The sequence below is a fragment of the Clavelina lepadiformis genome, chromosome 1 (assembly GCF_947623445.1).
Source record: "Clavelina lepadiformis chromosome 1, kaClaLepa1.1, whole genome shotgun sequence".
Lineage (NCBI taxonomy): Eukaryota > Metazoa > Chordata > Ascidiacea > Aplousobranchia > Clavelinidae > Clavelina > Clavelina lepadiformis.
Window position 1 is genome coordinate 6,535,462 of NC_135240.1, and position 140,446 is coordinate 6,675,907.

Below are 140,446 nucleotides of genomic sequence, written 5' to 3' on the forward strand. Positions count from 1 at the left end.
GTCTAGGTCTTGCTTTGTGAAAAAAAAGTTATTATTATTAAGCTGCAATTACACCCATTGTTAACATAACCATGGGGGTGACAATTAACCCATGCAGCCAATAAGAACCGCAGCGTGCGATTTTGCGTAATTTAATTGTTTGTCTTCGCACCTACAACATTTTATCAGCACGACGCAATTACTGGCTTGCACTTATCGGGGTTCCCACAGAGCTTTCAAGCTTTGTCTCAAAGCACCATTTTTAATTGTCTGGATAAAGCCACTGGAGTTAGGAAGGCCAAAAACAAAAAAAAATGCAACATCTTGTATTTAAGGAGATGTTCACCAGTCTCATTAAACCTTAGTGAGTTCAGGAGTTTTAAACAATTTCCTACACTGTCAGATCGAATCTTGAGCAAAATGTCGAATAAATTCCTCAATCGGTCGTCCGCTGGTAACGAAAACGAAATGGAACCACGTCTGACGGAAAAGTTTCCAGAGGTAGTAGTTTCGCTGATAACTTTGCATGTTTAAAGTCATGATGTAGTTGATAATATGCTTGTAATGTGGTCAATTTGTGTGAAAACCAAGGTGATTAATTTGTAATAATTGGGTTCATTTTGTACTCAGTACACTTTACCCACAGTATTTAACGGACGGATATTTAAAACTATTGAAAATTGAGAGATTATTTTATCATAGATACTTGCATGCATTATGTGGTTCTTGACTTTATAGGCCACCGAAAACCAAGGCGACTCAACGTTGGTTCCGCGATGGTCAGTCATGCAACTCCACAAGCAAGGAAAACTGTGCCTGGTACTCCACAGAACAGTGCAAAATGTTTTTGCTGCCAGTATTTAAAAAAACGTTAATTTTTCTTTGTCTATGTCCTTTCTTAAACAAGGTTTGCTGTTGCAGGCTGCTTACACACACCACAGAGAGTTTCTGCATTCCCATTCGTTCGTCGATCCCAATGAGGTAGGTACTTTCAAAGTAGTTTTTATCATTCTTTCGTCGAATCCCATCAGTTTTGCTTGCTCTACCAGTTCAGACGAAGACATCTCTCCGTCAACTTTCCTCTCTAGAGATCTTACCTCTTCCCTGGGATCGATGATTTCTTGGCCACCATTTCGATGTCCGTTTCGTAAAATTTGTCCTGATTGAATATTCCTGAGTTGATTTGGACTTGCTGGATTCCGAATTATTATCGGTCTTCTTAGATTGGGGATTTGAAAGGCGATCCCATGAACATAATCTAGACCTTTTTGTTGAAGAACAAACTCGCACAATGGAAACCACTTGGCGTGCTCTTCCCATGGATCGTCATCTCTCTCCCAATTTTGTAATCCTCCGTTGCAATACCAACATTCCAGGGACTTCGATTTTCTTAAACCTCAAGATTCAAACACATTATTAGAAGATGTGATGACACCTCGTGAAAAACTGATAACAGCTGACACTTCAGTGACGCTGCAGGAGACAAACCACATTCTCTCACAAAGCAAGAAAGGCAAACTGCCCATTGTGGATAGTAATGACAAACTGGTTTCGCTTATTGCTCGAACTGATCTGTAGAAAAATCGTGAATACCCGTACGCTTCGAAAGGTGACCACAAGCAACTCTTCTGTGGTGCTGCAGTTTCAACTCGAGAGGAGGATAAATATCGACTTGATTTGCTAGTCGAAGCTGGCGTGGATGCAGTTATCTTGGATTCTTCACAGGGCAACTCTGTTTACCAAATAAATATGGTTCGCTACATTAAACACAAATACCCAGAACTGCAAGTTATCGGTGGCAATGTGGTAACAGCTGCACAAGCCAAAAATCTCATCGATGCTGGTGTTGATGCTCTCAGAGTCGGTATGGGAAGTGGGTCAATTTGCATCACACAAGAAGTTATGGCCGTGGGGCGGCCGCAAGCAACATCTGTATACATTGTAGCAGAATATGCTCGTAGATTCAGCGTTCCTGTCATTGCAGACGGAGGAATTCAAAATGTCGGCCATATCACAAAGGCCCTTGCTTTGGGTGCCTCAACTGTTATGATGGGTTCGCTTCTGGCTGCCACTTCTGAGTCTCCTGGCGAGTATTTTTATTCGGACGGTATCCGATTAAAAAAATACATGGGTATGGGCTCTCTTGATGCGATGGAAAACAAATCCAGTCAAGGCCGTTACTTTGGAGAAAAAGACAAAATTCGTGTTGCACAAGGAGTCACAGGAGCTGTACAGGATAAAGGATCTGTGCACACATTCGTACCTTATTTAATGACTGGCATTCAACACGGCTGTCAGAACATTGGCAGCCGAAGCTTGTCACAGCTCAAATCAATGATGTACAGCGGTGAGTTGAAATTAGAGCGACGGTCCACTTCAGCCCAAGTCGAAGGCGGCGTCCATGGACTGCACTCATGCGAAAAACAGCACTTCTCAGTTTGATGCCAGTGTTGCAGTTGTTGATCATCTGCCATCGCTTAAAAGCAACTAAAACAACAACCTGCTTAAACTGCTGTGAAAGCAACTGCCTGAATCATATTGTCGAGTATTAGGTCTATTCTGTACTGTCATGTAGTCTGCCGTCTTTTATTGCATTTATCTGTTGTCTCCATCTACTAATTCGCATCCTGATTCTTGATCATAACTGCCTGTGTCAGTTCGAGTTTTTACCAAATGTCGATTGCAAAAAAATGTTCGGCTTTCGAACGTTGCTGTAACAAGTCACATATGGTTGATTACTTTCTTGTCTATGACGTCATTGTTCCAGGCACGTTCCCAACCGAGTCACAACTCTAATCAACATAAACAGCGCAAACGTTAAGAAAACGTAGAAGGCGATAAGCTGAATCGAAAGATATCTATTTGTAGTTAATGCTTTTGTCACAAGGCAGTTTATTAGATGCCTGTGATCTCCAGCTAACTTAGATTGTTGTTGTTTGTTGAAAGACGGACGTAAAAAAAATATATAAAGCATTTCACGCTGTAAACTGAAACTTTATCTATTGTTGTCTTAGCTTTTGGGTTTCATGCACATTTAATAAATTGGGTGAGAGCACTTTAATCGCGTCCAAAGTGCGTTAATACAAATAACAGTTACCTGCCTGTAAACTTTGGGATTCACTACGACGTGCGTCAAGGAAACCCTTTATCGTCATAATTATTTATATTATGTATAGAAATTTTAGCTATCATTGTACCGGAAAAGCGATTTTAACGGAATACGGACAGGGAGTAATGAATTTGAAGTATCACTGTTTGCGGATTACGCGTTAGTTTTTCTGAAAGGAATTTCTCAACAGTCGACAATAATTTAAGCGAATTTGCTGAAGTTTCTGGCTGTGAAGTCAACTTCGATAAATCACAAGCTTTTTACATTGTGGCTTTTCTAAAAATTGTATTGAGAAACCGTTAGCCACTGAAGGATTAAAGAGGGGAATTGATTGTGTTGCGTATTTAGGAATTATAGCACCGATAGGAATGGCAAGCAAGCATCAATTGTTTACGTTGAATTTTCAAAACGTTATAGAGAAAATGTCGATCATGCTTAACCTATGGTGTTGTAGCGGTTTGACTTTAATAGGTCAAACAACTATCCTAAAATCACTGGTAATCCCAACGCGAGCGTAATCCCAACCAACCTTACAGCGACTTTAAAGTTAATCTTTTGTTGTATGGGGATGTAAATGGGAAAGAATTAAACGTGAAAATCTGTGTTTGGGCTATAGCGAAGCAAAAATGATCGAAATGGACAGAGGTGGGTAGTCGGTACTTTGTCTGTAACGGTTCCGGTATTCGGAACTATTTTAAAAAAATAGTTCGGTACTCGGTACCGGTACTTTTTGTGTAAAAGATACTGCTGCAAATGCAATGTTTGCCGCAATTATGCCCCCGATAACGGTTACTCTAGGTCAAAACATATGTGACGTTAATCGCTTGCAACTTTACTCGACATTTTTAGATTTAAAAAGATCAATAGATACTAAAATTAAGTTAGTATTAAGGATTAGTTAACAAGTATTTTTGAAAACATACTTGTTAACGTACCGGTACCGACCGAATTTTCTTTAAAAAAGTAATTCGGTACAGAGTTTCGGTACTTTTTTCAAAAGTACCGACGGTACCGGTATCGGTACGGCAATAGTACCGCGGTACTGCCCACCTATGGAGATAGAATCATACATACTCGAACTAAAATGCTACTTGATATCTATTATCATTCCGCGTGGAAAGAACTAGAAGTATTTCAACTTAAGGAACCAACGCTTTCGTACATTATACGATCTATACAGTCAATCTCGTAATGAAGTTACCAAAATCGATTATGCCGCTACGCTCCTTGGGTGTATATCATCTGAGTGACAGTTCATTTGAGTGACAGTATTTGAGTGACATAATTATGACATAAATTATTATTCATTCGAGTGACATAATTAACCCTAACCCATTATTGTAGTTTGAACAGTACTTACCAATGTATCACTCAAATGAACTGTCAGTCAGTTCATCAACTACCACTCTCCTTAAGGGCATGGGTATATTTATGGCGTTTGTTGGCTTCGGAAGAGATTCAACTGCTTAACCATCGAACTAAACCACCATACTTTACTGTAGTTACAGAGCTTCTCAAACTGTGGGTCGTGACCCCTTTTTGGGTCGCAAAATGTAGTTTTGGATTCGTGAAACTTAATTTGAGTTGCTTTTTGTTAATTTTTTATTCTCCTTACTGTTTCTATTACGAGATTTTTTATTACTGCAGGCAACAGTCACTGTACGTATGTGAATTGTGTGCACTTGTACGATTTTGCAAGAGACAAAAATACCACTTGAGATTTGTAATTGGACGTTTATTGTTTTAACATCATTAACGTGTAGGCTACCCCTCAAGGGGTCGCATAAAGATTTCGTTTCTAAAATTGGGTCGCAGAAGCAAAATATTTGAGAAACCCTGCTTTAACATGCTCGTCAGATATAAAAGAAAGTTTTGCTACATTTTTCTACATTTACATTTTCTACATTTTCTACATTTTCTACATTTTCTACATTTTCTACATTTCTAATAATGTTATTACGGAAGATAACAATATAATTAACGCATTGCAAACGTTAAAGTAATAGCAACGAGAGAGTTAAAACTATCAGCAAGGTCTAGAAAACTTGGGATAAACTGGGTTACTGCACGCCGGGACACCTTTGGAACGAATTATATTGTCCAACAATGGAAACAAAACTTATATTGAGGGCAATACCTAAAAATCGGGCGCTTTTTGCTTTTGGAATCTCTGAGATTAAGCTATGCGTGTTCTGCGCGGTGTTGAAATTACACAACATATATTTAGACATTGTACGCAAACCCTTGTATTATGGGAAAATATTTTAAATTGGTTGGCTGAGCGCTTGAGATGGCCTCACAGCCTTCAAGTAAACAATCTACTCTTTGGTATTTTTGAGTTAGCTGCTTTTACTTGTTAACTGTTTACAACTTATTGCCCGATTTACGACTTATAAGGCCAAATATTAAAAATGTAAACCTTGTGTAGAGATTTTTTAGCTGATGATGAATGGTAATGAAAAATCTGAAAGAATAAAAGCGATTAGATAAAGCAAGATAAAAGATTACCACAACAAGTGGGATGCTTGCCTGCCTTACCCGGAGTTTTGACAACGTCGGAACTGATTACTAATTTACCTTATTGTTTTAAATCAATAAAAAAAAAAAATTCAAGCAGTAGGGACAAGCACAAACTACATTGTTCGAGCATAGAAAACAAGAAAGCAGACAATAGTACATCTGGAACACTGCTTATAGAAAGAATAAGAAAATGTCACTCTCCTATACTCTCAACAAGTGGGCAATTGAAGGTAGTAGGTGACCCTACGAGCAGCAGAAATTTTAAGGACCGGAAACTCGCAAAGTCATCTTCAAGAAACAACAGGAATTGATACACATTTTACAGAAAGCACTGAACAGTTTTGTACAAAGACCTGGAGTCTTATTCGAGATGACACGCTGTGAAAAAGAAGCCTTTCACCTAGTGAAGTTAATTTAAAACAACAGAATTCTAAAAGTACTGTATTTGCCCATGCTAAGTAAATGATTAAAAAAGGAACAATTAAGACTACGATTAGTTGGTTGCCATAGGCTTACAGCAGAGTAGGCTACGGTAGAAGTGAGGTTGATGCTAATTAAAGAAAAAGATTATACTGCTTGGCGCTTGCATAGCATTTACTTTCCAGACCAGTAAAATGAATAGTTAACCACCATTCTTTATGCTTTGTTATAAGTGTTATTTAGCAGAACATGGATTTTATTTGACAACATCCTTCTACTGGTTTCGATTCGAATCCAGTTGTTGAATTGTCGCACAGCTGCAGTAAACAAAAAAGCGTACACAGAGTGGTAAAAATATACGTCAGTCGTGCGGTTACATTTCCACAAAATAAACGTTTATTTCCAAAGCAACGACAACATAAAAATAGTACAGATGATTTTACAGGGCTGTCAACTATAGGCTACACAAAGATAAAAATAGCCCAAATGAGTTGCGATAAAGTAGGAGCAAGATTCAAAACCTGATAAATAATTTCAGGCTATTGTACAATATTGTTCATTCGGCCACTTAAAATTGAAAGTGATCAAAGAAAACGACGTGATATTAACTCGGATGGTCTGGCGGGCTAGATTCCACTGATATCCTGCTGGTCACATTGAAATCTTCATCCAATGACGACGCTGAAGTTGACTGAGACACACTGGTCCCTTCTGATGTTGTAATACTTTCTGTGACACTATTATATTCAAGTCCTTTTTCAACCAGTAAATCTTCCAGTAAGCCTACCATGAATTCTTTTGGGTCGAGCGGTTTCTTGTACAACACCATTGCACAAAGGTCTTGAAAAACGCTCAGCAACTGATGTTTTTCAAAGTAGATTTGGGCTTTCATATAAGGATCCGTAAACGAATGAAATTTTCGTAATTCGCTTTGGCCCTCCATGAATTAATTACTTCTATTAACTGCATGCGCCAAACGTCAAATAGCTCAAGATGATGTCTTGCACACAGTCTGTTCCATAAAAGACCTTGTTGACATTATTACGAGTTTAAATGGAACTTGTTATTACATCACAATTGCAATAAGTATTTAACTAGGAAACAACAATTACGCAACAATAACAGATGTCACGTGATACATGGCACCTTTGCGGTCAAAGTGCTATCTTTATTTGGACATGGGTAGAAATCAAACTTTCCTGTAAGCAAAATCGCCAGCCTACTGTGTTGATTGAAAGGGAAACAATTGACAAAAGCTTTATCTTCTTTAATTAGGAGGTGACATCATTGCGAATTTAAATGCCAGCAGCCTATTTGGCGCTGCAGACCAAAGAACAGCTGTTTATTTCATTGTCTCCTAGTAATCTAGTACAGCATATAAATGTTTTCAAGCTTACTGCAGCAAGCAGTAAATTAGTGATTGAACTCAATTTGCTAGGATGATGGGATCATCCGTTTAGTATTTAAGGTGAAATAAAGTTATGCATCTAGAATACTATATGCAAGGTTTATGATGCAGGTTATTAATATAATCTGCTGGTGTTTTTGTAATTCTGGTCAGGTCTAGCTATTGCAACAATTAATATTGGTAATTTTGTCCCCAGGGATTATCTATTTTTATAGTGACAGTCAGAACTTCGTGAAACTGTTATTAAAGGTCAATATTATGCACAGCGGCCGGAGTAACAATCGAAGACTTGCTAGTTGCTGCAGATGTCTGCATTTTGAAATTAATACCGAGATTTAATTTAATTACGATAATATAGTTTGACCTATCAATATTGCAACATGAAAAACTACTTTACAAGAATATGTATTTCTTTATATTTCCAGTGTTAGGTGTTTAAAACATATATAAAAATCTTAGGTGTGACGGCGACTGATGATTTGAGATTTGGAAAGTAATCTGACTCGGATATTACAGTTGAAGTTCAAAATGAAAAGCACAGATAATGTCGCTGTATCTGAGTCCAAGGTGTCTTCGGTAAAAGAATTCACAGTTCCAGCGAATCAATCACTCGTCTACAAAAATTGTCAGGAGAATTCTGAGAAACATCAGGAGAAAACAGAAGACGTATCAGACTTCTGGGATATGAAAGGAGTAATAAGAATGGACCCAACTGACGAAACGCGTTGTCACCACACGACCGTGCCCCCGTCAGCTATGATGGCGTTAGCCATGGAGCTGCTTGTGTCGAATAGGGGGAAGGCTTGCAAGATTTTCAGAGAGGCGAAACGTAAGGCCCAGGAAGATGACGCAGATGATGACGCAAACAAAGAAAAGGAAACAAATCTGGTTAATTTGTGGGTAGTCCCCGACTGTGAAACTAATGTACGTACTGAGACCCCAAGCACGGCTTCTCATCTGCAGCCGAGTCTGGTAAATTCTGATTTTGTTCTCCGCCCTAATAGCCAGTGCTCAGAATCTCCACCATTACTCATCCATCCGGACTTTTCTGATGAGTTGAATGATGTGGAACTGGAAGACTTGAAAAATATTTCCGTCACAGACCTGGTAGGGTCCGCTGATCACGTGATAGCCTACCCAGACACGGACGAGGATGAGTGGGAAATGAGGAAGAAGAAGCGAGGACGAAAACATTCCGAGGAGAAACGCAAAAAGGAGAAGCATGTTGTATTCAAAGATAAGATCCAGGATTTCTCGACATACATATCACAACAACCAGTTGGTGATAAAATGACCGACGATATGCGCAACGGTGCAAATCCGGTTACTACATGTGACACTTCCTTGTCGTCGAGTAGCGGCGAGATGTCAACCATCGCAGCACGGGATCGCAGTGTATCCGAGATACATTTCACAAAGGCTTTACCTTCAGGTCAGAGAGCTTCAGGGTTATCTGGGTTCAACACGCCTGTGGAAATTTCGCGCACTGGTGGCTCTCATGCTGCAAAGCCGGTAATTAGCGACCTTCACGCGAATGACAAATTACTGACAGAACGCGAAAATGATTATCACCAGCGTCGGGAGTCAATGTATATAAAGAATGATGGGTCTTTTCAAGCGAAGGTTATGAACAATCTGGACGGTTTTAACGCGCGGGGCGACAAACGTGAACGGTCGTACAAGGATGAATGCGGTGCTACTGACGAACTAGGCGGTGTTACAAGCCAAATTTGTAAAGAAAGCTGTAGCGCGATTTCTCCAAGGAAGTTTTCTTTCCGAGACAGTGATAGTCAACACAGTCCAAAGGCGACTTTTCTCTTTAACTCCGGAGATGAAGAAATAGCAGAACCTCGTCAACTCACGTCTTGGAACGACGGAAACCTAACCAAAACGGAAATTGTGACGGAGGATTTGAATCTTGTTGGCACTAGTTGTGATTCAAATCAAGATTTTGCAAGATCTTTGTATAGGGGTTTACCAAGCATCAATTGCGTTTCATCTCTTCAACCCGCTCGCGACTCGAATGCTTCGACATTGTCGTCATCCGCTTCTCTGTCGTCCTCGCTTTGTTCCCTGTCATCGCTTGAATCGCTTTCGTCGGCGTCGTTACACTTATCGTCTATTGCGTCAGAAGTGATGAGCGTGGCGTCTTGCCCGAGTATAACGCCAGATAGCTCAGATTTTCACGAGAAAACGTCAACACCCCGCCTCGGTAGAAGCTCTTTGAAACATAATTGTGAATCCGGGGATGCCCCCTCCAATCATCGAGCAAAAGCCCACTTGGGACCTTTTAGGGCTTCTCAAGGCTGTGTAAACGGCCCTTTGGGTGGTCAAAATGTCGCTATTAATAACGATTACGGCTGCTCAACTGGTAAACACAAAGCTTCGAACCACAAGTCATGTTTAACTGTAGAAGGCGGTCATGAACTAGCCCGGGCGAGCCCTAACACTCTTGTTACTGTATTATCTGGCGGTGCTGGTAGAAGCGAAGATGGCAGGAGATCTAGAACCCCATCTAGAAAAGTAGTCTGTCAATTCGCCAACGAACATTCCAGCAAGGAAGGTGTGAAATCGTTCAAACCTGTCATTTCTCAGGCTGTGTTCCCGGACGTTGAGGACAGCACCATCGCCACCCCTGTGTTGTATCTCAAGAAAACTGCGAAATATTGCCCCGACTGCGATTGCAAAATGAGTTGGTGTTGCTGTGGAAAACCAAACAAGCGGAGTTCCTTCAGGGGAAAAGATAACAAACCGATCGCAGAGTATGTCGAAAATAAGACGGAAGAAAATATTCCCACTACCAATGTCAACACAGAAGAGCAAGGAAAAACAATCGAAAGAAAAAATTCAATAAAACAAATTCTGATTAAAAAAGGAGTCTTTCCGAAAAAGGATTTTTCGCAAATGACTGATCCTATTGTGGAAGGTCGGAGAAGAAGCAAAAGATTTTCTTCGTCTTCATCCGGATTAAGATTGATTCCAGAGGGAGACGATCAAGTAGTTACTCTTAATGATCAAATAAAATCAATTCAAGCGGGGAGGTCAAACGTCGCAACTAATTCGCATAGCGACGGGTGTAGGGTTTCGCTCAAGCCTATTCATACATCAGACACCGAAGATACACATTTCAATAATAGAAGGGTGCTAGAACGACACTTGACCGAAAATGAACAACTTTCGGGCGGTGAACGAAGTTTTAACGACATGGCCACAACGTCGCAGCAAATAGGCTACCAAGAAGAGCAGGTTAAGCGCAGTTCTCTTGTCAATTTAAAACGTGAGATTCCGGTAAAGGCTGAAATCGTTGACGAACAAGTGCAGCAACCAAGTTTTGAATCAGAAGTTTCTGAAAATGCAAAGAAAGAGTCACCAGTCAAGCAGCACCCTAGGGTGACGGTGATGGGCGGTTCCAGGCTAACTCTGCGAAAACCAATGCCAACGTCGCCAAAGGATGGAAGTCAAGGAGCAAAAATATCAACGAAAGGTGTCACAGGTAGTGCGCAGTCATCAAAAACTGACTCAGCCTTGCATGCTGATAGGCTAATGGGAGAAAAACCGGTAACACCCGCTACTTGTGACGTTTTGCATGATAAGCCAGTCCTCAAAGAAAAGATAACGTCGCATTATCAGGACCCTGAAATCCGTCAGCATCCATATCTGGGCAAAGAACAGCGGACAACTGCTGCTAACATTAACCGTAGATTGTACAATAACTGTAACAGTTTGAACATCGGTCACCAAAACGAATTGTTAGATTCAAAAGTATGTAACCCTTCCGTTGATTCAGCAGCGTCGGAAGCTTTGATTAACTCATCAATTGCTGACGATATCACCTCTACTGCAGTTAATATACCAGTAGTGGTCGAACAAGTTGACCAGGTAAGGGACGGTACCCAGCAGTCCAACGAAGCCAACCAAGGGTTTTTAGGTATTGAAAGGTCGGCGACCGCTTCGCCGCTTGTGAAGTTTGAAGAACAAGAAGCGTACACTGTAACAACGGTAGAAGAACAAAACGAAGTAACGTTTAAAACGCTGCGCAAGCTTTCAATAACATCCGAATCCACAGTTGAAATTGACTTAAACGATTGTAGGAGTGTGGCTTCGTCTGATAACGAAATGCCAAGTGGAACTTTGGCATCAGCGCTGTCCAAGGATTACCGTGAGTATTACAATATGTGCTATATGTGGCTTATCATTTGTGGTGTTCTATCCGAACAGCCTAAGATATGGTGGAATAAGACAATAAACTAATGTGACTTTTAATCGAATTCACGTTGCTGCGTACCACGGGGTAATTTTTAATTTCCATCGCAGTATCATTTACAGTTTTAAGACAAAGTTTACGTAAAAGTATACCATGAATGACGTAATATATTCTCATGGCGATCTATTGCACAAACTAGAAGTAAATTGCAGAGCAAGTGTTGTTAGAAGTCCGAAGACGAACAAAGACTCAGCAATAATTGCTGGTGTTTGTTTACATCTGTTAAACGTGTTGTTACTTGGGTACATGAGCCACCAAATTTGACATTTCCGTCGCCTTGTAGCGGTGCTGCGAGTGCAAACCAGGTTTTCGAGCTAAAAACTTTCTAATGACGTAATTTCGCGGGCACTGTATCATGGTCACGTCACCTGAATGCGAGATCATTTTCTATTCTTAGATCATCAGGTCCAAAATACGGGAAATTTCTCTAATCCGCTTATAGCATCAGGAATTACACAGGTTTTGCGGTTGATTTGCGAGTTCCTACACCTATGTTTTACTGTAAGGTAGCGGTTTCATTGATCTTTTATTGGAGTGTAGTGGTTTTGCTCTTTGTTTTAAAATTGATACCTTGTTCAAGTGCTAATAGTGCTTACCACTGCGGGTTTGGATACGCGTTGACAGTTGTTTAGCTTGTCGGAGGAATACGGTGAGTATGACAGTATGTCCATGTTACATTCTATCCCAGCAGCCTAAGATATGCCGGAATAAGACAATAAGCTAATGTGACTTTTAATCGAATTCACGTTGCTATATGCGTAGCTGCATGCCACGGGGTGATTTTTCATTTCCATCGCGATATCATTTACAGTTATAAGACGAAGATTACGTATAAGTAAATCATGAATGACGTAATCTATTCCCACAGCGATCTATTGCGCAAATAAGAAGTAAATTGCAGTACTTCACACTGCAAGTGTTGTTTGAAGTCCTGAAATGACCAGCATCTGAAAGCACCCAATTAACGATATTAAAAGCGTTTCAAATTCTAATCGTACTGTGTATTATATATCGTATATATTATACTATATATTATATATCGTATATATTATACTATATATTATATATTGTATATATTATACTATATATGTATATTTAGATATTTTTTGTATAGATAATACTCCAAAAATTGTGATGTAGTTTATACAATTAGTTAGTACTTAAAAAACATATTTTCTATAAAAACCTATAGTTAGCGGCGTTGGCGTAGATTCATTGAAAAAGAAAAATTCTGTTTTGAACGCTTTTGAATCGCTGCTCTGACATATGTTTGTCTTTGTGTCATGCGTACTATCAAGTAAATTTCATATTTTATTGATTCGCGCAATAAACCACTAGAATACGGTAAAAGCGAAGTTCTAAATTTTCTTTCGTTCGCTTCAATGTTACAACATAAGAAAAAATCGTCAATAACATACTTAGGCTAATAACTGTATGTACGATTGCACATGCTGGTTTGTCATTGCCTAAATACATATCATCTAGGATTCTAGGGCGACCATAACGTCATCAAAGTTATAAAAACAACACGAGTATAAATCAAATTGGAACAAAACCATGATAGAAAAAAGCGGCGTATAATTATTTAAGTATAACATATACAACAACCTATAGCTTTGATAGAATTAATTAAACCGTTTTGAACTTATCTCAGTGATAAAATATTCGATTTTTGGTATAAAAATGAGACCCGCCATTTACAACAACCGATTGTTTTGTAGGGTCACCAGGTCGGCCAAGTAGCTACCGGTCGAGCGTCACATTATCGCTCAGACCGACAAGCAGGAGCTCCCTGACCGGATCTGCCAGACTTTCCCCGACCGTTGAAGTCGCCAAGGACTCTTCGGAAAGTCACCAACAGACTAGCGCAAACGGAAGAAACGTAATGTTTGCGAAAGAAATCCACCCCGATTACCGGAAATGGGTTCGCTCGTGGACAAGCGCCGTGGACGGTTTCACGGCCGAGGAGAAGGTCTTTGTCCAAAAAGAAGAGCAAGAGTTTGAACATAACGACGCCATGGCCCATACTGACCGTCTGTCGCCGTCCATAATGGGCGGTTGTCGGCCACCAAGCGGCTCTAACAGGAGCCCCAGTCCTAGCCGGGTCATACTTGACTACAATCCCCAGGAAAACAGGATTGGAATCTTGCAAAAAGAGTTTGAGAAAGAGGATATGAAGTCGAAAGTTATGAGAATTGAAACTACGTATTATGACGGTATGAGAGGTGAGATTACAAACTAGATTTTGAATACTCTCTTAAATGTCTTCTACGAGTATTGGAATAAAAACGTTGTGTCCTTTGTAACTAAAAATGTTGTTTATTAAGTTTTGTTTTGTATGCCCATAATCTGTACTAGATAAATAAAGATAAGATAACATACATCCAGTCAATAACAATAATTCACGTTTCTCCCAAGTTGTAAAATCTTTTCATCTACTACCGGCCAACTTAGCGCTGACAATGCAAGAATTCGACCGTTGGCGTGTTTGCATTTGCGTGATTACATCGTTCACAGATATTTACAAAAAAGGTGTAGACGTAACTTTAGCTTGATCTATGTGATACTGTGCTTTTAATAGATTTGATTAACTTTAACATCTACAGGTAGTTTACCTTCATCGGTGTAAAACGTCATGGAAAATGCTTTCTACGCTGCTAGATCGGTTTCTAGAAAGTTCGATAATGCTATCAAGAATTATTTTCTTTTTTTTTCATTGATTGCCGTTTTGTGATGCAGAGACCAGTTTTCATACCGACAAGGAAGGGAGTACTTAGGCGCGAAAAGGGTCAAATTTACCAGCGAGTTTAAAGCGTTTGAAATGGTGTTTAAACTTGGCAGCTGCTTTACCTCACGGAATCCATTCAGTTTAAAGAACTCATAAGCAGTCAATGCCAGTGAATTAAAGTCGTTTTGACTGTTTTGTTTAAAGCAATCCGATGGGAAAAAGTAGAGGATTCAAACCGGATTTCTTCCGCAAGTGGTTTAATAGTTTCCGCAATTTCTGGACGGAATTGGACCATTAAAACTGACCTGAGCGCTGGTGATCGTTAACAAACGCGCGCATAGTTGGAGTCAAAGTCAATAAAGCAAAATGTCACATCGAAATTGGAATAATAACGATGGATAGATCGGTAAACATTTAGGCTTTGTTCGGTCCAACTTCTGTGAGATCAGCATGTTAAGAGCGAAGGTAAAATGCTTGGACGAAATTCGAAGCATTGGCAAATCATGTTTGCCGCTGTATTATAACCGAGCAGCTAGTGCGGCGTTGACGGCAGGTTATAGCTGGCAGTCTATCTCGTTTTAGCCGGATTAAACTGCACATAATCGGTTAAAATATGGAAATCGAGAGGCGATAGGCGTTAAATCAACGGCTATAACCTAAGCAACCAGTGACGGCTCTAAGTTTTATCATTATAGTTTGCGGTGAATAACTATTTGGTTTACAGTGATACGCCTTTTTACTTCGACATCAACACAATGTATGACGCGCAAATGCGTATTTTCTGACATCTTGTCGTTGGCTTGTTTTTTCCGTTCGCATGCTGGCTGCTTTATCACGTGATGGCATTGTGATAATAAATTCCTTGTTTACTATTTTCGCGCGCCATTTGTGGAAAATATCCTGCGTTTGGTTGAAGTCACGTTGTATTCCAACTAGTGCAGGCATGTTAGATCGGTATCTGAAGACTGTCTCATCTTAATTCGTTCCCCAAGGTCTCTGCAGATGGATTGAAGCGACAAGTAATTCTCTCATTATGTAAATGTTCAGCTGTCGTCACTATTAAAATAGCTGGAATAAACCAACACGCTCTTCTGCTAAACCTGTCAGATAGACGTATACAGTTGGAAAAGAGTTTAAATCCAAATATTGTTTTAACGTAGCCGTTCGGGGAGTGTTTAGGCCACTATGTTTTTCTTGAAAGGGCTTTCTATATTTGGCTACACGCCAGCAGTCGCAGTCAGAATGTAGTAAGCCGCTTGTCAGTGTGTTTGTTTTAGTTTGTAAGCGCTTTTGTGGTGTAGTTTGGCCCCACTTAATACCACAACGATAACCCAGCCAAACCACTCCACAAAGGCGCGTGTCGTTGTTGAATACGAACTCGTTATAATCGAGGTTTATTTCGTCACAATAGGTGGTGCCCCTTGAATAGAATTTGCTTAATTTGTTACGAATTTCACGGCATGGAAGGAAAGGCAAAGACGTAGGTAAAATGAGCGCGTTCAAGCCAGTTAAATGCGTTATTAACCCCGACCCTAGTATTTAAACGTTGTAGTAGCGTTTATACAGAAACACTCGTTAGTAGTTAGGTTAGTTGGGTTAGTTGCCACTTAGAACCTAGGTAAAGTAGAAAAGCACGTTATCAACGTTATACAAATGATCACACGTTATTTTGTTACTGGTAGATTATTTTATCCATAACACGCTTTTCGTTCGTATAAAATCAATAAAACGTTATAATGGCAGATGCGTCCGTGTTTATTTTTGTCTAAAATTGATCTTGGTTATCAAACCATAAACAGACATGTAACAAGTCGACGCCATAGCGTTTTGCAGTTTTTCGTCGTCTTCATCGGTCAATTAGACTTCATTTGTATGACAACATCTGCTCACGAGTATTTACTCTAAAAAAACTATAAACTGTGACAGTTCTAAAACCAGAAAAGATCAAGAAAAAACACGTAGTCAGTACATTAAAATGCTGTAATCAGTCGCACGTTCGAAGTTGAAAGTAATTTTTCATGTTTTCTATCCATATTTTGACCCGTTTAAGGATGCATGGCTGCAACTATAAGCACGGTCAGGAATCTACTTTGATGTTTTTGTACAGACTACAAAATAATTGAGAAGTTTGTAGAAACCGCAGATATTAACAGGGTTTTTGCGTTCGTTTATCGAATATAATTGGTACAAAAGTTTTGTGGTCAGTGGTCTCTTAAATCAAAGTCTACACAGGTCAAACATGTTGTTGGATTACAACCGGCCGTTGCATCAATATGATACAACCATTTAAACAATTTCTAGAAACTAACAATATCCTGACTTTTAATATTTTATTTTAACTTATCTATATTTAGTTGCTAAGATTCTGTGATAAACTTTCGTAAATCTCTCCCCGCAGAAATGGTGGGTAATAATGGTGATGACGTGAAGGTGATTCCCCAACCTCCACCCCACTCCACAGTGGATGAAGAGGAGTTTTGTGGGGTTGTGGAAGCTCCTACTCTAAAGGTATTTTTGCCCTATTGTTACAATGTATGCTGCAGTTAAAGTGCTAAATACATTTCAGCAAAAGTTATTATGATTCAAAAGAATCTGATTAGGTTTCTGCCACTAAGTGTCAGTAAGGAGTAACTTTGATTAGAAACAGAAAGTGTCTTGGAAAATCCAAAAATTAACGTCCCAAAACTTGAACCAATTTACAGCACAGAAATGTTCCAGAAACAAATTCTAGTTTTGTTTCCGTTCTAGGTGAAAGAGATAAGAGCCAAGTACAAGGCAAGAGATCACAAGAACTACGGCAAGCCTGCCAGCGTGAGTTCAACGAGCAGCGGATCCCGCAAAAGTAGCGAAGATACTTCGGTAAATATTTCAGTGCATCGATGACGTCATGCCTTATGTGCGTGGCCTGTGTAATCGCAAACGTCCAGTGCGGTTGCCCTTCCGAGTTGAAACTACAGCACTGGTTTGACTAACAACCCGACTGGAGGCTTTGCTAAAAATACTTAACTTCCTGGCGGCACATCAGGCGACTAGTTACTTTCCAGAAAGATTAATGACGTTTTGCTGCATCCAACGCTGTTGCTCATGACGTAATGACGATGTTACGAAAAGAGCACAACAGTGGTGTAAGAGAAGGCTTTGCAACACACTCGGCTAATGTCACCCTTTAAGAGGCTGATTCAGCGTTTGATTTTAAACTTGTTTTGAAAAACTCAATGTTGCGTTTTAAAACAAAACCATTTCTACAACATGACGCCTGTGACTACGTAATTACATTTTTCAAGCGTCGCAAACAACATTGCTTACAAAACAAGACCTTTTACAATAAGACCGATTATTTCCATTCATATGTCCAATGGAGCTATCAATGGGGTCATGGAAATAACTTTGAATCTTTAATCAGAACAATCGAAAGTTTTTCATATTGCTTCCGTTTGTTTTGTAGCCGAGACATGTCAAAGGCAGCAGCCAATCGGATTTCGATTCGACGGAAAATCTTCATGGACCTAATCACGTGGTAAGAAATAAAAACGTCAACGAACATCTTCTAAATTTCATTTCCTTCAGAATACCATAGTTTCATGTTGCTACATTAATCTAGCAACGCAGTCTTATTGAATGATTTTCTATTGTAGAAACGCTGTGCAGAATACTCTGCTCGATAAGCTTTACGAGTTTACAAGGTCGCAGACCAGCTTAATCATAAAATCTTTTCTGCCCCAACCAGTTTTGGGCAAATTTTCGCTGTAATCGGTTTGTTTTATCTTGCATTTTGCTTACGCCCGTGCCAGGTATACTTTATCAGTTATGGCGAAGTAGCTTCGGGGTCAAATGCTACAGTGGGTCAGTGCGACGGTGTATACTACAAGGAAGTTTGTTAAGGTTTTGTGATTGCCAACAAAATGCATCTTGCGCTGTTGGTGTGTTTTCTGAAGCCAAAACGATTGCAAAAATCGTGCTTTGAAATGTTGTCATGTCCAGCTGACGTAAATACACAGCACATCGTGCAAAGCTACGAAAGATCAACGCCTAATCAAATCAAACAAAGGCAGGAAATTAACAAGTCTAAAGATGCCAATTTCAAATTACAAGCTGACCACATCAAGCTTTGAGCCCGAGCTAGTTGTATTGTTTATTTAGTCATGTACAGTTATCTAGGATAACAGATATCCACGTGGGTTAATCTATTTACAGGGAATTAACAGAAGGAATTGTAAAGGCCGAGAAGTAATTTTAGTGGTTTAATTGGCGCCGCTAAAATTTCCTATCTTGATTGACAAGCAGAAAATCCTTCAGTTTGTGATCTTGTTTTTGATTTTCTTGTTTTGTCCAGGAAGTTTTTACGATTTGATTTTGGGCACCACATTCGGTTAGTCATATGTTTGTAGTGACGTCATACGCATATAACGCCTTCCTACATTAATAAAGCACAGGTTAAAGGTTTTACTAGCTCCGGCTAAAACAGCATTCGACATCTGCCGTTTTTGTATGTAAGTGACTTAGGACTGCAGTGAGCTTGTGCGTTCATGAAAATACTAATAAGTAATTCGTCGCCGAATTCTACAAATGGGCCTAAACGTTGCCCAATACAGACATACAACGTACCATTGTGCCCACGCTGTTTAACCATTAACAGATGACCGACGCCGCGAAACACTTCGCCAGCCAAAACCTTTTTTGGCGATGACCGATCACTTGTCGATTTTGTCGCACGACCTTCTTGTGACGTCACAATAGATGCAAACAAAGAATGTGGAAGTGGGAATGCGACAGTGCTATAAATGTTTACAGATATCGTTTGACGGGGGAAGTGGTGTATTTATATGGACAAAGATTTTAATTGATTGAAACACCGTTGCGGTTTAGGAAAGAAAAGTGTAAAATGAGAAGTTTTCTTTAACTAATTGCAGACGTAGCCCTAGATAGCAGCGAAATCAACTTCAACTTTGTGGAAGTCTTATGCGATTAGCAGGTTTTGAGATATTTGATGATGGAAGTGTAATTTCGTAATTAATTGGTCAAGGTTTGTGTTATATAGCGTCTATATATCTGCTTTTAAACTCCTTTCTGAAACGTACAAATTATCTGCGCAAATTTTCCGGGACATTAATTACCATCAATCACGATTCTGTTTCGATTTCCTGAATGGTGTTTTGTAAATGACAATTTTCGGAAAACGCTTTAACAGTCGTGACTTGATTCTGGCTGTATAGATCGTCGGACTAACAAAACTCGTTCAGTTTGAAAGGAAGACTCAGCAATAATATAATTGCTGGTGTTTGTTTACATCTGTTAAACGTGTTGTTACTTGGGTACATGAACCACCAAATTTGGCATTTCAGTCGCCTTGTAGCGGCGCTGCGAGTGCAGGCCAGGTTAAACTATTATGACGTAATTTTGCGGGCACTGTATCATGGTCACGTCACCTGAATGCGAGATCATTTTCCATTCTTAGATCATCAGGTCCAAAGTACGGGAAATCTCTGTAATCCGCTTATAGCATCAGGAATTACGCAGGTTTTGCGGTTGATTTGCGAGTTCCTACACCTATGTTTTACTCTAAGGTAGCGGTTTCATCGATCTTTTATCGGAGTGTAGTGGTTTTGTTTTTTAGTTTAAAATTGATACCTTGTTCAAGTGCTAATAGTGCTTACCACTGACATATCTTTAGCTTGTCGGAGAGGTGCAAATTATTGGCCAAAACAGTAATTTAATTTGCAATGCAGCGTTCAGCCTGGTCGATCGTTGCGAGATAACTTTGCTGCAACGTTGCATTCCAGTTTGCTGCTGCTGCGATTAAATTTGAGTGAAAGGGACTTTACAAACAACATAACAACAAAGGGTTGGGCAAACTGTGGTTAAATTCGCGCCTGGTTTGTGTAGATCGTAACTAACATTCTCCAGACAGGGTTTCTCGAAGTTTTTTAAGTCTTCATAAGAAAATTGAATTAATCGTGTTTGGCTGCCGGACCATACCAACCTCCACAACAACATCTCAGCTCATACTGAGGTACATGGGGTACCAGGCAAATTCTGACACAACCAGATAGTACCCCGCTCTAATTGCGACCATTAATTAATTTACAAATTAATTATAAGTTATTGTGCGCGTCTGTTTTGGGATTGATTTGAACTTCAGTGCAATTACTCATTATCATATTCAGGACACACATCACAAAGATTTTAGTAACGAAAAGATGGTGCTTAATATCTATGTCAACGCGCGGTCATTAATTTTCAAAAATTTTCGCAAAATTGTGTTTTTTGTGACGTTTTATGAAATAGTTTTACAAGCGCTTGACTTTTATAACCACAAACCCCTTTGATCGTTATAGTTGACAATCAAGTGCTTTGTTTCATTATGACGTAACAAAGGTGTTTACTGCATGTTGGCGCCTTATTTTGTAATCCGGGCGTCTTTAATGTAAGCGTTTGATCTTGCCCAGTGTAAACATGTTATCTTCATTCGAACGTGATTTTAATTGCTGTTAAGTGTCCTCCGCATAACGTCACTCTTCGATGACGTCACGTATATTGAAACGTAATATTCTGCACAAAAATAATTGGACACCAAGATAGCAGCGGATTCAATATATCTCTTTATAAGTTGAAGAAAGTGATTGTTTTACCGTATATGCAGCGGATCACGCATCTCATGGGTTAGGTTCATTACTATTAGAAGATAGATTTTGGTTGGGTTTAGGTCACTATGTCACCACCAAGGTAGCTACTAACCAAAAAATAAGCACATTCTTAAAATGTAGCGAAATGCTTAGTAATTAGTTTTACGACGCTTTCTTCTCTATAATAGAACTGGTTATAAACCTTCAACTCAGGCAAATAAGGAACCGAGAAAATAAAATCCGTACAGTTTTAACCGAGGAAAATTGACAGCCTTATTTAAACATAACTGTACAGTATTACGTATTGCTTTAATTTTTGCGCTTCAATGAATGGATACGACTCGTGTTTTATCATGAAAACTGAAAACGTTCATATGACGTCACTCGTCGCGAACACATAAAGTCACTGCTTTGCCTTGCAATTGGCCTAAAGTTATAGCGCGTAATTGCGAAACGATTAGCTCTGTGAGAGTATAATCGTCGTATAGATAAGTGGAGCTGGAAGCGCAATAGGTCTGATGTGGTTTGGCACTCAAGTACTTAATTATGACTTATGAAACTGCTTAAAGTCTGTCAACTTGCAGATCGGAGCATGCTGACGAAAGGCTGTTGTTTTTGTAAGACGACGTAGGTTGCTATTATGCAGCATCGGAAAAATCAACATATGGTAATCTAATAGCCCAGGCTTCAAAAACTTATCGGGCTTAAAAGATTTAACTTGACTGTAATAGTTAGACTGATACGATAGTTACAGACAAGCTTTCATCATTTTATCGGCAGTTCAAAGTCACCACGTCAATCAGTAAACAGCAGCTAGTGTTGTTCCAAAATCCCACAGAATTTGTTGTTCTTTGCAAAGCTGTGTTAGTAGAAACGTTAGGCCAATAGCATCGGGGCAGTTGGTGTAAATGTTATCAGACTTTATTAATGAACGAATCATCTTAGAATGCTGTTACAATGTAACGGTTACACGCTTTCTGTAAACTGCTAATACGTAAAAAGCTTGAACATGTGTATATTGTCGGAAAGCATTCAAAGACTGCTGTTACAACAACACGTTTTTACACGTTGCGTCATTTACAACAGTGTTGGGACGCAATTACGTCATAAATATTGCATTCAAAGGAGAAAACGATTACAGAATTAAAAACACAAGATTACGTCAAAATACACGACACCAGGTAATAACGCGAAACTTTGAACTAACCTCTGTACATGAATGACGTCATGTCATCGCGACTATGTGCAGAGTGTTGAATGTTGTCCCTTTTAAGGGAAAAGCGCGCAGTTTATGTACGTGCGTGCCACAGCATATAATAAATGAGATCATGTAAGCGCCACTTTATTATACTGACCAGTACGAGAAAGCAATAAATACGCCCACATGGAAAGTTAATTTATTTCGTTTAGTGTGCCATAAACAGTGACTTGGTCACACACAGAGTTTGATTCTATAAAACGATCGAACATTCAAAAGAGCTTTAATGTTTGGGAAGCTATGCAAGGCTAAAAATCTACTACGTGAGATCTGGTATTGGATTCGTTTATGATGTAACAATCAAAACCAGTTTCCCAGCGTAATTATCTTGAGAAATTCGCAATGGAGTCTGTTAATCGCATAAAAGAAACTTAACACAGGGTCAGATTAGCCTAAGGTTGGGTAACAGGTTGATGGGGTTTATTTTGGTTTGTCCACAAGCGCATGTGCAGTTTACTTTGTCTCAAAACAGGACTTAAAGCAAATTCACCTCCTGGTAACCTGCGTAGAACAAAAGACAGTCTACATGTTCGCAGTGCTATTAGATTGCTGCGGAAGATAAGATTTCAGTTTGACATGAGGCTTGCATTTCTTTTAAAAATGCGCGGTAATTACTTATTCACGCATGAATGAATGCAGAAGTGGCAAAGCAAGTGATTAGGGCTGCCCTGCAAGTTGTTTCATGTAACTTGCACTGGCTCGTTCTGCCGTTTAACTAGGGTTTTTACTTTTAAGTTCGCGGGAAGTAAGTACTCGGTCGTACAAGCCCCAGGTGAACTGAACGTATATTGAGAGCGGTTGTTATTTTTAAGAATGAATTGAGGTTTTGCGTGGGGCAAATTGCTGGTCGCTGGCGTTATTTTGGTCACAGGAATAAAATCAACACGTGAACAAAATCAAAAATGTTGGAATGATACCGGAACCATATCTAGTGAAGTATGGGAAATTTACGAGAACTAATTGCTTTAATGGAATTGTTCAGGCCATGTTGAACTAATTCCAGTGATGACATTATTCTGTTCTTGGTACAATAAAAACTGGGTCCCCGAAATGACGCGGTATTTGTTTCGATTATAGAATGCGGTCTCTGTAGAAATATCGACTTAACTTAAATCGTGAAGGTTGTTCAATTAAGTTTCCGCGCAAAGGATGACTTTTGAATGTCAAACTGATAAAGTTCTTGACCTTTTAATTGTTTGTGGTAGCATGACATCATAATAAAAAATCTAACGTCACCGAACTTTAGATTGCTCGTTAGCGGAAAAAAGTCTGAAATTTCAGCTTTGGTTTTCTGACCAATGGTTATAAATGATCGCAAAGCGGAAACAACAACACTAATTTTCCTGCTAGCGCTTGGCGGTGTGCCAGGAAAAGATCATTTTTTCCTGAGCAGAGCGACAACGCGTAGGTTGTTATGATGTTACAAAGACTCGTAACGGTATTGCGGATAGTACGAAAAAAGTAAAATGCGTTGCTTTGTTCAGACGTACGAAAAAAGTATTGCTGTAAACTATAAAGCGTTAAGATGCGATAACGTAGAAATAGTGTAGCGTTGCATAGTACGAGTGTTTCTACAGCGGTAACACGCAGTCGTTTTACTTCCATGTATTTTAATTTAATTACTGTATAGATTGTGAAACGTCTTACGCATGTTAGAATTAGTTACGCCTCTGTTTGTAAAACGTGAAACAGGTTTCGAAATGTTTTCTGAAGATTAACGTAATTCTCACCCGTGGGTGGACTTGTTGTTATTGTAGGTGTTGAGCGCTGGACAGAACGTATTTTCACGTCTGTCAGTAATCCCAAGAGATTCTGTGATGAGCTGGAAATAGCTTATATTACAAAGATTGTATTGTTTGATAATTCGCGCTGAAACATAAATGCCTTTTCAGATTTGCTGAAAGGCCACGGAATGCGATGTTGTTGTGTAAACTCGGTCGCCAAACGTACGTAAAAATGCATTCGTTACGGGAATGTGCGGTTTATTTGAAGGTAAATTTAAACACAACCGCCATGCGGGTTTTCGAATATGATTTTTTTGTGTTGCAAAATTGGCTTCGGAAACTTTCATTTGTTTGTGCTTGTCGGTGGCAGTTTCTCATGACGCTGAAAATATTTCTAGATAAAAGTACAAACAGGTAAAATTTCTGATGTAAATCTTATGCGCTAAAGTGGGAATTTGACAGCCGCTGATGGCACTTTGCTCTTTCAGGTCCTTCTATAATCTTGTTCAATGTCAATTCTATGACAAAATACCGATTAAAATCGCCTTGTTAATTTATATTAGGCAATTGCTGCATCTGGCGAGGGCTAATCTGAGACAGACGTCAGTCGTCATCAAAGCCTGCTTTTTAAGCCTTCAGAGATAGCTAGTTCTGGTGTCAACCGAGATCAATGTAGAAAACTGCGTCAGTGTCGAATGTTTTGCTTTCAAAACGGATGACAATTGACGTTTGGTGTGGTCGCGCCGATAAGCCCATCATTAATATGATTACAGCTAAAACGTAGGCTTGTAAAGTGCTCGCGATTGACATAAGATGCTTAATACCGCGCCCTATAAGTAGTGCTGTCGGATTGGGACTTAATTTAGGGACTGGTCGAAAGCCATGCTATGAAGAATACGTTGGGTTTGGTTACATGAGCTACAACAGAAAGCGAATTGTCGTCTTTTTTAAGGACTAATAGGGACTGAAGGTTTGGTTGAACGATTAAAAATAAAATAAATGTTTGAGTAGTTGAAGCGCTGTGAGATCATAAAGAAATGTAATTTGGTTTTTGTGACATAATCCCCTGTGGAATACGATATAAAAGCGGTGAATTGTTATAATTTGCTCCAGTGATGTAGTAGCTGATATCATCAAGTATCGGGCTTCAACGCGGGAAGCGTGGACAGGAACGTTGTTTTTAATCATAAAAGCGATGTCTCATTTTTCTAGTTTTAACAACATACGTTCTACGGCAAGATTTAAGTTATTAATCGTATTTTTGACGTGTTTTTTTCAATGGATGTTTCTACCTTTTCTGCAGAACCTTAAATCTCAAAAGTGTTACTGTCATTGCGTAGCTGTTTATTTCACTTAGGCTACGGATTAGGTAAGAAACAAGATGACAAGTGTTCCCAGTAGTAACGATTGTGCACCGAAAACGCAGGTTGCTCAACAGGTGATGGACCTCTTCAAGGGAGCTCTTGATATCGAGAAGGAATTATCAGTTTTTGAAGAAGAGCGCTATGAAATGCACAAGCAGAAGAACGCCACACCACTTCACAACGGTCACGTCACCTCCAACGTCGAAGTTATGGTAAGGTCTTGATGTTGTGTAAGCTCATTTTTGTACTACGTGGTTTAGGCGCTTTTTCTGACATGAAAAATACTAGATAATTATTTCGCTTCGTCGTTTTCCAGAAATCGACAACTGTGACACGTCCGCCTGTGGCGCAGAAGCCAAATCAGGGAAATACCAACACCTGGCCGCCTTCCAAGCAAACTCACGTCGACCTTAAAGCCTCGGTTGCTCAGATCAAAACTGAAAGCCAAGCCGTGACGTCATTTGACGAATCGTTGGATCAGTTCTACGACGTTTTAAACGACCTCTCATTGTAACAATTCGTTGAACGTTACTGACGTGTAGCGGTGGTAAAATGCATCACTGATAAACACATGTGGCGCTGTAAGACCATGCTAGCTGATCAAAGCAGTACTTTTCTAAGTAATCTTTTCTTCGATTTTTTTCTTGTATATTTATCGTGTAAAACCGAAAGGAACTTTGCAAATTGGTTTATTTATGAAGATGTACTACACATAGCTCAACCACCGCAACTATATGTACATAACCCTTTCATTTTGTTTTTAATTGTCTCTATTGCAAAGCGCAAAAGTGTTGGTTTGCCATCCATTCTATTGCATCTTGTTCAGGTTTTGCAAAGTAAACTATCGTGAAATGCTGAACAGCTGTTGCTGTGTTTTTGGAATACGGTATGACTTATAGTTTTAATTAATCGCAAGGATCCATCAAAACCAATTCATTGTGACTCCAGCAAATGGTAGTCAAGCGTCGACAAATACTACTTGGCAACTTATTATGACGTCATGTGAGACGTGATTTGTGAGTCTTCGCTCAAACTTTGTTACAAAAAGAACTTTCCATGTTTGAAAAGAAAAGTTATGATATTAGAGATATGGACTTAAGACTCCAACCCAACATTTATTTTTTAAGTTTTGATTTAGGCCCGAACGTTAAATTTACCAGATGGGTCAAAGCTATGAAGTACAGAGCTTATAAACGAAACAAAAATGGACTAAATAAATTCAAAGTTGATAGTTTCTTCATTGGAGAATTGATCTGATTCTACTGCGCTGAAAAGAAATCTTTGCTCTTTATATCGTAAAAATATTTGTATTTTCACGCTTGAATTCGGCCAGAAAATGTTTGCAAACTTGGGCCTGTCCTGAAAAGTCCCATCCGACTTCCCGTTCAGTCTGATATTGCATTAAAATTTGTTTTCATAAGGAATAAAAACTGATGCAAACAAAAGGATAAAGGTAATTTTGGTTCCTTTACCTTCAAAGGTATTACCTTTCGCCCAACCTTATCTGTGGCATAAGTATCGTGAAAACAGCCAAGTTTAGCAGAATTAGAAAAATTTGCGTCTTAGATGTAGATGTCAGACAGATCTTTTGCTAGCACTCTAGCCCGAGCGTTTCACCAGTTGATCATCAGAACCCTATAATTTAATCAATCCATTTTTCGTTCCATATATTTAATTGAGTCCTTGGCAAACTAAGTGTGGTGTCAACGACATATCCATCTCAACAAATTAGTGCAAGTTGCCGATTTCCCCTGGGCGTGGTTAAAAGGAGAAAATTATGACTAGTCTTCTTGGTAACTGCAATAGGTCAGTAGTATAGGCTTGCCACTCTAAGAACCGCATTACCTGCAGGTTACTCACAAGTCCTTTTAGATTCATAGCGACACCGAGCGTTAAACATCTTGTAGGTTTCTTGACGCTTGTATATAGAAAGGAAAATAAATATAACATCTTGGGATTGTGGGAACGACTTATCTGGAAATGCCACGGCAATGCGCTGGAATTAATCATGTCTTCACAAACTCGTCTGACAATTTGTGGTTACGAAATGATACGAATTAGTAGCTTCGAGCTATCACAAACTCCTGAGACAAATTGTGGTTACGAAATGATACGTTTCACAGCTTTGAGCTATCAGAAATTCGTGTGACAAGTTGTGGTGAAAATTAGAGGTTACGTTCCTTTAAGATCCATATGCATTGACTTGTTTGTATATTATTTGTGGAGATATGGTAGTGGGAATAATGAAGAAACAATGAACTATTTATGTTTCATAGCGATTAAATTTCATTGTTCATGGAGATAGTATGTGTAAATATTACGTAATCATGTAAATATTTGTGTCGTAGATTTAATAGAACAAGAAGGTAAATATGCCACGCGGTAGATGTTGTAGATGTCGTACTGCTATGTGTCGACATAGAAATACAGAACATCACATTGTGTTGCGCCGTTCCAGATGAGAGAAAACTTTTATGACACTCCGAGCACTAGAGAGATATATGCAAATATATTGCGATTTCCGTGTGCGATTTAAAATTTGTGGAGAACTGTTCGTTAGGAAAGAGCTTTTTGTTCACATTTTCAAAGAATGCATGTGACAAGCGATTGGATGATGGAGAAAATGTAATGTGTGATAATGTAAAACTTTTGATATGTAAATGCTACTGATTGTCTCAACAGAGTTGCTCTAGTCTATAGCAACCTGTAACAAGGAGAAAAAAGAAAAGAAAAAAAAAACGTAACAATAGTTGGTATAGACAGTGTAATTACAATCCCGTAAAGAAACATTGATAGAGCAGTATTTGTTAAATATGGTGCTTTGTACGTATTGTCTAAGCACATGACTAGTGCTATTAGAAAAAAATAAAAAATGTAACGATAGGCCGTATAAATACCTGTAAATAATAACATTTTTGCAATATGATGTTATATTCATATTGTGTAATCAGATGACTCGTGAGTGTTTGTAGAGTAATAACGACTGTGAATATAGTGCTATGTACCATTCTGTATGGGACGCTCTGTTAATGAGAGTGAAATTATATCTTAGGTTACCTAGGTGATATGTCTTCTGTTACGTATCAGTGTAATGTATGCAATAAACAATTTACTACATTCCGTAAGTTAGCAAGACACAGAAAGACACACGAGGGCATTCGATTTTTATGTAAACTGTGTGATAGTACCTACACACGAAAAGATTATTATCAAGTGCATTATCGGAAAAAGCATGCTGGAAATCAGTTGGGAATAGAAGATGCCTTTGCAAAAATGTAAGTTCAATACGAAGCAAACCTCTTACATACAATATCAATTATACTCATTTGCATCTTTCAGTGATAGTACTCGACCCCCTGAACAAGCGACGACCAGAAGATCTCAAAGTAATGCTACGGACCGAGAAGGCAGCGACGAAAAGTAATATATGTATTCATATACTCTATGTGGTGTTGTTCCAATGAGTGGTGTTATTGATTGTTACAGAGAGAATAAGACTGAGCAGGAAGATGCTTCCCATATAAGTCTTGGTAGTGATGAAAGGTAAGTTTCTGCTAAAGTGTATAGAGTAACGTAACCACAGTATGTAACCTGTTAGTATGTATGTTAGTATCTAACACAGTATGTATACGTAACCGCAGTATAAAAGGTGTGATCTGTAGGAATGAAATATCTGAAGAAGATGTAGTAGAATTGGAAAGAAAAATTGGAAAATACAATCAATGCCAGAATCAATTAGGTTTTATCGAAAATGAAAATTACTCACAAAAGAAACATACTTGCGTAATTTGTGAGGAAACGTTTTCTACGGCAACCTGTTTAGATTGTCATATGAAAACGCACATCAGTGAGAAATCAGTTTCAAATGGCCAAGTATCTTTTACGCTTTCGCCAACACTGCAAGAGCATAAAAGCACTAGAGAAGAAAATACCTATCATGAAATTTCGTTATTTGGGAAACCCTTTCATCTTGACTGGAAAAGCCATATTTTAAATGTTCTTCAAAATGAGCACCTGGTTTCGTGTAAAATATGCAAAAAGTCTTTTTCTTCTGAAAGTAGTCTTTTCACAGATATGCGCTTTCATGCAATCTATACGTATAGTTGTCCACTATGTGAAAGAAAGTTTATTGAAAAAGATCAACTAAAAGTGCATATGTTGAGACACTAAGGTAAAAGATTCTTTTTATGCTCCATATGTGACATATCCTGCATCCGGAAGAAGGAATTACAACAACATCTTGCCTGTCACGCAGGTGACAACCTAAAGAATATTTCACGGGACAAAAACTGTTTGAGCTAAAGTAGTAATGGGGTGATAATACGGCTAACGTCACAGTATTGTGTGGCGATAATACATGCAATGATTTAGCTTTTTGTTGCAAACAAGTACCCGTATATAAAGTATCAAGGAGTGCGTTATTAGTGGTGCAGCAAAGCATCAAGTCGATGAGAACAGTAAACTCGGCCCTTTTGCGGCCTGCAATGTTCTCCTCAAACCTAAATGTGGCCTTTCATGCTTGCAGCCTTGGACCTTATCAGTTTTTTGCGGTTTTTGATTTACTGTACGTAATAAATAAGCGTAATATTAAATTAAAATTAAAAACAAACTAGTGCAAGCTACCGATTTCCGCTGGGCGTTGTTAAAAGAAGAAAATTATGACCAATCTTCGTGGTAACTGCAATAGGTAATTGTAACAGACAGACAACAAAAACCAACGCATATGGTTGCTGAAAAGAATTTAATTTAAATGCTAGTAACTTCTTATAAACAACTACTGCAATGTGCGATGTACCATAAATCAAACTTCAGCAACTATATCAGTCTGGAATTACAAATAAAATATGATAGTAACGACTATTACGAGTTGAAATGATTGCGCAGCACATTTCTGCCGTTATTCAAAATTACCGCAAAGCAAGTGATTTATTGCAGGCAGCAAAATCGTGTTTCTGTTTTTACCGCGCCAAACTTTTAGGGCTACTCAAGGTTATGGTGGTGCTAAGGAGCAAAATGATACCGTTGCTTGCATCAAAAGTTCAAACCAGTTGCCCAAAATCGAAAATTTTTTTTGAAAGAATAAAGTTTAGAGACTTAAAATCTTGACCACGAATCGGTCCAGGCCATTTTAAAAACATTTCACAAAGCGCTTTAGAATAGCAATTGCAATATAACTAAGAGGAACAAATTATAGTAAACACAATCTTAAGGTTTTTTGAACACCACTTTGTGATTCAATTATATCTTTGCTTTTTCGGCCAGCGCCTGCCTGGCCAGCCGGGCGACTTTCAATGCACAGCCCCAATGCTGACTTATGCCAATAGCTCTGTGACCATAATTATGTATAACTGGAACTTTCATGGGTTCATTTGCTCTTTGCAGGTACTCCAGCTCAACACGACTGCCACCGATACGACCTGGCCTAATGCCTACGCCGACTTTTAAAATCTCTGCTTTTCTTACATCGGGATAAATTGCCTCGCATCGCCGCAAAACCAGCTCTGTGAGCCGAGGGTCAATTTCTTCGTTGGCCTCCCCGACCAGGTGCACACTTCCAAGATACAGGTCCTCACATCGCGGAATTACGACAGTTTTTCCGATAGTAATAAACTTCTTCATGTCGGGTGCCTTCACCAATACGTACTGTCCTGTACAACAAATCTAATATTATGGCTTTAGTTATTTAAAGAGTCGTAGGCCTATATCCTGAAATTTTGCGATATCCATGATTTTGCTGGACGTCTTCCGTAATGGTTAAAACAACTGTGTTAAACCAATCAGAGGCCAGCATGGCCGGTGTTGTTTTTCAGTGCGGAGATTATCCTTGGTAAATGACGCGTTAAAAACTTGCAGGTCGCATGTTTAGGTTAGCCTAAATTGTAGGTGAAAATTGATAAAATATGACTTTTTTGGCCCAAAATTGAATTCTTGACTTTAACATTCTATTGAAAGTGTTAGAGAAATGTGATTTTATTAGGATTTCATGAAATGATAGCCTAAGGCATACTAAAGTGACATACAAAATTTCAAGGAGCCTTATGCGGAATTTTTCGATTAATTGCATTTTTGTTTGTTTCACTTAACAATAAAATAACCAAAGAAATTAAGCCTTTTAACAAGCATATTCGGTGCCTTAAGTATAAGAATGTAAATTAAACAATAGCTTGAAACAAAGCTACGATTGCCCGGAATTTTCATACATTTGTACCTTTTACTGGAACGCAGGCTTCATCTTTTACTAGCTCCTTAGCGCCATGGCCCGAGCAGTTGATTATCAGGTCATGGGAATTCAACTCGTTTAAGTTGGATATTTTTCGGGTCACAAATTCAACCCTTGGCCTTCCCTCTCTTTGAAAATATCAAAAAGTGGTAAAATAACTTTCTAGACTCATAGCTAGTAGATAAACTGCGTAGTCTGCACACAAAATGCTTGTAATTTACGTATAAAATTCAAGATTCACGCCTTAGCACTAAAGACACGTGCTGTAAGCTTATACCTACACATAAAAGTGTATACTACCGATTTTTTAGTTGTTTCAGTTTTGCAGTCAACCAAGGCAGATATTGCGACGTATCAATGATATAAGTACAGTATATCCCTTACATCCATACAACTCATGCGGTTGCTGACCACCAAAAATCAAACGCAACTCAGAATTTTCACAGTCATAACCCAAAGCTTTTATCTCAGCGGTAGTCAGAAGTTGAAAATCAACACCAGACGACACCAAATCCAACTCTGCAATCCACAAAAAAGCACCATTATGTTAAAAACGGTACTAGCAGTGCCACGTGTGAAGCGCCTGCAAAAATTTGTTACATACTTTTTTCCTGGTCAGTGCTGACTATGATCGTTTCTCGCAACCGAATGCCGGCTGCCTTTGCTTCATCCGGTTTCATAATCTGGCAATGTTTTTTTTTGTGTCTAGAATGTAGCACCTGCTGTCGTCGTTTATAGATTTTGGGCTGGCATCGCGGTTAATAACAATACCGCCAGCATGGTCACTGAACCGTAGAAAAATCATATAAAATTACAACTTATCAAAAGACAACAGGACTTCAAAATACATTTACTCGAAAGCATGGAGGCCTCAAGCAAATATCGCAGTATTACTGTTAATCTTAACAGCTCTATTCAGTACAGTAGGCTACAATTAAATAGGTGGCTCGACAAGGAAAAGCATTCTAGTCCAAAGTGAAGTTTCCTTTCAACGAGGTTTTTCTATTAACTTTGGTCAAGCCAAACCATTCACCTGGTTGTATTTGGATGATAATCAACAGATTCAATAGTGATGTCATAATCCGGAAAACTCTGCGCGATTTTGTAGGCTGAGGCCAAACCGTTTATGCCAGCTCCGACGACCTACACTGATTTACGCATTTTAGGCAGTTTTAAGGTTTTATAACTGCTCTAAGATTTGATAGATCTGTATGGTCACAGAGGCAAATGGCTTAAGAATGTTGCAAAACCGCTCCACTAAGCTTGTACAGTGCGCATGTCAATTCATGTATATTTTACATTAGGCCAATTACAAAGGTGTACGGTTCGCATTATCGCACTGTCATTGTGACAGAGAAAAAATCGTTCGTTTGAAGCTATTTTCACATCTTTCTTATTAACATGACTTAAATGTTATGACACAGTGACCTAAATCTAACCTAAATTTACCTTCTATCCAAATATAGCTTCAACTTAGCCTTATATATCTTCAATCAACTTTATGAGCGCCCATTTTCCTCACTTAACCTCCTATCTTTAACAACGGGCTGTCTCACCCAGCTTACGGTAAAATAGTTACTTTCAAGTAAGCCAGCTTTAACAGGCTCGTTGCCATGTGACTTAAATATTAATCGTTCGCCAAAAAGGTTTCTTGACTAAACTCTAGCTGAACTTAATAGTTTTAATTAGTTAAGTAAACCTAAGCCAAGCAATCTAAACCAAGTTCCAACTTGGCCCATAATAGCTCTTTGTAGGCTATAGCCTTCTACTTTTTACTTTACTCTAGCTTCTGCCTAATTCCAACAAAGCTTATCATTAGGGCCATTTTTATTTTGACCTAAAAAAATTTTTTTTGACTTTATTTTTATCAAATTTTGACTTTATTTTGACCTAACGAAATTGCTTATTTGTAGAGGCCACAGTTCTTCCTCCAGTTAACCAAACATAATATTTTGTCGATTTCAGACCCAAACGTAATATTTTGTCGAAAAGTCAAGGTGTTTTATGGATTATAAAAAGTGTGTCGTGTTTTTTGGCGATAGATTTAGGTAGCTTGTGTTATTTTGTCCTTGTGAAAAGGGCACTTTGCCTCGATTTTCTCCGCATGGTAAATTCTAATAAACAGCAAATTAAACAGGGAATGCTTGTTGTTGCTCCAATCCAGCTTGATGGCGTTTACTTTTCCTGTGGCTTTCAACAAAATACTTTTTATCGCACTTCACTATAACCTCGCAAAAATTGCACCTTTAATCACCCCCGGGAGTTGCATTAAATTCATCAGAAAAATCTCGACAAATCTGTCTAACTTTTGCTGAAGACGATTTAGCTTGCTTAGGCATTTTTGTATTACAGAATGTCAGTAGGCTATTCCTAAAATCCAAACTGTTGATCTTCGAAAATACCACGTTTATGAAGAGGAAGTGTTTTATAAGAATTATTTAAATACGTAACAATAAATAAACAATGGACAATTTGCGATAAAAGTTACAGCTGATCCAAGTGGGCATTGTGACTTATTTCCTGCTTTTATGGGTTAATATGGTTTAATTGTGTCGCAGTTCCTGATTTACAATGCTTCCACGAGGATTTTTACAAGAATTACTCTCAAGAAACACAAAAACTTTGTAAAAAGCCATATTTTGACAAATTTTGACTTTATTGAAAATTTTGACTTTATTGAAAATTTTGACTTTATTGTAAATTTTGACTTTATTTTGACCTATAAACTTCTTAGAAACAACCCCCTAGGTCAGGGGCGGGCAACTTCTTCGGTCGGCGGGCCTGATATGAGAAAATGAAGTACTTGGCGGGCCGGATTCCTGAATAGATTGGAACGCAGCTTTGTCTTATTAACGTTCATGGTCGAAAATGTTTGCTCATAAATGTATGTAGACCCGAACAGAACAAGTAGATTTATGGCCATCTTTCTCAGGTTGGCAAACTTGGACTTATTCAGTGACGCAATACAGGGATTGCGGCAGAATGTGGCCGCAGGCCACATTATCATGTAAGACCGGAAATTGTCTGCGGGCCGCTCAAAACCCCGTCGCGGGCCGGATCCGGCCCGCGGGCCTTATGTTGCCCACCCCTGCCCTAGGTGCTGAAAACAACTTTATTCTTTGATTCGTGGTCAGACGAGGTCCTTAAAATTTTTTGACTTTATTGACTTTTGCGGGCCCTACTTATCATGTAGTCTTTTCAGAGAGAGAGAGATAGAGAGAGAGACGAACGCTTTGTTTTCAACGATATTAAAATGCAAACAACGTACGTATTGATTACCTAGGAACACATTGCTTGCGAAATCGCCTATGTGCGGGCAGCGGTTACATAGGCAAACATTGCCGACGGCACGCCAACACATAGAAGCAGACTTTCCGCAATTATGACATAAATTACTCATTCGAGTGACATAATTAACCCTAACCCATTATTGTAGTTTGAACAGTACTTACCAATGTGTCACTCAGTTGATCTACTACCCTCACATACATTATGCCACTTCTCATGAATACAGAGTGATGTCAAAATGTATTATGAAATCTATTTATCATTATTCTTTCAACTATTTAACGCATTACGGTTTTATCAATGTCAGTGAGCGCCAAGAAAGTCGTTCTGGTTAATAATTTATTTCATATCAAATTGGAGGTCGCAGCTCGAGCTGTGATGGCTGAATAGAAATCGTATAAATGAAATGTCCAGGTTCGAAAAATATTATCAAAACCATCTTCCAACTACCTAGGCCCTATTGACTTTACATACACGGAACTATCTATATTCTATAAGTAAAAGACATAGCCGTTGAGGGAGCGATACTGTATTTGGTTACGTCCAACACAAAAACGCGTGGATAAATTTGTCCTAATTTAGTTATTTGTAGTTCTAATGTAAGTAAAAAACAGCAAATACAACTACAGAACTTGAAGGCGTAAAATTGAAAGACAAAGACACTTTCACAAATTCACGAATCTCAGTCAAATAAATATTAAAACCAGTCATGGGCGCCGATGAGGACATGAGAGGCAATGGCATCTACAGTATATAGGTGGTGAAATATTGCAGGTAAAAATATATTTCATGTTATAGGTTGTGAAACCTCCGTATCAACAAGAATTTGGAACATCGAAAACAAAAATAAACAGACGTAAGATGTAAGAATTTCATATTGAAAGAAGATTTACATAAACACATATAGGCATATGCTATAGAGTAATCCACACTGTTATAAATTTTCTAAGTTGCTTTTGAGCGCTCATGTAAAGGCAAATCCAGCTTCACTGTAGACTTTAAACACCTTTGAAATTGCGTTCACGTACGCTGCTGTTCGCAAATCCAGACCAAGGTTGTAACTACGGGAAGTGTGTATGATTTGCTAAAACAAAATCCTGTTTTTAGATTCAAACTTAAACGACTGGTTATCATGGCAAAAGTTTTGTTAGCATTAGCCGGGTTAACTCTAACGTAGAAGCGCCAGAAAATGGCTAATATGGAAACTAATAGAGAAAGATTTATGATACGTACGTCGAGGTGAAGAAAAGAATTGTGATGTACCTTGTTTTTGTAATTGTAAAATTTGATCAAAAATAGCACTACTCACCCTGGCTGATCGTTCCATGGTGTATGCAAGACCTGAATGCACGATGTCTTTCTCAGAAGCACCCTGTGGAAACAAGAGCAATTAGAAATTAAATACCTGTAGTACAATTAATCATTGTCAATTGGGAATGAACATACTCAACATTCCAATAATGAAAGATGTTAGAAATAGCATTGGGGAACATAAAACTTTAACATTCGAACAAGAAATAACAAGAAAAAGTGATTAATGTGACCAGCTACAGCGCGGAGCATGCAGTCCATACATGGGTACATAGAAACAACCCCCCGTTAGGGCAACACAGTGCCACGCCCGGAACAATCTCTAGGCAGTACTTACGGCAATCTTCTTGGCGAATTCATCCGTTGGTGTGATTGGGATCTCTCCACCATACTTGCCGAATCTCTGTTCTAAGCTCTTCTGTACGCTATCTGTATCAAACAAAAGCAAGTCATGTTTACTACGTTGTTCTGAAAAGGTCACAAAACGCCATAATAGGTAAATGATGTACAGATTAGGTTCCTTGTAATCCAACAGCATAACATACCACAACAATTAATCATGACAATCGAACCCTGTATGACTAAATAAACATGATTCTATCAGCCAACAGCAGTTGCCATTAAAATATAATATTGTTCTTGTCAGTCGTTACCTAAAAGGTCAAAGTTCGCTTCCTTGTCATATTTGAAAGTCAAACGACCGTAGCTAACGTGGTTAAGGTTTTTGAGCCATTCGAAGTAAGATACTGTAACACCACCAGCGTTTAAGTACAAGTCCTGCGAGTTGAAAACAAGACAAAACGGATCAATGCTTCTGTATAAATCTAATGTCGTCTTGAACTTCACTGAACACACTCTTTGACATTTCCAAAATTCAAACACAAGTTCAAGTTATTTTCTTGAAAAATTTCAAGCACCCAACTTACCGGGATGACAAGTTTATTGTTTTCCTGCAAAATTTTGTCAGCAGCCGGAGTCGTTGGACCATTTGCGCCTTCAGCAATTATCTAAGTTGAACAGATAAAAAGTCAAATTTGAGTTACAAGTTCGTAAGTTGCGAGCGTATAATAATGAGTTGTGGACCTACCCTAGCTTTAATTCTCGGGGCGTTCTCAGCGGTGATAACCTTCTCAATCGCGCATGGAATTAAGATGTCACATTCCTCTTCGAGAAGACTGGCTCCTTCATATGGTTCAGCTCCAGGAAAACCAACAACGGTACCATGAGCCTGGTGAAAAAAAAAGTATCTGTATCTGTCCAGTCTTGTATTAAAGCAGACCAGTTACCAGTGTCAGCTGACAGCACTTCATTAAATACTTAATTAATATAGAAATAATGAAAATAAGTTACTAAAATATTATATGAAAACTATGCTGTTGTTTTGCTGAATAATCACTATGAATCAAGAGCTTTTAGACAATTGCATCATAGCGGTCATAACTTAGGAAATTGGTCATAGCAATGAATATGCTCATTTGAGGCAAGGTGTTACCAGCGTATATGGGAATAATGTAAGAGATTTGATACACTATAAAGCTTCAAAAAGACCAATGTGCTTTTAAAAAAAGTTGAATAGTTACTGAAAATAGAAACACGTTGAGAACTGCACTTGACCTTGTCAAAGGTCACTAGAAGGTTGCAACTGGCCACAGCTTTGACCAGCGCTAACAACAACTAGATATACAATATTAAACAGTGAAATACATAAATATGATAACAAGGTTTTGATGAAATCTTTAATAGAAAGACTGCTCACCAATTTATAATCTTCCAAGTCAACAGGGTCAATTCCACTTGGATTAAAGATGCTGCCGTCGTGTTCTATGATGCCAACACATATGGCTCCATGTCTGCAATGAACCGAATATTTTTTAACTGATTTGTTACCGATTATAGCGATGAACTAAACATCAGTTATAAAATATCAAATACCAGTAGTAATTGACAATGACTTAGTAATTCTTCTAGAATATAATGATTACTTACAGCACCAATACATTCTTTTCAGGATTCGTTCAACCAAATAAAATCTTACAATTTTGCATGCTAGAAAAGTAATTTTAATTTCAAAGCTGACCTATGCAAGTATCTCATAGAATGAAGACCAACGTTACCAAGACCCTGAACAATGAAGGTTTTGCCCAAAAAACCAGGAGGTATGCCAATTGCACTCATGAATGTTGCTATAAAAATGCATATGGTAACAATATTTAGAAGGATTTAATTAAATCAATTTAATCAAAATAAGGGAAACCACTACAAAAAGGCGACAAAAACAAAAGACTGCTTTTCAATTTAGAATTTTTTTTACCTTCATTTATAAAATTTTCAATTCCATGGAAAACACCCTGAAAAGTTTTTATAGAATAATTAAAAGCGACATGACTCAAAAAGCATGTATTTCAAAGCAAATATACAGCAAGTACAAGCATGCTTAGTTAAGAAAACTTCCTCAATTAGTCACTCAACTCTTCCAGTAGCAGATACGCGGCCGTGTATACCACCCTGAGTTATAGGTTTGCCTGTGACGCAGGCGTGAGCATTGACATCGCCGTGTCCGAAAGTCATGGCATAGGTATCTGCCATCCAGGACATCTCCCTGGCACCAGTGTTCATATCTGGGGCTGGCACGTCAATACCAGGCCCTAAAAATATGACATATTCAAGTATCGACTCCATATTTAAAAGCTCTTAACCTAAGTCAGTAGCCATTGTGCATGACAGATCTTTCTGAACATGCAAATAGTCCTAGAATCCAGTGTGTTCCAACAACATTAGCAAGTGTTATATAATACAACTCACCAAGAAATCCCTTCTTGCCAAGTTCCATAGCAAACCTACGAGTAATTTTTTCCAGTTCTCGTTCGGAATATTTTCGTGGATCAATTTTAATTCCTGCTTTAGCACCACCAAAAGGAACATCTGTAGCGTAAAACTATATGTTGGGATTGTTGGCCGTATTGTAAATTTGAAAAAAAAGGCCTGAAAACTTATTATCAAGACTCTCTTTTTATTACTCCTCGTGCAACTAATGCAACATGCACTGTATTTACTGTCAAGTGATTGCTCGATCTAACTTACCCACAACAGCACATTTCCAAGTCATAAGAGAAGCCAAAGCCTTCACTTCATCAGCGTGCACATCAGGTGCAAATCTCATACCTTTAACAACACCTCCCAAAGATTAATTAAAAATATCAAATCTATTTAGGCACATGACATCTTGACACACATATTATATATGACATTTTGCACAAAAGGCCAAGTAATCCTCAAAATACCATTAATGCAATACTTGTAGGGTGACTACAAATTAACTACAGACTTTACACACGATAACAAGACCATCAATCAACTCGCTGATAGAAACAGCTGCGACAAATTACCTCCCTTGCACGGAGTTCTATGCTGGCTATGCTGGGCTCTGTACCCAGAGATAACCTCATATTCGCCGTTGTCACGTTTCAAGGGAAAGGTGATCTGCAAGCAAACGAGTTTGTATTAATCAATAATACTGACATCCAGCTCAATTTTTTACACAACATGTCATGCTGGATGGAAGCACATGGACTTGGCAACCAGAAGGACAACAGTTACAAACAGTGTGTAATCGCTAGCACATAATGAAGTTCCGGAAAGAAGCTACTTACAATTAAATGGAAACAAGGTTTTTTACTGCTGTCTCACTGCAGCTAAACATTTATGTAAACAGTTATGAAATATATATTACAACCCATTACATCCTGGAAATCCCTTACGATGAAATTAATAACAAAAAAAACAAACACTCGGAAACTAATATAAGCATCAACACATGCAATATTACCAAATTGTTTTCATTATGCATATGGCAAGTCATACACATATTGACAAGGCTACTATGACTAAAAACTGTACAACACAAACCAAAAAGTGGCTTTGAGCAAGGATATTATAATAGCCTTCAGACTAATTGCATACATGAGAACCTTGTAAAATATCTCACCTGTAAAACATGGTTACACGGCCTCATAATCTTGAAAATTCCCTGCACCTTTTTCCGCTGTTCATCGAGACTTACGGGAATGACATGAGGTCTAGCTTTTGTGTCAATTCTAGTTTTCCATAAAGAAAACATATAAACAAACTACGATCATTTGCAGTTTTTCTTTGATTTTAAACTGCCCTTTACTTGTAACGAACCAAGCTAGATTATCAGTACAAACTTATCCAGGTATTTATATTTAACGTATGGCAATGAAAAAAATGCTTAATTTATTAATAATAGGGTATGCAACCCATTGTTAAATAAGTAAGTTGCCTGAAATGACGGAAACACGAATTACAAGCCTATAAATTTTATCTTAAAGATAAGTAGGGTATGCTTGCATACAATTTTCAATACTTGGATTAGGCTTACAATCGATAAAATACACTAATCAAGTTAGTTGGTTTATAAATCACTGATGTGTACTTTGATAACAATCCATTAATCTTGAGACTATTCACTACTATGCGATTAAAATGGCTATCATAGTGTTATCTAGCAAGACTTACGGCTCAGACAACTCATCCACCAGTTTATCTTCAACGAGTCGAGCTCCTTTCTCGAAAAACACTCCAACCATTTCATAAAAGTTGGGATCATCATCACTCCCAGTGGAATAGGTTGCCCTGCTGTTAATCGTTCAGAAAATATCAACAAATGTAAGAGACAGTTTTTATGAAATTAAAGCAATCTCCTAAATAAATTTTAGATAAATCCAATAGAATATATGCAAAAATCTTGGCAAATAAAAAATAGAAGAATTTTACCTGGATGCAGCAGAGAAAATTAATTTTCTTTCATACTGCAATGACTGGCGTATAGATGAAAGCAGACGAATCATTTTTAATGATAGTTGATATTAACAACTACTACCAATATTAACAATTACTATCAGTATTCCAATACACACTTCCTCCTGTGCTAATAAGTAAACGATAAAAGCATTGGGAAGGATAGATACTCATTTTAATACAAAACTAATGAATTTAATATCGATTAAAGTTAAGAGGTAATTGCATGTTGTTAAAGATAGACGGTTAGATTAGAAGAATAGGTTTGCAAAAAGTTTGATTTGAGCTATTTAACGTTTCATTTAAGTTAGGTTTACACTAGAAGAAAAATTTGGGTTAGAATTAGGTTACTATGTCATATCATAATATTTAAGTTAGGTTAAGAAGCATAAAAAATAAGTTTGAATGTATGACTAGGCTTCAATCAATCAAGCAATCATTTTAATTTTAGTCAGAAGTGTGGCAGGGACAAAAAATCAATTTTGCCTTTTGTTTGCTCCCTCCGCAATTGACTGTTGCTTAGTCTGCAGTAGTTATACTGTTCAGCAGAGGTGGGCAGTACCGTGATACAGTATTGCCAAATTACTGTACTGTGGTACTTTTTCAGTACTGATACCTTTGATACATTTCAAAAATGTATCGAATTACTGGTACTTAATTCAAGAAAATTTAGTCGAACCCTGTACTCTGTCCTCTTTAAGCGATTATTACAAGATTTGGGAAGTATATATATTTTTTAAAACTTAATTTTAATGAAATCTTAATAACAATTTTTAGCGTTCGTTGTCCTTTTTTGATCTACAAATGTCTAATAAAGTCGCAAGGAGTGTTGAGGTTACTTATGTTTTTACCTAAAGTAATCTGTAACAGATAACAACGCAAAAAATGAATTTTCAGCAGGATCCCTTATACAAAAAGTACCGAATACCGGGACCGTCGGTATATTTTTTGCCAAGTACCCGTACCGTTACCGGTACCGGTACCGGTACCGGTACCGTTACCGACGGTACTTTCAAAGTAGGCTACCAACTGCCCACATCCGGTGGCCAGTTACAGTTAGCAAACGTTCCTTATAAATACCAAGCCTTGTCCGCCTGCGGTTTGCAAAAGCAGACATGAATAGCACAAGAGCTTCTTGCTTTGGGCTAGCTGCTTCAAATAAAACTGACTTACGGATAGGCATGGTTGTTCATGCAAAGCGAATAAAAACTTCTCTTATCCAGCAGATAGGCCCACACACCCTTTTCCCCCTCAGCTGATTGGTTGTCGTCGACTGGCATGACGCTGTGTAAACTTTGAGTTACGGGTCAGTAACCGTAAACGACGTCTTACAGAGGCTTACTTTACGCTTTATCACCAGTAAATATATTATTCAACTAACCTAGCGCCTGTCTCAATATAAAATACACGGTTGTTGCAACGTATCATTATGCCATTTTTGATGGAAGTTGTTACGGTGAGCAAACTTTGCCGACCAATCAGGAATAGCATTTCGGAACACGCCACCTTTCTTTTGTTAAAGCTAAAGCCGGTGTCATACCTTTCTCCTTTATCAGCTGATTAAGCAGGGAAGGAAAGCTTACACAACCACCGGCTATTAATAATTAATATTTAGTTATCTTGGAAGTCATTTATCTGACCCCAAATCTAAATCGGCCACAAAAGGACGTTCTTAGCATGATGCTATTGAATTTTCGGTTGTAGGATAATTCCATTAGGTCCTACGCTCAAAATAATATTGATCTGCAAACCGATATGGCCATTTTATCTGTTGATAAAACAACTAAAATGGTAAATCAGATAACACTAAGAGTCTTCATGAAATGCGATCAGTCGGTCACCTTCGACCAAGGTTATAGTAAGTGTTTGCTCTCAGATTATGGGCTACTGACACAACCCTAATGCCATCGTAATCTGGAGTCGCCACCTTCAGTTTGGAAGCATTGATCTTAAAGTTCTTGTCTAGGCTACTTCCACTGTAACTTACTTTATTTTTAATTGCTCAGTGAAAGCAGAATTTACGTAGATATATTTAAATGTGAAGGTTGGCTTGGTAGCGCAGCGGTTAGACCAGTGGTTCTCAAACTGGGGTCCGCGGTCCTTTTGGGGTCCGTGAGACAATTTTCTGGGACCGCAAAGCACCTTCCAAAAAAACGGCACTACTTGCCATCAAGCCAAAAGCTCGAAACCGGTTGAATGTGATTCACGATATTAGAGTTGCGTTGTCTAAAACGGAACCAAACATAGCTGAACTGGTTGCAAAGAAGTAGGTAGGCCTACACCCGCCACATTGATACCATAAAAACGTGTTGTTTTGTGTTGATTTTTTATGGGACCGTGAGGCATTTAAAAAATTGCTAGGTGATCGTTGCGTACTTTCTTTTAAAAAAGAGTGAGAACCACTGGGTTAGACAGACTGGTTAGTGAAAATACGTGTCGTGCCAAATCCTGAACCCTTGCCAAATATTGACCCCCTTTTGTGACGTAATGAATTTTTCGATTCAATACGCAATAAGCGCTATACATAAGTACAGTAGCCTACAGAACTTAGAGACTAAAGTAGGCCAACAACTGTCAGCTACAATATTTTGTTTGCCAGTATACATGCATTTGCAAAAGTAACGGTATCATACTATTCAGCCACTGAATAGACGCACATTTTCTGCTGAGTCAAATCCTTTATCAAACAATGAATTTATTATGTCACACTAGGGCTCAATATTTGGTAGGCGGTCACTATTTGGCACTACATCGGGTTCGATACTCAGTGGCGCTGCCCTTGTCACGTCCTTAGCAGAAATTTCGTTTTTACCCAGAAACTGATAATGCCGTTTTCCGGCAAAATGTATATTTCTGTTTAAAAATCTTACTGGTTGATCCAGATCTTACTGATCAATGATCATATTTGTGTAACGATTGAGTAGTGTGCGTAGTTGACCTATTAATCACACCGTCAGGTTAAGAATTGCAGTACGTGGTTGAATGTGAGTTCTTGAGCAATAGTTGATGAGTCTTAAAGGTCTTGAATACTTTTCACTCCCAGAAAGTCATTTTCAGTGCTGGTTTGCTATTGCCTCGTTACAGAGGAAGAATAAACTGCAACTTTGTAGGCTACATTATACTCATCAACTGAGACTCTGCGAATGACATCAACTGCAAAGCAACGAAAGGTGAAGACCTTCATCAAATGGCATCACAAATGCGGTGATTATTTACTCGGATTCAATTTCTGGTACAGTAGTTGTGGCGTATAATCTCTAATAAGGCAATGCAGTGCGCATGGACTAAGTTTGAAGAGTTGTCTGGATTTCTTACTTGGAAGGAAGGTGTCCTTGAAACTTAACGTGTACGCAACTTGCAGAAAAAGTGCAATGTTGTGTGGGAGTGAGACTTGTGCAATGGAATTTGAGCAGATGGTAGGGTTTTATAAAATAAGAATGACGCGGAAGATGAGTGGCTTATCTGTGAGGGAACATTGTTAAAATATATCACTGCGAGAGAGAATGCGAATTGAAGCAGCACGTGATGTTTTTCGAAAGACCGAGATGGATGTTCTGAAGAAGTGGACTGGGTGAGAAAGTGCTTGGATGTGAAACGTAATAGAGGAAAATTAAGAAAGAGATGGTTGTATGTAGTTGAGAGAGACATAATTGATTGTGGTTTGTCTCGAGACGATGCTAATGATGAGGCGAAATGGAGGAAGCTATCACGGGGAACTACCGGCCAACACCGCATGTACTGGGACCACAGCCGTTAAAACGATGCTATAGTGATGATAATCAAATTCTGGTAGGATGTTTGTTTGGGTTTGCAGCTGTCTGTCCCACATTTCTCTTGCGCCCTGACTGCTAGCTCTTAACTTTGAAAACTACTGGACACATTTAGTTTAATTACATAGATATTAGAAAATAGCCAAAACAGAAATATATACATATAAGTAATAAGTGGAACGGAATAAATCAATTTAGCACAAATACAAAGACGATGGCGACTGTGAGGACAAGTGCGTATGTGCATATCATGAAATATATTGCGCAAAAGTACAAATTAGCTAACTTTTAACGTTATAAACGCCAACGCACTAGCCAACTGATTTCTAAGTTAAATGACTTCTATGAAATGTATGATTGGAATTGAAGTTGTAAAGCAGATATAATCAAATTTCAAATCAGTTCGATATATACATTTAATAAGTAGTAACGTACACGCACCCTACTACCTACCACTTAATTAATGTACAACTACAGGCTATAACAAATAGTTTTTACAGGGATACTACAACAACGAACTCAACGGACAGAAACATACGAAAATGGACGCTAGTAGCGAACTGTCAGACAAAATCTCAAATTTCCAAACAGAATTGTCAACTTTCATTTTTCCCGTAAGTGCCATCAGGTGGTTTATATAACTTGGGAAAAGTCATCAGCTGGACGGACGTGAACGCGTATCTTCGATTGCCCGTGTTCTTGGCAGTATTTTCGCGGCGCGTTCCTTGGCTGTCCGCAAAAACACAAATACGCAACATTCTAACTATAGATTTCAACCTGATCAGTAACTGTCTTAGCATAACCTATTGAATTTTATCAAACCACAATACCTTACATACGCAATAACAGCATAATTTCAAACTAAACGTTAAAAAGGTTCCAATGCCGGCCAGTTTTCATACTAACCTCCTCATGCAGGCCAAAGCTTGCGGGAATACCTTGCTTTCCATTCCGTGTTCACTAACCAGAACGCGTGCTTGTTCAAGCGTAACCGACATCGCTGTCCTGTCCTTGGCACTTTTGCAACTGGTCACTCGCACGCCATTCATACGGCGACAAATCTAAACAAGGTTTAAGTTTGAAGTCAACCTAATTGCCATTGCATGTGCTAAACTTAAAAGTTCAAAGAGCTTTCGACCTGAAAGCTTCCTATGATTTGAAACCTACTGAGAACTGTTGATAAAGTTTAACAAGTATTTAAAATGTAGCAAATTGCATTAAAACAGTTGATACGCAACCAAAGTGCTAAACCAGCATCATAAAGAGCATCATTCAGCCATTAAGCACCTATTGGCAGTTCGGAGATCCCAGGGGACCAAAGAATGCGTGTTAACTGTATTAATTTTATCGGTGGTTTGTTCTATCCACTTTCAAAATTTATAAAGTCCCTTTAAAGTTTTATGGACTGTGAAAAGTGGTTGTGTTGAATATTTATGCAGTATTTGGCGTAGCGACGAGGCGACCTGGCTGTGCCCTAGTTTTGGGGTCTGGACTTAAATCTGCGTTGACGAAAACTTGCCACAATTTACTTCCAATTCACACGTGAAGATTATAACCAAATGAATGCGAACCATAATTATCTATTACACTGAAGCATTTTGTCAAGCCTAGTCGGACTGACTACAAGATTTGAGCTGGTTAAAGACGAAGCTAGCAAAGAAGTTAAAGATTGAAATCGCAGCAGTGCCTGCGGGTAGAAATTACTCACCTCCGCCGAGAGTTGTAGAATTTCCACGTTTTTATTTTTCTTGCTCTTCACGCTGACGCTCAGAGAATTAAGCAAATCCATCAGTGGGCGCTGTTCACTGAATTGGGGAAATGGTGATGATGATTTTCTTCGATCTTGAGAAGGCCTCGAAATTTCATTTAGAAATGAATTTGCATTTCGAAGCTTTTCAGAAATGCTGGATGGACAATTGTCGCGGACCTAATTGAAAATTTGACACAAATTCGTTCACTTTGAATAATTTTGAGTAAAAGAAATCACTGCTTATACAAGCTCTAATCATATAATCTGAAGTCAGTTCATACTAGATCATAGTATTGCAATGTCCTGGATAAAGCTTCCAGGTTGAGATAGTCCTGCAAAGCGGTTGTCCCAAATTTTTCTGCCAAAGTTTGTTCCTCATTGATCCCGACATTGTAAATAACAGGATGGATCTGAAAAAATAAAGAGAGCATGGCCATGTGCCGCACCATATACATTTCGCACTGTTGTTAATGGTGTGAATAATGACACTTGGTACAATATCTCAACTATGCTTTGTAAGTTCATACCAGCAAGCCTCAATGAATATTTGAAACTGGATGAAGAATATCTATATCAAGATTATTTTACTACAGGAAAGATGACAGCAAAAAAATTAGGATTTCTTAATAACTCCGTCATTTTCAAATAGTTGCGATAGTTCAAGAACTGGTATTGGGTAAAATTTCCAAAAAGTTTTATTAGGAGTTCATTATGGAGTATGGAATGATTCCGTCATTGGGGTTAGGGTAAGGATTCACATATGTTTAAGCTATCTGAAACAGATGGATCGCGCCAAGACTCAAGACTGCACACTGAGTAAAATATACCTTAATAAGTCTGCCACTCTGTAAATTGGAAGGCAACTTGGCAAAAGAATCATCGTCAAATTGCAAACTGTGATGACAAAGTCAAATATAAAATATTAAACTAGGATAAAAACTATGGTACCATTTGTAAATGCATACACTGAGGTAAAAAATCTTGTTTGATTAAAAAGCACATGAAGTTAGATATTGGTACAGTGATAGTTTTAGTTTCAAGAATATTTTTCAAGAGTATTCACATGGATTACGTGAGATTACTTTTTTCTTCCCCCCTATTTGAGTTAACTTACCTCACTGTTAATGCATCAATACTGCCATGCAGCGTGGGTAGGTAAAATTCATTTGGGACATTTCCACTCGACAGGTTGATTCTGGAAGGCTGTTTCGAGGCCCGCACACATTTGAAAGTGACGTTTAACAAATCCATGACTCCAACTGTGTAGTCCTGTGAAAATATGCGAATACCTTGTTAATTGGAGCAAAAAATAGGAATGAAATTTAGTGCAAAATATGATGACGTTATTATTATTATTTGATGATGATTACGTGACATGTTTGCAAAATATGATTTATTCACAGTGAATAACTCAACATACTTACATAAAGAACAGCACAAACCAAACAAATCATAAATTCCCATCAAACCTTTAATATTGTGATTTCTATGAAACTTTTAGACATAACCGTCACAGATTAAAAAATTCTGTTGGACCAATTAAAGTCTAATATGACTGGTGTCGTTTCTTAGCCATGAAATTGCCCTAAAAATGTGTTCCAAAGTTTCATGACGCGTACTTAAAATGGCTGTGAATAATGACCAAATTTGGAATTTTACCCAAAAATTCTTTGGAGGGCCAGTACAGAGGCTCGAGATCATTGATTTTGCACGCATTTCACCAAGTTACAGCCTAACAAAGCTTAACCCATAATTTTAAGGCTAATTTTCACCAAACCAAACCAGCTAATTTTCAGGAAGCTACATGCAGGATTTTCCAAGTATTCCCTCGTTTACTAATTTAACTACATAATAAAAAAAAACAAAGAAATCATCAATTTTTAAAGGTTTCACGGCTCAATAAGTTAATTTTGAAGAATTAACAAATGTAGAATCGTAATAAAAGTTTCCAGCAATAATAACTCATAAGTTTCCAGCAATGATTGTAAAATGCAAGCACACACCTGTAGCATCCCTAACTCATTGCCGTAAGTGCTGAGTAATGATTCAACCTGCAGAAAAATGCCGACCTCAGCAAACTGGTGCAGCTTGAGATCATCATCTACTGATGAGGCTATTAAGGTCGACACGCCACCAACGCACATGCCCAGCTGAAAGCACAACAAATTTGTCGGTCACTGGTCATCATTAAAGCAATCATACATATGCCGCTATTTGTTATACTGATTATACAAAGATATATGGGCTACAGAGTTATACGAATTCATAGATTTAATTACGTTGAAACCCAACACTTCTCCTGTAGTGCGAATAGTTGCAGCAAAGGAATCAAATACAATATATTTATCTTAATCACGCTCATTATTTTGAAAGAAAATCTTTATAAGAAACTGCAGAAGCCTCTTTCCAGAAAACAAAGAAAACTCAAGTACTTGGTCAATTCAAAGTTAATATAGTGCTGTTTATTAATTACACTTCGCACAATTCGTTTGTTGCACTGATTTTGAACACAACATAAAAAATATCGTTTGAACATGTATAAAAGTTTGCAATTAACTCAAAGTCTGTTGTTTTCTTGACTGAAAATAGCTTATTTGGTCTATGTAGAGAGAGCTTTTGTTTAAATTAAATCAATATTTTGATAAATTAAGAAACATTCGAAGAAATTTTTAAAGCGATGTAAAATTTCTGATAGAACTTAAGAAACTAAAGAGCCAAGGTACAAGAAGCTTCAATCCATACTCTCATGAGTGAGAGTGTGTAATGCTTTCACATACCAGTTGGAGCAGAAATAGACTTACTGCTTGTGAAAAGACGGCATTTCTTCTGTATGTGAGATCAGGATCTGATCTCAAGTCATCACTAGTCAGGTTTTGAAAGGTCAAAGCTAGCAAACTTTCACTGGATATTTTGTCGACCAACTCCTGTAGTGACGCTAGATCCTGCTTCGCTTTGCTGAATTCATTATCACTTGACACTGAAAAAAAACAACTCTTCTTTGTAAATTCATGAATTATGTTAATCTTAATCTGATTCTACACAATACCCACACTATTTCGGTATTTTGTGTCGCTTTAATCAAAAAGAGATCAAGCACAGATATACTCACCTTCGCCCCTTAAGAAATTTTCTTCCAGGTTCGGAGTGATAATGCCGTGCACCGACTTCACCACATCAGCCAGAGTGGACTTGGTGCACAGATTAATTTCCTCCTAAAGGCAAAGGGAAAATTTTTAAGGTTGATTTGCTACCGTACTTGAAATTGATAAGTATGAAACAGGAATCAAAATGGACAACTGAAAGCCTTTCAATCTGGGACCAATCAGGCTCCAAAGGCAATAAGAGACACAAGGAGCATCATTTTCAACAAATTTTGAGCAGAAACTACTTATCCAAGGCATCAGAATATTTAACCTCGGGCTGAGGAAAATCTTTACTTCACTTAATTCTACAAGAAGCAACACACTCTATGATATCCTTTACGCAATTACCATTAATGATAATTGTAATCAATGTTCCCTCTAAGCTGCGCGCGTGCGCAAATGCGCACTGCTGACACGGTCTCCGCGCACAGAAAATCTGTGCTGCGCACAAGAAAAAAATCCAACCTGAATTAAAAATAAAATAAAGGCATAATAATGGCCACAGTGCGCACGTGGCACGTCTGATGTTGCTCACAGTGGTCCAAGGGACCGCTCAGGGAGTTATTGTGTTTGCTCAAACTCGTGAAAAATTAGAGGGAACGTTGATTGTAATAATGATAATTCAAACAAAATTGATTAGCGATTAGCACAACAAGAGTTGTTTTCGGACAGGTGTACGAAGGCAAAAATTCCATTCATAAACCTCACCCATAATGATTCCACGGATGATTCACTTTCGGCAAAACTTTTCAACCTCTGAAATGAAACTTGGCTTTCTTCACCACCTCCTGAGACGCTTGGTCCTGCGCCTTGAAGGTCTTGAGTATGAGTTGGTGGGTTTTTACGAACGTAATCATCAAACATTGACCTACTGACTGGCCGGGCTGCTGCAAGGACGGTGACTGCTGTCGTAATCGCGACACTGTCAGTGAACGTTGTCAGCTCACAAACCTATGCATAGTAAGTTAGAAAATAAACAGTTTAAGAATTTTTATAAGGGTTCTAAAACAATAGCAGTACAGATCAATGTAATAATATGGTGACGGAAATAATTCTATTTAATCACAGAAAAGAGATCAACCATCAGACGAAAACACTGTGGCTGGGGAACATATGTTGTTATCAGATATAGCATACTAATATTACAGAATAAAGTAAATATGAAAGTAAACGATATATCGGTAAATACATATGTGCTCTAAAACAAATGCAAATGGTGTATACAATGCATAAACTATGTTGAAAGAAATTATGAGTATGGAATACCTTTTGACTAAGAGCAACAAGTGCTTCATGCGATGAAGTAACATTATCAGTGGAATAAACGTCGTCATCTTTTGAATCGGAAAGTGGTTTTGAAATCAGAGTCTTCAGTTTTTCAATTTGATACCTCACTTGGCCTTGAAGACATTTGATTTGGGTGATAAGTTTAGTGTTGTCATTTGTCGAAATTCCGCGTTGCAAACAATGGGCAATGGGGTGGATTGGTAAACCCTTTTTGCTACATGGTAGAAAAAAGTTTGCGGTATTACGACTAACCCAAAAAGAAGTATCATATTTCCCAAATTTTGCTGAAGTTTATGAACCTTTTTGCATTGTCATCTGTACGTGCAAGCAGAGCAAGTAAACCACCTTGTTTGTAGTGTAAAGAATGTGTAGTGGCTGCACCAACGGTTACCACATCATACTCTGACCACGACTTTCTACCGGAAACTGGGAAAGAGCTAATTTGAGGGGGAGGACCATTTGATTCTGACCTGCACAAATTTCTAAATTGAGAGTTAATTGTCCAATCAGTAAAAAAAATTATCATGGCCAAGTTAAATACAGTTAACATGAGGCATAAGAGCAAAAGTTAAGAAACATAACATAAACACATTATAGTCACAACAACACAAACACTTCACGGAAACCAGAGTATGGTAAAGTTTGGTTTCAACATATCTCTGTGGGTAACCTGAGCTTAAATAACGACGTATGATTTTAAAGCTCTTACTCAGCTGAATCATCCTCTTTTGCTACTCGCATTCTTTGCAGGTGCAGGTTGGTGGGAACAAAATTTAACTCATCTGCCGTTTTATCAGCACTCTTCTTGAAATATGGAGCTGGAATACAAGTAAAATAATAAGAAAACAGAAAAGAAATCTTGTAGTTGGAAAGAGGCGGCTCAACCCATGGTAATACGCATGCACAGGTGTTTAAAGATCTACTTACGATGGTAACGCTGCAGAAGGTGAGTTAAACTTGATTCGTAGCGTTCAATGTACTTTCTATGGATTGCAAGTTGTCGTTGACGAACTGCATCCCAGTGACCGGTCAGCTTCCCAATGGATTCAAGTGCAGAGATTCTCTTTGACTCTTGGTCAATACAAATTTGCCTGTGAGTAATAGAAAGTGTGTCCTCAACAAACAATTAGGTGATACCTGCTGCCACTTCGTTGAATTTGACTGTGTCTATGTTCTTACTCTTAATAAATATTTGAGATTACTGCCTTATTAGTAGCTAAAGTACCGTGATGATATGAAAATGTAGTGTGTAGATATGAAAATTACTCGCATAATTTGAGATACGAGACCCTAAAATTTAAAATCTCTTTTACACGAAAACTTACAGGAATATGATGGGGACATGATAAGTAAGGCAGCTCTCCAACATTAGCTCCTGCACACTGACATGTCCACTTCTTGTTAACGGAAAGCGATATGTTCTTGATACTATGGCATTATACACTGAAAAATTGGAAAGATTGCACAACTAATGCTTTCGAGATGAACAAGATTCATTAATTGTTTTCAAAGATCTACAAATTCTATTGCTGTGCAACTTGTTTTCTTTGGCTGAGTTAGTTAACGCAATACAGCTTATTTACTTGTTTGAAGTAATGCACTTGTGTTGTACGTGCCAAATTGCTTGTTTCGTTCATTCTGGGGTTTCACACTTTCCAAAAGAGACGCAGCAACGGGAACAATGGTCTGCATGAAAACAAACCAATAAATAATTTTGCTCTAAAATTACAGCCTAACACCCATCATAATTAATCCTAATGTGCAATCCTATTGTTCTGTTTTCCGGCCAGTCAATCACTATGCCACTGCAATAATTAACTTCATTTCAGTTAAATTTAAACTTGAAATAAACAGGTAAAAAATCACTGCCAACAACAGAAATGTTATATACAATAAATATAAGATAAAATGCAGGCAAGGAAAGTCAAATCCAGCGGTACACCAAATAACAGAGTTGTATATCTTTGATGAATCAGACGCTTGATTGAAGGAAGCTTACATAAAAAGTTGATTGCATGGTATTAGGCAACATTGCATTGCAGTCTGATGATGGTGAACGTGAAAGAGTTTTAAACCGAATGTCATCATTAATGCTCGAATCGTTTTCCATTATCTAACACTTTTTGACCATAGGTTTCTCTTTTTCTCTGTCAGTCTTACAAAGTTCACCTTATTTTTAATAAATTGTGAAGAAACTTAGTCTACCAGAATGGCAAAACCCAAACTCATCCACAGCATAAATTTCTTTGACTGAATCTCTCTGGTCTATAATTTAATAACTTCAAGGATTCTTAAATTCACTGCATTCATATTATTCCTTTCATCTAACTCAACTTACTTCATAACATGGTGTGATATTTATCTGACATGAGTGCCCTTTGTAATCACATAAAATATGAAAATTAAGTTTCTTGTAAAACTTCAGTACACAACAGCGTGGTAAATTGCCTAAGCCACTATCGTATTTACAACTTTCTGCTGCTTTCGAACCAAGCAGGAAGTATTACTTGATAATAAAGTAATAAAGCGGTGCCTAGCGATATAGAGTTATAGACATAGGGCGAAACATAAATAGATCGTGAAAGCTCACGTTTATTTTGGGCTTCCTTGCAATTAATATCTTCTCCAGCTTAACAATGCAAAAACAAACATAATCTATGCTAGGAATTATGACGTATTTGCATATTCTGCGTTCGAAGGTTATACTTAATTCTAACAGACATGTAGCTCACTCTACATACAATAGCTGATAGGTCACCACTTATACGCTACAGAATCATGTATAAATCTAACCTGCATATATGCACAGTCTACATAAGTGAAACTACCACACATTAGTTTGATAAAACCTAAAAATAAAGCAGTTATTTACTTAATGTTAAAAGCTATTTAATGCTATTTACATATTACATGGTGGCAACCAACTTATAAAATTATACTTCCAAATGTTTTCCAGACTAAGTTAATAGTAAAAATGATGATATGTTAGTGCTGAACAATTCACAATGGCCGTTACAATGATAAAATTTCTGTGAGACGGTACAGTTTCACCCACACCTTCGACAGTCCATTTGCATTTACATCTGCTCTCAATTCATCTGACCTTTCCACCAGATAGTTGTTAGTGGAAGATTTCTTTTTGGTTTTAGACGGCATTGCAGTAAAAACAACTGGTACAGTCTCCCCTAAAAATTTTTTTCAGTTCTGATTGTTCTGCTGTAGTGATCCCTACCGGGTTTTATACACAAAAAAGTGCAATTTAGACCCTTAATATAGGTTTAAAGTCCACAGCCTACTGGTATGACAATTACCAGCCTTTGTGTAAATATATTTAAAACAAACAAGTTAATCAAATAAACCTAAACCTCTCTTTCTAAACGGGATGAGATTAATAATATTAAGCATATTACTATTATGTATCTGAGCCTGTGCATTAAACATGACTCTTTGCAACTGATAACCGCTTAAAATAAATCAAGTGACCATTTCACTGTAACATGTAGGTCACGCAGTCTGTTGTTCAAGATAGATAGGTTTGAAGAATGGGGATGCAAAAAGTTGATTTCCGCTATTTAAGGTTTGATTGGAGCTAGATCTAGTTTAGAAGATAGATTTAAATTATAATGTTATAAAATTTAAATTAGGTTGACAATAAACAGTGAAAATAGCTTTGAACGCAGCCTTTTTCCGGCGAAATCGTGACAGCATGAAATCAAACCTAATGTCTAGTACGCTGCACAATTAGCAATCACCGTCTCCAGTCTTGATGAACGTGCAACTGTTATTTTTTGTTGTTTAATGAGCACACAGCACGTTTGACAGTCACGGACGAAAATGCAGCCATCTGCAAATGACGCGACACATGATTGTGTGACAAGTTACCATAGTATCAAGTTATATCATCACATAGGCTGGGTTACCGTGCGAATCGATTGTCCAAAAACAAGAATTCAGGCAGTTAAGGAAACACGTTCGTTGGAAATACAACACAATTACTTCAAAGAAAGAAAGCGTTTTATTAACGAGCAAGTACGTCACTATGAGGTAATGGTTCTTGAAATTGACAAAAAGCGATGAAAGATTCACTGATTACCAGATACAAAACAGTATACGTGACGTTTGAATTAAAAAGAAAATTCAGTAAACAGAAGGTTTTTTGTCTAGAAACAACCTGCAGTCTGCTTTTAACTTAACGGGAGATAATCTGGAAACAAGAAAAATGCGCGCATCTTCTGTGAATGAAACTGTTATTATCATAATCATCGCACATTCTAAGTTAACTAAAAGTGTCTGGCGCACAAGCATAAATTGCATCCGGTTCTAAAAAAACGACTGCTTCACAATACAATTTCCGAACAAGTGGTCAACTAACTCGTTGTTTGAAAAATACCAGGAAAAATAGCCAAGAAGCTGAAAGCAGATGGTGTTCTACTTAACTTGCTATCTCACTTGTGAACGACAACAATTCGAAAATAAAATCTTGATCAAAACGAACTATCTCTACAAATTAAAAACTCAGTTTCTCTATATCTATCGCAGTGACTATGACTACACATAAGTATGACATGAAATGATTAAACTAACCACATAAACGTTTGCCCTCGCTGATTGTGACGTTACTAATCTGAGTAGGCGGCATTTTCCTAATTGTTGTGAAAGCTCTGACGCAATGAATCATTTCAGACGGTTATTCTAAGTAATTTTAAGGTTTCTTATGAAAAAACATCCGAAATAAGAGCAGACATCGCAACAAAACTAAAATCCTTTTACGCTCGATTATAAATTAGATTAGAACCAAATTAAGTTGAAAACAAACAAAGCAGGGTAGACAGGTTAAAATTGCCGTGGGCTGAAAATAGCAAAGATGATTTCATAGGCTAGTATTTGACTAATCAAATCAATACTTATTTTCTTAAATATGGAATTGCATTCTTCAGCATAAGGAAATAAAATCGGCTTTCCAGTGTGTCTACGTATCCACTGTCTGTATTACTTTATGACTAGGTTGTATTCCATATCTGTAACACTTTCTGCTACTCCCGATTAACGGTAATAATCGTCATAAACTATTTGCTAACATGGCTGCTTCATCAGTTAACTCATGTTTTGTCTCACAGTTCTACGCACCACACAACCACTACGGGTTCAATCGGGTTGTATCAAGTACTTGTACTTCAATTGCGGTTCTACTGACGCATTATTACAACTCTATAAATCGTGAACCTGCTTACGCCGTCCCACACAATTGCTTACTTTTGGGTAGAATCTGCAGCGAGAATTTCTCAAAAACAACAAAGTACTTATACGTGCGACTTAAAATGTAGATCGCTTCCATTTAGTCCGAAAGCATTACAACCAGTTTCTTTCTGGGTGTCAAGGACAGGAAATTTGAATGTCTGTGAAACTCTCATTACGTCAAATTTTTGATTACGGCCAGGAAAAGAAGTCACGTCATATCATACCGCAGACTGACGAGTATCATACAAGTCATAAGTGCGTTGGTGAGTTATTTCAAGTTATATGACGCAAGTCTTCAGCTATATGCCCCTATAGTAGAGTGACAATTGGGAACTTCGTTGTATTGCAACTTGTAACGGAAAGATATTTACTGTGCGATTGATAACCGTGTTGTGAGAAGCGGGTGGGCTGTCTTTGCTTAATTTAAAAGAAGTGAATAACAATGCCGCACTTGATACTCAAACCCCCTACAAACTGCCTACAAACGAAGCGATTTAAAAGTGAAAACTGTCTACGAAGGCAAATGAGGGAAGCTATGACCAGATGACAAGGTAATGTAACAAAGACAACGGGTTGACGGATTTTTGTGGGCGCCAAACGCAAACAAAACTTTTTACGCGTGACCTGGTGGTGCTTGCCGGATTATGTTTGACGAGCTATTTCGAGTGGACGCTCTTCAAGAACTAAACGTTGCAGAATCACTTCAAACATAAGCAGCTGTATTTGTAACTCGAATTCACCGTGTCACTCACGCCGGCAATTCGGTAGATTCTTGTTAATACTCTGTATTTTTGAGGCATCGGGATTTGTAACGAGTAATGGGAGGTAATTCTAGGCAGCAATCATGAAGGTTATTTACTAGGCTACATGGTCTGGTGCCAAGCAAATTATGTTAGGACAACTTTTCACTATACGTTTAAAACTAGGACTCAATTTGCGCAGAGTTGTAGACATTTACTGATCAAGATGCAGCAGGGCGGTTTAGTCTGTCGAGTTTGTTCTGTACAACTCTCATGGAGTAAAACAGTCGACTAACACCCCGGCCTGTCAGAAGTGCAGTGGCATAAAAGTTTTTTGTAACTTTCAATATGACTGTTGATCCCAAAATACACCAAAGCGGCGAGCCATTGGTCTCCTCAGGCTCTTTCCACGTGGAATGGCAATGAGTATCAATGTTAGCAGTTTAAATTAATTTATTTTACTTTTTACGCGGCTTTTTATGTAATAACCTACTGAAGCTGTGATCCAGTGACGCCATCTCGTGAACAAAACCAAACAAACATTTTTACCACTAGTCCTAGGAATAACCATAACAAATGAATAAGAGAATGTCATTATCTGACAAATATACTTGATGATCTTAAACACTAGACTACATTGTTCGGAAACGTATGAACATCACTTGATCAGTTTCATAAAAGAGAATATTCGTAAATTATGCTTACCACTGACGAATTACACATAAAAATCAACATTGGCAAGGTTAGGACTTCAAATTACCTTTCCTGACGCATTCTTCTTGTTACGAATGACTTTCTGTTCAATGACAAGAATGTGAAGGCGTCCGGCATATTCACCATTCTTTCTGCACACAGAGAAATTCACTCCGAAAAATATATAAACTTTCTTGCAATTAAACTACAAAAGTGCTTGACGAGGAAGATGGGAAATAAACAAAAACTAAATTCGCTTACTGAAGGTCAAAAGTGAATTCTTCTTTGTGTTTTACCAGGTCACCAACAAAACAAATGCAAGAGCCCAGTTCATCAACCTGTGTGCAATAAATGAAAGCCTTGAACTAATCAATCTGATTTCTCAGCATATTTTATGCAGGTAATGAAAATAAACAACATGAAAATCACTGGAACATACATTGTCGGTGTGTGGGTTTTTGATCCGGTAGACAATGAAATGTAGTTTGGACATTTCCTCAATTTTATCATTTGAATAGAAGTTAATAGTTTGAAGATAATTTGGTTGCGACGTGTTCTCAACCACGTCAGTTTGTGAATGTTGAGTCCAAAACCCATGATTAGGAGATGTGTATCGCACTGCGAAAAGGAATTAATCTAATCAATTATTCAAGGACTTATTAATGAGCAGTTACCCATTAGTTACACGGTGAGTAAAACCAAACAGAAATATTAAATATTGGCCATTTTTGCTATTCTCACGAGTCAAAAACTTGCAGCCAAGTTTGAGTTAAAACCTTTACTTAAATATTAAGAGAATAAAACATTGAAATTTCAACCTTTTTAGTAGACATTAAAAAACAGTGAAATCTTTGTGCATATTTTCTAAATTCCAAATAAGCAAAAAGCAAGTTGATTTCTATTATATACGTGAATGAACTGACAACTTTAAGCATGATTTCTTTTGCAGATCAGAAACATTGATGAAGAGCAATGAGTGAAGTTGGTAAAGTCAGATTTGCAACAATGAATCTGTTATTTGTATTCTCGTAAAAGCAATATTTTTTTGATTTGGCACATACCACACGGTGCTTCTGACTTAACAATTATTCACGTCAACATTCAGGAACTTTTCCAGTCAAGAAAATGCAGTTTTTAATGGCCTGCTTTTATTTATATTATGCACTACATTACACAATGTCTGGAAAAAGTAAACAAGATAAATATACCACTTATCATTGTTGATTGTCCAGTTTTGGCATCTTGGCAAACTAAATCTGAACATCTTAGTGAGAGTTCCAATGCAGTAGCAGTAATTATCTGCAAAGCAATTGTCTGCAATGTAAGTAGCTCTATCACCGAATTCAAATACTGTATATCGTTGCTATCATTTGGTTACTAAAGTTGTTAAATAACTACCATTTCAAATAAAACTGAAATTACAGAACTAAAACCGTTTAATTACGTTACATTTGGAGAATATTAATGGATACTGAGAAGTAATACCTTGGCCATTGTCTTGACAAAATTTGAGACTTATTTAAAAAAGATCAACAAAGATTCCTCTGATTGCACACAAGTGGACACAAATTAAAGTAGCTCAACCTGAATTAAACGATTGAGTGTTAGCGTTAGTAAAATGAGTGTAAAGTCCGACACCGGCTAATGCTAAGTTAGCAAACTAAAATTACGCAAACTACGTGCGTTCCAAAGCGTACAAACATTTCAAAATGGCTTCAAATTGATGAACAACAACATTAACTATGAAAAATTTTATGCTGCTTGGCCAATGAATTGTCCAACAGCCACATCAAAAATATAACTCAAACTGATATAAAGAAATTTCTGTTTTACTTAAGATTGCTTGTAAACTTGATTCAAAATATGTTTATCCTAGAAGTACATTGCTATGTTACATGACTCGAAAAAGTGTTAAGATGCCAGTATCCAATATAATGAAGTCTAAATCACAAGTAATTAATCCATCAACTATTGTAGAGAATTATTAAAAGATGAAGTGCAGCTGCAAAATGCCTCAGAATGGATCAGATATCATAGCTTTGCTATGAACACTGAAACACGGATTGAAACTAGATAGTAATTAGATTGGGAATATATATGGGTTCAACTGGATAAATAATAATTATAATCAATACACTAACCTAAACTACCACCATATGTACTGGTTCTATAGCAAAGACAGGAAACACTAAATCACGTAATCAAAAATTTGATGAGGCAGCAAGTCTATGCAACCGAGCAAAGAAAATATTTCAGCCATACTTGTGCCTGTAGCCGCCGTGCTTCTTTTTGTAGGTCTTGGTACTTTTGCTTTAAATGGGTGTAACTGGCGTCCTTCAATGCTTTTATCCAAGCGCTGGCTTCTGCTTGACCACTGGCAAGAAAGTAAACTGTCTCTTCAGCACCTTCAAATTCTAAAATCAATGCATTGATTTTATTAAAACTAAAACCAGTAATCTCCAGAAGCCATACTTCATAAACAACTAACATGCTGGTATGTATAGACACATATAGATTTTGTTTTTGGGAATTAAGCAAATATTTGGACCTCTTTACCTTACCTCTTTAGTTTTCATTTGTGTTGGAAAATGCTTACTATAACATAACCAATGCAATGACATGTAATAATTGACATTGTAAGATGTTCTGTCATTGTCGACAAGATATATCGGTAATAGTCAATATGTCCATATAATATCCTTATAGGCTGACTAGGTGAATTAAGTACAGCAGTAATTTACTGCTGGTGTTGTTCCTGAACTTACCCAATACAAAACTATATTCTTCTTCTGGCCGCACAGTAAACTTTTCCAGGACAAAAACCCCAAATGGTTCTGAGGACTAAATAATAAAGAAATAAACAAAAATCCATTTTAAAAACAGTATTTACGCAAGCATAGCACAACTTAGGGACGTTCGAGACACAATATTCGGATTCGCACAAACCCGAATATCATGGAGGTTGACGCGAATGAATCCCAAATCATGTTTGTATCAGCATCAAACCATAAAATTTCATACAAATCTTGCTTGTAACACGACATAGGTACATTATCAAAAAAATAATGTTGAAATTGGCAATAAAGAGAGCAAAATCATTAGGTAAATAACCTTCATTGTAAGAAATTTGCAATTTAGCCAGGAAACCAGATCATCACTTTTCATCAAAGTCAATCAAGTTATAAGTAATACTATAGTGGTGTTTTCAGCAAATCTCGGGTTTGGGTTTGTATCTACCCATCCCTGATACAATTACTTAAACACAAATGAAAATTTGTAAGCATCACAATAAAATTAATAATGTCTGTACCTTTGTTTTTCCTTTCATATAAAATAAAAGGTTTCCAATCAAACGAAACCACCTTTCTGTTAGAACTGCAATAAAAATTTACAGTTTTACATTTGCAGTTAGAATGCATATACATAGCAATAAAGAATAAACAATTGATCTACCGTCTGTTTTATTCCAAAGTTTCCCTTCTTTTTCACGGAGACTTAAAAGACCTTCTTTAATGCAATGAGCTTGCGATGAAAGTGCAAACTGCTTCAGTTCCAATGCATTAAATCTCATTTTGTTAACAGAAACAGTCTCTATCACAGACACTTGCCGCTATTGTTTGAGCACAAATTTTTGACATCTTCATGGTAGATATAGATATATATACGATAAGAATCAGATCGATGAAATGATCAAAATCAAATTAAGCAATGAAATAATAATGAAGTCTAGTTTTGTCTTATGTTACTACTATACAACCTGACAACTGATTTGCAGAGAAGGGTAGGCCTAAGGTTAACATAATTGACTTATGCACCAATTTTCTGGTACAGGATTGCCGTTTTTCCCTAGGCTATATTCTATATTATAAGTACTACGCTGGGGTGGTGCAAATTTTGACATTTCATTTATTAGCACATTTATCTAGAGCATACAAAGCAAACTTTCCAGTAGGGCATTGCGTCTGAGCATTTTTGCACACTGCACTTGTCATTTTAGGTTGTTTGGTACACTCAAGATCTTGCTGAAAACGACTATACTCTGCATTCTGGGCAGTATATGGTACGGTTAGATAGTAGCAAAGTAAAGCTGTACAGTGTACAGCTACCAACACAGCCAATAGGAAGTTGGCTTGGCTCTGTTTCTGTGTGCATGGGAACAGCTGATCTTATTGTTCGTCAACATCAGTAAAGACAGAAAGAAATACCGATATATAGAGAGCCTAGAATTAAAATGGGTGAGGCTGCATCAATCATGTTGACATGGTTTAAACTTGAAAGCAAAAGTGACGCAAATTCAGGCTTAGGCTGGTACAAAATCCCACCATGCATGAGCTGACAAATCTGTTCATTGTATTTTTGCAATTCCACATAAAGGCTTTTATGACCAAATCATCAGAAGTTAAGAGATACCAGAAAAATATGACGTCATAATCGCTTTTATCTGTTATGTTAATTTTGAAAAGTGGCAACCAAATGCAGAAAAGGAACCTTCATAACCTTCTCAAAGATCAGTTTACACTAGATTTTTAAATATTTGAAGAACTCAGAAACACTTTCACTTTCAACAATTTGCATTTTGCTGCTACAAGTATAGCTTCGGCCTATGATATAATTTTTCTGTAGGTACTGTATTTTTCTGTATATACACATAGGTGAAAGTACTGCGGTACTTTTTCAGTGCTGATACCGGTACCATCGGTACTTTTTCCTTTTGAAAAAAAAAGTACCGAATTACTTATTTCAAGAAATTTCAGTGGGTCCTGGTACTCGGTACTTTTCACGAGGTAATTTCAAACTTTTAACAAGTATGTTTGTATTGTTTATTTTTCGCCATTAACTGTGCGGAGCGAAAGTAACGATGCTAACCGTTGTGGTTATAGCAAAATAAAACACATGCTCACATGTTTTCGAATAAACATGTTAATTAATCCTCAATACTAATTTTAGAAACTATTGATCTTTTTGAATCTAGAAATGTCAACTTGTCAAGTAAAATTGCAAGCGATTAACGTCACATATGTTTGACCTGGAGTAACCTTTACCGAAGGCTAAAGCGGCAAACATTACATTTGCAGCAGCATCTTTTACACAAGAAGTACCGGTACCGACAAAGTACCTAACTACTTTTTAGAAATAGTACCGAATACCGGCACCGTTGGTACATTTTTTGCCAAGTACTGGTACCGACTGCCCATCACCTCTGTACGTACGCAAAGGCCTATACCGATACTTTAACAACTTTCATCCAAGGCGTTCACTTCCATGAACGTTAAGCTTTGACCATACGGATAATTTAGTAATTTTGTTGAAAAAAATATTGTAAAAATTATCGACACTAATGATGTGTACTGATGAGATGTTATATAAGCATAACACAGCAGTAGGCTAACAATCTAAGAAAAAACGGGCTACTGATTTCACTATAACCCTTGGTTGTTGGGACTGATTTTATTTTGTGGTTGCTGTACGTTTTGGTTCATTAGCAACGACTAAGCATTTTATCTAGTTCAGGTTCAGCCTACCCATGTCTACGTAGGTTATTCGTTACCATATTTGCACACCAAAAACAAAAACAAAACACCATGAAAAACTGAAAAAACATCCCCTGGATTTTGGATGTACACAACAGTCATGAGATGTCTAAAAATCGATATCAGCAAAATGATGAAACAGCGCACAAATAAAAAACAATGAAGAAGCAAAGGGGATTGACAGTCAAAATAAAGTGTAAACTTGGTATGTGATATTTGAGTTAATTTGAAGAAAGATTTTATCTGATGTCCTTGTGTGGTAACATTTTTAAATTGGTTCAGTTGTAAATATTATGTTTAAAATTTGATTTTATGATTTATTTTCAATTCAAAAGTATCAGGTAAGTATGTTTGTATATTTCACATGGTTGCTATTCCAGAGGAACCCGCTTACCCATAAGTCATCCATTACATTCCGTATTTTTAAGAAGCTTTACGTCAGAGCTTTTTATGACGTGGTTTTTAGTTTTTTAAGTTCGAGCACTCATTTAAGCTACAACTGTGCGTTTGTTACAGAGTTTCATGATTTATCAAAACATAAACATGTTTTTAGACAAAATGTCACCAAGCATAAGCAGAATTTTAAATTGAAAAACAACTAATTTAGAGTTTATAGTCTACGGCTATAGGTTAAATTACGGTTATCAAACGCCAATGTTTGCAACTAAATGATGTTAGTAATTAAAAAAAATTCGTTTAGTTATGATTCAAATAATACAACTCTATGAAAGCTGACGACTGGGCAGAGCGAAGCCAGTTATTGCAGCAGTTATTGGTTGGTGGCCGTGCTGACGCTAATAACTTCTTTAATTTCTCTTATTGGTCCTTAATGCACGTTTTTTCCCTAGAGGCCTTGTCACATTTGCCTGTCCAATTTGTGGAAATTATTGTCAATAACTACTAATACGTTTGCGACCACCTGCGTCAGCACAACTGTTTCGTCCCCCACATTAAAGACGAAAAATAAAATGAAGGAATGAATGAGCTTGACGTTGCGTTCTTAGCTAATCGAACTCGGCAACCAAAAATAACAAACTTTACATAACTTTCCACAAATAGAACTTTGCTTATATTATACAAATACTAAAAGGTTAATGCAAAGATCAATTTTTGTGTTGCATTTCGGAGTAACTTACAGTTAATTAGAAATTTAACCAGCTCACTGTTAACGTTTCAGGTGACATTTGATCTTGACCGCAATGAGTGATGCGCAACCTAACACGATCCGATTCTGTAACTGATACTTATTGCTTAAGAACAAATTTGATTAGTGCAAATTTTCCTGGAATGTGCGGCTTCTCGTGTTTGCTTACACAGGGCTCAAGACTGATATATGTACGGCTCAAGTAAAATATGTGGAATTCAGTTCGGGAGAAATGCATTATTACGATGTAACGATCGGCTTTACACCGTGCCGTACACATACAAACATCACCATCAAGACAGGTTGCGAAGACGATTTTTTTCGACTAAGTTTTGCAGCAAATATCTGGTCTTCGTGCAAAAATTTTCGTTTTTTTTCTTCACGTGTCTGAGCGTTTTATAAGAAGCCACAGTACAAAGTCGAACTTCAGTTTTCAAACTTTAATCGTGGCTTGACAGGGGAATGAAAAGAAAAAGGATTAAATTTTTTAATTTACGGGAATGGGCCGTGTTATTTTTTTTTAAATTGTTAAATTTACAAGTTTTCTGAATCAATGCAGATTAATTTTGTGAAATTTTAATAGACAGCATAGTCTCATTCGTAACAGGACAGTAGGCCTACATACAAAGGTTATTACACGTAAGTATTATTATTGCAAGTAAAACTGCCAGGTATGAATAGATAAACTTTTAAATAGACAAAAACATTTCACGAGGTTTCTTTCTATAAAATTCTTCACAAAATTCAAGTTTTGATTAGGCTTAATAACAAACTAAACTTGTTTCTTGTCTCCATCGTATAGGTATATTTATTCTAGTTATTTATTTAAAAAAAGATTCAAATTTAAACTGACTGAATGACCATCCAGAGCGAATCTCTTCTTTGCGTTGATTCATCCTGGGAAGTCAAAGGCAACTTCCAAACATTGAAAAGCTTCAAATACCCAACTTCCGGTGAGTGATTAGTCATTTAGTACCATAGGGTTTCGTATTTTCCTGTCTATATTGCATCGTTGGTGGTAATGCTTTTGCATAAGATATGCTTTAATATATTTTGTATTCCTATAAACAGGTAAGTAATCATTTATAAACTTATAAACGATTAACCATAGCTCGTGCCGTAAACTATATACAGTATTATAATCACACCATAAAAGGCCTATATAATTTGAAGTCGCGGAGTTGTTTATTTTGCTGAAAATTTACTTACAACTAAAATGTAGTAAAGCATTTGTTTACGCTAACAAAATGATTTCCAAGAAATATGGCACATTATAAAAATAAACAAATTCATTCATTTTAAATTTATGGCGCTTGATTGGAAGCGTTGAAATCTCTAATTAACAAATGGTTACAATAAAAGCAATTAGCGCGCACGTAACATGCATTAATCGCACTTAAAGTATAACTGTAATTATTCCAATCAACTGGTAGACCTAATTTTTTTTCTTTTAAATGATTTAGACACAAAATTTTATTGACCTATGTGTATAATTTATAAAATAGCCATGTCACGAAAAAATTCCGCTTTTCGGCCCAGTTATTGACATTTTCCGTCTTAAAACAAATTTCATACGCATTCCAAAATATCAAATACGGCGTTTATTTACAATACTTTTTGTCTGCCGTAGTTATTACGCAAGTCAAACAACGAGAAATGTTTATTCGAAGCACTTTACCAGTCTCTTAATGACATTGGGCTAACGGTTGTTGTGGCTAACTTAATTTAATGGCCTTTCGACAATGACGAGCGTAGTCAGGGCTTTGGCTTGGTAGTCATAGCGGGAGGGCAACTCGAAAAGTCTCGGCCGTACACCAATATGTCCACCGTTATGGTTTCTTGCTTAAACCTCTCAAGAATTTCAAACGACACACAATGGCGTTATAGAGACTGTATGTGCTTCCGGTACACTGGCCCGGAAGCGGTCATGTAGCTCATTAGTGTTCAGTTATTATGTCTAAATTGGCGGATCTCTCAAACCTATAATATAACACGCTGCGGGAACTTGTGATTAATCGGTTCGCCTCCAGCTAACTTCGTCTTGTACTGTTGCGGTATCAGCTACCAAACTAGAAATCGTGTTTGCAGTGCTGTAATATGCTTTGGGCCGCCTGAACCCCTCGTTTGTACTATTTATACAACATTACCTCGTGTGCATGGACGTGCAACTGACGAAAATTGCTCAGCGGATTAAAACCGAGCGCACAAGATTGGCTAAGAGGTCAAAAAAATTAATATGGCTTAAAGCGTGGACTAGCTTTGCGGTCGACTTCCGGTTAAATAGCTATTTTAAGCTCGGCATAGAATAATGCAGGTACTGTTTTATACGTTCATGCTATGAAAGTTGAAACACGTAGAGATTAAGAAAACCGATAACAGTTGTGTGATACTATTTAGTACAGCTATACATGAGCAGTAGCAGGCCACAATACTTGCACAGGTTAAATAAGCACGCATACGTAATTTAAGCACATGACGCTACGACACATCTTCTAATACTGATGGTTGGCAACGTGAAGGGATTGGTTGTCTGCGGACCCCGAGCCTTCCATGGACGTGTTGTATTTTCCTTGCGCGGCAAGACGATTCATCTTAGCACGATGGAGCAATACCTTCTGCGCAGCTGCTACGTTGCCAGCCTTGCCTTGCCAAGCTTTCAACACCGACGCTTGCAAGGCTCGACCGTACGAGAACGTAAGAGCCCACGGCCGAAGTACGTCCGCTGCGTTAATGGCATTCAAGTGCTGGGTGGCCGAGGTCTCTGACTGACCTCCAGAAAGAAAAGTGACCCCTGGCATGGCCGGCGGTACGGTGCGACGTAAAGCGGTCAGGGTTGCCATGGCAACTTGTTCCGGGGTGTACTTCGTAGGGCAGTCGTGTCCGGCAGTGACCATGTTCGGTTTGAGCAGGGTGCCTTCTAGGTACACGTGATGATCACTTAGGGCCTTGTAACAAGCGGCAACGACCTTTTCTGTCACTTCCTGGCACTTTTCCAAGGTGTGGTTACCGTCCGGCAAAATTTCCGGCTCCACAATAGGAACGATACCGTTCATCTGGCAGATACTGGCGTAACGAGCCAGCACGTTCGCATTTTCGTCGATAGCGAGCTGAGACGGGGTGCTGTCGGTGATTTTCAGCACGCATCTCCACTTGGCAAAGTCACATCCATCCGCCTTGTACTGGGCGCAGCGCTCGCCCAGCCCGTCCAGGCCTTGCGTAGTTGTTTCGTCCTTGGTTCCCATCAACTTCACAACACCTTTGTCGACTTTAATGCCAACAGCTATGCCTCTTTCTTTAAGGAAGTCACGTAGAAGCTTTCCGCTGTCATCTTTTTGGTAGAGGGTCTCGTGGTAGAGAATAACACCCCCGATCGAATCCTTCACGGATTGATCGCATGACATTAGCAAGCTTCTGTACTGCCTGCGGTTTTCCTCAACGTTTTCAACTCCGATTGTATCGAATCTCTTTCCAATGGTACCGGACGACTCGTCAGCTGCAAGAATACCTCTTCCATCGCGTACAATTCTCTTCGCGATTTCTGTAAGCTCTTTCTTCTGGGCGTCGCTGAGATGTACTGACATGCTTAGGCTATGATCTACCTTTCTACACAAAACTAACAAATCTCTGAAACAAATTTCAACAAAACACACAGTTAGTTCCGCAGCTTATTATTTCAATTCAATTCCTTTTCACTTGGGAATTGGTTACAAGCGCTTTTATGACTTAATAATGTGCGCTTGTTACTTAACAAAGCAAATGTGCGCAAACTCATTCAATGCTGTAGTGCAGCAGCTGAACTCTTCCAGTGTAAATTAAATCACGTAGATTTGTAGAAGTTTCATTGCTTTAGAATTTATTTGCTCCGTACGAGTAACAAGTCCCCACACGTCTAAACTAAACAACATTTAGCATTCTTTTCACTATGTCCACTGCCATCATCGTATATAGGAGTTGTGAAGTCTGATATTACAGCTAGCCACTATCGCCTAATAGCGTTCCTGAGTCTCAAAATCCAGTCTTTATATCTAAGATTTCCACTTTGCTGTCAACAACTGTAAATACCTGAGTAAGAAGTCTTAGAAATGACCGCCACAAGTGTTGTGACGACCTTCAAATTCTATAAACTGAACAGCCTTTCTTGGCCTGTTATCTGTACTAGCTTGTCAACAAACGCAAATCGATAAGGCTTTCCTCGGTCATCGCAAACATGTCGGTACAGCAGGGTAGGAATCGATAGTTTTTAACTGCTGAATCCCACGAAGCTTCGCTCGTTATAAACACGCGTGAAAGTTTCAGGAAATACTGCCTTACTCTGTTATTCAATACAGGAGCGTACGTGATTCGCAGATGATACGCAGTAGATACGTGATTCAGGCAACGATGCAGTTGTTTTTTGTCAGCCTTACTTTAGAAAATATATGGATGTGTTATCATTTCAACTTATCCGTCTAACCGAGTGACACATTTTGCGACTTTCCATAACAACCACGGGATAAGTGCAGTTTTTTCAGAATGTTTTGTTAGTTAGTAGATCTAGCACGGTCACAAGTAGACTTAAAATTCTTAGCCTTATGTTTCTACCGGCGTTTTTTTGCACTAAACATTCATAACGCATCCCCTAAACGCATTAATCATTTAACAGCAAAACATCACGTCACGACAACTTAACGTATTCTGAACTGGATTGACGACAGCGCAGTTTAAGCAAGGTCAAATAAGCGTTGAGTGACCAAATTCCGTACCTATTTATAACTTTACTCTGTAACTCAACGCCGTTGTGACGTCACTATCACGTTATCGGCTCGTGTACGCGTGATGTGCCCAATTTGTCGATAAAGAGACATCACCATCTATTTGAAAGTTTTGGTTTTTATGAAAAAAATACATTAAAACTTTTCAGAAACTGTCAGACTTAAACTAAAAACAGCTGATTTGTTGACAGACATTTAACATGGCTTAATAATAACTTGCAATTTGACTGATGTACTTATGCTGATGAATTTGTTAATTACATCGAAAACGGAAACAGAAAACAAATCGAACTATATTACCTACTAACTTATTTTGTGGTTAACGAAAATCATGTTACTACAGACTCGCTGGAAGCAAAAATTGTATGAAATTCTTAAGGGAGGCATGCACTAGAGGTCAGTAACGCGTCACTTTTCTGAAATTTTTAACCTGTTTTTAGGATTTCTTTTTCCTTGCTTGTTAAACTGAGTTTACCCCCAGTATATCGCATAACCCCGCAGCATCAGTATATTATATTATAACCAACGGCGAAATAATTGATTCAAGTGTTACGTAACATGTTATAGTGTTATGTAATACATTACTGTGCACAGTGATTGAGAACTTCCATTGCGTAGCCACAGAAGATTTTTACGGAAGTGAAATCAAATCCGATTACACGAGAAATTCAAAAAATAAAGCACAAACAGACGAGCGCAACGTTTTAAAAGCACTTAATTCCCGCACGTTGTTAATGTTAAATATGTGCAGACGATTAATTTTGGAAATTGTTCGATTTGTTTTTGCATTCAACAGTTGAGCATTCTTTCAGTGATTTTCCAACCCAGACCCTCTGTACCTAGAACTAAAAACGTACTTTGACCTAAAATTCATCAGCAAATTTCAACCACAATATCCAAACAGGTCAAAGTCGTGACATAAATATGACATTTCACAGGTTTAAGGTCCAACTGCAAAGAGGCGTCAAGCATTAACAAAAATTTGTCAAAACAAAGTTCTACGCTTGACATGACCCCTTTGGACCTACGGTGGGGTCTTAGTTAAGTTGCGGGGAGACGATCCGGCGACAGATTTTTTAAACTACGAGTTTAAATTTGCCAAAAACTAACCTATTACGACTTTTAATCTGCCTAATGAGATTAATTTCTTGCTGCTTCTCAAACTTGAACTATCTTTTTATAGCATGGTCATGAAAGAAAGCCGCCAAATATGAGTGGCAGTAAACAAACGAAGCCACGCCACCACCCACGTTTATTAAAAAGTGCAGTTTATGTGTAAAAAGCTTTTATTGAAATATTTATCCATAAAACTTCTATATCGCTGTCAAATGTCGCTGTCATATCAAATCAAAATCTATGCGATGATTCAGGGAAAACTTAACTTAAACTCTTGAAGCTTCTGACCTTTTTTAAAACGAATTGTATAAGATGTTCACGCAATGCATCAAAAACCGCCAACACTTTCAGGCAATCATTGTAAACAATGATAACAACGTTCGCATTTTCAACCGACAATTTTCGAGGGCGCGATCGTCAAAACTACGCTTGAAATGTGTTTATTGAGTTACTTTCAAAAGGGTGCGCAACTTTACTTTAGTTCACTTGACTTTACATTGATGTGCACTTTCCCAATGAACAACGCCAAATACTTGATTATTATTTACAATATGTTTTGTTGTGTGGTACACAACTGTACATGTTTTGTCAAGTATTCCGTCCCTTTTCAAAGAATTTGTTTTCTCTGGAAACGCTTTTCTAGCATGCCGTATATATAACATGCCCCGGTTGTGGGCAAACCCACTTAATAATACACCGTAGTCCTACTTTTATTTTGATACTATACGTGACGCAATCGCCACTATATCTAATGCCAGGATCCGTTCTCGCTTATTTACAGAAAACGCTTGAAAATTTAGACAAGCCTGTAATTTTGCTTTCAGCCATATAACGACTTTTCAAATTGCATCGAAAGCTCGGATTATTGCGTGAAAAGAACATCTGTGACACAATTCAGCTGACGTAGCATCTAAAACCGGGCATTAACTGTAATTTAGCATCTGGTTTTTAGAGCTGGAAACTACGGGTGCTTAATTATTTTGTATCTAATTGAAGGTTTCTTTCAGAGTGCGCGCTCTGTATGTTGCCTCCCATTCATAATGGAAAAACGCTCGACGAATACCATCTGATAACATTAGAATTTTGATCTGTTTTCGTAGCGTAAACTTTTATTACTCTTGCCGTAGTCCAGTCAATATCATATCGAATACGCGCATTTTAGCAAATGATGTAATAACAATTTCATTGCGCAACCTCTAATTCTTCGATAGGCGACGGTGTGTATTACTTGCGATGGAAATAGTACGCGAGGGCGTATTTACATTCGCTTACGAGTTCAGTTAGTCTTGCAAACAGTTTCAATTGTTAACCTGCCGCCAGGTAAACAGTCGAACTGGTAGTTAAAATGTAGCTAAAGCGGCAAACGTGTCGTTATGGTTAATTCCTAAGTCAATAATAATGTTAACTATTACGGTAGATTGAGTGATAAAGGCTGAAAAAGATATAGTCGTAGCAAATTGGAGCTTACCGGGGTATTTTCTAAACTGTTCAAATCACCCTCCTCTCTGGTTAATCGATAACAGGCAGACAGGGAGCGATTTTGGCAAAAAAAGACAGGTTCGAGACAGATTGGAGGGAAAAAGGCGCCTTATCGTTCAGGATGAGTCGGTCCAAACAGGTACCACAGCCAGGTCGCATTTCGCTGTCTGGACGTCGAAAATTAGGCGTAGTTGTCTGGGAGAAAATGTTTTCAGGCAGGAAGTTTATTTTTCAAATGAGGTACCATCATGGTGTGAGTACAACGCGGTGCTATTTTCAGTCCTTGGCAAAATTATAGACAAAAGCAGAATTAACTGAATACTGTTAAAACGAAAAGTTTGCTTCTAAAGATTATATCATGTTTGAGAAGGTTAACTATAGCAGTTCGTCTATTTGGGAGAAATTAATAGACCCAGATACCGTAACGTTGTCGTGGTGCAATACTATATGCTATAGATCGGGTGATCTGTGGCAAATTTGCCGACAAAAAGAAACTTGGCCGCAAATGGCTCCGTAGTACGCAGACATAACATTTATTTAGGCAGTTTATTTGACGAAAAGGAACTTTTAATCAGTCTTCCAGTTTCCTTAAATGGATACGAATCTCTCGTTTATTTCGGGTCATTGATTTTGGTTTCATTTTCAGCCTTTTTCTCTTTTTTAATTTGTCTGCGGTCAAACCAACAAAACCTGACGTAACTTTTAAAAACCAGAGAAATTTTGCCTTTACTGAACGGGACTGTTCATTCTTTCGAAAGCGGGACATAGCAAGGAGCAAGTAAAATGCACAGTACACTCGGTAAGACGAAGTTAAATATTGCTCTGTTTTATGCTGTTATTTACAGACGTCAACTTTATCCAAAGAACGTAGGAAGAAACGAAAAGAAACTCAAACAAAATTTGTAATTTAACCAAGTTAGTCAATATCATGCTGTTTCTCTACGTCACAAACGTCTAAACAAGTGGTTACGAAATGAGAATCAAACTTTCTACGGCAAGAAGGGTTATTACGTTCCATACATAACCGGGGCCCAGTTGATCCAAACGGTATCAGCGCGAGCACGTTTGCAAAACAAAGAACAAGTGATTTTTTTTGTCGCTTTGCTGTTAGACGGACGCCTCAAAAACATGCAGTGCGATGGAAAAGTGAAAGATGCTTTTCAACACATTTAGCTTTCAAACTATTTCGTGTTAAAACGTGAAGCGATTAGCTGATACAATTAAGCTTAAAGTTCAAAGTTACTAATTTGGCGAATTCATCGCAATCACTTAGGGTCTTCCAATTAAGAGTTTGTTTTGTTGTTTGAAAAGTGTAACATCGTATACATTGAATTATGCCGGAGGGCAGTGACTTGATTGTTATCTTAATGTCGGCGGCTTTTCAAAAGCTTATTTATCACTGGCACGAAGTTTATGTTTTGTTTGTACACACACAAATCTACATCGCTTTGAGCAATTGCGCTTCGAAATAAGCATTTCGGCTTATCGTTTATGATTTGGACTTAAAACCGCTGGACTTCAGTTTCTACTTGTCAACCAATGTCATATCTCACTCAGCTTTAATCCAGTACAGTACGATTGAAGTTCGCCGTCTTGACAAGTGCAGCGATAAATGCAAACTACCGGATTTTACTAACTTGCAACATACATAGGTGGAATAGCTTATCCTTATTTAGCAATAACGCAATTATTTTGTATTTTAGGCAAAATATCTTAAAATCAACAACACTAAATCAACACATAAATTTAGTTCGTTACAAGAACATAATTACTTGATGCGCAGTCCCAGAAAATCGTTCCTCCAATTTGTCTATCACGATTAAAATGTTTTCAAACCTACGATATCGCCCGTGATTAGAATAACGTATACCGTTCAACCGCGAGATGTGTAATTCCCTGCGACAAGACCAATTAGGCTAATTTACAGAGACGTCATTACACGTGATTGAATAAACTGCCAAAGGCACACAGGCGCTGCTACCGGTTGTAGCGTAAACGTGGCAGCCTACGCATCAACGAAAATCGTCCGAGTCCAGTTGTAGGCTAGGATCTCCATAGCACTCCGCATTTTGCTGAGTGCGTGGGTTTATATGTGAAAATATTTGTAATATGATTATGCGTTAAAGGATGCTAATTATATGATCTTGTCTGCGCAGCTTTATCTCAGCGAATCACATCCGCAAATCCTTCCAATCACTCCTTGGAGGATCCACGACCTTTTCCTCCTCAGACCGATTCTTTCCAAGCTCAACGACTCTCTCTGCGCAAACAGTGCATCTATCAGCATCACCTTCAGCAGCTTCAGGATTATCCTGTGTCCGGTACAGCATCGATCCGAAGCCTTTCTCCTCGGCGCGACTACGAGTGCCTCGCGATTCCAGAAGAGAGGAGCTACAATTCCTACTGCCGCAGCAAGAGCCAGGATCGGTGTTCGCGACCTCTTTCTCCCATATCTCGCGTGATAACTCCTAGCCCTCAACCTCGGAGCCTAAGCCGAGGAAGCAGTAAAAGCTGTCAGAGCTCTTCAGCCGACGAGAGCGGTCGCGAAGGCGCGTCCTCCAGTGGAATCGGACTCAGCGAGAGCAGCGCCGAAAGCAGTAGGAGAGCGAGTACCTGCAGCAGCGGGACAGGAAGCAGCAGGCTGACCTTCCACTCCAACATCTTTAATTATCCAGCGAGCACTTGCTCACGCGACGGGAGCCTAACTAGTAGGCTCAACCTCAACGGATCGGAGCTGACAGTACGGGACGTCACCACCAAATCCTTTAACGAAGACACGAAACCTGAAGACGGCGACTCCATTATCCCCAAGCGCACACAGAGTATGGATTCCCTAGAGAACGAGCTCACTTGCCCGATCTGCCTGGATTTATTCCACGAGCCTGTTCTTCTGCCCTGCGCACATAACCTCTGCGCATCATGCGTTGAACAGCTGACAACATCCATTCAAACCATCGGCAACGTTTACAAGTTTGAGTGCCCCACCTGCCGCGAAATTGTCTACGTCGACGGCCGAGGCGTAGCCGGTCTACGTCGCAATCTCACGCTGCAGAACATCGTGGACGGTTATAGAAGAGCGGCTGCAACAGTGGCGTCGTCACAAGGCATGGCTTCCGGAATAGATTTCGACGTTAGTAGCGGTGAAGAATCGAGGTAGGTGCTTATATGCGACTCTTTACTGAGATCATCTCTTAATTTAAGGTGTTAAACGATGTTTGTGCATCAGTATCATGACATACCTTGCTTTGGGGCACCCGAGCAATTATCGCCGGACCTTAAGCTATGCTCGGAGAGATGGTAAAGTTATTGATCTTTGAGTGTAACTTCTTCGTATTCCCAAATAATCCGCGATCTGTGTAGACATAATGCCTTTTCATCTCCATAAATAACACGCTGCCAAAATTCTCGCGTTTCTAAGCGGTCTTAAGTTACGGGAAAATATTCAAATTGTTTCGATAGCTCGTGGGAACGAACTATAACGGCTTATGCGGGTAAAAATGTTGAAAAATTTTCTCGCTTATTCCAAGTAGCCTTTTAAAAGTCAAAGGATTGTGATAAATTGTTTGACCAGTGTCTCGGATTACTAGCTGCGGTTTGAGGGGTAAACTTCAGGGTGCAAATTTTCGTCACATTTCGCTGCACTTTCTAGGCTTAAATTGGTCATTATCTTCATCCCTATCGCTAGATGCATGTCAATGTAAGTTGGTTTAGGTGATATAATCTAGGTACAATAACTGTTAGAAATGTAATCGTCTAAGAGTAGGCCTATCCTTATTTTGCCCGCGGCGCGGGGGCTAAACTGTAACAAAACCTGTTAAATAAACACCTGTCACTCACCTGGCAAACAGATCCACCGCAAGTTTTTACAAGTAATTTACATGTGAGAATTATTCGGGTTTATTTTTCAACCCCAAAGATAGACTCGAAGGTTATACAAGCAGGTTTAGGGTCAAGGACCCAGACAAGATAGGGTTTGTTATTCGGTCTTAACACAATATGCCGCACTTGTGTTTTGGTATTTTGGGCACGTCAAAACCTAGGAGTGGCCAACTCATAGCAGGCCTAACGACGACAATTTAGCTCGCATCGTCTTCTCTAGTTCAATGCAAAGCTTTTTTTTGACCCGTTGACTGATTTTCCAGCTCATCGCTTGGGTCTTCTCAATAAGACATGCAAATAAATTTGAAGTGGATCGCTTTGCTAATTGGGCTGGCCAGCGCACAACATTGCCACTCCCAGAGTTGTTATTGAGGATTGCTAGGTTGCTTTTCATGCCCTACATTCCTGTGAAACTTTCAAGGTTACGTTTTGAGCGAGTACGCACCGCAAGAGCCAGACATCGGCCTTAATGTGCAGAGGCAAAAACACAAGTTTTATAACTCTCCATGTCTTATAATCTGTTTACAACGGCTAACGCTTTTGACAACTTCTTATTACAGCAGTTAACGAGCCGTGTAAGACCGTGTAGCTAGAAGTTGTTACCATCACATTTAAGGCCAAACACGGCAGCAGAGTAAATCATCACGGCTGTGAAAAGGAAAATTGCCGCGTTTAGTACCTTAAGGCCCTGTCTGAACCCTGGCCTTTTCGATTGGAATGTTAGAAAATATTGACTACAGAACTGGAAACGTATAGATCCTAGTTAAATTTTAATGTGTATTTAGCATATTTGTTTAACCTTCCAAGAAAGGTTGTAGGATTTGTGCTTCAAAAGAAGACCTTATCTTTTCAGTATTATATGCGCGCTTATTCAAAGATCTTAACGAAATCGACGTGAAAGAATGCCACAATCGGTGGCTCCAAATGAGTGTGTCGCGTTAAGTTCAATCGTATCCCAACTGTTGATCATTTTAATGGCGATGTCGGCCGACGTATGACCGTGGCGTGCCCTAAGTATGATTGAAATATTTTATAGCGACATGGCATTCACTTTCTTGAATCTTCATTCGTCACACATAATACCAACTGTTTGGTTCGCTTAACCAGCGTTGCCGTTATATTGTCCGTTTTTTTACGAATTTGTCGCGCTGTATGTCGCTTGTCAGGTAGAACTTGCAACGTCTGCTACTTAGAACTTTTGCAAAGAGAGATGTTACACCCAAACGTAGCGGAACTACTCAAGCTGTTGTTTGGTAAACGTACTGCTTCATTTATGTTTCAAGAAAGGCGATTTTTTTTTTTTAAACATAAACTAACCGCTCTTCCTTTTACCCCCTCATCCAATCAACATTCCAAGCGCGAATAATTTTTGTTAGCTGCAGGCACGTGCGGAATTTCTGCATCGGTTATTTTGATGCAACCTGTTCATCATGAGCAGCAAGCTTGGCTGAGAGTAAGATTATTTGTTGTGTGTATTGAATGAACGTTGATGTTTATTGACAGCGCATCCAACCTCTCAACTCAAAGCGATGATAGCCTCGGTCAAAGTCGAGGACGGCGCCCGAGAAACAAAGACTCGGAAGCCCGTGATTACCCGCACATGACTTTACCGAAGAGGGAAGTAAATCCCGCAGAGAACATCGAGGTTTCGTGTCAATTCTGCGAGGTTAACCCGCCTCGACTTGCGGTCAAAACTTGCGTGACGTGCCGGGCCTACTACTGTGATCGTTGCTTGAGGGTAACCCACCCACGAAAGAAGCCTTTCATCAACCACAAGTTGGTCCCTGCCACACCAGGCAGCGCTGGAACCTTATCAGCAACGAGCAAAACGGCGCCGAGCTTCGTCACATGCATTCATCACCCTCAGGTAAGATAAGTGATGCATATAGGCTTGCTTTAACACGAAAAGCAAGGCGACAGTTAACAGAAAATCTATCATCATATTTGTTCCGAGTAAGCAATCTACATAGACTTCGATAAGTAAGGGAATACCGTTTCTAACGGAAATCAGGTCTGGCGATCAATCGGTGACAATATTTGTGATAGTCGACAACGTGGCGTAGGTAAAGATGGCCGAGACATTAAGTCGCACTCTTTTAATTTACTTACTGGTGCCAAGCGTGTCATTGTGGTTTCTATAAAAATCCGGTAGTTTACAGAGTTAATCACTGGGCGAAGAATTTTATAAAGTTTAAAGTGGTCTCGTCCATTGCTGCTGAAATCTAATCTGAATTCCACAAGAAACCTCGAAATTCTATTAAGCTCGAGATAAGAACTGAATACGTGTTTGTTTGCAATTCGCTTGCTTGCCCGGTTAAGTTCACGTTAGACGCCGACTTGTCTCGATCCTTTGCGGTCTCTGCCTCTATCGCTCTATGCCAATTATGGGTTCAAACCGAAGGAAAATGGGGTGAGACGCCCAATATAACCTGGTCGGTCCAAACAACCGTGGAAAACTGTGGGGGGGTGGAACTAGAAGTTAGAATAAAATCTACCCTTGTTGGTGACAACGAAGTGTTTTTTATCCAGGACACCGCTGATTTGTACTGTTCAGCGTGCGAAGCGGGGCTGTGCAAAGTTTGTGGTTCCAATGCCGAGCACGCCAACCATCAAGTCGGTTCTCTATTCGACTGGTGCAGCACAAAGAAGGTAAATTTTATACTTGCTGGTTTGTGGTATCATTGCCTGTATTTGCTCAACTTCACAACAAGAAATTGCGACATGACCTGCGTGCGATTAAAACGTCATAACATATGAGTAATATTTTGATTTGTGTCCATGTTGCTGTCTCAAGCAGAATATGAGACCTCGGGTTATCGCATGTCAATTTTGGTCAAGTTTCGTTCGGCTTGATAATAAATGCGCCAGACTGATGTGCGCAATTCGCAGAACTCCGGGTCCGGGGAAATTCTAACTATCGATTTGCGGTTTTACCCGTCTTTGATTTTCAGGAAAATTAGGAGACATTTTGCTTGTTAGATAAAAAACGGTTTTAATGATCAACATTTAAACATATCAAAATGGGATAAACTGCAAATAACACAGTTCTGCGGTCAGGTTACACCATTCCGGCTCGCCGTAAACATCTGTGCAGGATCTGCAGTAATGTTTTTGCCTTACATCCAATTCGCGTGGTAAGCAGAGAATGACACAGAATATAATGGCCGCCTGTCCAAGTCGATTGAAGCCTATTATTTACCACGCAGCAGCAAAACAAGGTTAAACACATTAAAAATAGCCTGCAATTAATCAACTCAAACATTCCGTTATGACGTCATACAACTGGAAAATCTACCTGCGGTACATTTTACGGTGTTTCAAACTGCTATGGGAGGAGTAAACACAATCCCTTTCACGGTTTTGTCTATGACGCAACAATAGGGGCACAAATGCAACAATGAAAAGCGCGTGAAGAACAAACTTCTTAAACCATTTTGAATTGGTTTTTTGTTTCTTTGACATTTGCCTGCAATTTCTAAGAATCCTTACGAATAGTTTTTGTTTGGGATTGTAACGCGATTGGCACGCTGCGCAATTGCTAACGCTTTAGTGCAGCCGATTATGTAAACAGAAAAGGGGTAGAAAAAGCTGTAAAAGCTATTACGTTCAGTATTGCAGTGACCCTTCGTAAAAATGTTTACCGCAGCAGTAGGGATAGGTATTTACAGAGCAATTTTCAACTTCAAAATACATAAACTTCACCTCGAGTCGCTGTAAACACAGACAAAAAGCAAAAAATGTTATCATTCATCGCAAAACGGCGAAAACTATTAAAGTGGACTTGAAAAAACAAATTCTACCTTCGAACCTAAACTGGTGTCTATTATCACCTTGTAATATCTAGGTATGTAGGAAGTTAACAAGCGTTTTCTCGATGTAATGCGCTACTCAACATATAATCTCCTTGCGATAACTGTTATTTATGAAAGATGAACTGGCAATATAAATCCTAGAAGTTATTCATTTCCTAGAAGCTAACTTTGAACTGTTAAAAAACAAGTTTTATCAGGCACAGTTTGCAAATAATGACAACAGAGCGTCCTTTGAGTCGTTCACTTGATAAAACTCAACAAAAGTCTTTGCAATGGTAATGGCAATGAACAAAAATGGGCTAATTGAAATTTTATTGATCCTTGAAAGAATGAAAAATTCTTAACGTTTAAAACATGATGGAGTTGAGAATATTGAGCTCTGATAGACACTATTCGTTGAAGTTAATTTTTCATGTCATTTATACCTATGAGGTTCAGTGCATAAAAGGTTTGTTTGCCTCCAGGCGGACTTAGAAGGCCAAGTAGCTGAATTGGACAAACAGAAATCGGAATTGCAGACAACAGTTGAAAATCTGTTAGAAGCGTGCCAGCAAACAGAGGTGATTGTTACTAACACTTACTAATTGCTTTGAATAAAGTTATGAGAATTTGAATTTTGTTTGTAGACTTCTTTGTTACAATTGGTATTGTGACCTTATAAATATAGCTTTGATGGACACAAAGCTATCTCATATGTATGTCTACATCATTTAAACGTGTCTATACGACTTAATTGATAAAAATCCCAAGCTTTTTTCCCGCAATTAAACGATTTAAAAAAATGCTGCCTCCGCCACTTAAAGACTAGGTTCTACCAAACTTGCTTGTTGAAAATATTACGATCCATCTATCGGCTGAAATCCTTCCACTTTGACGACTTTGTAAACAACGACGCGAAAGAGATTAACTTGGTCTAAGATTGGCAATTATGTCCATTTTCTTAAGAGGCTTGAATTGGCATTCCAAAAGTTTTCTTTACAGATGAAAATTCCCATCTCAAATTTCCTTTAAAGGATATTGATGTAATGGTGACGTAGATAATGAACGACGCGACCTGAATAGCGTCAGCTAATTACCACTTTGTTTGTAATCCTTAAAACATATTGCAATAAAGAATAGTGATAACAACGATACTGAAGCTAACCTTTGTAATATTGACCCGATGAAGTTTAACGAAAGCCGTTAATATTTTAATCACATATTGTCAACAATGCACCTGATAATACAAAATGATTCAGTGTCCTTGGCCCATATAATTACTGGAGCTTTACTCTTTGACGGTTTGCTCCTGCCAAGTCCACAAAAGGTGGTTAAACACAGTAGTTAGTTGTTCTGGAAAGATTCTTCGAAAAACATAAACAAGTTACTGCTGATTACGTCGGAAAATTATCATACCGGACAAGAAATAGCTACTTTCGCCCTTCACGAAAGAATTATAATGCCCAGTGCATTTCCAAAACAAGCATAAAATCATTAGCAAAATGCATTGGTTCGGCAAGGTGTTTAGGCAACAAAAGTGGCGCCGTTAGGTCCTATAAAAGCCAAGCGTGCGAGGAATGCAAAGCTTTTTTCGATATGACAGACCACACTGCAACAACAACAACGCAGAAACAGCGTATTGACGAATTTGCGGTCGTAATTAGCGCATGGTTGTCTGTGATGTGGGAAATCGGTTTGAACAATTTATTATCATCTGTCAACTAAGCCAATGTACATAGTCACCAGGAAACATAGAATCCTCCGGCTTCAATAAGCCTGGGGAATTAACTTGTAGCAGACAACGCGCAGAGTTTATGGTAGAAACGTGTTAAGATTTGAAGCTGTTTACATGAATAAGCAGCCGCTGCCTGATGTTGAAACATTGTTTACCTACAATAACACAGTGTATCGGTATGGACTTTGATCATTATACTATCAATATAGGAGAACCACTTAGGTAGTGAAACGGTGATGTAACAGTAACACAATAGGTAAGAAGCGATTTTTATTGCCGATTTTCGAAGTACTAGAAAAACAATGGCTAAGTTAAATAACCTTGGGGCTAATCCTTGCCCAACATCTGTATCTAGTCCTACTCAGCTTGTGTGATTTTTAGCGCCGACGAAAGTTGATTAAAATGCGGCGTTGGGTTCCGGGGGAACGCTATATTAATTTTTTAACGTATTAAATATTTGGCGGCGAGGGCGCTTTCGATGAATGGAAAAACTATCAGGAGTTGCAGTGACGACCGCTGGACAGGATAAGACGGACATAACATTATTAACAATGATGAAGGTCCTGTTGCTGCCATCGTGCGCACTAGATATTGCTTAAAATTTTGGTTTGATGTTCACAAAGGTTATTTTCGAAGGTAGTTCGCCAAAGTGGCAAATGACAAACATAAAATATATTTACATATGGCTACGTTTGATGTCTTTTTTTAACTTTTTGCGATGAAGTGCGCTCTTGTTTTGGCTTCTATTCTCCACACCGTACATGCAGTCAGCTTGGCGTCAACGGACACAAGGTTTTGTTGTATAAGAGCGAATTTATTGCGTTCGGGAAATTTAATCTCATATAAAGACGGAGGCAAAACAGCCGCAACGATTGTAAGAAGATTTCCCACCTACTAACAGCGGCGGAAGCATTTGGCAGTTAGTTGAGAGCCACAAAAATATTTCGAATTAAGGAGAAAGAACTGGATTTGGTTTAAACCAAAACATCATATTTCATTAATAATAGCCCTGACATTTTGTGAACATGCACGCGTTATTTTTGCTGAAGTATATTAGCGGTTAATGAACCTGTTTGGGAAGATTTACTATCAAAACCATTTGTTGCATGTGTACTTTTCAAAGGCAGAAAGGTCATCAACAGTACAAAGTGCGCCTCAAAAATTTTCAGCAAAGGGTAAACATTTCTTTCGTTGAAAGCAAACGAAGACTTCAAAAATATGCAGACGAATTAATCAAAGTTGCCAAACTCTATTTGCAAAGCACGTATCTTTTCGATTGCATGTCACTTGAATTTTAAAAAACGCCCTTACACCAAATACGATGGCATTTGCAATGTCCGTACAGAAAGATCAGTGCCTCATAAGTGTTTACCTGATACTTTAGATGAAATGGGTGCGTTATCTATGAAATTAGCCCCTATGTCTGTACTCTGTATGATCATAAGGTGGCGTAAAATCTTTTATCAAATGTATGCAGTTTTAAATCAGCAACGTAAACAAATCCTGTTACTTGATCAATCGTTTTTATCAAGTAAAAAGTGTTGGGAAGATAAGAATGTGCGATGGTCCCGGATTAATGAGCCTGATCCTTCGCAACATTGCGACTGTTCACTTAAAACTACACGAGTTAAACGCGAGTTTAAACGTGTTTCTTCGCCTTCAGCGATGCTTTGCTGTTCATCAGATTGTATCTGTAACTATGCAGCTATGCGAAAGCCACAGAACTTACGCGAAAAAACTGAAGAACGTTTCTCCCGAAATGGGGTTAAGCCATTTCGAGCCCAGCTTTTTGGTATGTGCCGCTTCGTTTCCCGTACGTTTTATAGCAAATGGAAACAGGCCAAGTTAAAACTGAGTGCACTGTAAGCCGTTATTCCCGGATTGGATTAGTCACAAAGAAAGTTACTAAACTGCGCATCAAGCGGCTCTCAAGTTCACGGTACATGAAAACCCAGCCTTACTCTGGTGTGGGGAAACCACCAAAGCTAGCGGAACAAAGAAAAATGCCCTCTCTGGGGCGTCGTCTGCATGTTTATAAATGCATTAGGAATAATCCAATCGTGCCCTTATATGGCTGTAGTGGAAGTAGTATTTAAGCCAGCGCTAAAACACCATACAACGTTCCTGATTACGTTTTCAGCATTGCCGTTGATAATAATTATAAGCTTGGAACGTCTTGTTCGAAATCATGGTAATGTTTAATAAGGCTATCGCGGTTTGAAGATAATATCTATCAGCATTGGGGACAGTTAATTTTTTTAAGCAGATTTTGGTGGGAATTCCTGTAGTGACCTATGCTTTAAAAGGGAAAGATTTCGAGCACACATTACCACGGTCGATGATTGACGAGACAAATGTCCTGGTTTATCTTCGCGTATTTTCACGCCGCCTTAGGAGGACAAACTTCGACCTTCAAAGTTTAAAACATTGCTACTGGTGAACACGGGTCGTTGCCCCGCACACGTTATTTTCTTTCATGTTAAATGTGTTCCAAGTTAACAGATCAAAATATTTAGAAAACGCAAAATTAAGTCATTCACACGACCCTGGTCTTTGACGTATAGTAACCAGCCTATGCTTTGTGGCAAGTCACAAGTCATAGTGGTTAAACTCGAAAAACAGATAACAACTGTCATCAATTCATTTGGCTGAAAAGCTGTGAATAAGGTGCCAAGGCTAAATAAAAAATGCTGAGTCGTGTGGCCTCACTTTAGAAACGAAATCGTTTGAGCGAAACTATTATTTATTTTATTACTCATTCTCGCAGGCTAACGCCTCGACCCAGGAGATGAAACTCCAAGCAGAATGCGATATCTTAATAAGGATTATTCAAGAGAGGCAAGAGACCATAAGCAACAACATTAAAGAAACAAAGGTAAGTCGATAGCTGCCATTCTATGAAACCAGTTTAATGGTGAACTTCTTCAGTTTATGGTTGGGTGAAATAATCCACTGTTCAAATAAGGGGCAGACGGCGGCTGATGCCTTGAGACCGACGCTAAACACTAGTGGCGGGATAATTACAAAACATGGTGATACCCTTACGTGCCGGGGACCTATGCATTGCGTTTGTTTGCACCCAATCGCAATTCACTCTCCACTGGGTACTTCTCTTAAAGAAATATTACCCTTTGTAAATCGCAATGACTCACATAATGAATATTTTTAATCAATGGGATTGAGGGGCTACAGGGTAACATTTCAGGTACTGGGTGAACGGGTAACAAAAGGCTGTCATTTTCCACACCATTTGGTAAACAATTTCTGACATCAAGTGAATCAGATAATTCGCAGAAGAAATTTCGTCGTGCGGGAAAGATTACTGTAGCACAAAACTGCCAACCAAACAATGCTCGATTTATGAAATGAATCATGAAAACCCCGACGATATTAACCGTAAAATTACTATACCAAGACATTCATAGTCTGAAACGCTGGATTAGATATGACACACAAGCCCTATAGGTGTCCGAAATGTCTACAATTTTCAAAAGTTGTTGCATATAACAAGCATTGAATGCCTATCTATATAGCATGTGTCTACCATGAATCATCGCGAATTATATCAACTTACCGTTAATTGCATATACGCCCACGGTTTTGTACATGTTAGCAGATTACACAAAGGCTTCAACCCCATTGACTTTCAAGGCATTTCTATAAAATACTTGTTACAAATTATTGCAAAACGTTTTTTTTTAGCGTAAAAAGCACCTTTGAAAAATTAAGTCAGGTCTGGTTTTACAGACGTTCTGGCAAAGTTGATAACAACCTCGTTTAAATGAAATTCCATCCTTTCAAGGTAGTCTTCTGACAATAAAAATCGACAGTGTGGCGGTCGGCATTTAAACGAGTCATGATTGCTGTGTATACTTGTTTATTTTCAGTGTCTTTTGTAGTTATAACTGTGAATATGACTTCGGTTAAATAAGTGGACCAGACCCGCCACATGTTTTCGGATTAGATAGCAATATGTTTTGACGTAGCTACTTGACACATAATTTAGACCACACGCAGGTACCGTAAAACCACTTTCAGTACTCGGTTTATACTTGTTTATACGCACTTAAACACCCTGCTGTGAAGTTAATCTAATTTGCTGAAAAAGTTTCTTATATTCGAGATAAGGCTGGAAACGAAGAGTTTTTGAAGTACAATATAAATAGAAAAATTCCTTACCAATGGGCTCAAAGCATCAAAGTTGTTGAAAACTTCAGTTAACTTAAAAAACACCGCTTAAAAATCATTATTTCGATGTTTGATAACTTCCAAGTTTGATTAGTCACGGTTTCGATGGTAATGTTTTCCACAAAGTACACATCGTACGTGCCTAGTCAGGTTAAAAAAGTCTTAAATGTGTTGTAGACACACCTGATATACACTCTAACGGTATTTGCAGAACGATTTAAACAACTTAGCATTTGATATGCCGCTGAATTTTCATCAGCTATAACAACAATTGTTACCCCAGCATCATCGAAAGTTACTCACGATGTTGCTATCAAGAAAATATGTACAGCAAATAGTTTGTAACCATGGTGTTATGACCTTTTCATGCCAAGCCTAGGAATTTAGCCTGTAAAAGTATGTTGGGCTAATGCATTAATTGTGTAACCACATTTTCAGGCGTCTCGTCTTCGTAAACTCACTCAGCAAATCAATCAGGCTCGACAATGCCTGGAGCTTTATGGTCCAGTCACGGGTCAGGCAAATGAAGCTCTCCAGCAGGTCAATGATTACGCCAAGTTTGTGAAGGTAAGTTACCTTTGACATGTTTTAGTTGATAACACACACCTTAATCAGTTAGCATAACTTGTAGTTACCAGTCTGTTTAACCCGCTGTTGCCTGTTAAGCTAAATAAAAGCCCGTCCGAGGTGGACTAGCCTGGCCCATGCATACCAATCAATCACGTTCCTCTACTTTGTTAGTGTCAGGAAATGTAAAAAAAAACATAACTTACTGCAGTTTCTTGATGGATGACGATGTTTCGTTTAAGAGTGTCTTTTTGGAATTTTAGTTCCCTGGCGCCGGCTAAATCCTAGTCATGACTGTTAATAAACACAAGACCACCTTTGATACCAACTTGCGAAAAATAATATGCAATTATGACGTAACATTCTAGAATTATCAGTTTTGTGACGAAAATATTAATTGAATATTTGGCGCGCAAATTGTGAAATGAAATGCTGTTCGAATCCTAGCAAGGCTAATTATAACTCAACGCCTTTTGCTTGTGCAAAAATGCATTCTGTTGTTTATTTATTTACGTTAATACGTTGTTGAGTTCGGTTTGCAAATGAGATGATTATTAGAGACTGAATATGTTCTGGTCTGACGCCTGGGATTAAGCTAGTATTGCTCAAAGGTCGCAAACAAGATGACTAAATGGGTTGAAGAAAGATATCCGCCCTTTATCCATTTAGGCGCTGATTGGAAATGGTTAATTGAGGCAGAATGGTAATTTACACACAACATGGTTTAGCCTGAGTTCGTTCTTAACAGGTGTAAGCAACCAGTATGACCCCAGTTGAAAAGCTGACTGGTCAACTGATTTTTGTTGTATTTAAACATGCGTCTTTCAAAGGTGTGAGTCACAGAGCAAAGATTGCGCCAAGGTTATTTTTCAACCGTGACGACTCTCTGTTAGTGTAGCCGTACATACAGAAAATTTAAAACGCTTTATAGCTTAAAATTCTACCTGAACCAAATGTCAGCGTATCGTGGCGCCAATCTTTTAGCATTATTATAGAAACGACAAGTCCGTTTGTAATCACAATAAATCAAAACTAACCAAAGTCAGTTTTTACGACTTCGCCTAGTAGGCTGTGACAATGCATGTGTGTGCATACCTTTGTCTAGCCAACAGTACAAGCAACTCACTGGGTGGCTTGCACTGAGTTCTTGTTTTGTGTAAACAAACTGTGCGATGTGTTGACGCAACAAACCAGCTTAACATTAATTAATTGTTCTTGCACAGTACGGTAGGTCCTTTTGAGGATCCTTTGTTAATTTTTTTAATTCCTAAATCGTTTCTTATTGCAGTATATAGGAAATTATGCCACTGATATAATCTCTACATATTTTCTGTTTTTCAGAATGCAAAAGCGGCATCAGATAGGTAAGCCCACAAATGGATAATAATCAATCTTTGCCTTTAATTTTATTCTGCTAGCTGTGTGTGTGTTCACCTTAACGAAATCGTGTGTTTACTTGTGTATTCGGCTTTCGATTAAAACAGTCATTTGACATGAACATCTGTTGCAGATTAACCTTACTCATATTTACAGTCTGGGTTTGTTACGTTTGCAGAGTTGCCCAGGTACTGACGTCATCGAAACAGTTCGAGTCAAGGCAACAGGAGCTAGCCCCTCCCGGATTCTATCTTGAGTTTTCACAAGAGAAAAGCATTCTGGAAAAACTCGACATAATGGAAGGTGAATGCTTGTAATCCAATTGATATTTCAAAATTAAACTAGTACCCCCTAAGCCTAAACCAAGTACGACACATAACGGTAAATAATGGTTTATGTGACGTATAGGGCCGATTTGAAAGATTGCTTTAAGGGTTTATATCTGCTATTAAATCGTTCGTTTAGGTTTAACTGAGGTTAATCTTTTTCGTCTGACACCTTTCATGAATTTCACGTCACTCCTACTAATTCGACGTCACGTCACTAATTCGAACTTTACATAATTACGAATACCAACGACTTTTCCGGCTGTCTGACTTCTGTCATAACAAGGGAAAAGAGAAAGTGACTTTAGTACCGGTTAATGTTAAAAAATGTGAATAAGGACCGAAAAATAAACATACGGCGGTCGTTGCCTTTATTTTCCCTAAGACGAGCTTACACGGTGATAAACAGGTTGTGGGTTCGATTCCGGTAGAGGATGGCGTAAAATGTCTTTTAAAGTTCCTTGGTTACTATTTATGTACAAATTTGAAGGCAGCAGAATTTCATCTGCGTAGATGTTAAACTGTTTACTAATGAATGGTTGTTTTGTGTTTGGGCACCCATTGTTTACCGGTAACATCCCCTACGTAAGAGATCTCCGTTAAAAAGACAGCGCATCTGTTTATTGTCGCATCTGTCACTTTGTGCGACAGGAAAGAGGCTCGTATACCATATTTGTATCCCAAACGTGAGAACCACAAAAGAGCCCAAAATTGCCATCAACATTCCAAAGCTTACCAACACAAAATCATTACTGAACGTTCAGACCCCGAACTTGTCAAACGAATTACCTCAGACGGATACTTCTGTGACGTCAGTACGTGTCGACAATCGCTTGTCAATTAGAGCTTTGTTGTCGGAATTCAAATGAGTCGTAGCGCGTCTACGACACGTACTCACACGTCAGTTATACCACCTACCGTACATTTTTTGTGGAAACATAGCTTGGTCCAGGAATGGCCTGCGATGATTTTAGGGACTGACATAAAGCCGTTTTGAGATGGTTATCAGTTGGAGCTAGGGAACGACTATGTTTTATTGTAGAATCTTAATGCTTAAGTCTTTGGAAAAAAATCAACATTCTTTATGTTCTTTGTTCCTCAAGACGCATTTATTGGAATATCCAAAGTGGCGTGCGAGAAAGCTGGCAACATACTTTCTTAAAAAGTTCTTTGAAAAGGAAATTTGTCTTCGTAGTTCCTCTTATGGATACCGTATTTTTGCTGAATCCGCTTTTCACATGTTTTTCACAGGTTTTAAGCAATTGCCTTCACCTTTTTAAGTTTAAAAACACGGGTTAAACGCGCATGCCCTAAAGTGATGCCGTATCTCGTATGACGTATTACAACGATGTGAACTCGCAACCTACAGCACAGCAAGTACAGCACAAGTAAGCCTAAGCAAGTACAGCACAGCAAACTGCGCTGGAGCTCTTGAAAAGGCAAAGCCCGTAACACCAGTCTTAGTTTGCGGTTTCTCAGCACGTTTCAAGTTCGTGCACGCCTGGAAGGAAAAACCGCGACAGCCCTGGCTACTCTGGTTCAGTAACGTTTTGTATTCACTAACGTTCAAGTTTTTCGTTCCACCGTATTTATATAGTCTACTCTTACAGACTCCTCATTACTTTGCTTATTGGGGTGATACGAGGGGAGTAGCCTATCACCAAAACAAGTTAGACACATCTTTTTGTACCTTTTTATTGAACTTGGCTTTTTGCTGCAACCTTATCTTCATGGTCCAGCGATTTCCTACGCCGCCTACGCGATTGGCTTAAGATGTCTGTGGAAAATCTCCTGCAAGTAGTTCGCATAAGTTGTTTAGCCTTCGTCACGTCACGCGTATACTTCTGCTAATTGTGTTGCTTCTTGGTGCGACGTTTGTTGAAACAGAGGCAAATCTTTTAGTGTCACTCAACGATGGGTTTGAACACGGCTGGAATAGCGGATTACGTTATATATAATTGCGTCATCCCTGCAGAGAAACGTATGATTGTGTTAAAATTACAAACTGTTACCAGTTGGACACGCAGAGGGATAATAATCTTCTCATTGTTTGGTGCGCCGTTTAATGTCGGTTTTACCAGGTACAAGTTATTGGAAAAGTAGTCTGCGATTTCAATAGGCTGCTGACTGGTATTTGGGTTCGGGTGACGACACATCACAATCTTTTCATTCTAAACGGAACTGGCGATGATCGATTTTTATTCACAGCATCGACTCGGAAGCGATTTTTCTTTTATCGCGTCACCATCGCCAGACTATTGTCGTCAGTGTTAATATCGGACCCGCTAGGTTCGCCTTATCTTTAACTTGAACAGTGTCTTTTGTGATTGCGGTTTTCAGTACACACAACCGGAACGGGATAATAAACCTTCCATTATGTCGCCCAATTCAGGGATTAGTTGAGCTCCTTTTCCTGGGGTCAATGCCTTCGGAACCGTACTAAGGTAAACCCCGTTCTCAAATATATATCCGTAACTAGCGGCAACCGTTGTCGAATCGCATAATTTACCGCTACATATTATATTAATTCGTTTAAGTAGATGAACAACCGAAACGAAGCAGCCTTTTTGAAAGCGGAATGCGTTTGTGAATATAAACTCGTGGAACGTATTCCGTCCACAACTACAAGAACAAAAGCACCGTTAAAATGTCTTTGGACTATACTACTATAGCATGCCTCGGACCATGGAATACTTGGACCTTGTTAGACCCATATATGTCGCCTTAAAGTGTCCATTTCCTGTTTTCTAAAGAAAGAAACCAACGCAATGAATGTTTGCTTTGGTTTTTAATTTCTTCATAAATAGCGTTTGTCTGCATTCAAACTAAGGTTACCTGTTTAAGTCATAAACCGTTGTATTTAGCTTGCATTCTTTTCATCAGCTGCTGGGGTGGATCGTGTAACGCAAGGTTACGTTTCTCTTCGGCGACAGGCCTATCTTTCGTTTGCTTTGCACCACGCGCAATTAGCGGCGGGTGACGAAATCGCAGGATATTTGTACAAAGGCGCCAGTCTCCAAATTTGCGAACAGGAATTTCGATTCACTCCAATATTTGTTTTTTGCTTTGTCAGACGTTTCCTGAAAAACCTTTATCTTCGAACAAACAATTGGGTCTATGTGTAGACTCAACTTCATTCTTGCCGAAGAATCTCGGTTACAAAATTCACATTTCAGTACCGCAACCTGTCAAATCACTTTTTCCCGGTTTCACACCGATTCTTCTTCTTGTAGCACCGGCATCGCCACGCATTTGCGAGGAACTCTGCACTCAATCGCATGACAAGATCACCATCCAATGGCGTTCGCCTGATCATCGTCACACTGATTCATACGAGCTGCAGTACGCAATCGACAACAGCGACGCGACTTGGCCAACCAAAGGGGATGGGTGGATGGTAAGTGAAGCCGGTTTTTTAGTTTTAAAACTTAGTTGACTCTCAGAAACATCTTATGGAATAGCCCACGTCTTTCATACTTTTACATATCGTCAGAAGTAGTTGATTAAATTAAACCCAAATAAAACTAGTGGTTAACTGCTAAAAAATACATTCATGTCACGCAACAATGCGTATTGTAATAATAAGCGCGCGGTTACAAGGTTTTTCTATGATTCAGATTGTTCCAAATGTGAAAGAATGTCACTATACCATCCACGGGCTTCAAACCGGCACCAGATACTTATTTGCTGTCAAAGCCGCAAACAAAGCGGGCTGGAGTCGTAGTGAATGCCTTCCTCTTAAAACTCTCGGTAAGTTGACAAACCTACAACTGTCAAAAGACTTCACAGTCTCATAAATTTGTAGGCGATTGCACCTGGGCGTGAATTTGCTATTCCGTTGTTCTTACACCGCCATCTGGCGGGTAAGGAAATTTCAAGCCATGTAAAGTCTACAGAGTGCATCTTTATAATCGGGTTTTGTTTCTGCTCGCAGGAGTACCATTCGCTTTTGATAGTCATTCTATGCACAAGAAGTTACGTTTGGGTAACCATGGTTACACGGTATCGCGCGAGGATTCGAGCCGAAAATCTAGAGATCATCTGCTGTCCGGAAACACGTCATCACTCTGTGGCGTCACAGGAAATGTGGACATTGAAAGTGGACGACATTACTGGGAGGTGAGAGATCTTTTTTTGTGAAAACTAAACTATGAAACCTGTAGCTTTCATTCCATTAAATGAAAAATCCGGAATTGCTAATATGTGGAGAAAAACCTGAAGCTTTTACAAATTACGTTATTGCAGGTCGTTGTTTGCCAAAGCACCCATTTCACCCTGGGCGTGGCCTACTCCAACGTCTCCAGATACGACTGGATTGGCAAAAACACTTCGTCCTGGTGTCTATGCAGGTATGTAAAATGGCTTCGTGTATGTAAGCTATGTTTATGATACCGTGAAAGCAGAAATTTTCCCAACATTGTCCAATAATAGGCTAATCATCATGTTTGCGGGTCCCTTTTCTATGTTCTTATAAGTTGATATTTTCCAGGACTAACGAGGATTGGTCGGTGAAACACGGCGGCAAAGACATTCCGATACAAATGCCCTATCCGCTGCCAAAGAAAATCGGTAAGAAGCTTATGGTTGTAATTCCTCGGCCTTCTTGCGTGCCACATGTATGATAAATTGTCGGAATGACCAACTATCTCAGCCGTCAAGGTCATTTTAAACCCTGTGTTTTTGCAGGTGTCATGCTCGATTACGATTCAGCGATGTTATCCTTTTTTGACGGAGCTAGCGGACGTCACTTCCACACATTCCGTATGTCCACCTTTGAGCGTGGCCTGCGACCTGCCTTCTCTATCGGAAACAAGTCACTGACCATCAACACCGGTATCACCATACCGGACCACCTGCGTTTAGATTCCCGCTGTTAATGAGGCGCAACGCCACCGAGCTCTCCGCGCCTAATTTATCGCCATGGCGTGCGTCCTTCCTTGTTGGTATGAGGCTTACAAAGCTACTGAGACAATGCGTCAAAAGGGAATGAACGTTGTTTTATTTTGTTTTCTTAGAAGGGCTTGGTGTTATGCATGTTTGCTACATTGTGCACTTGATTTTTGCAAACGTTCTCTTTGCTGTGGACTTTTCATGTGTGAGCTGTTAGCGCCACCCCGCTGCTTAAATACGTAGCGTAAAATCTGTTGTATATTTATAATTTTGTACGTATTTATCTCTACGCTCTAGCTTTGTGTTTATTTTTGGAATTTCCTGTTTTGTTAAATGTGACTGTACTTGAGTTAGTTCCAAAACTCTTGACTTTTATTCCAAAGAGTGCAGTAGCCTACTTTTTAGTCTGGTCCTGATTTTAACATACGATTGTGTCAAAGCTTTGTAGTTAAACGGCTGATTATTGCGCTCTTGCTTTGTATCTCCCGGACGTCGTATGCTGAACTTACGTTGTTTGTAAATATCCGTTCAAAGTATGTCCGTATAAATATCCGATGGACGAGCTGGACTCGTTCCAAATCTCGGCTGGCTGTCTTCACTTCACTCGCTACAACGATGACGTCACGTTGACATTGTTTTCTCGTTAGCTTGTTCAATAAAAACTGGTGTCGAAGCAACAAGTGGAGTTTTTCTGCTTAGACTTAAATGGAAGGGTGGTTATTTGATGGTTTAATCATAAAGATGGAGCCAAAGATATTACACGACATATAAGAATTAAAAACAAAAAGTGCAGTTGAAAATAATTTCAATAAAACATTTTTTTGATTGACTTCCCTGGTGTTAAGGGTTAAACAGCCGCACCACGAAACCAGTTCATTAAAAGGGCGCCTTTTCTGCTTGAAAAAGTAGCCACTGTGTTTAGGAGAATTCATGAAACATCGACTTCAGTTTATGCATTTTCTCGTTCATCTGTTTCTTCTGCTCCTCTGCCTCCCTCAGAAGGTCGCTCATTTCATTTTCAACCGAAACAACTTTGTTTTGCATTCTTTCTATTTCTTCGCGTTTATCTCGTTGAAAACGTTCCATTTCCTTGACATGAGACCCATTCGCAAGTTTTAGTTGTTCCTCATATGCTGCCACCAGCTGGTCAGTTTTCTTTTTGGTTACTTGAAGAGACTTTATAGCATCATCACGCTCTTCAGCAACCTTTGTCTCTCGCTGTTTTCCAGCTTCTGTGATGTTCTTCACTTGATGCTCCAGCTTGGAGAGGAGTGCTCCTTTTTCGATCCACTTCTTTTTAAGTTTCTCATACTCTTCCTGCAAGGAATCATGATCCCTGTTGGCATCGCCAATGATGTTTTTTAACTGCTGTTTCCTCTCATTCAGTTTCAGGTTTTCCTCCTGCAGAGATGCATTTTCCTGGGTTAGATCTTCTATTGTTTCCCGCAAGCAACGTTGCTCTTTTAACTCTTCTTCCAGCTTCACTCGTACTTCTTTGTCTTTATCAACCAGTGCCTCTTTCAGTTTGTGAATGGTTTCTGTCTGATCTTCAACAACTTTTGTCTTAATCCGCAGTGCATCTAAATCTCTCTCATTACCTTTACGGAGATTGGATATTTCTGCCTCCAGTGTCTCGATTTTCATCTCTAAACGACCTCGATCCTGTGCCAAGGCTGAACCCTGGTGGGCAAGTTCACGACCCCAAACTTTCCTTTGTTCTTTCAGGCCATCGACAACTGACTGTGTCGCTGTCAGTTGCGATAATAGTCTTGATTTCTCTTGCTTTAGTAATTCCAACTGAATTCCATTTCTTTTACCTTCTTCTTTTTCTTGCTCTAAGCAAAAGATCCTGTCTTTGTATTGTTTTAAAACTTCCTCTTTGCACTTCAATAGTTCAATAATCTTTGCTTTTTGCTCCTTGATTATGCTCGTCATTTCAACAACCATTGAACGAGATTTTTCTTCTTTCTCTTGAAGGGTTTTAACAAGATCTTCATTTTTATGAAGGGTATCAGATGTTTTGTAATGCTCGCGAGAGAGGTTCTTATATCTTTCACTTTCAATGTACAACGCTTCACGAAATTCATTTTCAAGCTGAGAATAGTCATGTTGCAGGCTCTGAACTTTATGCTTAAAACCTGCTATGTCCTGGTTGTGTCGTTTTTCAAGTTCATTGCTGTGCAATTCAATTGCTTTTCGGAAATCACAGTTATCCATCGAATACATTCCAGTCAGGGACTTCTTATATTCAGTTTCCCTATTCACAAGCAAATTTTGTAATTCATTTAGTTTAGTCTGTAACTGTTCATTTTTCAAATTCAATGCTTCCTGGTTGGCTTTAACAGTGCAAAGTTTACATTCCATTTCTTGTTTTTCCTTGGATCGAACGGACTTCAATTTGCTCAACTCAACATTGCTCTTGGACAAAGCATTCTGCAACGTTCGAATCGCTGACATTTTTTCTTTAGCAGTGGCAGCCAGTTTCTCTTCAAGACCTTCTATTTTTTCTGTTTGCTTTTGATTTTCTTGCTTTAAAGCTCCACTGATATCCCTCTCTGCGAGGAGAGCTTTCTTCAAGCGTTCGGCTGCATCTGCTGCCATGTTTTGAAGTGATTTCCCTTCAGATTGCTCAGCTTGCATGTCACGAATAGCAGTTACAAGCTTTCTACTTGCCTGTTCTGCTTTCCATCTTCTTTCTCTCTCACTTTCAAGTTCTTTCAAAAGGCTGACATAGGTTTGTTTTTCAAGTGTCTTATCCATCACACCATCACCTTTACCATGGAACGCTGTACTTGACGTGATTGCCTTCTTGGGCTTAACTGGTTTTCTCAAGCCTTTTCCACCTTTATGAACAAGCTTACGTGTCAAAGCATATCGTTTAGGAGGAGCTGGTGATGAAACCTCGCTTTCAGTCGATGGAACATTAGAACTAGCTTCTTTTAAAGGGTTCTTGTATTGAGTTTGTTTTTTTGGGGTTGGGGAAGCAACATGTAAACGAGTACTGACTTCCATAGAAGTGAGTGACTGTTCAGGTGACATAGTAATCTTTTTGGGAGGTTTTACAACAGTTGTCCCAGAGCTACTGCATGATCTGCGAGCAGCCAGTACAGCATCAATATGGGGGGTGGAAATTGATTTTTCGTTAAGCTGTGACATTGCTACATCATCAATTACATGCTCTTTTGGATTAGACGATGCTATAGAGTTTTCATCAAAAATAAACTCATCAAAAGAAGACAAATCATCAGCCATGGGCAATTCGGTATAAATTCCCATCCGATCTAAATGATCCAAAGTTTGTAATTGTGGTAAACAATTGAGCAGTCTTTGTCTATATTGAGCAACATGACATATTGGATTGTTGTGCGGGCCCTGCTGGAGCACCAGGTGCTTCAAGCTAATTATTCCCTGCAAACAGGCAATCACGTGATTTACATCAGTCAAATTATTTCCATGCAGTTCAATCGTTTCTAGGTGAGAGTTTGGCCCATGAAGTTCAATCAATCCATTTATTGACTCAAGTTTGTTGTACGACAAATTCAAATAAACAAGTCTTGTTAAGTTTTCAAAGTTACTCAACGCATGGATAAAGTTTGAAGCTAGGTTAAGGAATTTCAGAGAAATTAAATCATTTAATCCATCTGTTGATGTAAGTTTGTTTGATGATACATCAAGATGTTCCAAATGCAGAAGCCCGTCAGTTCCTTCAATCTTTTCAATGTTGTTACAGTGAACATTAATTGTTTTCACATTTGCTGGTAGAGGTATGGAAGGCAAACTAGTAAGGTTTTTGCCAATCAGCAAAATGTTTTCACCATAAATGTCAGTCATTGAATACTTTAATATATAACTTATCATATGACACACAAACAGGGTACTAGTTAGTTTAAGAACTTAAACCTGTCATCTTTTTCATTATACTGTACATTTAAAAGAAACACTTGTAAGTCAGTTTTTACTAGTTTGTACCATACTCCATTAAGTTCTTAATTACTTACCAGTACTACCGTAAGTTTTACAAAGTCTGTATAAATTTGAACAACATTAAAACGTATATTTTAACTTCAAAATACAACGATTTACATAGACTTTTAAATCATCCATCAGGTCTATGTTAACAGCCCTACGCCCCAGACCAGCAATTACCATACAGCAGCTTTTAACGAGAATGTGCATGCAAAGACGCAAATTTTTAGCATGCACTAAAGCCTTAATTATTTTTTTATTTATTATAAATCGGCGTGAAGATAAAAAATTCCACGTGCACGTTGATGAACCTTGTGCGTGCAGCTGCCACACTTTCTACTATGACAAATTAGTTTTGTTGCTGTATTACTTGTGTGAAGTATTACACAACAAACACATCTGTCATAATGACCTGGCTATTGTCACAATATGAGCGAGGACGATCGAAGATGATGAATTGTTTTACTTCTGCTTCAATGGTATGAGTTCTCATTCCTCAAACGGCGTGATTATGCTGTTAGTTGCTTAATTCTGTCTATACAAATTACTAAATTATAAAGTTCCCATTTTATTTATTATCAGACACAAAGGCTTTCACCTTCGGGCAAAGCTTATTGCCTGTTACATTGCGCAGTAGTAACCAGTGAAATCGATAACGTAAAAAGGGGAGATTGCAAACAATACAAGAGTAAATATAGAGCAAACCAGTTCAAGCGAGGTAATTTATCTGACGTCATTACGCAGTCTTAACAAGTGAGTGAGAAAAGTAAAAAGGAAGGATTGCAAACATTACAACAGTATTCAATATGGCACACCATTTCAAGCGAGGTAATTTATCTGACGTCATTAAGAAGAATTCAAGTCAGGTCAACAACTAAATTACAAAATCCCAAAATAAAATTTCACCATTTCAAAAACAACTCGTGACGTAACCGTCACACTACTATGGCCTACGCCTAGCCGCCAATGCTACATATTTTCGTGGTCTAGTATAGAAGTGCACACTGGATAAATTTGTATACTAGACCCCAGCTACTTAAATTGTGACGTCATTTGGTTGTGCACTTCTGCACTAGACCATATTTTAGAATGGTTAGCCTACATACATTGCTATACGCTAGTACCGTAATGGTGCACAAATGCCTCAGTAACCTAAAGTTGTCTTTAAGATGTAGTAAAAGAGAGTACTAAGCCATTTTATTTCAGTACTTAATGTCTTAACAAAACTGCCATTACTGCAAGTTCCTGTTTTAAACAAACCGCTGATGATATTTTGCTGTTACTAGGATGTAAACATCTTATAACTTATCTCCAGGGTTGCCATCGACCTCAACTCAAAACTAAGGACGAATAGGAAACGAAAAAGGAATACCACCTTAAACAGTGCACAACAGGAGAAAGCAACGAATAGTACTAAAAAAAACAAAAAAAACAAGACACTATCTGCATGTTCTTAATTTTGGTATCTCTTTGTTATACTAAAGGTGTCAAAATGCCCAAAATACGAACCTCTGCCCCAAAAATAAGGAAGAAAATAAGGACATTTCTTAGAAAAAAGGGACAAACATATTTTCTAAGACATGGACCTTTAAAATAAGGACAAATTTTAGAAATAAGGACGGCATGGCAACCCTGCTTATATCTTATAACTGCAAAACTTACTACAGCTGTCATATACATAAACCATAGAATATTTACCACAGCTACGTCAAACGTTAGCATGGTATGATAATCTTTATCCTCGGACTTTATCCTCGGACGACGTAAACCTGGCGATGATTTCTCATCTATTGGTCCCCGGTTACGGAGCTAGCCTTAGTGCAAGTTCCGATTGTCACACATTTTTAATTTTTTTTTTGTATAGTCTTGTCCGAATTTAAAATTGTCCAACAGGTCCGGAGCAGGAGCAAGTGTCTGTAGATCCTTGGCCAAGAGCCTATTACAACGGTAGGTATAGCGCCGCTGGGTATCAAACCCGCAACACAGCCGACATACCCGCGGCCCCACAGATGTTTTTGTTATTATGTATGCGCGTAATAATGAGTAAACGACAATTAGTATTAGTTTTGGTAATCAGCAGAAAGTTGACAAGGTAACCCTAGGCGATGACAATTGACTAAAACAATGACGTGATTATCCTAGAACGACGTTCTGACCCGCATGGTGAAATGTTTTTACTGATGAGCACAAAGTGCTGCACAATCTGCAGCTTTAGCTTTATTTACAGCTGCAGCTTTATTAAGTTCATTTGTAAATCTTCCACATTTTAAGCTCTAGCTTACTTTACCGCTTTCTCTTGCTCATATTTTATCTTACTAATCTTGATATAATCTATGATGTTCAGCATTTTATTTTCGTTCACCCATGTAGGCAGTGACGACTATTAAACGGTAAAATATGTCGCATAAAAGTACGTATAAGCAAAAAGTGATAAAATAATTTTTGATTAGCCTATATATATAACCAAATTATAAATTTACCGAATAAAGCAATTATGACGACAAATTTGCAAAAGTGATGATTAGGTATATAGTTTCGTATTTGTTTCGCTTATTTGGAAGACTGATGCCAAAATACTCAGTAATCATCATGGCATGCTTGACTTTGTTGTTGTGTCTGTAAATATTGAAAATAATTTGGGGTGTTCACAAAAAAATTACAGTTGCCTATACTTTATTTTCAACGTCTTAGTCTGAAATCCGTCTAACAACAATTTTGGCTGTAGACTACGCATTTCCGGCTATTTTTTGAATTTTAATTAATGCTATAACTTCACAGCAAGCCCAAACTTTCTCGGTATTATCGACAAATTTTAATCTTTACAATGCCATCTTTCGTTTGGAGGAATTCTTTCAATTATAAATTTATTTACATTTCCCCATTTTACGAAGAAACAATTATATTGTTACCTGGAACTGCCGACCACTCCCATCATTTCCACTTCCCATTCACGAGCTTGAGAAAGCCCCATTTGGGTCTCGCTCTCCAAAGCAACCAAACCTGGGATCACCAGCAGAAAATCCTTGAAATCCAGATGGAAATCTTTGTGCACCAAAATTTTGCGGATTCGGGTACCCCCTTGGCCCCATGGAGGAATAAGTAAACCAGCGTGGATCCGGACACCTTTGAAAATGATCACTGGAAAAACCAGGAGCTCTTGTGAAGGGATCGGGAAATCTAGGAAAACTTGAAGAATAAGCGGGAAAATTATGCCATCCAGGACTCGGATATGCGTATCCTCCACTTTGGCTTGATGAAGCACTTTCTTGTGTCTTACTGGATTTCTGAAAAACAAAGTTTGGAAATTTGTAATGACGGATTCTGACACATCACTCCAAAACAACAAACTTACTTTGATAGTGACGTTGAAAACGTCTCCTGTTTTTAAAGAAAGGGCCTCAGTGACTTCCTCGTTTGTGTTAAACTGAATCAAGTCACCTTCACTATCTTTCCAATACATCTTGAAGTTGAGGTTGTTTAAAGCTGGAAAGAGTGACTTCAACTGAAATAAGTAAGTCGGTTTTAATTTCAAATCAAAGTTCACAAATTACAATTGATGTCTGACGTCATGGTTGAATACATATGAGTTATAGGATACTAGCATTTTACAAGCAACATAACCTGTACCCTTTAAACTACTTAACTTACCTTATTTGTCCAAAATTCTGCGCTAGTTCCGTCATCTTGGTCTACCTTAAAACGACGAATTTCATCTTCGTCGCCTCTGCTTCCCAAAAGTTTAGCTTTGCATTGCAAACTCATCGTGTCTCATGAAACGTTTTTGATGAATCGTTCATTTAATGATGGCCTACCAACTAACCATGTACGTAACTGGGAAACACGTTTTATAACAGAGTTCAGCAAATGCGACCTTACACTTTTTGTTTCGCCTTTATTACATCATCCAATCTGTTGTGCAGCGTTATAGCAGTATTTTTCAACAGAACAAACAAAAGTTGGCTCAGAATGTTCACTGTTTTATTTGCTTCGAAGTCGACTCTCATGTTAGTCATGGGCGTTTCTTCATTGTTGATTAATTTTGAGTTAAATATTTACCATGAAGTGACATTGGGATGAAACTACGTATACAATTTCGTAAGTTTACGCTATTTCTTGACATCTCAAGAAATGAAATTATACTTTCAATTATACGCAGGGCACACGTAAAACCGGAAAAAACGTATAGCTTGTGGCGCATTGCGTATATCTATATGTGACAACTGAATTATGACTCCCTTAAATTGTCTGAATTCTGTCGAAGATTAGCCTACTTGTCCTTCCCAGAGAGCACACAGAATAAACGCCCGACTTACATTTATCTTTAACGTTAACGTTTGACAAAATTAAAACAACCTTCTCAGTAACACGTGCACATGAGACTGGTTAATGAAACTAAACGCAAAAACACGAAAGGTCACCCAGACGTAAGCAAAATTAAAGGTAAAAGTCCAAGTTTATGCTAAATATTTCGGGTATGGGATGTTTGTGTGGCACTGACCGCCACAAGCTTATTGCTTTTAGACCTATTTACCATCCCGTACGTGTAGGGCCGGCGCTGCATACCGCGGGACCCAATTTAGTAATTATGAGCGGGACCCTTTAGCTATGCCTCACTATAATTTAATGCAGACGAAGATGGACGTTTTTTTTACTGTACCGTAATAAAACAAACCTTATTTAAGATTGCGTTGAGAAAAGGAGTTCAAAAATGTTGTGATTCTGCATCCCAATAACTGCTTGTGAAATGAATTTTCATATTTAAACGTACGTACGGTCAACTTCATAAAGCTAGTTTTGTCAGCCAGATAGCAATTTACGCAATGGAATAATCGTAGTGTGCTTCTGTGTTAGCACTTGGCATGTTGATTTGATATAGCCTAGTATTCACTCCTCCTGCCATTAACTAGCTGAAAAAGTGGAATAACATCGTTTTATTAAGTTACGATGATGAAGTCCTGATCCCTCTGTGTCAAAAGATGATTTAATCCAATGTTTCCTAAAGTGACAAATCCTGATCCTACTTTACTTCAAACGATTGGATTATTGTAATTAAACCAAAAACAGTTTTTTTCTTTTAACAAATCAGACAAAAAAGTTACTAATTTACTGCGTGCATACAATCTTAAAATGCAGTAGGCCTACGCAACAACTTTGTAACGCCGTATTAATCGCTTGTTATGTGATACGCAAAAACCAATCAAGTTTTCTGATAAAAAAGGGCAAGTAAGAATTGTTTTATTTCATGCTTGAGTGAATGTGCTGGGCCCAATTACAAAAAATCGGTGAAATCGGCATAAAACCGGCCCTAAGTAGGCTACGTAAGCATTGTTAAGCGCAGTCTTGCTAATCCGACTGTCTAAGATACAAGTGACCCTTCTCATCCATTCATAACTTTCCGCCACACAAATTGGTTTCAAAGTATACGCATAAGCGCATACTCAACATTTCATTCCGCGTCTACAGTTTTATTATAGCTTTTAGGCTATTTTTAATTTTGCTTTGTTGATATATTGTTTAGATATTTCAGTTCGCTAATTCCTTACATGATTGTTTCCAAAGTTTTTTACTATCTTGTTTCGAAAATTCCAATTTTGGAAATATGTACAGAATTTTTATCAGTAAAGTCCCGTTTAGACCGGATGACGCAATGCTTGTTTTTTCAATTGTAATTATTTGAAAAAAAAGATTGAAGTCTTTGAGCCATTGGAGCGTGATGTCACGCATTCTTTTCGTCAGCGGGTGCAATACCTTGGTAACAATATGTAGAGCAGTGGCGAAACTCCTAATCTTTTAGCCTACTACCCATGCTTTTACCTAACCTTCTACTGCTTACACAGGTATGTAGGCTAGCGTACTGTAAAAAAGTAGCTTTTCTGTCAGTGGCTCTAATCGCCGCGAACAAACTAACACTTAACATTAATATCATGGTTGTACAGTAAGTAGAATGGGCGTGCATTTCACTTTGTTCGGAGCTTTTCGGACGTCCAGTTAATCGCAAGCCGCTTTATTTGTAATAATTTAAAAAAAGTTGCGAGCCATTGCCATGGCGACAAGTATGGCATTGTATCAGCTACAGTTGTGGCCCAAAAAACGTCCATCACAGACAGCAAATGTTGTTGAATTCATTTCGATCACCAGTGGGCAGCAGACAGGTAGCTACTTTGCTGGGCAAAATATACCAGGGCGCAGCCACCTCAGCCTATATTTTACACTTAGGCAGTACCGTAACGGCGTAGACTATTTGCCTACTTATATCTTATCGTTTGCTTGTGGTAAGTGCAGACTGTAGATACTGTATACACACGCTCATGCATGAGATAGAAATTTGCAGTACACGCAATACGCCATTGGCATCTTGTCACGATTAGCCTGTAAGCATGAGCCATTTGCGAGTATATGGCCTTACTGGAAAGTTTGTTCTGCGACAGAAAATTGGCGCAACTAAGCCTCTCTAGCGATTCTTACAAACTTTTTAGTAGACTAGGGTGTTGCAAATTATAGCAATTAAGGTATTAGGACTGGGGTGTGCAACTTATTTATCATAAGACCATTTTATCTACTATTATTACTATCTACCATTCTTTATCTATTTATCATCGATTCACCCAGGAATTTGTTGGCGGGTTGAACCCCTATCCAAACCACCCCCTAATCCCGACTAAAATGGCAGTTTGCGACGAGAAATCATGCATACAAAGATGCAAATTTTGGTGAGCAGTAAAAGCTCATTTCTTTACTGTAAATTGGCATTAAAACAACTGGCTTTTCTTTATTTATTCATTTATTATAAATCGACATAAAGATAAAAAAAATTTGGTGTGAACAATGATGCTGGCTTCAGGTGCCACACTTTGCATTACGACCCCCAACTACGCACCATGTTTTTTTGTGCTTTGGGAAATAACAAGACTTGGTGTTCTGTGGCTAAAAATTTTTTGAAAAACGCTGGCCAAGTCTAGGTCTTTAAAAACATTTTTATGCAGATAACCTTTGGTTCCCTAGTGTATAAATATTAAATAAAACTTTTTACATTGCAGTTGTTTTAGCTTGTCACTATTAATGCTCATCAATCACAATTTGAAACAAGAAAACTGAAGGAAAATTTGTTGCTAAATTTTACTCTACTGTTGGACCAAGGCCAGTTATGGCTATGTCTTTTGCCAACTTTTGTTCACGTTTGATGAGATGGATACCCTGTCTTTTTATCATTCTAATTGTCCTGTGGTCATATTACGCATATGTTGTTGAACTATGCATCTGTAAGTGTATAAATATTAAAACAATGTGTAAGTTACAGCTTTCATCCAGACTGCTTATGTTGCAAAATGCATTTAGTTGGCGTTGAATATGATTTTTTTTTAATTTTTGTACCTTATAATAACCATAATATTGCCCTTTTCTTATTCCTGTTATAACCTTAAGATCCTACCATTTTATGTGTGAGCTACATACTTAGTAGTCTGAGTACATCCAAGTTTGAGTGCGAGTATTTTTTGTAATTTGGTTGTTTAAATTATTGTACATTGAACTAAAGTAAAAATAAAAGTATGAAAACAGTTAACTTAAAGAAAAGTTGTTTTTTAAGAAATTGAAACTAAGAGTAATTAATATGCAATTTTATTTTTTTGCAGTTACTGTCACTTCAGTTCCTGAAAAAGGTCAGTTGTGTGTAGCAATGGAAAAAATATATTCAGCTAGTGGTTGCCTAGTGGCTAAAGCTCTTAGCGCCTTAAAAATTTATTAGCTCTTAGCGGAATATAAAAATTTGAAAGCAAAGTTTTTCTTACTTTATCAACCCTTAGAAATGTACTGCTTTGTTAATAATTTTAATGCTTGAGTATTTCATTTTTACAATAAACTTTGTAGTTTGGAATCTAACACGACATAATATCTACTTTGTTAATACAACATTTTGCATCCAGATTCACTATAAACAGCAGCTTTTTTGTAGTTAACAGTCTAATTTGACGATTGGTTACTATCGGTATAAGGTTGCTAATGGCTAAAGAAAATGCCTAAAGTTCCTGCCCTACTTGTGTGTAATTTATTTTACTACCTTAGGTATATGCTTATTAAACTTGTTGTTTGCAGTGTTGTATCTCATATTCTACCATGTGGTGTTCCTAATGTTCGCTTGGTCATACTGGCAGACAATCTTTACTGATATAATTGGTCCATCTGAAAAGGCAAGCACATCTAAATAAAAATTTAATTGATACATATTAGCTATCTCTAATATATAATTATATGTGTTTAGTTTTGTGTTGTTCTGTCTTTTTCACTGTGTGTAAAAGTTCTGAAAATACCCAGTTACAGTTATATTTTTTCAGTTACATTATTTTATACAAGTTGCAAAGTTAGTAGGCTATTGAAAAAAATTGCATGGGCCAGGAAGGTGGAATTTTTACCACATTAAGGACAGTCTCTGTGGTTTATATCTCAATAACAAAGACTATGCTTTCCTGAATATTACTTGTAAATGTAATTTTCCTTTGACTTATAAGCTAAACACTTGAGTCGGTTGTAATATTTTTATATAAAATGACCAATGGATTGTTTATCTTACTATTTAAGTGTAGCGTCATCCTTTACTGGTCTGTTCAATATTAAAAGATATTTTCATAATATTCAACATATGCAATAGTATCTCACTGGTAGTTGTAAAGCTTATACATAATATATGAGCTTAAGAGTATTTAGCTTTAGCAATCTTCTGTAACTAAATTTCTATTGATTTTCTTTATGCTGAAAGAGTGACACAAGAACATAACTTAAACATTTTTACCGTACTTTTGAGTTTAAACTTCAATAATAATTAGCCCACCACAAAATATCATAATTTATAAACTAACTTCACTTCTGGTATTGCCTGTAAATTTTGTGAAATAGCCAACTTATTGTTACACATCCTGTAAAAAAAGTTTAGCATTTTGTGAGAAAAAGCAAAGCTGGTTGCTGCTGGTGTTAAATTTTCTTTAAAAAACAAGCACATACATCTGCATGATCAAACATGTTAATCTCCATGTCGGGTAATATGTTGGATGCCTTTTTGTTAATTGATGTGATACTTTTGTTTTTGCGGTGCAGTTTCATATGCCTGATGAGGTTAAGCAGCGTATGCTGACTTGCACGCATGAAGATCAGCGCCAGGAGATTATGAAAGAATTTGCAAAGGACCTGCCAATTGAAGTTCGGACATTCGGCGGAGGTTTGTGTTAATAACTTTGTCTCTGACAGTCTGACATTTTTAGAATGTACTGTACATAGCGTTACATGTTGTTGAATTTTTGGTATGTTTAGTTCACTTTTGACATATGTTGAGCTTTATACAACACCAGGATGGCTGAAATGGATCATAAATAATGCAATTTCCATATAAATTTCTCTATAAACTATAAGACTAAATTATTTTTGTAGGAATTCGTTACTGCAATATTTCGTTCATGGTGAAACCAGATAGATGCCATTACTGCTCAATTGTAGGCCAGTGTGTTTTAAAAATGGATCATTACTGCCCATGGTAAGTTTATGGCTTGTTTTTTCTTGTATAAAATTCTATCTTCTGCAAAACATAAATATTTTATCTACCTTTATTATGATGCATCTCTAATTACTTTAAAATATTTATGTTATTTCCTTATATGGTGTTTTCTTTTCTCATGTGGCCAACTGTAACTTTACTATTTACGAAATAGCAAGTGCAGTTTCTTTTCAGCATTGACACCTTACTAGAGAGATATATTTTCAATTTGTTGATATTTTTTTGTGTATTTGCAGGGTTAACAATTGCGTTGGATTTAGCAATTACAAGTTCTTTGTCCTCTTTCTCATGTATGGTCTGATTTATTGTCTTTATGTGGCTGCAACAGTATTTCAGTATTTTATCAGATTTTGGACGGTGAGACTTTCGATTGTTTTTTTAAAAGTTTGTATGCTTGCTTACTGACAAATGTTCATCACAATACTTTATATATTATAACCTAATAGTCATTTAAAAGGCTTAGCATACCATGGCAATGCAATGATCATATCATTCCCATGTGCCATTACAGTAGGTACAATTACAATTGGATTTAGATTTTTTACACGATTGTTGAAAAATTCTTGCAAACCATTTTCGTTATAATGTATATGACTCCAAATTATAATGAAGTATATTTTTAGAATGGCTTGCCAAACACAGCATCTCGCTTTCATATACTTTTCCTTTTCTTCACGGCAGCAATGTTTGCGTTTAGTCTGGCCGGTCTTTTTGGTTATCATGTTTATCTTGTTTTAAAGAACAGGACCACTATAGGTAGGTTGTACTGTGCAATATTATACTTGTAAGAAAGACACACTATACTTTATAATGTATTTAGTCCATATGTTGTACAACCCTGTATTTTTTGTCTTCGTACAGATGTGATTAAAAAGCGTTAGAACATTTTTCAATTTTTATTCTGCTTTGTATACCAATGCAACAGTATATATTAACTTTTTATTACATGTGTTTATTCCATGCATTTACCAAGCGAAGATATAGAAATATTACTGACCAGAGGTCATTACTTCAGCTAAAGTTTAAAGATGACTTTTTTGCAAAACGTTAGCATTGCAGAAGCTTACATAGCTCGCATACCTTAGATAGCTTATTAGGCCCTAGAGCTATTTCAACTCAACGCCATAACATTGGCCAAGATAATAGAATAATTTGCCAATATGAAATTAGGTACTGTATAAAGAAACTATAAAAAGTAAGCCAATGTAATATGCAATAACCAAAGTTTACGGACATTTTTTACTTTGTAAGATAGTATGAAAAATAAGAAATATGAATATTCTTTCAAATATTAGCAAGTTCTAATACAAAGTAGTTTCAGTTGAGATACTGTTCTTTGCATGTAATGTTTAATGTTATGGTCAACAGAAACTTTTAGAGCTCCAATGTTTCGTAATGGCCCAGACAAAAACGGGTTCAACCTCGGTCCGAAAAGGAATTTCGAGCAAGTGTTCGGTGAAAAGAAGTCACTATGGTTTTTACCAATATTTTCAAGGTAGATTTATAAATTATTCATGTTTAGATACAGATGATGAAGAAAACTGTGGAAAAACCTAAAACCTGTTTACTTTTGGGAAGATATTTCCTGTTTTGATACTATTTTAGCTGTATTGGAAACTAAGTTAATGAATATGTTTTTAATACATTACATTTTATTGTAAGTAGCCATCTTTAAAAAAAATTGTACCCCAAAATATTGCTAAAGCTTTAGATCTAATTTGCCAACGCTTTGGAAACTGTGTTTAACTTCATGGCCTTTGTTTGCACTCACTTAATTATTTATAATTTAACAAGATTGCAACTTACATGTATTTCTCACGCAGCATGGGAGACGGGATGGCGTTCCCGATGCGTTTAATGCAATCTGATCCAGAACAGGGGCACGCTGTACCAGGGTGAGTCATGTTTTAAACTTGCATGAAACAACTGATATCTTCAAGTATTTGTATAGGCTCTGACAAGAAAAGTCATCTTATCATAGCATGCTACAGTGTGTGTATCGTTTAGAGATATCTACAAAGTGTTTTATTACTGTCATGGCTACAATGTCTGAGCCTTGCTGACTTGACAATTTCCATCAGTTGCCTGTGCAATTTAGGTCAAGCATATCAGTAGTTTAGTGTGCAGTTTGTATTGTAACAATACAATCTCTTCTGTGCTACAGGCTTAAAATCAGCAAAGATCTGTGCGTAAATTTATTATAATTTTAGCATTCAAGCGAATGGGATGTCTTCTTTTATGAGGAGACCGAAACAAGATGACTCAAACCATTTGTTACAGAGTCGTGATCAGAGTTGGAGTGATATGGAAGGTCAGGGTGGTTGTCATGTAGTTTTACCCTTACATTTTACTACGCATGCCATCATGCGGCATATTTTAGCTGAACTGGTGTGTTTAAAAAGCTCCATTTTGTTTGGCTATGATGTTGACTAAGCAAACAGAAATTACTGGAGCTTAGCGCATGGTTATTTAGAGTAGCACGACTTTCTGATTAGTGACGTAATTAGTGTAGTGTTATTTCAGCACTGTCATATGATACCCTATGAGACATTCATGTATATACTGTAGTAGACCTACACCAATGTGAAACAGTATGTCTTACCTTAGGTGGAATAATTACTTCAAATACAGTAACTTAACTCACTTGTTGTTTTCAGCGGCAGGAAATGCAAGATCTGAAAGTAACGGCACGTCAATGTCAAATCTTGAGCGATAACTGTTCTCGGCACTGACTGTCTTATTTGTACATTTGCAAAAAACTTGACAGTTTTTTTTCTGATTTTAGTGTTTTTTAGTGTTGTTCTTTTCTCAAGTAACTTATGCTTTGTTAAGGTTCTTGTGAAAAGATTTCCTTTCACCCAAAAGTATTTGCTTCATGTCAAGTAATAGAATTTCTTTTCCCACACGAAAAACAATTATTGCTGCATCGTGTCTTGAGCAACATGGGGCAGGGTTTAAATTATGTTCAGTTTCTTCGTGGTTCATCCATAACTGCATGATCGAGAAAATCCATGTTAGTCTTGGTAAAGTCTACGTAGTATATGCCTTTATATGTACATGCAAGTGTGTGTTTTGCTGTGAAAAGTAATTTTCCAGAAAACTAGTCATTCTTTTTACATCTCTACTTTGGCAGTCACAAGTAAAGAAAAAAATCCATTGATCATTCTTAAACTCGTGATCACCTTTAAATTTGTTTTCCCCTTATTTTCATTCGTGGCCAGCTATATAAATCTCGTTTACTGTAAAACAGTCTGCTTGAATCACCTCAACTTATGTCTTTGTCATGTGGTACCTGATGGGGGTTTACCATACCCAACGTATTGGTGCATTTTTGTGGACTTAACCAACTAATTGTTATTATGTCATTGAATTTATTCATTTTAGACCATGTCGTATAGTTTTGGTTGCACTATTTTTAGAATTAAAAGGTTTGAGAAAAATAGGAAACCTTTTTCTGGAAAGTAGATTTATTTCTAACATATGGCCTTTATCAGTGCAGTAAACGGCATCTGATTTGATGATGTTTGTTGTATCCGTCATAAAAATAGCTGTTATTTTGCTTTAAACCCAAGTCGAACACTCCAGATTTAATCAGTGATATTTTCTGGGGCTGCTCTAACTCCAGAATTTTATTTGTAGATTTGTAACGGATCCACAGTTACTGATTGCTCACGAGTTTAATAACCTTTTCTATGTCCAATTTATGTGCAGTTTGACCAAATCTATAATGGATGATGAAAAATGGAAATATAGAAAGCCCATTAATTATCTATTTCGACCGCAGTTAAACTATTTGCCCTAATCGTGTGCGCTTAAATGTTTTATTTTTACTTTTTTACATGAAATTGTATATTTAATTGAACCTGTCTTACAGTCGTGTGGCCAGACGTGGAAGCAGCTTTCTTCTTTTCTCACACTTTGTTTAAACTTCCGTGCCCTACAGGACTACTGTTTTAAATTTTGTCAATGGTTGCGTTATCGTATACTTAGCTGTGCATATTTTTGTTGTATATATCTGCGTGATAGTCAACTTTCAATAAAATTTTGTTAGCCTGCTTGTTGCGACAATCCTGCCAGACCGTGGCCCAGTTTCAACTACAGTAGTTTAAGCTGGGATCGGTGCAAAGATATAACCCGTTGGAAGTGAGAAAGCGCACTCCCAACACAGTTACTGCCACTAAAAACCGGATTTCTTTCGCCATACAGGCTACAGGATTAAAACAACAGTCAACCATTTGTTGCTTGAACACTTGACTGCATAACTTGGTTGTTTAATGGCCGTAGTAATTGGTATCAGCAAGATTTTTCCACCATGCAAGAGCACGTTTCCAACTTGTTGTCTTCGTGTGCATAAGCGCATGCTAATAGAAACTGGAAGTGACCAGTAACGGTGCTTTGGTGAGGAAATGCAAATGGCGACGGAAGATCGGGTTTAACGCCACGTGCAGGTAGCGCCAAACTTGTATAGTAGGACTTAGTAGCGATAGCCTAGTGCCGTCGAGCATCGAACTTGGTTTGCCTGATTGCGAGTCCAGCGATCTAACCACTACCAAGCCGATACAGTAGTAAATTGTAGTTTCTGTTTATTGCAAGACGTCATCAGGGGGTAAGCTATGTCATGACTCATGACCAATAAAACTTTACGCTCGATTTCAAAACCCTCCCTCCACTTCTGCTGCTATTTCTATTTCCTAGCCTTAGGAGACGAGTTGCCAAACTCAAAAAGATTTTAATCTCTTTGCAAGGCTTGATACAGGCCTAATGCTGTATAGTCAGTATTTAGTCTCGGGCCCTCGGCACCTGGCACCATATTACCGCCGCGCCATAGTCATTTCCTTTACCGAATTCTTTACGTTTTATTTTCAAGAAAAAATTGCTTTGCTTTATAATTCCGTTCGCCTTTTGACATTTCATTCATTCAGTAATTTGTTCAAATCGTCTGTTATTCGGTGAAGTTTTTACGTTTCTGCGTGTTGGCCGATGTGTTTTTGTGGAGTTGCTGCCGAAAAAACACGAAACTTTGGCAAGTCAAACGAATATTTTTTCTTAATGTCGACTAGATCGCTGTCGCTCTGGTTGCTGACAACTGTCGTTCATCAAAGCTCTGTAAGCCGTCATCCAAGTCGACTTCCACAAATGAAAGACAGTTCCGCAGAAAAATGTACAGAGCGTTTAACCTTGTGTATCGACAGGGACGATCCAGTTTTCAAAAGGCACCGATTGCTACACAAAAACCCTTGATGCAGAATCCTAAAAAAGGGTAAATGCTCGATTTGCCCTTAAACGGGAGCGCACAAACGTTTATACACTTATTGCGATATTGCCGGAAAATTCGTTTAGGAGTGCTGGACACCTGCTATAGTATCAGAAATTAGCGGAACTTCAATCCGCGATTCTATATATATTATAAACTCTGGTTATACAGTACAATACATGCATGGTTTTATCTTGGTCTATTGATTCCATGAAGTAGACTATAAAATGTAGTTACGTATCAATTGTAATTTGTAAACGTTACATTCCCAAAAAGTCACTCAGGATTTCGCAGTTACTTTTTAAGCCACCCACGAGCCGTCACAGTTTGCGGGGACCTTTCAATTAATCTCTGCCGTTGCAAACAATAGTAAAGTAGTACAAATAAATCATTTGTTGAACTTTTTCCGTTTTGGCGAATGTAATGACAACAAATTCAGATATAGACTATTTTTAAAGCATACTAATAAAAAGTAAGCAACCGTTTGGGCGCTCCATATCATATAAGAGTTTATGTTGATTCTTCTCAATGGTTGCATGGTGTATCCAAATTTTGTGTTCAGTGGACAGTCAGTAGCCTATTGCTTAGGTATTCTACTCTCAAAAACTTACCTATACACACCCCGTTGTACACTTTATCTTAACAAAAACAAAAAGGGTAAAATATCGCAGCTTTATTAACACTCTCAACGCGGAATATCACTTGGTCATTGAATTGTATTTAAACGACGTTACTTCATAACAACGTTTTTTAACATTAAACACTGCGAAGATAGTTTAGGTTTTACACTTTGCACCCTATCGTTTATTGTTTTGACAATAGCAACGGTTAAATTTCTAAAAAATTAATGATAACATGTGCGGATGAATTTAAATACAACGAGGTTACTATGGGTCGGGCGACAACTAGTCGCCGCACAAGAAAAAGAGAGAAAAGTTTTTAACCCGCGAAAGTGGCGAAGCTGGTTGTTGTTTCAATAACAAAGGCTAAAATCAGCTCATCAGTTGTTCTTGTAGCTCGTTAGCTGGCACCTTGTAAACGTGAAGGGTCTCGTAAAACGCACGTGTCGACGTTTAGCTGTAGGAAAGTAATATAATGAAGAACATTGAATTATTATTATTTGTGCAAGCGTTTGCTAGTTGACACCAGCTGTATTTGGGACAGAGTTGAAACAGACAGCATGTATACAGGAGACTATAGGTTAGGCGTGACACAGATATTACTGTAAACGGTTTCAATGTTAGTCGAATAATTAATGGAATATCATTGTTGGGAGCGGCACGTTTGTAACTAAATGAATTAAGATTTGCTTCGTGGTGTTTTTTGAGTTTACATCTCATTTAATTCTGATAACATTGATGGTATGAATTCCGCAACTGTGTGTGTATCCCACGAGACCGGTTTGAGTTGATTTGCCGATTTGATAAATTGATGCACAACAATTTGCTTCTGCAGTTGATGTTTGATATTGTTATGTGTACAAATTATATTACCATGCCGCCATGTCATTAACGAATAAAGTTTACTTTGGAGTCTAGCAGTTCAGTATTTTCAACTCACTTCGGATCTGTTAGCTGATCTGCTGATCTGCCCGTGTGTTGGTTGACTGATTCCATTGGTTCAAATTGATTCTTGGGAAAGTTGCATAAAACTAAGGGCCTGCTTTTAAAATGACATACTAGTTGAATTTGGAGGTCTTGTACACAAGTGCACAACCACAGGCTCGCTTTATATACTAGACCCCAGCTACTCAACTTGTGAAATCCTCTGGTTGTGCTCTTGTATACTAGACCCAAATTAGGTATTACCTGTAATGAACTGATTTGTAAATTGGTGTATATATGAAATTTTGTTTTAGTGTACAATACTCATCTATTGGATGCAATTGTATACTAGAGTTACCTAAGAATTGTAACATTACTATCAATTTAATATGGTTGTGCATTTTCTGACTTTACAGTGTGGAGGTTGTTCTTGTAGGGCGCTGTGTGAAATTATGTTCTGATTATTTCACATGAAATGGCTAATATGACAAGCTTGTTTGGATTTACAAGTCCTGCGGTCAAAAGGCTTCTTGGCTGGAAGCAAGGTACATACCACTTGCATTGTACATTTGCCAGCTTGCTGTAAACATAATTTGTGCAGCTGATTTCTGGTTCAGTGTTGGATTTTGAGTAGACCTGTTAGCCCATTTGTGTTTCGTTCCTATTTGTTTGGCACTTGGTTTATCTTGAGTGTTATTTTTGTAATCGTTCAGATTGGCTAAGATCTAGAATAATTTAATAATTAATCAAGTATAAAGTTCATTGTTTCTGTTACTTGTACTGTATTTGTATATATGTACGGCTATGACTGTAAACATAATTGCTGCTTCTCTCCAATCCAGGTGATGAAGAGGAAAAATGGGCGGAAAAGGCGGTTGATTCGCTTGTCAAGAAGCTGAAGAAGAAGAAAGGCTCAATGGAAGCCCTTGAACTTGCCCTTAGTTGCCCAGGACAACCGAGCAAGTGCGTAACCATTCCCCGATCTCTGGATGGTCGGCTGCAGGTGCTTGCTGAATTCTAAATTTATAAATGATTAATCGTGTAAACACTGGTACACCTTGCCGGAAAAATCTTGTGCAATGATATTATCATTAAGATGATTAATACATCTCTTGCTGTATATATTGCTAAGTTTTCTCTTTTAGCTGTGGAGAATCTGAGTAAAATGCTAACCAGCAAAGCGCAATAAAACATCTCCAATAATAATTTAATCAATGAATGAGAAAGGGTGGTGAAAGGCCCCAAAGGCTTGAAATGCTTTTGTCTAGATGTTATATACCAGGGGTGGCCAGACCTGCTTCATGCTCGAGCCGCATATAACAAATTCCAGTTTTAAAAGAGCCACAACACAAACACAACAAAAAACACGAATTTATTCACTCACAACGAAGTGTAGCTATTGATTAACATTCGTGCTGCGTGGTGATACTATGAGTCTCCACCTGGGCTTCACCAACTCTTTTTGCAAATATTAGTATAACCTTAACCAAGACTTAAAACTAGGTCAGCCCTGACGTACAGCTTCAATCTGACAGTTTACTTTAACTACAGTGTACAAGTTAGCACACTTCTGTACAATAATGTACTTTTTCGGAGTGTAGTTTGATTATTACTAACAGTCAGTCCATTGTTACTACGTGTGATAGAAGGCACTGTTTCATAATCTGACCAAACAACTCGTCCAGACCGGGAAAATGCATGTCTAATTCAACAATGCTAATTCATTAAAGAGCCGCAATCAAAGGCTCAAAGAGCCACAGTTTGGCCACCCCTGTTATATATGATGTTGCCACAATGCTGGAAGACCACACAGCCACCACACCATTTTATGGATTTGTAATAAAAAGCAATTTTAACGCAGGTATCCCATAGAAAAGGTCTTCCCCATGTCATATACTGCAGAGTATGGAGATGGCCTGATCTTCAGAGTCACCATGAATTGAAGCCTCTCGATATCTGCGAATATCCGTTTGATGCAAAACAAAAGGATGTCTGCATAAATCCTTATCATTATAAAAGAGTTGAAAGTCCAGGTAATTTTTGGTTAGGAGTTCACTGGCATTACATTGAAGAGATAATATCTTTGACTTTTTAGCAAACTAGTATATCAGGTATAAATCGTAGCATTGTATACATCCAGTTAACCACATTTCACGACAATCGCATAGCAACGGCCAAAGAAACCAGTGGTTAAACCAGGCATGCACAACTCAAAACAGTACACGGGCCGTTTTAGGGAAAAAAAAATTTCGCGGGCCGCGTGCTAACATTGTTGTAACTAACGTGTAGCCTACTTTATATAATGTGACCGATTAACCGTCGAATAAGAGATATTATTGAGAAGATGGTTACTGTCAAGAGACGGTTGCCTCTCGCACTACAGTATGTAGTTGTTTTTAACGCTTATCGGCGGTAAAGCATCGGATTCGTTGATTATGTAACTGTAACCGTGGAGAAAATGCCTGAATGAGCGAAATCACGGAATATCTCGTGGGCCGCACGAAAAGGTTTCGCGGGCCGCATGCGGCCCGCGGGCCGTATGTTGTGCATGCCTGGGTTAAACCCAAAGCAAAATGCACTCATGTTACAGTCAGAGACTCAGAGTACAGGTACACTTCGCTTGTTCAAATTTCGAGTTTTCACGTCATTCCTGCACCTTAGTCTGACTTGGAGATTGTTGTTTACACCGGGGTCCTGTAGTGCGTGTGTCAAAAATTACAGGAAATGTTTGTTGCTCTGTGACTTGTCGCCGTCAAGTCTTTCTCATGGGAATTAGTGCTAGTGTGTGACAGCTCCTAACAGGCAAACGGCTATTGAAGTGGTCCTACGCTCACTAGATAACAAATTAATGATTAGCCCAACTGCGTTGGGGGTAAGGTATTTCGTTGGTTACTGACATCACCACGTTTAGGAGTTATTATTTTGGCATCCCGAGTTTCCGTATCATCCTTCCATCCATATATAGGCGTTTTTGTGCTTTGTCCGTATAATTTGCAGAATACGCAATGTCGATTGCTTTAATTAGCTACTCCATGCACCAATCTGTTTGAAGTTTAAGGTCAGATGCTTCCATGCGCAGGTGTTCAATTGCACAATCGCTTGGTGATATTTGAGTCGTGGCCAAGTACTCGAACTTGAGCTTGGTATTTTCGCCAGCTTGGTTTGGCATCGCTTTGTTTAGAAGTAATTTCAACTGTGTTTTTATGGTAAACTTTTACTTTGTATCTGGTCCATTAGTGGTTGCAACAGTTAAAAAATCTATTTAGGTAAAGACAATCTGTTTTATAAAGTCATACCATGTTAACACAGGTTTTCTATTATTCGTGGAAATTGCGAGCAATCTGTAAACATGTTTTGAACAAAATAAAATTTGTCAAATTACCCAACGTGAATTAAGTCCGACTTTGCCCAATTTTAGCCATTAAATATGCGCCACGCTGTGTATTGCGTGATTATTTAGCCTAACTTAGAAAAGAATTTTCATGGCTGAATGTCAGAGTAGCTTAATTTGCCGTGTAACCACCACCAAATCGCGTAAAATTTCTTTAACGGTGCCACGCGGGATATTATGATTATATTTTGACCTGGAAAAACATACGCCGTCGTAATGTTATAGCGTTAGCATTTTTCAGTTACTTCACTCAGTAACTCAATATCTTTATAACGATTTAAAAAGCCTTGTACCATTTATGGACGACAAACGAACTTCATGATCGATGTACAAATGTCATACATTTGGTCGCTCGAACTGAGACGTTTGGTTTCCTGTAAAATCATGGATTTGTCAGGCCCGTGCCCTCCACAGCCCTTACTACTTGGTCTGAATCACCGCACACAGCCCGCTGCTTTGGATTTTATGGGAGTTTGCAAAGGGCGAACATGCTGTGAAAAGACCCTCGCCTTTGTAACAACTCGGTTTTACGTTGAGAGTTTTTTTTACTACTTATCGCCTTTCCAATGTGGTTAATGACGTCACCAGACATTCATCGCAAATGTCAAGACTACTATTAAATTTGCGTCTGGGTTTTCGGGTAAGTTTTTTAAGGCTAAACTAATTCACTTGAGTGAATTTCCTGTAATTAAGCCCTACTTACAAGTTACAACTCGTTAAGAACAGTTTTGAGAAGGGTATGATTCATATGGTTATAGACGCAAAATCTGAGATGGAAAAAATGCTCCGAGCCGTCGTTCGCTCTCAAACGTGAACGTAAAATCCGCTTTTCTAGTCGTGATTGATTGCCTTGTTTTCTCATAAATAACTCTGGTTTTACTTCTCTATTTCGACTTCAGAACATCACAAAACTTGGTGTAAGATATCACAGCCTATATGATAGGTCGTAATAACAATACAAGGCCTGTAACTTTCACATGACGCCAAAATTTTTCGCTTGTAAATTGTAGCAAGTTGCACTTTAACAACAGTTGAAAACAATTATCACGGAACCATGCTTCGATTATGCTGTCATTATCTTACATTGTGACGTTACAAAATAGTGTTATTATTTTCGCGTGTAATGGCGCCAGATATGGCTCCTTTAGTCGTGATTGTTCCATAGGTGGCGATGCAATAATTATGCGCTTTTATCTTAGTCCAAGCGCCACGCTGTCTCCGCTGACCGAATTATGAGATTACTTCGCTTACCCGAAACACTGACTAGATAAAAAGTGTTTTTGAAAAATCAAAATTTGATGTCGTTTTTGACCATTTAGCCATCTGACGACCAACCTCTCCAATTAGCTTAGTCGGACAAAAGCCCATGCTTGACTGTGCTCGCCGGTCAATGAATTCGCTGTAAATTTTCCGTTTCGGTTTGTAGCGCTCAGTAATTCCCATTTAGCCATGGCTTAATGTCATGCTCCAAGGAAGGATTAAATATCACATCCATTTAAGGGTATTTTAGTGTTTTTTAACTGTCATTATCAGTTCTGTGAAATATCTGCGTCCGTCAAATTGACATTGGGCGACTTGCTTTTAATTAGCTTAATGTATTTCTTCGTCTTGAGGGTGCGAGCTTTCCTATTCGCGTCCGACCCAGACAATCTATTCTTGGCTGTTGTTTGAATAGTTTCGATTTTAATTGATATTAGGTTTTCAGTGTCATGTTACGTCGCCTCGTGCCGTTTACTCGAATTTACTCATCGAATCACTTCCCACTGTCGCTTCGGTTCTCGCCAGCTGGCCGCGGTATTTCCAGAAACATTCTCCCTTGTTCTTTACAGAACATCTGGACCAATTGGCTTATCACAGCTGACATTATTCGTTGACATTGCGAATGGTTGAACAAGCGCGCGTTTGTTGCTTTTGACCACATTCTATTCACGTCAGCACGTTTGGGTTCTTTTGTGTGTGAACTTGTCACAATTACTTCTGTCCAAGACGGACTGACATTAAACAACGACAAATATATTTAATGTACGAGGAGTTGAAGGATTTCTTTTACCTAAGTGAATGATATTGTGCTAATTGTCACGATTTCGGAGAAAATGCAACTCAAATACTACTTGCATGGGGAAGCATTTTGAAACAATACGAAACTATAGCCCATGGAAAATTTCATTTGTCTTGTTCATGCACTTTCCAGACCTCCGTTAGGACTCGTATGTGTTTAAATGCCTTGTTGTGGTCCTGTGCAATATCATATCAAAGTCAACACACCCTGCTTTTCCTATAAAATTTTTAATCAAACTCGTAAAATATGGTGATATTCTTGGCGATGATCGTTCTAGCTGATCGGCTGATTGTAAACTCGAAGTAAGTACAAAGTACAGCAGATAGACTGGAGAGGGCCTGTGCAAATTTTGTTTCTTCGGATCCTGTGTTCGTTACTTTGCACCTGCGCGGGGGTATTTCAGCAATTAACCTCCCAAAGGAAACATCAACCTTCAATTTAGGTGCTGTGGTTTCATTAGAACTTCCTCACACGTCCTAGAAAAATTCCCCAGCCATTTTTGGACTTGTTTACATTTCTGTGGAGACTTCGTCATGGAAACATTTTCATTCACATGGTTTTAGCTCACAATTAAAAGATACCATACCACTTAACATGTTTTGTTTTGAAGTGTTTTTTTTCCATCCAACTTGCGTATTTGTATGCATTTTCAGATGGCTAGATTTAAGTAAAATCTAATTAAAAACACTCGTCCAATTATAAATTTTGCTTCAGGCACTCTAGAATTACAGTGTCAAACATATGCAATTATTGTGATTTGGTGTAAAAACGTACTCAGTCTTCAATTTTCAGAGAATCCTTTGTGTCGAATAATAAATTGAATAACTATAAGGACCATATAAGTGCACAATTTTAACCTGATTCACGATTCATGTTTTTTCTCTTCGCAGTGCTACCTCCAGTTTTGGTTCCGCGACAGAGTGAATTTGTTCCCTCGCACAGCATGATACATGGACCCGGGCCTGGTGGTCCCCCTGGTCACAGCCACATGCCCCCTAATGCTAATTATAGCAACACTCCTGGAAGCTTCAATGGAAGGTTAGTTTGTCGTGATTTCTGTTGCGTAGTCAACGCATTCGACCTGCTCAAGTTGCTTAATTGACCCAAACTTTGGTAGAAAAACTTGAAAGAGATGGATAAAGTGGTCATAATATATGAAGGCTGGTAATAAACAACAAAGCAATTTTTATGAACAAATTGGTTACAGTACACGGGTGGTCATATTTAGCAGATTACACAGCGTTTTATGATTCTCTATGGCTTCTCATTCTTGTTTTGGTCCCCAGGCATGTACCTCCGAGCCACCACAACCTACCCAACCAGAAACCTGCCTCACCTTATGGAGGGTCCCAGGCCTCTGATGTATATTCACCCAACTCTTTCCCCCCACCTCAGTCCCCGGATGGGTCAATAACTGGGCCCAGCTCCCCATACAGTCTTCCTGCCGACACTCCACCCCCTGCCTACATGCCCCCAGAGAGTGAAAAGGGGCCCGAAAGCATGGACATAGCTAGACCCACAACCCAAGCCCCAACACGTCAGGGTAAGACGTTGCTCTCGTTGATTTGTCTGAGTTGATTTGTGTTTTTTTGGTTATTAAATTCATAAACATTAATTTAACTTTAAATGGCTATATGATTGGGTAAGCAATTGGCTCACTCTCTGAGTGGTAGCTATCTACTTTGTAATGTATGTATATATCCGTATACCCACCACCAAATCTCATACACCGATACTTAATGATTTTGCTGTCGTTGATTTAAAACGCCAATTTTTCTTCTGCTTTAGATGTCCAGTCTGTGCCATACAGTGAGCCCAACCACTGGTGCACGGTTGTTTATTACGAGCTCAATAACAGAGTAGGGGAGGCCTTCAACGCCACTTCAACTTCAATTATCGTTGACGGCTTCACAAATCCATCTTCTACTTCAAACAGATTCTGTCTCGGTCAACTTTCCAACGTTAATCGGAACTCCACGATTGAGAATACAAGACGCCATATAGGAAAAGGTTAGTATGGCATACATGGAAAACAATAAGACATAGATTGGAAAGGGACGAGATATGTGTTGTAACTGTAGGACTACTGTAGATTATTTTTAATGTTTCTTTCTTAGCGTGGCCTGTTTGGGCAGTAAAGCTGATTTTTTAAACTAGTCGTCAACCAAATGTGTATTGTTCATAATAATTCTTGCACGTGTGACCATTTGGCATCTTAAAGATTTCTCTTCTGATGAAATTCTCCAGGTGTCCACCTGTACTATGTTGGTGGTGAGGTCTACGCTGAATGTCTCTCGGATTCATCAATTTTTGTCCAATCACGAAACTGCAACTATCATCATGGCTTCCACCCCACCACTGTTTGCAAAATTCCTCCTTCTTGCTCACTTAAAATTTTCAACAACCAGGTTTGTAATAAACCAATGATTGAAAGATATCTTGTCACCTAACAACGTGTTTTATTTTAACTTTACATTTTATTTGTAAATTTTTATCGATGAATTAATGTTTAGAGATTGTAACTTTGCAGCTGTCAACTTTCAGTATATTTCAGACCCTCTAAGCCAGGGGTTCTTAAACTTTTTGGCACACGCCCCCCCTTGACGGTACCTAAAAAATCCGCGCCCCACCTCATTGCAAAATAAAAAAGAATTAAACAAAAAAACAATTTATTTTTAATTAACTTTCATTAATGTGACGGATGTAGTTGTTTTTGGGAAACCAAACGTTTAACTCGAGGCTTTGTAGAAGATAATGCACATCTTTAATGAAGAATGTAGAAGATAATGCACATTTGTCATCTATCGCGCCCCCCTTATGAATCTTACACGTCCCCTAAGGGGGGCGCCCCCCCCAGTTTAAGAACCACTGCTCTAAGCATTTCAGTTAAAATTGGTCTGCTCAGGAAACATTGAGATAGAGATAGATAGATACAAGGCATTTTGATGATTTAGTTTATCTTTCAGCTTCACTTTTTTTGTGCAGGAATTTGCCGGCCTTCTCTCCCAATCAGTTAACCACGGTTACGAGGCTGTGTTCGAACTTACCAAGATGTGCACGATAAGAATGAGCTTCGTGAAGGTGAGTAGAAGCAGTGAAATCCAATGTCATTTGTAAACTAATTCGAATTTGAAGTGAAATCGTTATCTTCATTGTGACTGGATGTAACAAACTATGTGACTGTACACAATTAGAAACTTTAGCCCGGTTTATTGAATGATTGACATAACGCTGGTTTTAGGGCTGGGGCGCTGAATATCATAGGCAGGATGTTACGTCAACCCCGTGTTGGGTGGAAATTCATCTCAATGGCCCTCTTCTGTGGTTGGACAAGGTCCTATCACAAATGGGGTCACCGGCAAATCCCATTTCATCGGTGTCATGAGACTTTTACACTGCGGCTGGATCGTTGCGTAGATTTTATTGATTTTTATACATTTTCTGTAATTTGGCTTGAATTATGCTCAGTGCCAACAAGCGTAAAATTCTAAATCAAATCATGTTTTTGAGATCCTTTTTTCCACATTTTTTAAGACTCGCCTTGGATTTTTTGCAGCACTTTGTTGTATTTGTCCCCCTGCAATCAAGACATATTTCGCTAGACTTTGCAGTTTAGAAGACAAAACTACTCCCATCTTCAGCGCATCGTCAGAAAGTATCTGATCCAATAGACCAGTGATTCCAAATCTTTTCCTATTTGTGGACCCCTAGCTGCAATTTATGTCTTTCTTTCTTTATGTCTAACTTCAAAATTGGTATTTGATGGATTGTTTATGAAAAATTGAAGTGAACCCCAGGCTAAGAATCAATGCAAAGACAAACCATGGAATATGAACGGAAATGATACTTACGTTGTCGACAACTGTCTGGTCAGAATCTATCCTGCGCTTTTCGAAAAATATGCTTGTGATGATGGGGGCGGTAAACTTGTTTTGTTAACGTTTCTGCAAACCATTTTACATACTATCGTTATATCGTGCTCATTTATCTGTGTGTTGTTGTTTTTTTTTAATGGACCGGTAACAGCCCTGTGAAATTTTTATGGTGCTCCTAACAATTTTCGACGTTTTTTGATAATGTATGATATCGTAATAGACCCAAGACCTGCCATTTTCTACACTGCACATTTTGTACGGGTATAATATAGAGTTTTGAAGAAAAAAAACGCATTTGTGAATAGTTACTGGCTTGCTTTAGGTTGTTAACTCAACCATAAGTTTTCTCTTTCACTTAAATGCGAAGTTCTAAATTGCTTTGCTTTTTTCATATATTGTGGGCAGCTGGCGTAATTTTTTTCATTGATTTGTGTGGAAACATAGGCAATGAAAAATGCTGGGCACAGGCTATAACACGCTTTGCATGCATACCACAAACTGATTAGTTTAAGAGTCTTTGCATTTTGATATATCTTCCACACATTGTGCTTTTGTGTAGCAAGTATTAAGCACTGCAATTGCCACAACAGCAGACGGGTGTTGCATTTACTGAAAGTGAATTACAAACCATGTCGCTCACTGTGTTGATTGTCTTATTGTTGCAACATGTGAAAGGATGATCAGCAGATGTTCATTTAGCAGAAGCGTTTGTAAAACTTACGCATTATATCGTAAACAGAATTATCGAAATTGTCAATTAATGAAGAATTTTCTGTTGGGACTAGTAATGGAGTTGTATTAAAGCAGCTGCTTTGTTGAAGGATGAAAAACACTAAATATTTATCCTTGCACAAGTGTTATTGGAAGCCATAAATTAACTGTTGAGTTGTCAAATAGGACAGCTTCTGATTTTTCAAGCACCACGATCCGAATAACATGAGGTTTTTATTGTTGTGGTTCATTTAGATAACCTAACAACTTATGAGAAACAAACAAAGCCCACAGTAACCATCAATGCTCTTTAATCGTATTTCAAGTAGCACAGTAGTAAGGCAAAATATAATTGAAGCACGCAAAAATGGCGAAGAAATAATCAACAGGTGAGCTTGTAGATGCAGAGCAACAAGATTTTGATTTCAAGTGGAAATTGATGAAAAAATTATTACTATCGGATAAAAGTTCGTTTTTCAAAACGTAAATTTTGAAAAACACAAAAGTAACCAAGATTTAATCCTAAAAAAATGGAACTTAAGTAAATAATTGCAAAAATTTGGTGAAAGCAAATTTATAAGTTGATCAAAAGAAAATTCATCAAAAAGATATATTGTGAGAGCAACAAAACAGACCAAATAAGAATTCAGAGTTACAAATCGACTTTAACTACCGCAGCCGCATTCTTCAAGAAGAAGCGAAATATCAAGGAAAGAAATCTCTAAGCAGCTTGAAAGCTTGTTTGAAGTTACCGTCTGGTTCCTGTGCATGTAGATTTAAAACATGCTACTAAATTCAATTACACATTTTGTTCGTTGCAAAAAAACAGAAGTTCTCTTCCACTTACCTGGTTGCATTTGATTCTTGACTGAAAGCAATGCTTCCATTGCCGCTTTATCACGTTGGGCGTTGTTTGCGATTGTTGTTGCCTGCAAAAGTTAAGTGACAGTTAGTAAAGATTACATCTAAACTTAGCAAAGGCAGTTGAGAACACCCTGTAACAACATACGCAAAAAGAATAACTTGTCGCCTTTACCTTGGGCAAAGTGTAAGGTGACCTTTCGAGAGCAAATGTCTGCCTTGGAGCCACGGTATCATATTTTTTGTGAGCTGGGGTCAAGGGAGATGAGAGTGGCATTACACCAGTAATGCTATCGACACTAAACTTGCTTGACGCAGGTGAATAACTGCTACTGGAAGGTGAATAAGAATAAGGTGAACTGTTGACAGTCTTGGAAGTGCTTCCTTTCGAAGTGGAAGATTGTAATGTTCCTGTTGCTAGGCTGCTTGGTGCTCTTCCAATTGGTGCTGACATAAGACCGGCGCTTTTACTTAAACCATGCGATGAATTGTCTTTATAGGCAGACATTGAATTTTTGCCAGTTGTAAACTTTTGGTGCGTACCAACTGATGATTGCGAGCTTTTCTTTGTATGGTCTGTAGTTGACAATGAGCTTTTGAAATGATGTGAAGACGGGGATTTATGTGGATCACTGTGAGAATTATGCGACTTCTGCTGCTTTTGGACTAATTCCGGTGAATGTCTGGTGAGGCCTGGTGCATGCCTACTAATGGTTTTCGAAGTGCTGGTTTTCACCGCAGTTACAGGTGTCTTGGGCTTTGCTTTAGCCTGCTTAGATCCTGCTTGGCTTTGACTTGGCAAAGTTGTCGTGGAAGATGTTAAGCCAGCAAAGTACAAAGGAAATGAGTTTGACGTAGGCTGCATTTGTGAATGCAACGAATTTTGTTGCTGCATGAAATTAGCAAAATCTTCCATCGATGTCATTCCTGGTAAAATTCCGGGTTGATACGGCACTGGAGGGAAATGTCCGCCACCAGCTGGCGTCATCATGGCCAATTTAAAGAGTTCCGCGCTGTACTGGTCCAAGTGTGAGGTATTTAACGATGAAATGTTCTGGGAAGAATTGGTAGCGGTTTTGCTAAATGATTTTTTTGCTTGGGATTTTGATGCAACATTCGTATTTGCACGAGAACTTGTTCCAGAATGTTGAGGAGTTACTTCCTTAGGAGAACTTTTATGGGAGGAAGATTTTATCGTCGCAGAATTATCGTCTTCAACCGAACCGGCTTCATGCCAAACTTTTAATGTTTTTTGAGCACTGTCACCTGCAGACTTAGCTTGAGACCTGGGTTTCCCCATGTCCAGCATTTTGAAAAGTGAAAACGAGTCACTATGTGAAGGTTCCTTCTTGTTTTGAGGTTTTGCACTTGGCGTATCTTTGTGAAGCGATAAACTCTTCAAATGTGGCTGCTCATGTAAGACTACAGTAGGATTTTTCAGTGAAAACTCCTTCATCTGAGAAACCTTATTCAAAGATATCTCCTTCTGAGCAGATGTAATTGCTTTATTCATGAGGTCATTTTGTTTCTCTGGAGCAGCGGAACTATCCAAATTCAAATTCAACGACATGCTGCTGTCTTTAAAAAGTTGTTTAGATACTCTACCACCATCTGGCTGTGTGAAAGGGGTCGGAGTGTTCGAAATCAAGCCTGCTAACATCTGTGACGATAGAGTTGGCTTCTTTTCCACTTTTGTAACAGCTATTCTTCTGCTTCCACTCAAAACTACTACAATAATAGCAAGTTATAACAATAAGCCTGAACTAAACAAGTAAAAGAAAATATACCGGTATCCCACTAGGCGGTGGGATGATACACAAATATTTGCTTGTGGACTACCACTCACCTTTCTTCTGTTTCGCTCTGCAAAAAATAAAAGTTGCTATAAAAACTTTTCACTTTTCCAATGTGCACAAAAGACAATAAAATAATTTGCTGGAAATGGTAGACCGACAACTTACTGGCTTCCTGTAATAACTTGGTGGATTTCACGACTTTCTTTGAATAGCATTCGCGCTTGCATCCAGCCTTTTGGCCATAAATTCTTCACTTCCATTTCTAAAAAGTTCTATGCACAAAGAACAACATGTTAAACAAGTTTTACTCATAAGCAATGTCTTCATTTACAAGCTTTGTTAAGCTTAAGTTCAAGAAATTGTAACCTTGAGGTATTCCTCTGCTGAGTGGCTGCTTCTGTTCTTCAATGTCTCAAACTGACGTACTTTGACTTTTACAACATCAAACAATAACAACCTACAAAAGGATACGATTGGTTAAGCAATGATAACCTTGCATGTAAATGTATCAGTGTTTTTGCAAAGTTGACTACAGAGAAGTATGGCTTGAGTTTCAATGAGATTGACATCACCTTATCTTGTCTGTCCATTTAAATTTTCTTCTCGGAGCATAAATTCTCTTTGTTTTCTCTTCACCACCAGGTGTCAGACCTGTGCCATCATCATCTTCATCAGTGGAGGCAGCTAACGCGACTCGGTCATCCATCCTGAAAGCGTTAAAGCAAGTTTTACAAAATAATTCATGTAGTCTGCAATCAAGGATTGTGGGAGGCCTACTCATTAAACACAGGCAATTACGATACATGCTGAGTTTTGTAAGGTTTGGCTTTTGCAATTGCAAAGAATTTTAAAGCGGTCGCAACTTTTAAAAACCAACTGCTGTAATTTTCAGCTGTAGTTGCAGAAGTATAAATTTTCGGAGATCGTTTTGGTCCCCAAGAACATCTTAAAAACACGAGACACGTGTCAGAAATATACCACAGTTGAACTGTCTGAAACAAATTCATTCATCAACCTACTTGGCAAGATGCTGAGCAGCACATTCCTCGTCATATCTTTTCATCTGTTCGCACATCACCTCGTCAATGGCATCTTTGAGAAGCTCTAAGGGCCTCCGCAGAGCTTCATCCTAAACGAAACAAATTATTTAGCACAAAATTAAACTTAAATGTTAAAGTAAAATTGTCAGAATCAAAGCTAAAGGTGAAATGCTCCACCTGTTTCGATGCGTGTAGTTTCTTCATTCGCTTTATCAGTGTGTCTTTGGAGCACGGGACATGGGTGGTTATATGCTTGTATATTCCGGATCTCTCGCGACTGCTTAACGTTTGCGAGCCAACTTCTATGCCCAGCAACAAATGGTTGACATCTGGAGAAAAGAACTTGACTTTGCCTTCGTTCTCGTTTGATTTGGCAATCTGTAGCAGTAAAAAGATGTCACTTTACCAATCGATTTTCGTATAAAACCTAGCTAACAACATTCTGTTCTTTACTTTTGAAAGGTGCTAAACAATTCAGAGCTTAAAACGATAAAACACAAACATCATCATGGAATATGTGAGTACCTTTGTAAGAGAATTTATTTTGTCTTTAATTCCAGTTGGAAGAGAATGAGGTAGTTTTCGAAGATCATCACTGAAAGATGACAGTCGCAGTTTGGATCGATTTGGGTCGTCTGAACTCGACAAAGGATCTGAAGAAAAATGTTTTTTAACTAAATGGAAACAGCAACAGAAGAAAATGAGAGCTAAAATACTGCTGCAACGGTATTCATATTCTTTCATTTTTTTGGCTTGCTTATTTCTACCTGAATCAAAAATGTCCAAGATGTCCTCTTTATCCTTCTCCGTCTGATCATCCAAGAAATCAAGCAGATCTTCTCCAGTGTCCTAAGATGATATCAATGCAATTCATAGTAGTATTGACACTGACTCATATTTACTAGAAATTTTTTATATGCAAAAGTAAAAATGAACGAAAGGAATTTTTTCTCTTCATTTAAGAATGAAGGCTGATATAATTAATCATAGTATCATATCATAGTGAATACATAACACAGTAACTACATGTGGTGTGGTGGTTGTTCCATTGCTCATGGAACGATTGGAATTATGCCCATGTTTGCTAGCACCAAGCTTATCTAAACAGAAAAATTAGTTGAAGAATTGTGTCATGGCTACAACAACAAACAAACCAGGAAAAACAGTTACATGGATACAAAGTAATTCTTACCAGCGGTATTCATGTGGTGTTGCGCTTTGGCCTTTGCTACCAATAATTGCACCTTTGTCTGTTTCTTTTTTGGTCTGAAATTAAGACGGAAATATTGCATTATGTTGTAAGTCAGCATTCCGTCGCAATCCTGATATAAAATAAAAGTAACGTCTTACACACCCCTTTGATAATTTTCCTAATTTATCTTTTCCCTGTAGAGACAACTTGCGATGTCTTTTTTCATCCACATCGGAAGATCCTTTTCTCTTTTTTAACTGTAGAAAATTAAAACAAAGTCAATAAAACTCACACATAATGCAATTACCATAAGATTGCAAATCATTTTAAAAAAGAATTCAAACTAACAATTTACTTGACCAATAACGAGCTCAAACCTTTGCTTTCTTTTTTGTACTCAGGCCGTTTGAATCCCTGAAATCGTTGTCATCAGAATCATTAAATAAATCCTTTTTCCTCTTTTTTTTGAGATGTGCCGAGAGAGGAAGACTGTCTTCATCTTCTTCACTATCATCAACATCCACATTTGAATCGTCAGACACTTGCTTAAATTCCAACTTTCCGCTGTTGATGTAAAAGCCACCAAACTGTGTCGTGAGGCTGGCAGGCACAACTTCATCATACTGCAATAAAACAAGGAGAAATTGGAAACATATTATTACAAAATGGCTTTTATTTACTTTGAGCTTAACATGAAATATCCCAATTTAAAGATTAGGTGAGTGTCAGCAAGAGCAACGATTCTTTTACAAAGCACAGTATCATTGGGAACAACACGATTCATGTTTTATGCAAACAATTCAAAATGTAAAGCAATATGAGTTCATTACGCATTCAGAATTGTCCACAAAAGGGTCAGTTTCATCATATCCGTATCCAACATCAGCAAGATCTTCAACACGATCACGTCTTCTTTTCCTTGATCCTGTTTTTTTCCCTCCGCCTCCATATTTCTCCTCAAAGTATCGAGCCATGGATTCGGCATCAGCTCTTTCTTTTAAGTCTTCATTCATAACTGGATCTTTTTCATTGATTTCTTTTTTACGTATCTTCTTTTTCTACAAATAAAATAAAGTTGTTTTATAAACGAGTTAAATGTTTTTATAAATGATTTGACGTACATTGACTCAAGACAAAAAAACAAATACACAAACAATCATGGCAAATTAACTCAATTCTAAAACCTTTAATATGTCCCTCATCAGCTCCGTGTAAGAAAATTCAGGGCATCCAGCATCTTCGGTTGTTTTAAGGGACAATTCAAAACGAAATGAAGGCTTTTTCTTGGTATCTTCATTCTTTGATGAGCTTGGTTGAGGTAGAACTGGGTATGGTAGTTCCATGGCAAAGTATATCGCTCAACCTATCAGCCGGTCTTAAATGAGCTTTTACCGATAAAGTAGATCTGTGTAAAAAGCTCAGCAATCGAGAAATTTCAGCAATCCCTGAGCTAACTATAGTTCACATCATGTTCCTTACATAAGAATTTATTATTAGTGTCCGACATGTAACAAGACACTAGCCAGCACAGGTACCTGACAGAGAGAAATATTCAAATTAAGAACTTCGTTATATATATGATCTCACACCCATCAATCACTATGTTTGCGAAATACAGGTAAACACTAATTTGCTTTGCAATTTAGACGTTAAATATCTGCAATGGCAACTATTACTAACCTTTACCAGCACCTTTTAAATTACAAGGAAGGCAGCTCTCTCTGTAGTCTCTAAGTCACTTGAGTAGGGATATATCTGTATATTGCAATAAATTATGCAAACTTACTACATGGATTTGTCAGTTAAATATAATTTTGTTTTGAAATGACATGATCACAAATGATAAAACATGTGTCAAAATGGGCATTGGCAATGGCTAGTTGGCTACCCTAACGTAAAAAACGACAAACCCCGACGCACGGAAACCCTTTTCTCACCAAATGTGATGTCATCGACGAAAAGTGTCATCACGCACACAGCACACACTCACACATGACGTTGTAAATGTGTTCAGGGGAATCGCTGAACAGTCTTTGTCTTCATACGAACAGCAGCAAATCAAAATATTGAAAAACTGTGCACTGTTCGACGGTTTGACTCTGTAAAGTCATTGTAAAGCAAATTCTTCATTGTCTTTTCAAATAGTTTGAAAATAAGAATCATTTACCAACTAAGTAATAACGCAATACTCCTTAGTATTTTGCTGTGGAATTGCAGAAATCTTGCTGTTTTTCAGCAGCAAATAAGCCCGTTTCAATCGTTGTGAATGGCACTGCAGGGCAATTTTTATTTATCATTGATCATTTTTCTGTTGAAACCCATGTCATTACAAACGACAATACCACGCCATCGTTTCTTTGTAGCATGTATTCAAACTTCAGAGCATAAATAACATATTATTAAAGCGAAAATAACATCGTAGATTACAGAACAGTCTTTGCATTTTATCGCCATCCAACAACAAACCAAGGAAAACGAACTTTTTCTCACGCTGTCTTGGTCTCGCTTGAGTAGGTTTAGTTGTGGCTGATTGCGCTTGCGTAATAGGAACTAATTTTTTCATTCAACGTTTAACTTTGCGTTGTTTTTGCTGCAGATTGCTTATGAGTAGGCTTACCATATTTTTGTGATTGAAAAGCGGGACGCTTCAGAACAACGAGTCCTATCAGATAAATGTGGTTCATTTTTTACTAGAAGTATGAGACTATTTTGGATTTCTATCGTCAGGGACAACTGAAGTAGTAAGACACCAAGAAAAACTAAAATAATGGATTTTACTAGGAAACAAAACAATGTTCAAGCATTTGTAAATTTACATAATCGTCCAATCATACTTTTCTGTAGCCTACTTTCTCCCAGAAGTCTATATTCGACTTTATTTTCTCATAAAAATCACAGCAGGAAAAGTCAGTTTTAATTTTGCAGGTGATAAGGGCTTTCACATTCAAATGGTTTTTGCAGAAGAAAATGCAAACAAGTAACGGTATCGTACGAAATAAGTTCTTTCAATAACCTAACTGCAAAAAGATCATCTCCTCCTCCTAGCCTAATATTACTGAACAAGCGAATGCGGTAACAATCAACTCACTACTGGACCAATTACCCGCTACAATGACGTAACAATTATTTCACATTTAACACAACGAAACAAGAACACGCATCGAGTATTGCTTTTCAGTAAGTTGGCTAAACAGACCAATCACATCATGCTAATATCCGTGTAGTGTAGGGCAATGCTGGCTCAGTAAATACCAAAGCGGGACTTTTAGTTGACTGACCGGGACGCCGGGACAAAGCCTTTAAAAGCGGGACTGTCCCGGCTAAAACGGGACGTATGGTAAGCCTACTTATGAGTTTAGAATTGAAAATCACTTGCGTAGCTAAAGCATCTGGCATATTGACAGACCGGCAGGCAGGTATAGGCAACCTTTTCAACAACTTTTGTAGCCTAATTAGTGACTCATGATTAGGCTGTGCTGTTAGGTTACTGATTCTTTTTAAAAGGTGGATTATTGCTTTGTTGAACTGTTTCAGATGGACTTTTTGTCCCAACAAAGCCTATCTGGACTAAGATTATGTGGTGACAGTAGTGTAATACCTGATAAGTTATTCGATAGATATGTCGAACACATCTGTAAGGTAATTACTGATCCGGAAAAAGCTGGCCAAGTTCCAGACAATTTCACATCGCTTTCTTCTTCAGCACTGAAGCAATCACACGCTGCCCTGTCCGCGTTGGTTGTAGAATCCGCTAAACATGACGTAGACGATGATCAACTGGGGATGATCCTCGACGAATGTAACTTTTCCACAACAAAAAGGGAAAGTTTTATTGCCACATTTAACCATTTTAAACAAGACTTAAGAAATCACCTTTTCAATATTGGTGTGCAACCTCCACACATTGTGGATATCGGTTGGAGGCTTGACTACAATGTCAAAACTAACCACACTCATAAGGTGAATGAGCTACGATATACTGTATCCTTGAAACAAAACAATGGAGAAATGACTGACTTCACTTGCACTAGAGAGGAATTACAGGACTTAGTTGGGAAACTGAAAGAAGCAGCAAAAGCTGTTGAAAGAGCCAGCCAAGTGTAATGTTATGGTAATATATTCAAGTGTTAATTATTATGTAATGATTGGTTATTGTCATTGGCCTGAACAATACCTGCATGATATTTTGCTGTATATATACTTTAAGATTTATCAACTCATTCATATTTCCGTGTCGTGGTTAAAAAGATCTAGTGTTGATCGAAAATTCGTGAATTACTTCAGTGCTTTGACTACAAATTTACTTTTTAATCATGTGCAATAAATTTTGCATTAAACAATCATATATGTATTGCTTGGTATTTTTTGTTGATAATAATGGCTTGTAAGGTTCATGCTTGCAGTAGTTGTGTCATTAAATCAGGTCAAGATAATTTCTCAATGAATATGAAATGAATTTACAACGAATATGACATGAATATATTTTAATAATTTTATTTGAAGATTAGCGCTTGTATAAGTGCAACTAACTGCATAACACTTTTAACACTAAATTATTGAAAAAACAATAGGCAGAAAGAAGAATAGCACAGTGTGGACATCAGTCTCCACAGATGCAGGATTGCGTTCGTCGAGGAAAGGATTGATTGGTTTTGCAAATTTACTCAGGACAGGTACGGAAAATAGGTCGAGTTTTAGCATTAATCACTGGGTAACGAAATTGATCACTGTGGTACAACTTCAAGCAAAGGATAAAACGATACAAATAATGTTAAAAAAGCAATTGAACGAATACTGCACAGTGTTTTGGTCGTAATTTTTCGATTTCAATTTTACTTCAACAATAGGTAACATGTCTCCAGGGTTTCAAAATCAATTGCACCTTTATGCCTTTTATAGGCCTCCCCTATACTCATTCCACGTTTGAACATTTTAGTCAATTGATTGAAAGCTTCCTGTCCAATTGTGTCTAAGTGTATAAAGTGTTTGATTTATTATACAGAAATATGTTACATTTTTTGGATGCGTAAGTTGAGGGAATATTCATATCATACTTACCAACACACCGTTGTTTAACGAATTCTAGGGATGAAACTTGTGGTGTTAAGGTTCTGGTTTGGTTAAAATCATCTGGAAAACATAATTGTTTACTTGAATTCAAGAAAATAAGCTAGTAATAGTACATACGTAGTCCCATACATTGTTAAATGGGGAATGGGTTTGCTAAAAAACAGATAAACAAGGAATCGCTCAATAATAGGGTGATTTGCAAATTGGAATTGTGTGAACAGGATTCGATGCTTGGCTTACTGATACGATGCTTGTTTCACTATTGTCACAATGTCCTTGCTAAAGGCTGCAACGACTCCTGAAAAGTTCCAAATTTGGGACCACTAAACCTAACTAAACTGAACTAAAACCCACTGAAGTGTGTCTATCATAAAATGCACACAGACAAGCTGTTTGAGCTGTGAGCAATGGTCATTGCATGTAAATCGTTCAGTGACCTTCCTATACCATCGATATCTGTCAGGAGATTTTCATTTGTTACCAAGCTAAATGGTACTCACCATCGTCATCATCATCTTCAAAATCATCAGCGTAGTCAACGTCATAAGCCGATCTGTTTGTATCTGGAAATATATTTTATATTTATACCTGCCATTAATGACAGTCACACATCAGTCGTGCTGTAGTATTTGGACCAGTGGTTCTCAACTTGCAATAAGCAAAGGTGGCACAGTGGGTCCGTGAGTTAATGTATACTTTAATTCCCTATTAATTAACAATTTTAAAGTTGGTGTCCGCAAGTAGAAAAAGGTTGGAAACCAATGATTTAGACTGTCATAGAGTTTTTCTTAACGAAGTGGCACTAAAAGTTGCATTTGTTGCTTACCGGAACAAAAGGAATGTTTTTCTGGTGAACTTGCATATTCATTTGTGCTGCTACAACTCTCCAAAATCAGACCATTTTCACGTTGTTGAGCTTTAAAATTTTTCTGATCTGGTGTTAGAATAAAAAAAGATGAACAATTGATTGTAAAAAAACTAGGTGTAGTAAAATTTGCATTATTTAATAATTGCACCAACAAACATAAAATGACTGCAATTTTTTGTATTTTTTTAGTTATATGCTGTTAATTTAGTCACTAGTCAGATTTTCAAGTTGATGGGCACAAATTCTTTCATGTAACACAATAAAATGGACTACACAGGCTTCAAATACCAGAAGTCATATTTTTCTTCTCTTTATTCTGAAACGATCTGCTTCGTGAAAGGCTCTTCCCTGAAATTGCTTCGCCGAGAACGATTTCATCCGAACTGCTTTCTGAGTTTCGCTTCAGCCACGAACTACCGGGAAGTTTTTTTCTTCGCTGGACGTGTTTATTGGATTCAGCCACCTCAGGCGGTGGGCAAGAGTTCATGATTGTCACATTTCCATAGTTACTGGACCTGCTTTTGGCGTAAGATCCCGTCATGTCAATGCTATGTCTCGTAACTGTGCTAATCACAACTGGATTTGGACCAGGCTTTGGGTTCTGACGAAGAACCTAAGCATTTATATGACATACGGTTAAACATAATTTAATATGCTTTGGCCACTTAACGCAGGTGAATTAAGTAGCCACAGCATATTACATTACCTGAGCTCTTTTTGATTGTAGCCAAGAACTTCCAGGCAAGTTTCTACTTGGGGTAATCCCCAAGAAACCAGATGAATCGTAGAGTTTTCGAGGTGATTCTTCCCCTTCGTCAGACGCTTCAAGAACTTCAGGAATTTCTTCATCAATTGTGGCTATGAAGAGTATGGTTGCTCAAATAAGGTTGAATGGGGTTGTTGCTTTATATTAAACTGTGTATTGGATGGATTTTTGCTCTTGTGACATACTAAACAGCTCACACGCGAGAAATTTACCTGTAGTGCGTGCTGTATTCACCGTATTTTCGTCATCTGAAGAACTGGAAAAGTCGTCAGATGAATATTGTCTATAAACAGAAATTAACACATGAAAGTGATATACTGTACATCATGTTGATGTGCTGGACTCTGTCCATGCATGACACAATTCATGTGGAGCTTTTTCATATCACCTGACAATTAACATATTTTGTAACACCAATAACTATAAGTCATAACAACTAAACTGTCGCCCAACCATCTTCAAACACTAACATCACGTACCTTTGTGTGTTAATTTTTGAGCCTGAATATGAATCGTAATCAGATTCATCACTTGAGCTTGATAAGGAGATGTTCGCTCTTCCACTGGGCCTACGGCTGCCCCTGTCTCCGTACCCGGACCACGTTGCTATTGTATCGGTTGGTGTGACAGTTTCTTCACGTCTAACTGCAGAATGCGGGCATGTCTGTGGTCGTGATTCCTCATATTCGTTGAGTGAATTTGCTCCGTCAATTTCAACCATATCTGCACGATAATCACCTCGAACTGAGAATGATCTTGCGTTGTTGGTAAGGCTGGGAATTTTGAATGACTGGTTTTCCTTGTTTGGACCATTCAAAAATTCATCTTCAGTTTGTTTTAACAATTCATCTAAGTCATCCAAATCACCCCACTTATCAACCACCTCAGGAACAGATTCTTTTTGATCTGACATCAGATTAATTTGATCCACTGAATCCGAGCTTTGAAGTCTCACTTGCGCAGCATATTTTTGCAGGATTGGCAACTTCAAGAGGTCAGCTGCAGTTGGTCTCTGGGTAGGGTTTTGCACCAGGATTTTAGCAATTAATTCCCTTATTTGGGGTGAAGTGCTTTCAGGTAAAGGAGAGTATTTGACTTGTACAATTTTGTAAAATAGGCTGATCAAGTTGGCAGCATCAAATGCGGGCTTCAACGCACACATCTCAAACAAGAGGCAGCCAAGTGCCCATATGTCTGACTTGAAACTGTACGGGATGTCTTTGCATAATTCCGGACTAAGATAGCATGGAGTTCCAACACATGTATTTGCTTTGTCAAGAGTGTGGTTGATTTCCTTAGATATTCCAAAGTCACCAAGTTTTGCAACTCCATTTCTGCAAATAATATAATATGTTTAGCGTTTTATGTGACTAGCTTACTTATATGCTAGCACAGACTTCTTTATATCAAAAGTAATTTGATACAAAATATCACTAAAGTTTTGTATAATTTGGTCCAAAAGCTTGCTTAAATGTAAAAACAAAGAAGTACTGGTATAGAAAAAATTAAATAAATAAATAAAAAAATAAATGTTGTAATGGATGAAGTGGTGGTAATGTTAATAATCATTATTATATTCTGCCCAAGGGCTAACTAAGTAGAAAGTATATAAATATTATTAACAGACAATTGCGTAAATAAAAGAAAAAGAAAACCGAGCATAGCACAACACTTTCTCTCCCGCTATCCCCATAAGTAAACACATTGCTTGAAACATGAGCATAGGAACTTGATAGCTTGAACACAATGGTCCATTGTCCAGAGAGGCTTAAGATAGTTGTGTACTTTATAGCATTCGAATCACAGAGACTTTCCCACAGAATATGTACACAAAAAGCCATTAACACCAAGCAGTGAAAACGTTAGTTTTTAAAACTTTCAATTAAGGTAAATGATTTGATTTTTTACGATCTACTATAATATGAAATATAGCCAAGAACTGGACTTACTTGAGTAAAAATACATTTTCAGATTTAAGATCTCTATGTAATATTTTGCGCTCGTGGATGTAGCTAACAGCAGATGTTATCTGAGTTATCCATTCCAAAACTTTGCCTTCATCCAAATGAATGTTTGCTTTTTGGGCACTCTCTATTCGATCTTGTAATGTTCCGCCATTGCAATACTCCAAAACCATGCTGATATTCTCACTCTAAGACATAGGATAGAGATACAACAATTCAAAGTCACATATTGTTCCTGCGGTAGGAATTTTATATATTCAGCAGGTATATTTTGGATAATATCAAAAGTAGCTACCTTTTCCGAAAGAAACCATTCATAGCATATAACAATGTGAAAATGGTTCAAAGATTGCAAAATATTGGCTTCCCGGATGACCGATTTCTTGCATCTTGAACGTCGCGACTCATCTATTTCGATTTTCTTTATTGCGACTAGTTTCTGTAAAAACCATAATTGAAATACAGTGAGACCTCGTTAATCCGGACCACTTCGTTTCGTCAAAAAATGTCGGTTTAGCGGGGTATCCGGATTATCGGAAAGTAATTGAATTATCGTAATTGAAATATACAAAAGATAGTGATAATGATGACATATGCAAAAAAAAACTGCTGATGTTTGCTCTAGCAAAAAAACAAATAAAAAATGATTGGTAAATAAAATGATCTATTTAGCTGCTTATGGTAACAACCACAATAATCAAACAAGATATAATCTGTACACTAGATGGGTTAGCATATCCCAATCTCATATTTGATAAGCAAACACTGAAGATTAACACAACACTCTATTTAGTAAGTTATATAAATTACCTTGATCTTGTCACTCCTGGCAAGGTACACAGCACCGCTTGAACCTTTTCCTATACAGGTCACTACTGCATAACTCTCCATCAGGTTTTTACCAATTTTAACAACATTCACAAAATGTTGAGCAAAACAATCAACTTTGTAGCAAATTTATACCACATATTAAATTCGCACTTTCATAAACTAACTTTTTTGAGTAACCCAACACAACCATTTACAAAATTAAAAGTGCCAATATCATTATGTTAGTTATTATTTTAAAAGCACAAACATAATACAAGGATTAAAATATTTTAATCATGGTTGAAAGGACATTTAGGTTCCAGAAGTAACAACTTAATACTACATCGAAAGAACCTTAGTTCATAATAAGCATGGATTTGTGGGGATTAATGTTCTTTAAACAAACTTTACTGCATTGTAATTTCTTTTCCCGTTAAGTAAAAAAAATTAATCTCATCAAACAAAACTATCGTAACCTAACCATCGAGATTGGAGTTTCTAAAAGAAAGTTTCAAGAATTAATCAAACTTTTAATTTCTTTGAACAAAAAGTGAAACTAATTAATAAAGTAACAAAGTGCCTAAATAAGAATAAGAAAAACTGTATAATTTCAAAAAAAACTTTTCCAAAACGAGGCGATCTCAAAAAAAGAAATTCAAAAAATTTACTTTGTATCAAAAAAGAAACTCAATATTTTATAAGATGAGCAAAAAAGAAACTTAAACTTGCAAAACACTGAAAAAGTTCATCAATAAATGAATAATAAATTGGAATTAAAATTAACTAAAATCGAAAAAAAACAAATTTATCCAAGCAAAGCATTTGGTTGATGTAGTTACTGTTACATAAATGCCATTTTCTTGAGTTTTGACTTTTTGTTAAATCCATGTTTTCTATTTACATTTTGTTATTTCGTATTGTATCGTTTATTTTTCGCTATTGACTGTGACGAGTAATAAGTATTGTGCTAGGCTATAATCCTGTTGTAGAATGTTATTTTCCTCATTAAGCTTGAAATAACCTAATGCACGGAATTTTTGAGAGACTAGATTGAGTAAACTAAACTTAGTCGGTACCTAATGCATTTACGTCCACAGTTTGACAGGCGATATCGTAAACATCTGTATTTTTAAAACTAACCATATTACAGTACTATATTGTACTGTAGCCTATTATAGTATTGAAACTAATTGAAAAAACTAATTGAGTTCTCGTAGGAATCTACAAAACGCGAAATGTTAACGTGTACCGGCATTAGCAGAAGATACGAAACCGCAACCGCAAATAACAAACTCTCCCAAACAAGCGTTATCTGTTGTCATGAACATGGAATCTCTGATGCGTGCAAAGAACACTTAACGCAGTCAGGCGTAAAATGCTTCAATTGTGACAGTTAATTCACATAAATTATATGCATTGAAACCTACAGTTTAAAAAACGGTTATTTATTTACAACTTATTTTATATCATGCATTATATACATCTACAAAATATTTCATAAATAACTTTTTAAACAGATAATTTAGGTATAATCAATTTATATCCTGCCAATTTTTGCAATAATATGACCTAATAGTCATAATGAAAATATTTACCTTCAGTATCCTCAGAACCAAACACTTCACTTTTGATTAATAGCAAACGAGTTTTACTTAAGATTTGTTGAAAGTTTTCTGTAAAACCCGAATTCAACGGATGTCTTTGGGACGATTGTGCCATTTATATTTTGATTAAATTGTTTAATGACTAGTTCTTATGGGTTGATTTTTGTGTTAAACCTCAAGTAATGCATTTTAGATTGATGGCATTTGCCTGGGTATATAAATAAAGGTATACGCCTATATATTACGGTATTAGACCTAAAGTTTGACAGTCAGGCAGTGTTATATTTGACGTATTAACTACAGACATGTAAAAGCATGATACGGTAATGAACTGTTCGGTCTAGTGCAGAAGTGTTTGTGGGGAGGATCTGATACATATATTAACACTTTACATAAATCTCATCTATGTAACCTAAATTTTACATATTTCGATCCAATACAATTTCATAAACATATGACTATCTTTAATTTTCATAATTTAACTTACGTTTCTCATCATTTTCTGCATAGGCTAAATTATTTATATAAAATGCCATGCAGAGATTGAAATCTAGTACTTTAATAAATTGGCTAACATGTTTCAACACTATTTGTTTTAAATTTTTTGAGGGTATGATAGATGTTTTTATTTAAGCTGCCACTGTTTCACCGGAAAAAAATCGTACGTTTGTAGCCAGTTTTCGCAGTTTCTTCTTAACCTAACTTAAATGTTACAACGTACTAACCTAAATCCAACTCCAATAAAACCTTACTAGCTAAAATCGACTTTTTTCATACCCATTTTCCTAACCTAACCGCCTATTTTTAACAACAGGTTGCGTGACGTATATACAGTGAAATAGTCAAGTGCTTCGTTTTATTTGAATTAACTCAGCTTTTGTTTGTAATAGGATTAGTGAGGATCTTACTTTGATGTTGTGTTTTGGAAGTTTTGTCTTCTTGATATTTTTGTATAGTTTTAATATATGGATCCATTTGAGAGACCTCGAAACAAAAAAGGGAAATCAAACAACAGTATCACTAATCCAGTTCAGCTAAATCGACCATCCAGCTCAGAAATAATTAAAGATGCCAAGAGATGGTACGAAGTTCAAAAATCACTTACAAGTAAACGTCCAATAACACCACTTGTGCAGGCCCGCAGCCTTTATAATGGGCCACAGAAACCAGATTCGGGCTCACGTCCACCATCTGCAGTCAGTTTGGGACCTCAAACATTTGATACTAATGATGCTCCGATGAGTGCAAGATCTGTTCGTAAATCCAGGCTTGCTCCTATTAGTCACCTGCCCAATGTGCCGGCTGCACCTTTGATGAAGCCGGGCTCCACTCCAACGAAAGCAGAGATTAGGAAGATCGGGTCGGCACCGGTTTCATCAAATGCGCCGATGAAAGCAGTTCATGGGGAAGTGGTGGGAGTAGATAGACAAAGAAGCTTTGCTGGAGACGGGAGTGCAGCTGTACGATACCATCCAACTCCACCCATGAGACCAAGAAGCCAAAAGGAAGCACCGAAATTTAAGGAAATTTCTTCAAATATCCCTCGAAAACAAGAATCTCTTCGAAGTGCTACATCCAGTGAGAGCATTCCTTCCAATCAGTCCTCAGCCAGTTCTAGTGGGCAAACTACAAATGATGCAGAGACAGCAGAAGAAGCCTTATATTGGAATCAAAGCGTACTACCACACATAGAACAGTTGCAAGA

General features: G+C 38.0%; 14 protein-coding genes, 1 long non-coding RNA gene and 2 pseudogenes across 26 annotated transcripts in view; 9 read left to right on the forward strand and 8 right to left on the reverse strand.

The window, feature by feature from the left end:
* The first annotated feature begins 312 nt into the window (after positions 1-312).
* LOC143473198 (uncharacterized) lies at positions 313-1,196 on the forward strand. 3 transcript variants are annotated; one of them, XR_013120471.1, is made up of 4 exons: positions 313-480; positions 718-798; positions 901-960; positions 1,011-1,128. It is a non-coding gene; the product is annotated as an uncharacterized LOC143473198 (long non-coding RNA). The 3 variants fall into 3 exon arrangements; XR_013120470.1 differs by having other exon boundaries at positions 314-480; positions 1,068-1,196; XR_013120472.1 differs by having other exon boundaries at positions 315-480; positions 1,029-1,164.
* LOC143473197 (inosine-5'-monophosphate dehydrogenase 2 pseudogene) lies at positions 1,143-3,003 on the forward strand (annotated as a pseudogene).
* Positions 3,004-7,865: 4,862 nt separating this feature from the next.
* LOC143450770 (uncharacterized) lies at positions 7,866-26,256 on the forward strand. 2 transcript variants are annotated; one of them, XM_076951453.1, is made up of 7 exons: positions 7,866-11,595; positions 13,422-13,925; positions 16,827-16,936; positions 17,177-17,287; positions 17,874-17,945; positions 25,460-25,609; positions 25,714-26,256. In XM_076951453.1, exons 1-7 carry the CDS (start codon positions 7,965-7,967, stop codon positions 25,909-25,911), a joined length of 4,776 nt encoding a protein of 1,591 aa, XP_076807568.1. In that variant the 5' UTR covers positions 7,866-7,964; the 3' UTR covers positions 25,912-26,256. The 2 variants fall into 2 exon arrangements, with proteins under 2 accessions (XP_076807568.1, XP_076807577.1); XM_076951462.1 differs by having other exon boundaries at positions 13,422-13,916.
* Positions 26,257-28,157: 1,901 nt separating this feature from the next.
* Positions 28,158-29,544, forward strand: LOC143448942 (uncharacterized). The gene is made up of 5 exons (XM_076948913.1): positions 28,158-28,672; positions 28,737-28,817; positions 28,884-28,940; positions 29,060-29,270; positions 29,470-29,544. Exons 1-5 carry the CDS (start codon positions 28,464-28,466, stop codon positions 29,542-29,544), a joined length of 633 nt encoding a protein of 210 aa, XP_076805028.1. The 5' UTR covers positions 28,158-28,463.
* Positions 29,545-30,119: 575 nt separating this feature from the next.
* LOC143448951 (D-aspartate oxidase-like) lies at positions 30,120-35,108 on the reverse strand (annotated as a pseudogene). Its single transcript, XR_013114492.1, has 7 exons — positions 35,070-35,108; positions 32,651-32,760; positions 32,222-32,402; positions 32,044-32,136; positions 31,918-31,996; positions 31,606-31,745; positions 30,120-31,045 (listed from the first exon to the last, which is right to left on the reverse strand). The product of XR_013114492.1 is annotated as a D-aspartate oxidase-like (transcript).
* Positions 35,109-35,418: 310 nt separating this feature from the next.
* LOC143462695 (glutamate dehydrogenase, mitochondrial-like) lies at positions 35,419-41,180 on the reverse strand. 2 transcript variants are annotated; one of them, XM_076960953.1, is made up of 16 exons: positions 41,011-41,180; positions 40,753-40,869; positions 40,202-40,310; positions 39,603-39,696; positions 39,298-39,378; positions 39,019-39,138; positions 38,686-38,861; positions 38,528-38,564; positions 38,294-38,399; positions 37,973-38,066; positions 37,304-37,444; positions 37,143-37,223; positions 36,870-36,993; positions 36,554-36,645; positions 36,215-36,277; positions 35,419-35,989 (listed from the first exon to the last, which is right to left on the reverse strand). In XM_076960953.1, exons 1-16 carry the CDS (start codon positions 41,082-41,084, stop codon positions 35,870-35,872), a joined length of 1,629 nt encoding a protein of 542 aa, XP_076817068.1. In that variant the 5' UTR covers positions 41,085-41,180; the 3' UTR covers positions 35,419-35,869. The 2 variants fall into 2 exon arrangements, with proteins under 2 accessions (XP_076817068.1, XP_076817059.1); XM_076960944.1 differs by having other exon boundaries at positions 40,753-40,872.
* Positions 41,181-44,903: 3,723 nt separating this feature from the next.
* On the reverse strand, positions 44,904-59,966 carry LOC143452672 (inositol polyphosphate-4-phosphatase type I A-like). Of its 3 annotated transcripts, XM_076953728.1 has the most exons (22): positions 59,918-59,966; positions 59,141-59,239; positions 58,864-58,954; positions 58,095-58,273; positions 57,917-57,993; positions 57,723-57,807; positions 52,568-52,670; positions 52,310-52,427; positions 51,912-52,075; positions 51,694-51,802; positions 51,284-51,454; positions 50,964-51,198; positions 50,406-50,648; positions 49,664-49,766; positions 49,356-49,531; positions 48,558-48,704; positions 47,669-47,823; positions 47,382-47,448; positions 46,836-46,964; positions 46,513-46,731; positions 45,711-45,865; positions 44,904-45,533 (listed from the first exon to the last, which is right to left on the reverse strand). In XM_076953728.1, the coding sequence occupies exons 2-22, from the start codon at positions 59,147-59,149 to the stop codon at positions 45,401-45,403; spliced, it is 2,868 nt and encodes a 955-aa protein (XP_076809843.1). In that variant the 5' UTR covers positions 59,150-59,239; positions 59,918-59,966; the 3' UTR covers positions 44,904-45,400. The 3 variants fall into 3 exon arrangements, with proteins under 3 accessions (XP_076809843.1, XP_076809856.1, XP_076809850.1); XM_076953741.1 differs by lacking the exons at positions 57,723-57,807; positions 57,917-57,993; positions 58,095-58,273; ... (1 more) ...; positions 59,141-59,239; positions 59,918-59,966 and adding an exon at positions 54,042-54,531; XM_076953735.1 differs by lacking the exons at positions 57,723-57,807; positions 57,917-57,993; positions 58,095-58,273; ... (1 more) ...; positions 59,141-59,239; positions 59,918-59,966 and adding an exon at positions 52,984-53,921.
* A 6,670-nt stretch (positions 59,967-66,636) lies between these two features.
* On the reverse strand, positions 66,637-68,005 carry LOC143465018 (fructose-bisphosphate aldolase C-like). Its single transcript, XM_076963135.1, has one exon. The coding sequence runs from the start codon at positions 67,909-67,911 to the stop codon at positions 66,823-66,825; it is 1,089 nt and encodes a 362-aa protein (XP_076819250.1). The 5' UTR covers positions 67,912-68,005; the 3' UTR covers positions 66,637-66,822.
* A 4,297-nt stretch (positions 68,006-72,302) lies between these two features.
* On the forward strand, positions 72,303-93,109 carry LOC143444249 (E3 ubiquitin-protein ligase Midline-1-like). Its single transcript, XM_076943420.1, has 15 exons — positions 72,303-72,475; positions 73,833-74,829; positions 77,059-77,422; positions 78,085-78,204; positions 79,832-79,927; positions 83,849-83,956; positions 85,708-85,836; positions 87,178-87,200; positions 87,392-87,516; positions 90,773-90,936; positions 91,157-91,289; positions 91,474-91,658; positions 91,785-91,888; positions 92,029-92,108; positions 92,226-93,109. The coding sequence occupies exons 1-15, from the start codon at positions 72,460-72,462 to the stop codon at positions 92,414-92,416; spliced, it is 2,835 nt and encodes a 944-aa protein (XP_076799535.1). The 5' UTR covers positions 72,303-72,459; the 3' UTR covers positions 92,417-93,109.
* A 25-nt stretch (positions 93,110-93,134) lies between these two features.
* LOC143444248 (leucine-rich repeat and coiled-coil domain-containing protein 1-like) lies at positions 93,135-97,627 on the reverse strand. Its single transcript, XM_076943419.1, has one exon. It carries the CDS (start codon positions 96,285-96,287, stop codon positions 93,348-93,350), a length of 2,940 nt encoding a protein of 979 aa, XP_076799534.1. The 5' UTR covers positions 96,288-97,627; the 3' UTR covers positions 93,135-93,347.
* A 1,095-nt stretch (positions 97,628-98,722) lies between these two features.
* On the reverse strand, positions 98,723-100,708 carry LOC143459235 (uncharacterized). The gene is made up of 4 exons (XM_076956288.1): positions 100,044-100,708; positions 99,748-99,897; positions 99,305-99,679; positions 98,723-99,011 (listed from the first exon to the last, which is right to left on the reverse strand). Exons 1-3 carry the CDS (start codon positions 100,155-100,157, stop codon positions 99,344-99,346), a joined length of 600 nt encoding a protein of 199 aa, XP_076812403.1. The 5' UTR covers positions 100,158-100,708; the 3' UTR covers positions 98,723-99,011; positions 99,305-99,343.
* Positions 100,709-102,621: 1,913 nt separating this feature from the next.
* On the forward strand, positions 102,622-109,991 carry LOC143462565 (palmitoyltransferase ZDHHC20-B-like). The gene is made up of 12 exons (XM_076960789.1): positions 102,622-103,105; positions 103,433-103,654; positions 104,027-104,053; positions 104,487-104,581; positions 105,483-105,603; positions 105,813-105,915; positions 106,173-106,293; positions 106,560-106,692; positions 107,305-107,431; positions 107,760-107,831; positions 108,147-108,247; positions 108,594-109,991. The coding sequence occupies exons 2-12, from the start codon at positions 103,540-103,542 to the stop codon at positions 108,650-108,652; spliced, it is 1,074 nt and encodes a 357-aa protein (XP_076816904.1). The 5' UTR covers positions 102,622-103,105; positions 103,433-103,539; the 3' UTR covers positions 108,653-109,991.
* A 3,138-nt stretch (positions 109,992-113,129) lies between these two features.
* LOC143453526 (mothers against decapentaplegic homolog 5-like) lies at positions 113,130-122,698 on the forward strand. The gene is made up of 9 exons (XM_076954891.1): positions 113,130-113,279; positions 113,577-113,737; positions 114,596-114,767; positions 119,075-119,222; positions 119,471-119,727; positions 119,973-120,194; positions 120,432-120,592; positions 121,170-121,265; positions 121,426-122,698. The coding sequence occupies exons 1-9, from the start codon at positions 113,210-113,212 to the stop codon at positions 121,567-121,569; spliced, it is 1,431 nt and encodes a 476-aa protein (XP_076811006.1). The 5' UTR covers positions 113,130-113,209; the 3' UTR covers positions 121,570-122,698.
* A 366-nt stretch (positions 122,699-123,064) lies between these two features.
* On the reverse strand, positions 123,065-129,872 carry LOC143458676 (uncharacterized). 5 transcript variants are annotated; one of them, XM_076955537.1, is made up of 19 exons: positions 129,597-129,872; positions 129,340-129,414; positions 128,844-129,194; positions 128,490-128,717; positions 128,037-128,282; positions 127,822-127,916; positions 127,660-127,733; positions 127,494-127,567; positions 127,235-127,316; positions 126,993-127,120; positions 126,645-126,845; positions 126,447-126,556; positions 126,000-126,134; positions 125,794-125,884; positions 125,593-125,699; positions 125,478-125,494; positions 123,807-125,359; positions 123,618-123,699; positions 123,065-123,556 (listed from the first exon to the last, which is right to left on the reverse strand). In XM_076955537.1, the coding sequence occupies exons 3-19, from the start codon at positions 129,000-129,002 to the stop codon at positions 123,519-123,521; spliced, it is 3,420 nt and encodes a 1,139-aa protein (XP_076811652.1). In that variant the 5' UTR covers positions 129,003-129,194; positions 129,340-129,414; positions 129,597-129,872; the 3' UTR covers positions 123,065-123,518. The 5 variants fall into 5 exon arrangements, with proteins under 5 accessions (XP_076811652.1, XP_076811663.1, XP_076811643.1 ...); XM_076955548.1 differs by having other exon boundaries at positions 123,807-125,356; positions 128,844-129,414; XM_076955528.1 differs by having other exon boundaries at positions 128,844-129,414.
* Positions 129,873-131,020: 1,148 nt separating this feature from the next.
* Positions 131,021-132,009, forward strand: LOC143446027 (COMM domain-containing protein 3-like). Its single transcript, XM_076945474.1, has one exon. It carries the CDS (start codon positions 131,194-131,196, stop codon positions 131,761-131,763), a length of 570 nt encoding a protein of 189 aa, XP_076801589.1. The 5' UTR covers positions 131,021-131,193; the 3' UTR covers positions 131,764-132,009.
* Positions 132,010-132,459: 450 nt separating this feature from the next.
* Positions 132,460-138,451, reverse strand: LOC143446019 (uncharacterized). The gene is made up of 11 exons (XM_076945464.1): positions 137,138-138,451; positions 136,623-136,766; positions 136,313-136,515; positions 134,843-135,697; positions 134,576-134,646; positions 134,304-134,455; positions 133,886-134,210; positions 133,556-133,663; positions 133,230-133,292; positions 132,718-132,789; positions 132,460-132,628 (listed from the first exon to the last, which is right to left on the reverse strand). The coding sequence occupies exons 1-11, from the start codon at positions 137,216-137,218 to the stop codon at positions 132,492-132,494; spliced, it is 2,211 nt and encodes a 736-aa protein (XP_076801579.1). The 5' UTR covers positions 137,219-138,451; the 3' UTR covers positions 132,460-132,491.
* Positions 138,452-138,756: 305 nt separating this feature from the next.
* Positions 138,757-140,446, forward strand: part of LOC143446009 (armadillo repeat-containing protein 2-like) — a 4,217-nt gene continuing 2,527 nt past the window's right edge. The window contains exon 1 of the mRNA XM_076945453.1: positions 138,757-140,446. This exon is cut by the window's right edge and continues 2,527 nt beyond it. Within this exon, the coding sequence (XP_076801568.1) occupies positions 139,707-140,446 (740 nt within the window). The 5' untranslated portion in view covers positions 138,757-139,706.

What these genes read in the sequence shown, in the direction of transcription:
- LOC143450770 (XM_076951453.1), top strand. Translation starts at nt 7,965, where the DNA reads ATGAAAAGCACAGATAATGTCGCTGTATCTGAGTCCAAGGTGTCTTCG. An exon ending in TGGAAGCTCCTACTCTAAAG is followed by an intron (nt 16,937 to 17,176) that starts GTATTTTTGCCC and finishes TTTCCGTTCTAG; the next exon opens with GTGAAAGAGATAAGAGCCAA. An exon ending in TTCATGGACCTAATCACGTG is followed by an intron (nt 17,946 to 25,459) that starts GTAAGAAATAAA and finishes CCGAAAACGCAG; the next exon opens with GTTGCTCAACAGGTGATGGA.
- LOC143448942 (XM_076948913.1), top strand. Translation starts at nt 28,464, where the DNA reads ATGTCTTCTGTTACGTATCAGTGTAATGTATGCAATAAACAATTTACT. An exon ending in AGTCTTGGTAGTGATGAAAG is followed by an intron (nt 28,941 to 29,059) that starts GTAAGTTTCTGC and finishes TGTGATCTGTAG; the next exon opens with GAATGAAATATCTGAAGAAG. An exon ending in AATCAGTTTCAAATGGCCAA is followed by an intron (nt 29,271 to 29,469) that starts GTATCTTTTACG and finishes GTCTTTTCACAG; the next exon opens with ATATGCGCTTTCATGCAATC.
- LOC143462695 (XM_076960944.1), bottom strand. Translation starts at nt 41,084, where the DNA reads ATGATTCGTCTGCTTTCATCTATACGCCAGTCATTGCAGTATGAAAGA. An exon ending in GTGGATGAGTTGTCTGAGCC is followed by an intron (nt 40,311 to 40,752) that starts GTAAGTCTTGCT and finishes ATGGAAAACTAG; the next exon opens with AATTGACACAAAAGCTAGAC. An exon ending in AGCGAACTTTGACCTTTTAG is followed by an intron (nt 36,646 to 36,869) that starts GTAACGACTGAC and finishes TGTTTGATACAG; the next exon opens with ATAGCGTACAGAAGAGCTTA.
- LOC143452672 (XM_076953728.1), bottom strand. An exon ending in TTGTTGCTCTTAGTCAAAAG is followed by an intron (nt 50,649 to 50,963) that starts GTATTCCATACT and finishes TACTATGCATAG; the next exon opens with GTTTGTGAGCTGACAACGTT. An exon ending in AGAGTGGCAGACTTATTAAG is followed by an intron (nt 46,965 to 47,381) that starts GTATATTTTACT and finishes TTATTTTTTCAG; the next exon opens with ATCCATCCTGTTATTTACAA.
- LOC143465018 (XM_076963135.1), bottom strand. Translation starts at nt 67,911, where the DNA reads ATGTCAGTACATCTCAGCGACGCCCAGAAGAAAGAGCTTACAGAAATC.
- LOC143444249 (XM_076943420.1), top strand. An exon ending in ACTGGTGCAGCACAAAGAAG is followed by an intron (nt 78,205 to 79,831) that starts GTAAATTTTATA and finishes GTTTGCCTCCAG; the next exon opens with GCGGACTTAGAAGGCCAAGT. An exon ending in GCAAAAGCGGCATCAGATAG is followed by an intron (nt 87,201 to 87,391) that starts GTAAGCCCACAA and finishes TTACGTTTGCAG; the next exon opens with AGTTGCCCAGGTACTGACGT.
- LOC143444248 (XM_076943419.1), bottom strand. Translation starts at nt 96,287, where the DNA reads ATGATAAGTTATATATTAAAGTATTCAATGACTGACATTTATGGTGAA.
- LOC143459235 (XM_076956288.1), bottom strand. Translation starts at nt 100,157, where the DNA reads ATGAGTTTGCAATGCAAAGCTAAACTTTTGGGAAGCAGAGGCGACGAA. An exon ending in CAGAATTTTGGACAAATAAG is followed by an intron (nt 99,898 to 100,043) that starts GTAAGTTAAGTA and finishes TACTTATTTCAG; the next exon opens with TTGAAGTCACTCTTTCCAGC. An exon ending in TTTTCAACGTCACTATCAAA is followed by an intron (nt 99,680 to 99,747) that starts GTAAGTTTGTTG and finishes TTTGTTTTTCAG; the next exon opens with AAATCCAGTAAGACACAAGA.
- LOC143462565 (XM_076960789.1), top strand. Translation starts at nt 103,540, where the DNA reads ATGGCTATGTCTTTTGCCAACTTTTGTTCACGTTTGATGAGATGGATA. An exon ending in ATGGATCATTACTGCCCATG is followed by an intron (nt 105,916 to 106,172) that starts GTAAGTTTATGG and finishes GTGTATTTGCAG; the next exon opens with GGTTAACAATTGCGTTGGAT. An exon ending in GAGTTGGAGTGATATGGAAG is followed by an intron (nt 108,248 to 108,593) that starts GTCAGGGTGGTT and finishes TGTTGTTTTCAG; the next exon opens with CGGCAGGAAATGCAAGATCT.
- LOC143453526 (XM_076954891.1), top strand. Translation starts at nt 113,210, where the DNA reads ATGGCTAATATGACAAGCTTGTTTGGATTTACAAGTCCTGCGGTCAAA. An exon ending in CTCTGGATGGTCGGCTGCAG is followed by an intron (nt 113,738 to 114,595) that starts GTGCTTGCTGAA and finishes ATTTTAACGCAG; the next exon opens with GTATCCCATAGAAAAGGTCT. An exon ending in TAAGAATGAGCTTCGTGAAG is followed by an intron (nt 121,266 to 121,425) that starts GTGAGTAGAAGC and finishes CGCTGGTTTTAG; the next exon opens with GGCTGGGGCGCTGAATATCA.
- LOC143458676 (XM_076955537.1), bottom strand. Translation starts at nt 129,002, where the DNA reads ATGGAACTACCATACCCAGTTCTACCTCAACCAAGCTCATCAAAGAAT. An exon ending in CTTGGACATTTTTGATTCAG is followed by an intron (nt 127,121 to 127,234) that starts GTAGAAATAAGC and finishes ATTTTTCTTCAG; the next exon opens with ATCCTTTGTCGAGTTCAGAC. An exon ending in AAATAAATTCTCTTACAAAG is followed by an intron (nt 126,846 to 126,992) that starts GTACTCACATAT and finishes TTACTGCTACAG; the next exon opens with ATTGCCAAATCAAACGAGAA.
- LOC143446027 (XM_076945474.1), top strand. Translation starts at nt 131,194, where the DNA reads ATGGACTTTTTGTCCCAACAAAGCCTATCTGGACTAAGATTATGTGGT.
- LOC143446019 (XM_076945464.1), bottom strand. Translation starts at nt 137,218, where the DNA reads ATGGAGAGTTATGCAGTAGTGACCTGTATAGGAAAAGGTTCAAGCGGT. An exon ending in TCAAAAATTAACACACAAAG is followed by an intron (nt 134,647 to 134,842) that starts GTACGTGATGTT and finishes TTCTGTTTATAG; the next exon opens with ACAATATTCATCTGACGACT. An exon ending in AAAACATTCCTTTTGTTCCG is followed by an intron (nt 133,293 to 133,555) that starts GTAAGCAACAAA and finishes ATATATTTCCAG; the next exon opens with ATACAAACAGATCGGCTTAT.